This window comes from Geotrypetes seraphini, chromosome 14 (genome assembly GCF_902459505.1).
Source record: "Geotrypetes seraphini chromosome 14, aGeoSer1.1, whole genome shotgun sequence".
Taxonomy (NCBI): Eukaryota; Metazoa; Chordata; class Amphibia; order Gymnophiona; family Dermophiidae; genus Geotrypetes; species Geotrypetes seraphini.
Window position 1 is genome coordinate 74,390,147 of NC_047097.1, and position 143,546 is coordinate 74,533,692.

A 143,546-nucleotide genomic window follows, 5' to 3' on the forward strand; every position below is an offset into this window, starting at 1 on the left:
CTTCAGTAACCGCTTTCGAATGTACAGAGGTAACCGATTCCATTCCTGAGGGCCCCTGCAAGAAAACATGCTTACAGGTGAGGCATTCAGTCTCAATTCCCTTACGGATGGCACGAACAAGTCACCATGATGGACAGAACTTAACTTGGGTAATGGGACATGAGCCTGAATAATACCCACCAGACTTGCAGGAGCCAAACCAATAAACCATCACAAGCAGTCTAAAGTATATACGGTCTTCTAACTTCATCCAGTATAGCTTTACATAATATTCTGTCACATGCTCAGTCCTTCCCAAATGAAAAAGAGTTCTTACCACTGAATTTTGAGCAACCTGCAGTGCACTCAACAAAGTTCCTAGAAGGCCCACGAGAACGAGATTACAATAATCAAGACATGATAGCACCATTGACTGCAAAATGATCTTAAAGGTACTAGCAGGCAAATACGGGCTAAGCCTATTGAAAAGCCGTAATCTAAAAAAAATATTTTTTATAACTCTTAAACATGACTTTTGAATGTCAATTTCGAGTCCACCACTACGCCCAGATACCTAACCTTTTCAGAGGGTTTTATGGGGGCGCACCACAGCTGTAAAGACCCAGGGATTTCATACACCTGCAGTCTCCGAAATAACATTATTTTTGTGGGTTTTAACATTCAGCTTTAACCGGCTACCCTTCATCCATTCCCTCACACCCGTTATCACTACTTGCAGTCATTCCTCCATCTCCCCCAATTTTCCCTCAACAGGGAGAAGGAGTAAAATGTCATCGGCATAATACCGGTAGATGACTTCGGAACTCTGCAGCAGCTTACATATAGGGAGAAGGTATAGATTGAAAAGGGCAGCCGAAAGCGCTGAACCCTGGGGCACAGCAGTCATTAACACACTACGATGTGAGACTTCACCATTCACTCCCACCTCCTGTTGCCTATTCAACAGAAATGACCGAAACCATGCTAGGACCACTCCAGCAATACCACAAGCTTCCAATCGACTTAATAGTATCTGATGGTCCAGCGTGTCGAATGCAGCCGAGATATCGAGAAAAATGGCCAAATATTGACCACCACTATCTAATCCCATTCGCAACTCACTCAGCACTGAAACCAATAAGGTCTCTGTGCTGTGATGACGACGGAAGGCATGTTGATGAATGTCAAAAATACAGTGTTCTTGAATAAACCAGTCTAGTTGTCTATAGGCCAACTTTTCAAGAATTTTTGCCAATATCAGCAATAAGGATATTGGTTGAAAATTACTAATTTCCCAGACTCCCAACTTTTTGTCCTTAGTCACAATCATCTGGGACAATCCCCTCTTCTAAACAAAGATTCATCAGAGCCGTGATTCTCGAAACTATTTGCCTCCCCAGACACTTCAAAGTCACTAGGGCGCAAATATCCTCTGATGACGCTGTTGGTTCAAGAGTTCAAGGCAATAGTCACTTCAAATTCCTCAACCTTCACAAAAGACTCCCATTTAGCAGCCATTTCAACAATAAGATTGGTATCAACACTTCTTACCGGAATACTTTGGATGATCGAGGCAACCTTTGAAGTAAAAACGATGTTAAGTTCATCAGCAGAGAAAGGACATGGGGGATTCTCCACTGTTTCATTACTACTCCACTTCCTCACTAGCTGATATGATGGATAGTGAAATTGAATTATTGATTTTAATAATTTTTTAGATAGTTGACCATATCTTTTGCCAGAAAATATTAATACATGGGCATTCAAAGATCATACATACTTGTTTTCTAAATATTTGGGTATTTAATTTTAACTTAATTGCACATCCTATCTTTTGTAAACCGCATATAAGCTGATTGTTATGTTATGTTATATAAAGTGCTATCATTTTGATTACAATGCCAGCAATGTTTGCTCTCCTCTTTTTAACTGGAGTCCATATTGCCCTGTAGGCTAGGAAATATAGGGGTCCTTTTACTAAGGCATGCTGGTCAATTTAGTGCAAGCTAAATGCTAAGGCCTCCATTATATTCTATGGACCCGTTAGCATTTAGTAAAAGAGGGGGATAGAGATAGATTGTGTAGGTCTGTTGACTTTATACCAAAAGTATTCCCAGTCTACAGTTTGATCAATAATTTCTAGATCTTGTTCCCAAAATTTTGTAAGACCAAAATGTGCATGAAAAGAGAAATTTATTAAGAATTTTGCAGATGGGTGAGACAAACTTTCCTTCCACTAATCATTTTTTACTTAGATCATAGACAGAAGACGTTTCTTGCAAGTTATCAACATTTATGGAGCTCTTTTTATTGGGTTTTAGGTATGTTATACTTTTGTGAAAGTTCTTCAAAAGCATAAAAAATAGGGTTAGAGCAAAGTTATTGCAATGATCAAATACCATGAGAATGCCAAAGAGACCAGAATATAATCGAGTGATCAATTTTAAATTTGGGATTATACCAAAGTGACGTATTAAGGGAATTCCAACAACCAATTTTTATACATTTGTCTAATAATAATAAGGCTTTATGAGTTCTAATAAAAGGTTACAATCTATGATCTTGGGAGCAAATGTAAAGTCATTACAAACATTTCCCCTTCTTGTTGCACATCTGATATTAAGCAATAGATACCATAATGAAGCAGAGAAGCAGTATGATAAGCATATAAATCAGGAAAGTTAACACCACCTTTATCCTTAGTAGCTTTAAGAGTTTTTAAGGCTATCCTTGGAAGGTTTTTTTCCCCAAAGGAATTTAGACAATTTTTAATCAATTTGTTTGTAAAATTCTCTGAAGCAGGCCTGGGTAACATCAACAATATATAATTAATCTGTGGGGTTAGTACCATTAATGAACCTCAAGGTTTTTTAAAACATTTTTATAGGGCTGTCAGGTACCAAAATCTGCAATAGAGTAGACACCTCTGACACATCATCGCATCGCATCCATGCATGCTCGGAGGCTCTCTAGATGTGTCCCCAAGCTTGAGGCCTTCAAAAAAAAAAAAAAAAGACAACCTGCCAGGTTTTGGAAATCCATCTGGGCACCTGGACAGTCATCTAAAAAGAAGATATGTCTGGGTTGTCCTGGACATCTGATATCCCTAGGAGTGGGACTTGGGTGTGACAATCTAAAGGTGGCTAAATAGGTGGTGGCAAAAGCTAGAAGGATGCTAGGGTGCAAAGGGTGAGACCTCATTTAGAATATTGTGTACAATTCTGGAGACCGCACCTGTACTGTAAAATTTTTATATTTTTTAGATGTTTTATGTTCTGCCTTGATAAAGGTGGAATATAAACAAACAAACAAGCAAAAACCCTTCATAAAGATATAAAGAGGAAGGCTACTAAAATGGTTGATGGAGGAGACTTTGCAGGAAAGATAGAAAGGAGATATGACAGAAAAGCTTAAATACCTACATGTAGGGTTGCCAAATTTTACGATTGTAAAATCCGGACACTCTAGCTCCGCCCCCCACTTCTTGCTTTGGTCAGGCAGGAGGCATCTTCGCATGCAACGCAATGACATCACGCGTGGCATCCACACATGCACGAATTGCCTCCTGTCCAATGCGAGTGAGAGGAGGCTTTTCAAAACCCGGACAAAGTGCCGGGTTTTGAAAAGCCGTCCGGGGAAATCCGACCTCAGGGGTGTCAAAGTCCCTCCTCGAGGGCCGCAATCCAGTCGGGTTTTCAGGATTTCCCCAATGAATCTGCATGAGATCTATGTGCATGCACTGCTTTCAATGCCTATTCATTGGGGAAATCCTGAAAACCCAACTGGATTGCAGTCCTCCATACAATACTTTTTGGATCATCATCAATCAGTTCTTCTAATTTCTATTGACCTTTCAGCCGCTTTTGATACGATTGATCACCAGCTTTTGCTAGACAGATTTCAATCCAGGTTCTTTCTTGGTTTGTATCATATTTCACAGATCGCACCTCTACTGTGTCCTTTAATAATTCAACTTCTGAAAGTTCCTCAGGGGTCCATCCTTTCCCCACTTTTATTCAACATTTTTCTTGCACCATTGTTGACTCTGTGCCAATCCATCGGTTTCAATGTATTTGCCTATGCTGATGACATTCAGCTCCTACATCCATTAGATACTACCAATCCTCTGGATACATTAACAATGAAAAAGAAGCTTGAACAAATACACCAATGGCTGGACACTAATAGACTAACGCTTAATGTCAACAAATCAAATGTGATGCTCTTTCCTTGGAAAGACAGTTCAAAACTCATTTTCCCTATTTCTATTAAGGGTTCTCCCTTACAAACAGTAAGCAACATCAAGATTCTAGGAATTATCTTTGATTAGAAATTAACTTTCCATGATCACATTAGTAGTATTATTAAATCTACCTTTTTCAGATTCGTTCAGTTTCACAATTTCTTTGTTCAAAATGTCTTAACATTCTCATTCATTCTCTGGTGATTTCTAAAATTGACTATTGCAACGCCCTATTTAAGAGAATTGCTCAAAATTAAATCAAGCGTATACAGATTATTCAGAATGCTTCCATCAAGCTCATATCTAAAGCCAAGAAGTTTGACCATGTAACACCTCTTCTTAAGAAAGCACATTGGCTTCCGGTAGCTCACCGGATAACATATAAATTATGTTTGCTCACATTCAAATCTCTACTTTATAAAACTCCTGCTTTCATTTATAAATTATTACTTCTAATAGGACATTGAGATCTAATGAACCACACTTGCTGACAATCCCCTCTCTTAAAATTATCAATACAAGATGGCAATTTATGTTTTCTATTACAGCCCCCAAACATGGAATTTGCTTCCTATCTACTTGAGGGAAGAACACAACTTGGAAAGATTCAAAAGTAAATTAAAGAGGCCTTTGATAATTAGCTAGCTAGTTTCCTAGCCCTGTATAATCTTATTGAAGTATTTTAAATTCCCCTTACCTCATGTACTCTCCTTGAATGTCTTGTTTTATTTCAATAACTTGTAGTTCTTTTCCCTTCTTTCCTTGTGTTTTTAGTTTTGTCAAGTCTGTCAATAGTCCTGTAGGACTTAGCTTTTGTTATGCATCGTATTGTTCCCCAAATTTTGTAACTTTACTATTGTATGCATCGCTTAGAATTAAGAATTAGCGATTAATCAAACCTCATGAAACTTAAACTTGACCTCTGCCCTACCTACATGGCATAAATATGCATAAGTCAAGTCTTTCATTTGAAAGGTGATAGGTCACAGGGGTAGGGAACTCCGGTCCTCGAGAGCCCTATTCCAGTCGGGTTTTTAGGATTTCCCCAATGAATAGGCATTGAAAGCAGTGCATGCAAATAGATCTCATGCGTATTCATTGGGGGAAATCCTGAAAACCCGACTGGAATACGGCTCTCGAGGACCGGAGTTCCCTACCCCTGGCCTATAGGAAGATCTTTTCCATGGCTCTAGCTCAGGGGTAGGGAACTCCGGTCCTCGAGAGCCCTATTCCAGTCGGGTTTTCAGGATTTCCCCAATGCATACGCATGAGATCTATTTGCATGCACTGCTTTCAATGCCTATTCATTGGGGAAATCCTAAAAACCCGACTGGCATACGGCTCTCGAGGACCGGAGTTCCCTACCCCTGAGCTAGACTCTAGCTCAGGGGTAGGGAACTCCGGTCCTCGAGAGCCGTATTCCAGTCGGGTTTTCAGGATTTCCCCAATGCATATGCATGAGATCTATTTGCATGCACTGCTTTCAATGCCTATTCATTGGGGAAATCCTGAAAACCCGACTGGAATACGGCTCTTGAGGACCGGAGTGTAAAGGAGCAATGGAAGGAAACACTGTTTTACAGAAAGAGTTGTAGTCTTGCGGTGGAGACAGGGTTCCAGAAAAAGGCGAACGGATTGAGACCTCCGTGTTTTACTTCCATTGCTTTCAGGGGTCTCAATCCGTCCTTCTTTTTCCCCCAGACCCATCATTCAGTCATCCCTGGTCAGGGGGGGGGGAGAGGGGATAATTTTATCCCGGGCACCCAGGTGAAGCTGGATTTCTGATCTGTGGGATTTCCGTTAAAAACCAGGACTGGCCCAGTCTCCAGGCCGGAGCGGGTCAGTGGGCGTGCCTCCCTCTTGGCGCCTTTTTTCAAAGGCCTCGCCGTGACGTCACGAGTCGCGTCAGGAGCCACGTAGCCGGCGGGTTCATTGCGCGTGCGCGCAGAGCGGCAAGATGGCGGACAGTGCGGAACTAAAGGTAAAGCGCAGCTTGAATTCAGCCCCGGCGGCGGCGCGACCCGGCCCCGAGCTTCTCCCTCCCCCTCCCCGGCAGCGGCGCAGCCGGGGCCCCGGAGCTGGCCGGCGCGGCCCGCCCCCTCGGCCGGGGCCCCCGTCGCCCCGCCTGCAGCCCGGAGTAGCCCCGAGCTGGCTGCGGGGGTGGGAGCTGGCCGCGAGCTCTTTGTTTTGGTGGCGGGGGCCGGCGCTCCCTCCCGCGTCGCTGCTCAGGTGCGTGCGTGCGTGCACGTGGCGGGGCTCTGGCGCTCGGGGGCGGCGCGCGAGGCCTCCTTCAGGCCCGGAGCGCGTCGAGCGCGCGCCCCGCTCGGCTCAGGTGAAGGAGGCGGCGGGGGATGGGCGCTCTGGTGCATTTCTCGCTTCAGGTCTCATCTTTTGCCTCGTTTGTGATCGGCCAGAAAAGGGGCCTGAGAAGAAGTTGCCATGCTTTTGCAATGTTATGTGTTCACTTTTCTTTTTCTTTGTCGCCTGCATTGAACTGCAAAGTTTTGCAGGTTAGAAATAACATTTTCTCTTCTGTTTTGTTATGTTATGAAGGTAATTTTTTTTGTTTTATTTATAATTATTACCCTTAGATATGTAGTCTTGGAAACTGATTTCTATCAGTCTGGCTGCTGAGTGGCTGTGAGGTCTTTTCCTTTGTGATCAGATTTGAGGTAAATGACCTCTGTTTATCTACCTTGTTATGACATGCCTGTGTTTGAGTTTTGAAAATCTCATGTCTGTCTGTAAAATCTAGCTTAATTTTGATGAAGAAATGATCAAATAAGCTTAGGAATGATTGGCATCACTGACTTTATTCATTATGATTGCGATTTATTTACTGGTCCAAGATTGAAAATTATCCTCACTTGACTTCCAAATTGAATAAAACTTGGTGTGGATGTTCCCTATAGCCTCAAATGAAATCCCGTACATTGTTTCAGTTGGTTCTCCATTGGTTTGAGACCTAGAGGCTGTCAAATGTAGGTCACTCGGAGGACTGTGCTCTGTGTAATACAAAATGGCAACTAAAGCCCAACAAAGCCGTTTTATGGATTAATACAACTCCTGGCACTAACTTTATATGCAAAGTTTGGAATGTAATATTGGCTTACCTCCCTTTGTATGAGCTAGCAAAGTAGGCAGAAAATTTTATAAAATAAATTTAATGCCTACTTTGACTCCTCATTGCTCCTGACCTGTATTTCGATTCAAGTCATAACTGTACTAACAGTTATGGTACTTTGACGCTTTGTTGGAAGCAAATATATTACTCAAAGAAATTATATTAGTGCTTTAAATAAATTTTGGCCATTGGTTTGAGTGCAAATATCTCAACTGTACAACATCCAATTTTTTCATTTTTATATCACTTGTGTCTTTTTTTTGCTATAAAAGCCATTCTGTTTCATATTTGACCCAGTCTTGCTTTAGCCAGAAGTTAGGTTTCAAATGTATGCATTATTCACACGCGTATACATGCAGTGGTAGAAAAGGGCATCTTTGGCATCCTATAGTATAATATGCAAAAGAGGCTAGAGGTATGAAATTGCAAGGTGCAGCTAAGCTTGTTGGGTATGCCATGCTAACTAAGGTCATGACATCCACTTTCACATACTCTTGTAAATGGCTTCTCTAAAAGAACATTTAGTTGTTGGTGATTCATTGCAAGTTCAAGAAAGGTTCCTAGCTGACACATCTCCAATTTTAATAAAATTTAAAGACCTAGCTTTTGGGCCATGGGCTACTAACTGGCCAACTTATTAGATATAAATGATCTTTGGTTTACAGGTTAATATAGTTGAAATCGTGATGCAAAATTAACATTTCAAGTTCTTGTTGCAGCTTTTTCTACTCTTGCTGATGATGCAGATTGTTGTGTGCATTTTCTTATGAAATTTCTGCTCACTATAATCTTGGAAAAATTGAAGACCAGGCAAAACCCTTCACCTCACCCCTTCATCTCTCAACTGATTTGCTTTTCCATGGCCACTCATTCCAGCTGTTTAAAAAGGATCTTGCTTGAACCAAGTCAGGCATATTTGCAATATATTCATTTCCTAGCTTCTCGCAACTTTATTTTGTTATATATTTCTATGTACTTGAGCTATGTGTGTTATTGTATAATAATACAACTTTCCCTACACTTAAAGATTAGTACTTGGAAGACTAAGCTTCGCTTGGGAAAGTGGACTGATTATGATGGGGTTGTTGTTCAGGCTCTAAGTGTAAGCTATTCGACTGCATTGTTGAAGTCTTCGATGTTGTTGGAGTAACTGGCACTGATTTGTTTCCAAACCATGCACCCCTAAATCTTGACTTTTTTTTTTCTTCTTAGTCTCACTCCTCCTGCTGCTTTCATCCTTTTCCTCACCCCTCAGTACTTCTTCCCTAAGCCTGGGTTACATTCCATGGACATTCCAACAGCAGACCGGTTATAGGCTTTGACTGCAACTTCCTTCAAACCTGGTCAGAAACTGTGCCCTAGATGCAGGCAAGATAAGATTAAAAGGGAACATTTGACTTGACTGAAGAACCACCTGAGTCATGAGATGAAGAGGGACATACATTGGACTCTTCAGACAAGGCCAATTCCAGCCTCATACAGCTTGGAGTCTGGGTGTAGGGCAGGTGCTTTCATCCATTTGGTTGTGGTCCCTTTTTTGGGCCTCCTCCACCTCTGGATCACCATTTCTGTATGCAGTTTAGGATACCTTTGGCCAGGATCCGGTTGCATATAAAAAAAACCCAAGATACCAAGATTTCTTTGTTGGACTGTGATGCGCTCCTCCGTCTGCATCTAAACCATTACTTCATCTCTGGATTCAATGTACAGCTGCTTCTGCTAGGTTGCCCTTGGCTCCCAGTCTGTCCACTCCATCTCTGGAGATATAACACAGCTTTGGCTGCCGGTTTGGCTCTGCTTTATTTCTGGTTGTTAAGCCTGGCTCCACTTGCTTCCTGGGATAGCTTGCTGTTTGGAAGTAGGGTTCGGCTCCACTTGCCTACTTTCCCAGCTCCACCTTTGGGTGTACAGCTCAGCTCTCTGGCTCTGTGGTTGTCAAGTGTGGCTCCATTTGCCTGTTTGGCTTGGCTCCTTCATTGGACATTGAGCACTGATCCTTCCTGTTTGGTGCGGTTCCATTTGCCTGGTAGTCTCGGCTCTATCTTTGAATGTGGGCTAGAAATAATATAATCTAATCTAAGCTAATTACATGCTGTAGTGCTAATGGAACATAATGGATAAGAATGTGGCATAATGGTTAGAGCTACAGCTTCAACACTGAGGTTGTGGGTTCAAACCCTGCGCTGCTCCTTGTGACCCCAGACAAGTCACTTATCGTCCTCTGTCCCAGGTACATTAGATAGGGAAATGCTTGAGTACCTGATTTGTAACCTGTTCTGAGCTGCTATGGACTAAAAAAAATTGAATAAATAATGGTCAATATCTTCACAGATGTTAAAAAAAAATTAACATGGGAGAAGTACATAGTAACATGGTAGATTACGGCAGGTATGGTTCATCCAGTCTGCCCAGTAAGGTACATTTCATGGCTTTAGGTATGATGTGATAGTACATATGCATACTTGATCTTAAAAGCTGAAATAAGACTTGAATCTGAGGTCAGGATTTTCAAAACCCCGTGTTAAAAAGCGACGGTCTGCTATTGCAGCTGTTTTGATACCAAATCTAAAAACCTGAGACATATTGCGCATGCAAATAAGATCAGCGGACAGTAGTGAAGATTTCCTACATTTGCATGTGGCCATTACTGATGGACACATGCGCCATAAAAAAACAAAAACACTCTCCTGCTGCACTATTGGACGAGAGGAGGGGAGAAGCAACGTCGACTTTTTTCAGTCGTGTATAAAACATGCCTTTCTCTCAAAAAAAATACTATAATTCAGGTAAATCTTGTAATTTGTTTTTAATGTAAAATTTAATCAAGACCCACAGCCAGAAACACACAAGACAAGGGTATCATACACACGCTCAAGAAGAAACTGCTTTTAATAAGTGCACATGAAACATGCCTGTCTCTCCCAAAAACGCAAAAGAAGCGTGATTTTACTATCCTCCACTAAAATATATAGATACACATTTTTTTTCCATTCGCCACATTCAAAACATAAATTGCCGGCACTGTAACGGCACCCCTGGCCAGTTGCGTCACCAAAAGCCTAAATACCTTGGCGATTTATAAGAATCCAATGGAGGGCTCATTTCAGTGTTAAAGAGCACGTTTGTATGCCATTGTTGGAGATTGCTAGAAACCTCGATGAAAGACAGATAATCTGTTTTGATAATCCACCGCTAAAATGCGTTAGGGCTAAACCGCCAAAAAACATTTTAGTGACGGCGTTAAAGTTTTGAGAATCTTGCCCTTGGTTCCCAGTGCAGTGCACTAACAGGCTACTCAGACCTACCTACTATATCAGGGCTTGCAGTCTAGTACTGAATTCACTGTGAACAGGGACACAAAGTCTGGTTTGTTTTAAGTGAGTTGCTTTCATAGAGATGATCTTGGAGGGATTCTGGGGTTGAGGTAAGGTGTTTCATGGGGTTTCAACTTCTTTTTCTCTGGGAGATGTAAGAAATCTTCCTGTGCTTTTGAATTTAATTAAAGTTGGTGTCCTGTAGGATATTCAGGCCTGAGCTCAAATGTTAACACATCTCTCTGGAATGATTGTTATTTCCTCTCTCTCTCTTTCTAACATTGACTTGAGCAGGATTTTGAGTTACACCTAGGGTTTTAGTTTTTTGTGACATTGCTGTCAAGACTTCAGCTTCTAGGTATATCTTCTCAGGGCAGTTTAAGTGTATATTTTCTCCTTTGATATTTTTTTTTTTTTAAGAGCTGTCTTTATTCTAGGTCAATCTGTATCATGACACATTTAATTTGCTGCTTTTTTCCCAGGTAGTTGAAAATAGAGTTGTCATGCTACTGTTTCCCTGAAAATAAGCCCTAGCATGATTTTTAAAGGTGCTCCTAATATAAGCCCTAGTTAAGATTGACCCCTGAAGCCCTTCCGAATATCCCCGACACTCCCCAACTCCATTCCTGACAATAGTACTGCCTGATTCGCCAGCAGCAGCGCTTTCTCCCCCACCCCCATGTGCAGCATCTTTCCTCTCACCCATCTCCTTGTGCAGCATGTTTCTATCCTTCCCTCCCATCCCCCCTGTGCAGCAGAACCCCCTGACCCTCCCATCATGAGATTGATGTACAGTACCTCAAAGGCCTCCAAAAACAACAGTGATGGCAGCACTCTGAACGGGCTGCTTCGCAGTCTTCCCCGCCAGAGCCTTCCCTCTGCTGCATCAGTGATGATGTCATCAGTGAAGCAGCAGAGGGAAAGCCCTAGTGGGGAAGACTGTGAAGCATCCCATTCAGAGCGCTGCCTTCGCTGCTGCTTTAAGAGGCCTCGGAGTAGAGGTATATCGGCCTCACGGTGGGAAGGTCAGTGGAGTTCTGCTGCAGAAGGGGATGGGTGAGAGGGGAGGAAAGATGCTGCACATGGGGGGTAGAGAACGGAAAGAGGAAAAATTGGGGTGGAGAAGAGGGAGAGACAGGAGATTGTTGTACGTGAAAGACATCCCCGAAAATAAGTCCATTCCACCTCCTCCCCCCCCAGGCTACCGCCGCTGCTCCATTACCCCCCCCTTGAGGCCACCGATGCTGCTCCATACCCCTCCTCCTGCGATCCGGCATCCTCCCCTCTGCTCACATCGCGGCGGCGGCGGCCCCCCCCCCGCGATCCTACATCCCCCCTCCACCCCCCGAGCACTGAAACTAAATCCCTTACCCCGATTGGGCACCAGCACCAACACATAGGACATGTCGGTGCCTGAAGATCCTCCCTCTTCTGGGCTGGGCGGTGCGTAGGAGGGGATGGCGCTCGTAAATCGAGTCAAACTCGGTTTCCGAGGCGCCGATTTTGCGAATGTTTTGCTCGTCTTGCAAAACACTTGCAAACCAGTGCACTCGTAAACCGAGGTTTGACTGTATTATAATTCTGATAGTTTTAAATAAATAATTGTGATGTGCTCGGTACACCTCCTTCATGACCATATCTGAAGTAAAGGCCACGAATTAAAGGGAACCATCATAGTGTTCCCTTAATTATCCACCACTCTAATCTACCACTCTAAGTTCTTGTGAATGAATAACTAATAAGTTATGTTAAGCTATTTTACGTTATGGAGATTGCGAACCATTAAATCTTATTTCGAATTTCTGCCTTCAAATTATTGGTCTATTCACTTCTTTTGAGTCTCCTTGACTATTGTAACATTGTTTATTTATCACCTACTAAGAAAGAATTATATAGATTATCATTGATACAGAATACAGCAGTTAGACTGATTTACGGATTGAAGAAATATAATCACCTAATGTTATTCTGCTGACTGGCTGGTCCGGAACTTCCTCTCCGACATTAGAATTGACGTTGGGTAGAGAAGGTTGGTCAGCCCGGCGCTTCAGTGTTCTCTTTGCGGCGGCGGTGGCTTGGGGGAGGGCAGGGAGACAGACAGACAGGGAGACAGACAGAAATGGCATGGTGAGAGAAAGACAGGGAGACGGAAATAAAGGGGGCATGGAAAGAAAGACGGACATACAGAAATAAAGGGGGGCAAGGAGACAAAGAAAGGGGAGGAAGGCAAGGAATGAGGTCTGAAGCATACAGGAGGCTGAAAGAAGGGAAGAAATATTAGATGTACAGTCAGAAGAATAAAGTGCAACCAGAGACTCGTGAAATCACCAGACAACAAAAGTAGGAAAAATGATTTTATTTTCAATTTAGTGATCAAAATGTGTCAGTTTTGAGAATTTTTATCTGCTGTCTATATTTTGCACTATGGCCCCTTTTACTAAACTGCAATAGCGGTTTTTAGCGCAGGGAGCCTATGAGCATTGAGAGCAGCGCAGGGTATTTAGCGTAGCTCCCTGCATTAAAAACCACTATCACGGTTTAGTAAAAAGGGAGGGGGTATATTTGTCTATTTTCTTGTATATTTGTTACTGAGGTGACATTGCATAAAGTCAGCTGCCTTGACCTCTTTGAAAACTCGCAGAATATAAACGATGATAAACATTTTCTCTGCGTACAGTGTGCTTTGTGTTTTTTCTTAAATTTTATTGTTGGTAGATCATTTTGACTTGGTCATTTTAAAAGTAGCTCGCAAGACCAAAAATTGTGGGCACCCCTGCCGTAGAATGTTAACGAATTGCTCAATTCAGGTCCCTCTCGGATCTGACCGAACCCCTATGTTCACTGTTTGTGGTACAAATGTTCAAAAATTCCATGCTGAACTTTCCGCTCAATAAGTGTTTCTACTTCATGTTCACTCATCTCCTGCAAATCAGAATTATAATAATTTTAAAGTTAAGATATATCTGTTTAAAAGTAAATCAAAATAAATAACAGCATTGACTTTTTTGTTTAGGGAAATCTATCATCTAAAGGATTCTGGAAAGTATCCACCTTCAAGATCACCACCCTCCTGTTCTATAGTTTCAGAGTTATATGTCCAGGATAGTGTTTCAGTTACATCATATAAATTATATATCTATGGTATATCATGTAAAAAAAGAAAACAATCCAACCATCCAGGATTCACTATAGATTTTGATAAAACCAGCAGATTAGAAAAAGAGGTAATTGAACTCTTCTTTCTGTCTGATTGAAAACCCACACTTGGTTAATATAGTTCAGTCACTAATACAGTCCACCCAGCAGAGCATATGTTGCAGGGAAACTGCTGGATAGTTATATGACAGAAATGGAGCAATGGGCAACAGGTTTAGAGGGTAAAATTGTTAACCTAAGTCTTGAAGGGTGGAGTAGTGTCCACAATGATCCTGTTGTATGTTCTTTTATGACAGAAGAAAGGATTGTCTTTCTTGCAGAAATAATTAATACCTCAGGAAATGCACAAACAGCAGAATACTTCCAGGAAGTAGCAGCTTAACCTATAACATGAACAAAAAAAATAATCAAATGTCTGGTATGCAGTTTAGTCACAGACAATGCTCCAAAATATATTCAAGATGAGAAGAAATTTAGAAGAGCATGAAGAGAATACCAAGCGGCTAACATGGTTACAGTGCTCATTTGCTGTACCTCCTAGCCATAGAGATCAGAAATAAAGACCAATGTCTTTTAAAATTGCTAAAAAATAGGGGAGAGTGTTACGCAGTGGTTAAAAAAAAAAAAGCTACAGCCTCGGCACCCTGAGGTTGTGGGTTCAAACTCATGCTGCTCCTTGTGACCCTGGGCAAGTCATTTAATCCCCCCATTACTCTAGGTACATTAGATAGATTGTGAGCCTACCAGGACAGACAGGGAGAAATGCTTGAGTGCATGAATAAATTCATATAAACTGTTCTGATCTCCCTTGGGAGAACGGTATAGAAAATTGAATAAATAAATGTTAGATAGAACTCTGTACTGGATCTTTCAGCAGTATATCAAGAACTGGCCTACTCTGATGATGGCTTGTGAACAAAATCAAGAGAAACTAGATGGCACTGTTATAATAATAATAGCTTTATTTATATACCGTCATACCTTTCAGTTCAAGACGGTTTATAACAGGGATCTCAAAGTCCCTCCTTGAGGGCTGCAATCCAGTCGGGTTTTCAAGATTTCCCCAATGAATATGCATGAGATCTATGTGCATGCACTGCTTACAATGCATATTCATTGGGGAAATCCTGAAAACCCTACTGGATTGCGGCCCTCAAGGAGGGACTTTGAGATCTCTGGTTTATAATGAGATGCTGCAAGAATGCAGCAAAGTTATATCAAGAGCATGAAGTAGGAGTAAACAAACAGGTGTGTAACATTATTATATATATCAGAAGGCAGGAGCATGCAAGTAGATGTAGAGGAAATTGTTTAAGGAAGTTTAAACAAATTTGTCAAATAAATGGATTTTCAGTGATCTGCATAATTGGTATGATGATTGGCTTAAGAGATTTGTTGAAGATATGCTGAGAATCCAATAAATAGTGCTACCTCCTGGTATAAACATTCATTGCGAATTTGCTATTATATTATATAAGTTCATATGGATGGTTGAAGTGTTTGATGAACAAATCTTTTGAGTTTATAGGAACAAAGCTTTGGAATGATCTTCCAACAGCACTATGAAAAGTTTCTTCTTACAGCTTTAGAAAATTGTTAACATTTTTTATTTTTAATGATTGTTAAATGAATAATTTTGTATGGATACAATATTTTAAAAAATTGTTCAGCTAGAATCTATTGCAAGTATAGTGCCAAATATAAATAAAAATAGAATAAAATCCTAAAACCCTTGTGTTTAACCATAACACAGAAAAATAGCTGTTTTTATTGTTGATGCTGTTCAAATTTGGAAGGAACTGAGTGAGCACTTAAAAATAGAACTGCACAATGATAAAATTAAATTACAAGTATTAAAATAAAATGAATGGCTCAAGCACTATTTCCAACTCATTTTCTTGCAAATATTGTCAATATCTGGTATTGGGGTCAAACCTTAAGTGCAAAAGAAGAGGCATTAGCTATGACATGGGTATCCAGGAATCATCTGTCAGTAATGCCAACTACAGTATAATAAACTTCAGAACTAAAGGGGAACCATTTCAAGAAATATTTGTTTGCTGATGATGATTTAAAGAAAGGCACACTAGTGAACTGATAGATTCAAGCACTTGGATTTAGAGACTGTTAACATGATTTCACTTTCAACAGCTGTAGCTGCTTCTGCTGGCATAGAATGAATATTCTCTTCCTTTGGACTCATTCACTCCAAACTGAGAAATCGTTTGGGACCCGATAAAGCAGGAAAGCTTGTTTTTTTCTTTTCCTGATCATGAATAAACAAGATGAGTGATATGTAGTACATGGTATTTAAGTTTTTCATATATGGACCTGGCTGGTAGTCTAAGTTGGGGGGGGGGGGGTTAAGATATTTTGTTTAACCACATCAGTTAACATGGATTTTTAAGCAAATATAAGAATACATATGCTACAATGTGTATTCTATAATGTTATTTTGGTTAAATAAAACTTTTTAAATTGTTAAAACTAATATTGATTTTTCTTCTTTCAGTAAAGTACAGCAGAAATGTCCAAATATGAATGATTAACCTATTAAACTGGAGATAGGTCACCAATTTCATAATTATTTATCTATGTATTTCTAATATGAAAAATTAAACCTTCATCTCTGGTTGTAAATATTAAGATTACAAGAATGAGTCTTTCTTTGGGCAACCATGATTTCAGTCAAGTCTGACAGTGATTTAAGTGAAATGCATCCTGGGGAGGCTATCCCACACATGTAAGTGGTCGATAGAAGAATGATATCTGAATTCAAGGAAAATCTGTAGAACTTAATTGTTGATATGGATAGGCACACTGGATGACACGTGGATGTCTGCCAGCACGGTTTTTGTTTCTATGAAAAGGAGCTCATTGACACCGACTGTTTTGTGTGTTTTAATGCTTGAAGGCCTTTTTTGCTTTAGCTTATTAATTTTAAATATTAACACATGATTGGAACAGGATTTCATTACTTGCTAGTGGGTGGAGATTTTTACCAGCTTTTTGCCATTCAACCAGTGAAACTTGTTTTATTATGGGATAAAGCCTGAACTTAAGCGTAGAATTCACACACCTGCTGGTTTGATTCATATGTGTTCTTTAATTTTTGGAATAAAAAATTAGTTATTTTGCATGCCATCTGTGGATCTTTTTGAGTGTGGGATCCACTTTGAAAGGCAGGATATAAGAAGCCAAAGTGAATATGAGGATAGCCATACTGGGTCGCAGCAATGGTCCATCTAGGCCAGTATCCTTTTTCCGACAGTGATCAATGTAGGTCACAAGTACTTGGCAGAAACCCAAACTATAGTTTTAGCATAGATTGTTGCTATTAACATCTATAGTGGGATTTGAATGTGTGACCTTTGTATTTCTGCTCTGGTTCTCAGTTGGCGACTACTTGATGACACATTAGGCGACTACTTGATGATACATTTCCTCTTTTTAGTAGACTAATGAGCAGATTCTTTCACTGCTTGCATTGCAAATATTTTTTAAAATTATTTATTTGGTGATTTTTGTTTTGCTTTGTTTGGCCTTCACTGACTGGGGTGAAAGTGTCACAAGCCTTTGTTTGCAACTAATTGGGGTTTTCTTCCCTTTCCCATTAGACATGCATGTGGTTATCTGGTACAAACACTGCAGGCTCTGTTTCTGAGCACCTGGAGTCTGACCTTTTAGGTATCACATTTGTTCAATGGTTGGGATTCCTCTGGGGTTGTAAATTCTGCATCAAAGAAGCAGAAGCTGTGTTTGGGAATTGAACCAAGAAATGCCACATGCATGTGGTGCTATAGTTGAGTCGCTAGGTCAGGGCCAATTTGACCTTGGTGTTTCTTAACATACACAGAAGACCGAGGGGAAAACCCAGAAAGAGTAGGGAAGAATAACGAGACTGAAATGAAAAGGTTGCAGGTGGTGCCCATCTTCTTTTGAAAATTTTCCTGCCCTTGTTATGTGACGTACCAACTTTGGTTTTCTTTCTCTTCCAGCAAATGGTTATGAGCCTTAGAGTGTCTGAACTACAAGTACTGCTGGGCTACGCTGGAAGGAATAAGCATGGACGCAAGCATGAATTGCTGACAAAGGCGCTGCATCTGTTAAAGGCTGGCTGTAGCCCTGCTGTTCAAATGAAAATCAAAGAACTCTACAGGCGAAGGTTCCCACAGAAAATCATGACACAAGTGGATTTGTCTCTCCCCAGTGTACACTCAAGTTCCATGTCAAGCACTTTGTCTCCTTCAGCCATTCCACAGCTCACATACGATGGCCACCCTGCCTCCTCACCATTGCTTCCTGTTTCGCTTCTGGGACCTAAACATGAACTGGATCTTCCCCACCTCACATCCGCCCTGCACCCTGTCCATCCGGATATTAAGTTGCAAAAATTGCCTTTTTATGATTTGCTGGATGAGCTCATTAAACCCACCAGTTTAGGTGAGGTACACATTCTGCAAGTTAATTTGTGGGTAAGATTGGTTTTCTTTTTGAGGTGGAAGCCATTGGGGTAAGTTTGCTTTGTAAAGAAGACATCTTCAACTTATTTTCTTGGAGAAAAAAGTACAAATCTCCAAATTCTAACAAGAAATTGAATATATGTAAATAACAAAAGCGTATTGGTGCAAATTTGTGAACATTCAGTAGTTTAAAATGGGGAAAGCCAGAGAGATTTGTTCCCCTTGTGTTTCGATGCTGTTTTGTATGTTAAGTAATGGTAGGGTTCCCACAGTGGGATTGCTGCTTCAGTAGTTAATTCCGCATTCAGTTACAAGAAAGGGGTGATGATGCAGCCTAAATGATGTGGGATTTACATTTTACAACTTGCATGGTAGCTGGTTTGGGGATGGAAAAGACCACAGCAACTGTAAGGCCTTAACTGCTGTAGGAGTTTAGGGAACAGGAATTGATATACAATTTTTCTCTTTTTGCTCCAGTTTCAGTGTTAATGTTGCTTGAGCCAGACAATCCACACACAGGACAGTATAGTAATGGGATCATAATATAAAGATTGTCTTTCTAAGGTAAATAGTAACACAATAGATAATTTCAGATAAAGATCTGAATGGCCCATCTAGTCTGTCCAACACTCACACTCATCCGTTCATGATTAAACCAACAATGTGTGGTATAAAATATGCAGACTTGATCCTGATCTGTTTTCATTTTTGAGACATACACTGTGGATCAGAAATTTACTCTTTTGGGGGACAAGTAACAGATCTACACTTGGGAGGTATCTAGAGGTGGGAGTAATTCAGTCATTCTCTGCATCACTATAAAGTAGATATCTAGAGCCAAGAACTTCAAAAAGGAAGTTCATTCACAACTCGGCCTTTCAAGTTGTGCATTCAGAAGAGATGTGAGCTAAGTTACAGGATAGCACTGTGAACATCTCACAATTCAAGCTCATATTAAGACTGTCTTAGACTGACTTGATTCAGTGCTTTTGATTTCTATGAAAGTGAATGAGTAGCTGGCATTTGTGTTTAGACGCTGAGCTGAACTGTAATTTGAAAACTTGCTATCGGTGCAGGCGCTAAATGTGGGTGGTAGAAATCGGATTTAATTTAAATATACAATCCATGTAAAATTTTTCAAATTTTTTTTCTTCTGGTCTGAATTTCTAGCCACTACTGGGGTTAAAGTATCATGAATACAATTTCCTGAGGATTTCTGCTCTCCCCTCCACGCCATCTTTGGAAACTTGTCCAGCCTCTATGCGTTCTATTACATGTGTTCTTACAATAAGGTGTCCCTTCGCAGTGCCATTGACTCTTGCCCCTAAAATACTTTAGGGACAAATATTGCCTCCACAGCAACCCCAGGCATCTTGAAGAGCAGAAAATGGACTCAGAAATGAACTCTGCGTTGCCTTTGACCAATCCAACCAGCCCTTGCCAAACATTTTAACTAAGATGGGAGGACAGATTGGACCCATTGTGCTTTCACTGCTTCTTGCAATCTTTTTGTAGCCTGATTGGGTAGTGATTGTGAGCATATCGGAAATAGAGAGCTGGCAGTACTTGTATGTAAACTGTTTTGAGTGTAATTGTAAAACTACAAAAAGGCGATATACATGTCCTAATCCCTTTTCCCCTTTCTCTGCTAGACCTGAGCGTTGTGTATCTTCCCAGCCCTTAGATGGTCATAGTTAAAACTAAAGTGTTCCAATGAATTTACCAACATAAGGCTGGTACATTCTCTACCTCCAGTAGATGGTGAGGTTGGGCTGAAGGAGCTGGTTAGGCCTGACAGTTCATGGCCTACCTACGGTAGTAGAATCTTTGGAACTGGACTGTGGCCCCTAGCCCAGTAGAACTAGGAGGATTTTTTTTGTTTTTTGGAACCTCCAAGCGCTAGCCCATGGACTTCTTACCAGGCCCAGCTGGCATCGACTGCCATGGTGTCCCTGCTTGCTGGGGGAGTGGGAGATTAGCAGGTTTCCTACCCCTTTGAAAACCAAGTGCGGCTGTTTTGTGGGCTCATTTGGTTCACACTTGTTTGGAACATTAAAGGATATGGGAGGCTAGGACCTTCGAGGCTGATCCCAGTACTGAGCTCCAGGGACTAGGTGCCTCTTCCTTTGTGGCAGTGAATTGGGCTAGGCATCAGGGGTGGTGGGGTTGAGTGGGCTGTAAGGCCTGTAGAAATGCGGATCCTACTGGACCCAACAACTTAGCAGTACTGCCAGCTCCTCTTGCACCCATTCTCTGGCAACATTTCTTCCTCTTGTGGCAATGGCAACAGGAAACTGCCAGGGGAAAGGATTCAGAAGTTGATATGGTAGCTTTGCCTATCTTGACTTCCAAAGGAACTGCTGCCATCTTAAGCCATATTGGGAGCCTCTGCTGCTGGTAAATTGGAGTCAGGCGAGGGGGTCCAGGGAGGCTTCATCATGTGGCAGTCACCCTCCTGGCAGAACTTCCACAGAGAGGCTCCCCAATGGACCCTCATGCCAAGATTTTTTTTGGGGGGGAATTGAATTTCATGGGCAACCTGCTGCCAGGGACCTTGACTAGTACAAAGAAAGATTTGCCCTCTTGGAAGTGGGGACTTGAATATCAGGGCTGCAGGAGTCCCAATTGACCCCTTGGATATGCTTCCAAGTAGATCAGAAAGGCAAATGAGAGTTCTGTGGGCAGGGCTGTATGCCTATCTTGTTCCTCGCATGCTGACTGGGACTCGGGAAGTCAGCCACTCCAGGAGAAGAGCCAGAAGAAGCAGAAGGACCCTTATCTAGAGGAAGAAGAGTCCCTCATAGTCACGTTATTCAGGAAGGAGGAGGTCAGTCAATTAATACTGTGACCTCAGTCTTAGAATCTCATCTTTGGGTTAGCCAGAGGCAGCAGATGGTAATCTGATTTTTGGAAAGGCGGAGAAATCAGCTAAGATGATTGTGCTCCTTAGAGCTCTAGCTTGGATGATGCTTGCAAAACGGGAGGCACCAGAGGGAGACCAAGACATGCTACTATATGAAGAATTAGAGAACATAGGAATTGTCATACTGGGACAAACCAAAGGTCCATCAAGCCCAGTATACTGTTTCCAGCAGTGGCCAACCCAGGTCCCAAGTAGTCAAACAGATTTTATGCTACTTATCCTAAGAATAAGCAGTAGATTTCCCCAAGCCATCTCAGTAATGGCCTATGGACTTCTCTTTTAGGAAATTATCAAACCCTTTTTAAAATCCTGTTAAGCCAGGGGTCTCAAAGTCCCTCCTTGAGGGCCGCAATCCAGTCGGGTTTTCAGGATTTCCCCATGAGACCTATGTGCATGCACTGCTTTCAATGCATATTCATTGGGGAAATCCTGAAAACCCGACTGGATTGCGGCCCTCAAGGAGGGACTTTGAGATCCCTATGTTAAGCTAACTGTTTTCACCACATTCTCCGGCAACGAATTCCAGTGTTTAATTACATGCTGTGTGAAGAAATATTTTCTCCAGTTTGTTTTATATCTACTACTTAGTAGCTTCATCACATATCCCCTAGTCCTAGTAATTTTGCACCTCCCTAAGGTTGACACTTTATTCATGACCATGACCAGTATTCAGTCAAAGGGGGGGCTTGGCTTTGATGGGGTTACATGACAAGTGGAACAACTCCTGAAGCAGGCGTATGCCTCCACTTCAGTGGGAGTACAAGCACTGGGGTTTGGAGGCAGTTTTATCACAACTCTCCCACTATATGAACATAACATAAGAATTTGCTATACTGCGAAAGACTAAAAGTCCATCAAGCCCTGTATCCTGTTTTCCAACAGTGGCCAACCCAGGTCACAAGTACCGGTACGGAATTTATGCTGCTTATCTTTAGAAATAAACTAGATTTTCCAAGTGTGTCTTAATAATGGCTTGTAGACTTTTCTTTTAGGAAATTAGCCAAACCATGGTAAGTTAACTGCTTTCACCACATTCTCTAGCAATGAATTCTAGAACTTGTTTACATGGCGGGTGAAAAAATATTTTCTCCAGTTTTAAATTTAAAAGGAAAGGGAATGAGACTATATACTGCCTTTCTGTGGTTACGAAAGCGGTTTATATATTACTCATAAGTGCTTATTTTATACCTGGGACAATGGAGGGTTTAAGTGACTTCTCCCGAGTCGCAAGAAGCTGCAGTGGTTGCTACTTAGTAGCTTTGTTGCATGCTCCCTAGTGCCAGCATTTTTGGAAAGAGTGAACAAGCGATTCACATCTACCCTTTCCATTCCAGTCAGTATTTTATAGACCTCTTTATCATTCACAACATTCTATTTGCTTTCTGAGCAGAGGATTTCAACATATCAATGATGACACCTAGATCGTTTTCCTGGGCGGTGTGAAACATGTAACTATAGTTATTATCCCTCTTTCCCACATTAAATACTGCCTGCTATTTTGATCCCAGTTTCGCAATATCGTCTTGCAATTTTTCTCAATCCTCTTGTGTTTTAAGAACTTATCAGCAATTTAATTATTTCACTAGTTATTACCATCTGTAGACTATTTATCAATACTGTATCTTGAAAAGCAGTAGTCCCAGAACAGATCATTGGAGAACCCCATCAACCCTACTGTACTGAGAATACTAGCCATTTAATTCTGTTCTTAATCCACAGTAGGACAAAATGTCCTTTCCCCAAGAGCCTTTCATGAATTACTTTTACCAAATGCCTTTTGAAAATCCAGATACACTAAATTGACTGGCTGACCTTTATCTACATGTTTATTCATCTCTTCGAAGAAATGTAGTAGATTTGGTGAGGCAGGATTTCCCTTGACTAATCCATGTTACTTTGTCTCATTAATCCATGGCGGTGGCCAGCTGGCAGAAGCAGCGTGATCAACAAAGTGCTCACGGCCTGCCCCACCAGGGCTTCCCTATGCCACGTCATCAGTGATTTGATAGAGAGAAGGCCCTAGCGGGGCAGGCCTGGAGCAGCCTGTTCAGAGTGCTTCCTCTGCTGGCCTGTTGCTGCTGCTGCTTTAGGCAACCTGGAGGTATGTCAAGACTCATTGAATTGGTGAATCGATTTGAATCAGGGAATTAAGGCACCATTTCCAATTCAGAGCCTTGCCCTTTGGCTTTGCAGTTCAGCATCCTAGATGTTCTCCAAGGTTATGATGGTGACAGCAGCCTTTCTCTGCAAACAGGGTATTGGAGTATTGTCTAGATCAGGGGTCTCCAAAGCATGGCCCTGGGCCACATCCGGCCCGCTGAAGAATTGTGCGGAAGTGCACCAATTAAACTAATTTTCCAATGAGAATCCCCCCAAAATAACACGCATGCTGTTAGATGTCAAATCAAGTTTTATTAAAATTTGATGATCACCTATTAGATTCCTAGGCAATGTACAAACAGTTAAAATCGCTTTGATATAAAACATATTACCTTTATAACTTTACTTACAAAAGACAAACCAAAGTGACAAATTGAAACAAAATTGTGGTGAACTACAATTATGAGAGGATAGTAGAATATTAGGAAAAAATTGGAAGCTCTTCATAAGAATTGAGAGGAAACTTTTCCGCATACCTTTAAACCTGTCTATACTTTTCCTCTAAGATGTGCTGGCAGGGCATTCCAATGTTGAGGTGTTGTGACGGAAAATGCATTAATTAAAATTGTGTTCAAAATATATTGATATTCCACATTATGTTAATATTAAGATTCACAACTTTATTTAATACTGAATCGTACTTGTTCAGCCTCAATCGACAGTGTCAATTCGCGGCACTGTGACTAATCTTTAAATTGAATCTGGAAGTTCATTACTAGTCGTTATGGTTAATTGTCCTTCAGAATACTTGCAGTGGTGCAGTGATTAATACTCAATTTGCAAACAGACTTTTTCCCGAATGAAATATATCAAGTCAAAATACAGGGCAAATTTATCTGATGAACATTTGAAGTCACTATTTGTAATTAGCATTTCGAAATTTGAACCTCAGTTTAATAAGATTTTAAAACCACAAAAACAGTTCCATCATTCACATTAATGGTTTTATTATAATTTGTGATGAAAATATGAGAATTTGGTGGTCGTGGTCGTCGTCATTAATATATAATTTAATCTCACATTCTTTGTAATTAGTTTCTAAAATTTTCTGCTTTCAATAAAACTCATATCTAGAGTTATTTATCTTTTTTTTTTTTTTTTTTACTACGGCCCGCTGAAAAGTGCTGAAGTACCCAATGTTTCCCTCGTGGTGAAAGTTTGGAGACCCCTGGTCTAGATGATTGGATGATATGAGTGGACTTGATAACAGACTCCAAGCAGTCAATGTGCAAGGTAATTGCCCTCTTGGAGAAGTTCACTACCCAGCCAAGACTCTCCAAGAGAAGAATATTGGCTGAATGAGGATGTTACGGCTCTTTCATTTTCGGACAGAACTTGCCATAAAAGTAGCAGAAAGTGTCAACATTTAATGCATTCTATATTTTCAGTTTAATTATCAGTTCATGTGATAACTTTAATTTCTCCTAGAAGCTATACATAAAAATAGAGTTAAGTAATGTCGTAATATATTTAAACTGAATGGTGGTCATTTACTAATGATGTGTTGACACCCATGTCATAACATGTTTCTGTAAATTTATGGGAAACCATACATTATAGAATTAAGTGTTGTCATTTCTGTGATCAGCTTAAAAAAAATCCATTAAACACACAATCTCATGAAAACAAAAATGTCGAGTGAGAGCTTAGTTCAGAGGTTTATGGCTAACCATGCTGTAATATAGAGAGAGCAGAAAGATCATGTTACGTTTATTTCTGGTTGACAAATGTTTTCACCTTTTCTTCTAAAAAGTCAAGTTTCATGTCCTAATCTGCCATCAGCTTTGCTTCTATATGAATGGTGAAGTACAATTTCAGCCAAACCCTGGGATCGGTTTTGTGAGGTCATATCCAAACCCTGTGTGATCAATTTTGTGAGGTTATAGTCTGATTTAGGGCTGTAAATATTTTAGAGTCTTGTACAATCCCACTTTATTCTTGGATCAGTAGATTATTGCCCTCCTGCCAGTGATCTGTAGGAAGCTTCAAAACTTTCCCCCTCCCCCTCACACCTTACCACTGAGCATGCTCCTGTGTACTTCCATTTCAATTCCTTCAGGCTAGGCTGTAGGAGCTTATCTTTTCTACTCGTGTTTCTTTTCGTGATTTTACTGTAATTTTTGGTCGTGTTTGCCCTCGTGCTGTGGAGGTTGACTGCGGTGAGATTGCAGACTTTTGGAGAGTGTCTGCTTCTGTGGGGTTCCCTGCTCAGCAGTAAGCCCCCTGGACAGCCTGCCCATCAAATCAGGGCTCCAGGACCTTTCCCTCAGGAGCTAGCTCACCCCGGGTTCGTCCGCTAGTTGGGTGTAGTGCAGGTTGAGTGGGGATAGATTCCGTACAAACGTAAGGAAGTTCTTCTTCACCCAGAGAGTAGTAGAGAACTGGAATGCTCTTCTGGAGTCTGTTATAAGGGAAAATTCCCTCCAGGGATTCAAGACAAGGTTGGACAAGTTCCTTCTGAACCATAACAAATGCAGGTAGGGCTGGTCTCGGTTAGGACACAGGTCTTTGACCTGGGGACCGACACGTTAGTGGACTGCTGGGCACAATGGACCATAGGTCTGACCCAGCAGCAGCAATTCTTATGTTCCGTGGGAGGCATGACCGGAATCGGAGCCGGACTGCATTCCTCCACAGGCATTTGCATGATGTGTCCACAGATGGTGTAGATCTCCAGCTGTGGTGGTCAGGTCGGTGGGGCAGTCAGAATACTTGAAATCCAGATTTCAGGATCTCCCTGTAAGCTGTGTTCAGCTTTGCCTGCAGTTTCTTTCATCACAGTGAGTGTAAATGTTGCAATTTTCTGTCAGTTGAGCCAGATGCCCTTTGAGAGTCAGCTCCTGTTCTGCCAGGGGCTGGATGCCACTGTGGCCAGTGTTCAGGATCGTAAACCCAAGGCATTGCCTGGGAGCAGGTCTTGCCCTGCTAGGAGTTCTAATTTTCATCCCTTCCAGCATTTTCGTCCATACTCTGGCCTTCCACAGGTCAGCGGTCCTCTTCATCTGCCAGACCACTCTTCAGCGGGCCTCGGCGTCAGCAGGCTGGCGGCTTCTGCTCAAACACAGTTCTGACACTAGGCTGATGTCTCCTTCGTGCATCGGGGGGTGGTTGTCAGACTTTCTGGCAGACTGGGAAGCCATCTCCGACCCCTGAGTTCTAGAGGTTCTCAAAGATGGCTGCAAATTGGAGTTTCTCTGTCCTTTGAGTATTTTCTGGATTCCCCTGTGGGCTGCCTAAAGAAGGTGGTTCAGGTGCAGGCCACAGTCTTGCAGATTTTTGATCTTGTAACAGTCGCCCTATGCCAGAGTGAGTCTTAGGCTCTGGGAGATACTTGATATACTTCATCGTTCCAAAGACTGGATCTGACGATTGGAGCTCAGTTCTATACCTCAAGGCGGTCAATGCAGTTGGAGCTCAATTCTGTACCTCAAGGCAGTCAATGCAGCCCTCAAGGTTTCTCGATTCCTTATGGAGACGATGCATGCAGTGATCACATTGGTGGCGCCACAGGAGTTTCTAGCCTCCTTGGATCTGATGGAGGCATATCTTCTCGTTCACATTTTCCTGGACCAACAGGCAGTATACAGGGACGTATCTGCAGTTCCCTGTTCTGAGGCAACATTTCCAGTTTACGGCCCTGCCGTTTGGATTGGCGACAGAACCCTGAATCTTCATCAAAGGGATGATGGTGGTGGTGGCCCATCCTCATGTCCTGGGTGTCCTGGTTTGCCTGATCCTAGATGATTGGTTGACCAGAGCTCCCTTGCTGTTCGAGAGTCATCTGGCTGTCTGGCAGGTTATGCAATTGCTGCAATGTCTGGGCAGGGGGATCAGTTTAGGCAGTTACCTTGAGCCTGCCCAGGACTTGGGAGTACCTGGGAGTTCAATTTCACATGGGTCAGAACGCTGTGTTTCTACCTGTGTCCTGTCAGGAGAAGCTATAATGGGTTGTCGGAGGCCTTCTGGCCACTCCTTTCTTGACAGCATGGCAGTATCTCCTGGTTCTGGGGACCATGATGACAATGATCGATGTGGTCCCATGGGCCAGAGCCAGTCTGTGTCTGCTGCAGGAGGCTCTACTTTTGTTCTGGAATCCACAGTGGGACTCATTACAGGCACCCCTGCCCTGGTTGGCGGTGGGGTGCAACGGTCTAGCGTGGGAGTTGCGTCCTATCTCACTGTCTAGGGGTCTTCCACTCCAGATCTTGGATTGGGTGTTTCTGTCATCAGATGTGAGTCTAAAAATCTGGGGAGCAGTGTGTGTGACTGTCCCGGTTCAGGGCTGGTGGGCACCATCAGAGCGCACGTGGTCGATCAATTGCCTGAAGCTGCGGGCAGTTTGGCTTGCCCTTCTCCACTTCAAGGGTTTTCTCCTTCGAGCCATGTATTCTTGGACAATGCCCTGGCTGTGGCTTATGTCAATTGTCGGGGGCTCGAAGAGTCCCTCTCTGAGTGGAGAGGCACAGCTGCTGTTTGGGCATAGAGGCATCTTGTGGTGCTGTCTGCCGCACACGTAGCAGGCGTGGACTGCGTTCAAGTAGACTTTCTCTGTCAGGCTCTGGATTCCGGAGAGTGGTCACACGTTCGACCGTATAGTGATTGTTGAGGTGGATAACAGACCACAAAGGTCCTGTTATTCTGGTGGCACCTGACTGGCAGAGGTGGCTGTGGTATTCTGCCTTGGTTCGGCTCAAGTAGGATCGGGGGTTCCGGTTATCTTGTCATTCTTGATTCCTCACACAGGGTCTGATTGTGACGGAGAATCCAGACCGCTTCAGTCTTAAAGCATAGCTCTTGAGCATGCGGCCTTGACTGATCGGGGCTATTCTGCGGCGGTGTTTGCTGGGCAGCTTTTCTGCAAACAGAAGTCCACAGTGGCGGACTATGCGGAGACTTGGATGTGTTCCCAGGCTTGGTGTACCCTGAGACGGGTGGACCCTTCTTTTTCAGCGATTCATCAGGTCCTGGAGTTTCTGCAGGATGGCCTGCAGAAGGGTTTAGCAGTAGCTTCACTCCAGATTCAGTTTGCTGGTCTTTCGTGTATGGGCCCACCTTCCCTGAGGGTCTTCTTAGCAGTTCATCCGGATGTGGGGTGCGTTCCATCGGAGACCTCCCTTGCGCCTTCCCTGTTCGACCTGGTACCTTAATGTGGTTCTTTGCTCTCTGGCTCGTCTACCATATGAGCATCTAGAGCAGATGTCTCTGATGGATTTCTTGATCAAGACAGGTCTTCCTTGTGGCTAATACTTCAACTTGGAGAGTTTTGGGGCTTCAGGCTCTTTCCTGCAGTGATCCCTTTCTGTGTTTCATGAATTCTGCAGTGATGCTGTGTACTGTCCCTTCTTTTCTTCCAAAAGTGGTTTCCGATTTCCATGTGAATCAAGAAGTCCGGCTTCCTGCTTTTGGCTTCCTCTGGTTCGAGGGAGCAGGACTGGGTGTTGTGGTCCTTAGCCGTGCGCAGGCTTCTGTTTCGGTATCTGGAGGCTACCAACGAGTTTGGCCTCTCTGATCATCTGTTTGGTCTGGTGGGTTCTGCCCGCAAAGGTAGGCCAGCTTCTAAGGCTTTGCATGCCCATTTCCGTGACTTACATAGCGGCCGGGAAGAAGCCCCCTCCCCCAGGTGTGTGGGCTCATTTGACCAGAGGAGTTTCCCCTCTTGGGCAGAGTCATTGACTGTGTCTCTGGATGAGATTTGCATACTTTCAACAAGTTTTGCAGGATTCTGCTGTTGGTTCCTCTGGGTTGCAGCAGGTTCATCAGCCCCACCCTGACTTTTTGGGACTTCTCTGTTATGTCCCATTGGTCCTGGAATAAAATGGGATTGTACAAGAACTAAAGATTAGGTTCTTACCTTTGCTAATCTTCTTTCTTGTAAATCCTCACTTTATCCCGGGAACCCTATACTCGCTGGTACAGGTAAGTTGGGTTTTGACCAGCCTTTATAAGAGGGCCATCAAACTGGGTTTAGCTCTTCATGTGTGTGTGTGTGTGTGTTGGGTGGGGGGGTTCTCTAGTTCAGGTGCCCCCTCTTGTCAGTGCTGGCTGTGTCTCCCTTTATCACTATTTTGTCATTCAGGCTTTCAATGCTTCATAACCTTTTATTCGTTTGCATTATTGTTGCATTTGTTTATATGAGCAGAATTGATTTGCTTGTCGGAGTTCCCTGTTCTCTCTTTCTTATTCTTATCCTCTACAGATGTTCCTGGCTGCTTTAAGACTGACTGGAGTACACAGGAACGTGCTCAGTGGTAAGGGGGGAGGGGGTAAAAGCTTCAAAGGTTGTGAGGCTTCCTACAGATCCCTGGTGGGAGGAGGGAAATAACCCACTGGTCCCGGAATAAAGTGAGGATTTACAAGAAAGAAGATTAGCAAAGGTAAGAATCTAATCTTTCTTTAATCCAAATTTGTTGAAGAAACACATTTTCATGAAATTTGTTTTCTAGTTATAACTATCATTAAAATCAACTATGATACTTGAGGATATAAGAGTATCTCTAGAGAAACACCAGCCTGATCTATGCTGAGAAAAATGATAAAAGCTCTTACAAAAAAAAAAAATGCAAGCCATATGGCTTAATGGGAGAAAGCCAACTTGAATTTAGAAAGAGAAGTCTTGATTTTACCAAGCTGTTGGAATTTTTTTTGAAGGGGTTAATAAACATGGATCAGGATGAGCTGGTGGTTGCTGTTTAAGAACAGCTCCGCAGAAAACAGACAAGTACACCTTTTGACTGTCTGTGCCCGGGTACCATGGAAGACGTGACCCAAGTGAGAATATATTGCCTACTTGTCTTTGGATAATTGAGGTTACTTTGGGGAAAGCTCTGACCATGGTAAAGAGTGTGATAGGGAATAGTTCTTTGTGATTTGGAGTTCATAGTAGACAACAGAAGAACTGAGAGATCTTGAGATGAACGAGGTATCTCTGTGTAACAGTAATGCTTGTGGACTAAGATTGATGTTGTATTGGAGGCCTTGAGATAGATGAAGGAAGACTCATTATCTGCTGTAACAGAGACCAGAGGGGGATGCTATTTGGAGACTGAATAGTCAATGTTGCATAGGAAATGTCTGTGCATTAATAACAGAGCATAGACAACATCCATGATTCACTGTACACTGATTTTTGTGCTTTGTCAGCCTTTTTGTGATCACTGGTGTGCAGCAGCTGGCTTCTCTGAACAGATGGAGTAAGAGGAAGATCAGCATTGGAGCCATTTACAGGTGCAGTTAGGAGGCAGGTTCTAGAGGTCTGCCTGTACGGCTAGCACTTTGATATCTGTGCTTTGATATAGTGGCGCTAGAAAAGGTTCAAAGAAGAGCAACCAAGATGGTAAAGGGGATAGGAACTCCTTTCGTATGAGGAAAGACTGAAACGGTTAGGGCTCTTCAGCTTGGAAAAGAGACGGCTGCAGGGAGATATGATTGAAGTCTACAAAATCCTGAGTGGAGTAGAACAGGTTCAAGTGGATCAGTTTTTCGCTCCATCAAAAATTACAAAGACTAGGGGACACTCGATGAAGTTACAAGGAAATACTTTTAAAACCAATAGGAGGAAATTTTTTTTCACTCAGAGAATAGTTAAGCTCTGGAACGCATTGCCAGAGGTGGTAAGAGCATAGCTGGTTTTAAGAAAGGTTTGGACAAGTTCATGGAGGAAAAGTCCATAGTCTGTTATTAAGAAAGACATGAGGAAGCCACTACTTGCCCTGTATTGGTAGCGTGGAATATTGCTACACCTTGGGTTTTGGCCAGTTACTAGTGACTTGGATTGGCCACTGTGAGAACGGGCTATTGGGCTTGATGGACCATTGGTCTGACCCAGTAAGGCTATTCTTATGTTCTTTTGTTCAGAAAAAGAGGATGCAGCCCTGCTACAGGCGCTTTCTTTAACAATATTCTTTTTTCGATTTGTTTAATTTAGGTTCTAGGGACCTGGATTGGCCACCGTGCGAACAGGCTGCTGGGCTTGATGGACCATAGGTCTGACCAGTAAGGTCATCTACCTTTGTGCCAAACTTGGGGGCAAATGCACAGAAGTCCTTTCACTGCCTAGAGAACAATGGGTGACAGAGCAATTTCAGGTTGCTGTTTGTGTTGAGCATCAGAGATAAAAGGGGAAGGACTGTGCCTGCATGCAAGAGCTGAGCAGTCGTGCAAGACCTGAGCAGTAGGCGCAGCTGTTGTTTGCAGGCCCAGTGGAGCAGTGTTTCTCAACTCGGTCCTGGAGTCCCCCCTTGCCAGTCAGGTTTTCAGGATATCCACAATGAATATGCATGAACGACATGCGCATATAATGAAGGCATTGTATGCAAATCAAGTTTTTGCATATTCATTGTGGATATCTTGAAAACCTGGCCAGGAAGGGAGTTGGAAAAACACTGTTGTAGATCACTGGAGCTTCAAGCAGGCAGCAGCCAGGGGAGGAGGGTGGGGACCCAGCTTCCAGTTACAGCCAAAGCTTCTTTGCTATGGCACAAGTTTAGCAGTCTAATGGAGTTTCATGGCGATCACACATGCAGCTATTGTGCATGTGTGTCCCACATTGCGTGTCTCTCTCGTCTAACACCACTCCTGACTTTTTACATTCGAGCATTGGTTGTCAATTGTTGAGATAAGTGCTGTATATCTATATTGCACATTTTTTGCATGTAAATATCAGCATAAGTATAACAAAAATAATAATCAAGGGTTTTCTTGAGACCGATGAGTGAGAATGGAACTCTTAATGGCTTTGAAACTACAAGTTCTACGAAGTTCTAAGCATGAGTTAAGGTATCTTTCCCTTGAAGTACATTTACTGTGGACAAACACGTTATTTTGTCATAATTGAACTCTGTCATAACAGTAAGAATGTGCAAGCAATGATAGTTTTCTGTGCTCCAGAAAAGCATAGTTCATTTGGGCAGTTGTCCTGCTCTCTAAACTAGTTGAATCTTTGAGGCTGTTTTTCTACATTGTTATAAATATTTGTCACATCCTTAGCAGGAAAGGAAAAGAATAAAATACACCCTAGTTGCTTTATATAATTGTGTCATTCTGAAACGGAATAACTGGTATATCTACTTTCACGTCCAGTGCAACAGGGATTATCCCAGCCTTCTTCAGAGGATCTGGGCTTTAAGTGTACAGGGAGCACAGTGTCTCCTGATGCATGAGGGGGAGTTACAAGGTCCACATGTACTTGAATGTAGGTGCAACTTTGGATGAGAACATTTGCGAACCAGTGACCTGAGTTATAACATTCTCCATGATGTGTTATCACACTCTCTCTTTTTCTCTGTATTCTCTTTGATTTGTGTGTTATCCTGAGCTGCAGTTGCCTCTGCTGTCTGCAAGTGACCATGAAAACCTGTGTGTGAAAGTAACATTGAATCTTGCATAACTCTTCATTTTGTTTCCTTTTAGCAGCTGACAACAGTCAACGCTTTCAAGAAACATGTTTTGCATTTGCTTTGACGCCACAACAAGTGCAGCAGATTAGCAGCTCCATGTAAGTGTCCTTGCTTCTCAGATGTAGCACGATGCCCTCAACTCCCACCTTTTCCATAATATTAAGAGAAATTTTTGGGTGCCTTTTCCCAGAAAACCTTGCAGTGATGGAACTTCTGAATGTTTGTTCATATCTTATTCAAGAAGGCCAAAGGCTGAAAGAAGTCTTAGTTAGCATGCAGGACAGCAGGAAGTACTGTGTTCAAAGTGCTGCAGAAACGTATGGCTTAGGGATTCATTTTGCAGCAAGAATGATACTTCACAGGGAGGGCCATTGAAAGAAGAGGAGCTTGTGAGCTCCAAAAGCCAAAACGATTTGTATGGTTGTGCTTCTCCAGCCTTTCCCTAGCAGGTCGATTTTCAGCATATGTGCAGTGAATATGTATATGAGAGATCCGCAGGCATCTTCATTGGCTAGAAAAGTGAGAGAGAAGTGAATTTTTCTGCTGATGAAATGAAAGGCACCTGGATTTAGGTTGAGCTTGAAACAGGGGCTGATATCAGAAGCTATAGACTGGCTGCTTCTATCCCTCTTCTGGTCAAGGTTGAGGGCATTGTTGCATGACAGCTTGTGGATTATCGATTGACCTTTTCTGGGTTATATGACTCTCAACCACATTTTAGCACAGAGATGGTGCTGACCAGACTTGTAGCAGAACTAAGAGATGAGATCAGCATAGGAAGAAGTCATGTTTCAATTTGCTTTTGATATTGTAGATCATTATATATAATGCAACAAAGGTAAAACAGACTAAGTTTAGAGGATTTTTTTTGAAGAGCAGATCCTACTAGATTAAGATGGTAGGCTCCATTACTTCTCCTTGGACCACAGCATGAGGAGTCCCACAAGGTTCACCATTATCTCCAGTTCTATTTAACATGGCCCCTCTGGGTAGAAATCATTTATCTATGCTGATGATGTGACAATTTATATATCTTTTGGGATTGATTTCTGTGACATTAAGGCATGGATATTATGGAGCTATGATCTTAAAAATAGAATCAAAAACCTGTTTTTCTTGTTTTGGGGTGTTTGGGGAGGTTGTGTTTTTTTTTGTTTTTTTTTTTTACTATCAAGCCCTTTCAATTCAGCTTCTGAAGCAGCTTTACCACAGGTCACAATAATTATCCATTAAAAACAGACCTGAGAATTTGAGTCTTTTTTTTTTTTTTTTTTTATCAACATCTGACATTTGAACAGCAAGTACTTGTTCTAACAACTAAAATATTCAGGCTACTATGGAAATTAAAGAGAATTGGGACCTATTTTACCACTGAGACATTTTGGTAAATGATAATGGTTAGTGTTGGCGCTGACAGATTATTGTAATGCCATCTATGCAGGTTGTAAAGAACTGATGCTAAACAAACAAACAAAAAATTGCCATTGGCACAAATTACTGATGGCATGTCATTGGCTACCAATAAAACCTAATCTTTTGTATATCGGAGTTTACATAGAATTGCTCCAAGATATATGCAGAATTTGGTAGATTTGCCTTCTCAAAATGCTAGAAAGGACAACAGAGAATATTTAATTCTCCACTATCCTAAATGTGTAAGATAGTTTACAAATCATTCCACTCTGCAAGTTTTGCTTATTTGGGAACTAAATGTGAAATTCTTACGTCTGGTATTAAGAGTTAACTATTTGATTTTCTGTAGACAGCTAAAAACTTTTCTCTTTTGGAAATTTCTGTTAGGAAATGGATAATTTGTAAATTTGTGGCTCTTGTTTAGATGTATCTTACTGCATAGTAAATGTATTGGGTTATTTCCATATTAAGTGGACTAATTTTGAAACTCATTCACGGTTGACTTCCTCTGAATTGAATAAAATTTTGTGTGGACATTCACTAAGGTCTCAAACTAAATCATGCAAAAGTTTTCAGCTTGACATCTATCTATTGGTTTGAGGCTTACGTGCAACTGAAGCTGAATGGCGGTCACCTTCCGAGTGCAATGCTCTGCTTAGCACAACAAAACAGCCACTTTGTGCAGGTGCTACAGCCCAACAAAACCTGTTGGGGGACTGAAATTTTTTGGAATTTGTACAATCCTTGGTACTAAGTAAAGAATGGCACGGAGATAAAATTTGTCTCCACGAGCTCAGACCCCGTCTCCGTTCCATCCCCGTGAGCTCGGGCCCCATCTCCTCAAGCTCAGGCCCTGTCCCCACAAACTGTCTGATCCCATCCTCACAAGCCTCAAATAGTTATGATTTTATATTGAACTTATTTTATTAAAGTATAAAAAGAAACAATATTTTGTACAATTGTCATTTTATAAACATAAATAATACAGAGCAAGGATTAACAAAACACCTGTCTCTTCCCCTTCACAAATATCCCCTCCACTATCGAGAAAACTGTATAAGCCAAATTATTACAGAATGCTGTCTTCTTTCTCCATGCTCACTATTCATCTCTGTGTAGGTTTCTCCTCCCATGTTCAGCAAGCATCTCCCTTCTATCTCCTATACTTCTCTTTCTAGTATTTCCCCTGTGCTCATGTCCCTGCCTTCATCATATCACCATTCTATGATCCCTTCCTATGTACAATATCACTCTATATCCCTATGCCCTCCTGTCCAGCATTTTCCTTCTGCGTTCTTATTCTCCCCCATGTCTACCCATCTTCTTTCTGTCTATATACCCTCCCATGTCTAGCATTACCCCTCTGTGTCCATATAAACCCCCATGCAGATGCAGCATTCCCCTTTTTGATCTTCCCTCTTTTTGTATATCTCTGTGTCCAGCTTCTTTCCTCTCTTACTTTCTTACACCAATGTGTCTCTCACACTCTCTTTCATCCCTCCCTCTACTATGTTCAATATTTCACTCACTCTTCCTTCATCCCCTTGGTTCAGCTTTTCTCTTTCCCTTCTCTCTCTTCCTCCCTGCAGGTCCTGCACCTTGCCCCCCTTCCCATGGATCCATCTCTATCCCCTCCCTTCAGTGCCCAGATGTGAATCTGGCATCTCTCCCTTCCCTCCAGTTCCACTCCACATACCACATGGGCCCAGCACCTGTTTCCCTTCTCCCCACAGTCCTCAGACTAGATCAAGAAACTGTCTCCTTTCCCTTCAGCTGCTGCCGGTCCACCACCAGCAGCCCAAACAACTCCTTCCCCTCCTTGAGATTCCAGCAGCCCCCTCTCCCTCCCGATGGCAGATGGCAAGAGAAACCCCAAACCCTTCGCATCTCCCGGAGCGGGCATACTAGCCTGTTGGAAAGGAAGCTTCCTGATTGCAGGGCTGCTTGGACTGGAACCTTCTTGCCGCTGAGATGCTCCTTCCAACGTAACTTCGAGCCAGAAATTACATTTGAAGGAGGGACTCTGTGGCAAGAAGGTTCCGGTCTGATCAGCCCTGTGTCACATATGCAGTAAGCTTCCGTTCCAACAGGCTGCTATGCCCGCCCTGGGAGGCGTGAAAAGGCCTTTCCAAGAATTGTACTCGCAGGTTGGTTTTATTTTTTTACTGTCTGCCATTAGGAGGGAGGGTGCAAGGATTGGGGGGGGCTGTTGGACCAGAGGGAGGGGGGTTGCTGCTGGATGCGCGATTGCGCCGAGGAGGGCATGGAGGCAACTCACAGCAGATACTTCACTGCTGGGACAAGGCCTAAAATGTGCTTGCTTCCCTGTTTATGGGCTAGCAAACGATGTGAAAAATGTTACAATTAGAAATTTAAGACCTACTTTGACTCCTCATTTCACCTGACCTATACTTTGATTCAGACCATAATTGGACCAGTAGTCATGGCGCATGACATACATCTAGAATTTGCACTAGGAGGCTTTGCAGCAAAGATATCATGACATAAAGATGTGATGTTAAGCAAATAATTTTTGGGTGCAAATATCTGTTTAGGAGGCTTTTTTTAGTTTGGTTTTTTAAACTTTTTTTGTCATTTAAAAAAGCATCTTTTTTGCTACAAAAGCCACCCTGTTTCATCTTGGACATGGCGTTGCTTTGGTCAGAATTAAGGTCTCAAAGGCATGCATCATTTACATTACATTAGTGATTTCTATTCCGCCATTACCTTGCGGTTCAAGGCGGATTACATAAGAATTGTCATGATGTTATGACATATATAGGCAGATTACATAAGAATTGTTATGAAATTAGGTAAATGGGTAGTTTGAACATTTTAGATTTGATAAGGAGTAGATAGTATAGTAGGTGAGGTTTGGGATCTGGTCATGTTAAAAAAGTTTTATGTATTTTTTTGAAGAGTAGGGTTTTTGTTTCTTTTTTGAAGGTTTTGTAGTCTGTGGTCGAAGACAGCAGATTGATGAGTTGTCTGTCTAGTTTTGCTGCTCTGGTGGCCATTAGGTTGTCATATAGTTTTCTTTGTTTGACATTTTTGGTTGGCGGGTGTGTGAATAGTGAATGGGTTCTCCTGTGTCTGGTTGAGGTGGATTGAGTTAGTCGGTTGTTCCAGTATGTTGGGCTGTCTCCGTTCATAGCTTTAAATAGTAGGCAGTAGAATTTGAAGTAGAGAATGACACGGTGACAAAATTCATCTCTGTTCCCGTCCCCGCAGATAACCACAGGAAACCATCTTCATGTCATTCTTTAAGGAGAGAGGAAAGAATCAGAGTATAATTGGGCTTTGCTTTGAAGGATGCTGGTGTAGAAGGACTGAGGTTGAAATAGACACTAGAAAATGACATGGGATTATTTCCCGCGGGGATGGAAACGGTGATGAATTTTGTCACTGTGTCATTCTCTAATTTGAAATATACTTTTGCTTGTATTGGGAGCCAGTGTGAGTCATGGTATGCCTCTGATGTGGTTGTATTTTTTCAGCGAATAGATGAGTCTTAGGGCTGTATTTTGTATTGTTTGTAGTTGTTTTATCATGGTCACTGGGCAGGGGAGGTATAGTATGTTGCAGTAGTCTATTAGTCCAAGGATTAGAGATTGTATCAAAAGTTGGAATTGTTTCCTGTCGAAGAATTTTCGAATTTGTCTTAGGTTTCTCATGGTTACGAATGATGTTTTTATTATTTTGTTGATTTGTGGTTGAATGGTACAGCCTCTGTCAATCAGTACTCAAAGAAGTTTTAGCATGGGTTGAATGGGGTATGAGGTCGAATTTATTACTAGGTTTGTTAAGGTTGGGGTTTTGCTGTTTTCTAGGAGGATGAAGTTTGTTTTGTCAGAGTTAAGTTTTAGTTTGTGTTCTGTCATCCATGTTGCTACTGTTTCGAGTGTACTATGTATTGTGCCTATCATGGTAGACGCTGGATGGTCGAAAGGGAGGAGAATGGTGATGTCATCTGCATAGCTGTAAGAGGTTAGGCCATGTTTGTCTAGGCAGTTGCTGAGGGAGGCTTTGTATAGGTTGAAGAGTATGGGAGACAGAGGTGATCCTTGGGGTACTCCGCAGGGATTTTTCTTAGTTTGTTTTAACCCTGTAAGTTCTGGATTGTAGGAAGCCTTTAAACCATGATAATGATAATAATAATAATAATTTTATTTCTTATATACCGCTATACCATAAGTTCAAAGCGGTTTACAACAAGATTCACGCAATGAGAGTATGTGATGATTACAACAAGAAACATATGTTTACAACAAGATACATGCAATGAGAATACGAGATGTTTGCAACAAGCAAGAAATGATTACAGCAGGATATAGAAGTACAGAGCGGTTTACAACAGGATACATGAGTTCGGGGCAGTTTACAAGAAGATGCATGCAATGAGAATAAGGTTTACAACAAAATACATGCAATGGGGGTAATGGGAAGAGAAAGAACTTTCAGGGATACAGAATTGTCAATGGAAGAGAACTCAGATTGTGTTAAAGAGACGAGTCTTCAGTGATTTTCTGAAGTCAGCGTATGACGCGGCCTCGAGTATGGGTTTTACGAGTCATGTGTTCAGTACCTTTCCTGAGATTCCTTTGGAGTCTAGTGTTTGTAGGAGGATGTCATGGTCTACCAGGTCAAAGGCTGCATGATCAGTTGTATGATCAGTATTATCTTGTCTGTGCTGAGGTGTTGTCTAGCTGTGTCCTTGAGTGTTCCTAGTAGGGTCTCAGTGCTGTAGTTGGTTCTGAAACCAGACTGCGTGGGGTGGTGTAAGTTGTGGTTTTCTAGATATGAGGTTAAGGTTTTAGCTACGAGGCCTTCCATTAGCTTGACGTACAGTGGGATTGAGGCAATTAGTCTGTAGTTGGATGGTTGGTCCGTTGTTCCCTTGGGGTCTTTTAGTATCGGGGTTATGATGATTTCGCTAAGGTCTTGGAAAAGTCTATCTATGAGTAAAGTTTGTGTCCATTGTAGGGGCAGGGATAGGAATAGTGTACTGGAGGTTTTCAAAAGGTATGGGGGACAGTGGTTAAAGTCACAGACTGTGTGGCTGTATTTATTATATAGTTTGTGAAGTCTGACCATTGTAAGGGTGAGAAGTGGGACCAGGTTCTGTCTGCTGCAATTGATTCTCTCTCGGGGGGGGGGGGGGGGGGGGGGGGGAGGGAATTTGATATCTCTTCTAGGTGCGTAGGAATTCCATTGAACGTGGCTGTGATAGTTGCGATCTTGTTTTTTAAGTATGTGGCTAAGAGGGTGGCTGAGGGAAGGGGGGAGTTGCTGTTGGTTAGATAGGGTGTGGTGTCTGTTAGATCTTTTAGTATTTGGAATAGCTTTTTTGTGTCTTGGGGTCCTTCTATTTGTTTTGTGTAGTATGTCTTTCTTTTTTTCTTTCAGTTTTTGTTTGTATTTTTGGTTCAGTATTCTCCATGCTGTTTTTGTGGATTCTTGGCTGCTTTTTCTCCATTTTCTTTCTAGTCTTCATTGCCTTTTGAGAAGGAGTAGTTTGTTGTCAAACCATTTGTCTGATTTTCTGTGGATTCTGGTTTTGGGTTGTACTGGGGCTAGCTTATTCAGGGTTGCTGTACTTAGATGACTCCATTGTGAGATGAAGTCTTTGGGAGTGAGTCTTGGATTATGGTGTCTGCCTTTGTCCAGAATATGGTGGGGTTGATGTATTTGCGTGAGTTGTAAGTTATTTTTTGTGTGATTGGTGTGCTTTTCTTATTGGTCCAGTTAATTTCGAAGGAGTAAGTGTAGTGATCTGACCAGAGGGAACAGTTCCGTTTGACGTTTGGATTTCTGGTTGTGTGGGTTGTTGGGACATGTAGGCTGCGATGTCGAGTTGGTGACCTTTTTCATGTGTGGCTTGAGGGTCTAAAATTTTGTATGTCAAGGCCTCGAGGTATGAAAGTAAGGTTTCTACTTGTTTGCAGGATTGGGTTTCAAGGTGGAGGTTGAGGTCGCCTAGGATTAAGTTGTAGGTTGTTGTTAGTGAGTTTCGGTATATAAACTCTTCAAATATTGGTTTTGCTGTTTTCCAGTTACCTGGGGTTATGTAGCAGAGCATGCATGTTAGTGTTCCTTTGAGTGATGTGCTTGAAAGTTGACAGGCTAGTAAATCCATGTATGGGTTAGTTTTGGCTTTTATTTTTAGGTTTATGGTGTTTCTGGCTATGATGGCAATTCTCCTCCTCTTATTTTCTCTGCAGACCATTGTTAACTTGTGGCTCTTTGGGCAAACTTCTGTTATTCTGGGGTCTGAGTCAGAAGTAAGCCAGGTCTCTGTGAGGAAAAGGCAATCTGGGTTTTCTTCTTCTGTCCAGTTTTTTATGTGTTCTGTTTTGGGGCCTATGGCTCTGATGTTCACATAGGTACATGTGAAAGTGGTGTGTTGCGAGTTGTTTTCGGGTAGATGAGCGATCTTTGGTGGAGTTGTGTTTTGGTCTTGTAAGGGTTCGTCGGTTTTCTTCTTGTTGTTTGTGAGATGGGCTGGTATGTGTATGTCTGATAGTTTGAGTTTCTGTCTATTGTGAGTTGCCAAGTTGGTTGGGTAATTCTCTTGTAATTTGCTATAGTTGGTATTAGAAAGATGTTGTTTGCTGTTGCCTTCCAGTGGTTAGGAGGAGGGTAATCAGTAGGATAGCTTGAGGGTATTCTGGTGGTGTAGCTATCATGTAGTTATCATCATTTGCTTGAGCAGATACACTATATTATTAGTGCTATGTGTGGCGCTCTATTGTGTAACACATAAATGAGCTAAAGAAATGACATTTTGTAGTGCAGCTAAGCTTTTTCTGCTTACCATGTTTTAAGATTATGAGACATTTTTAATCAGACATATTTTCATAAATGAGTCATCAAAGTTGTTGCAAAACTGGCGTGGCTGAGCCACTGCCAATTCAGCAAAATTGGCAACCTTGTCGCCTAGGGACCACTCCTAATAGCCAGGCCATGGGTTGCCAAGCTTTATTTAAACACAAGATAAGAAAAGGCGCACAGCAAATGACTTGCAAATGCTTTTGAACATCTTATTAGTGGCTGACAAAGTGGTTTGTGAATAAATGTACTGCCTGCCTGCCTCATAAAGTTGTTGTGAGTGCCTCAAGGATAGCAATAATATGTTCTTCTGGAATGCAATGGGTGTCTACAGGGTGGCCAATAAAATGACCTGGCAGTACCTTGGGGGTGCAGAAGGTTGACCAAGACATCAAGTTCCTCAATTGAGATCTCACATATGTGGCCAGTCCACCAAGAATACTGACTAAGTTGGAGGCTGGATACTTGAAGGATAGGAAGATATTCATGTTCCAGAACACTTGCAATGACTGATGTTGTCTGTCATTTGAAATTTTTCAAATGCATATTTTAGTTGCATCAGTGGACTTGAATTGATGACTTTTTCCCCTTGTCTCAGCAACTGTATGACCTTTGCTAAACCTCTCATCCTGAACAGGTCTGACTGATTTAGTGTCCTTTGGGATAAAGAAAAATTTGATACCAGGGACACTTTTTGTTGCAGAAGTCACAGATCTTGAGAGGCTGTTGTAAGCTAACATGAGCAGCTAAATATTTTATGATTCCTCCAGTCCCAACACAGGGTGATATTCCATGGCTGGTGCCCAAAAAGTTCTATTCAGCTACGATATGAAAGTCATTGTCATGATTGCAAAGATCAAATTTTTGAAGCTTTTGTATTGAGCAGTAGAACCATTGCTAAAGAAGTGAATATGCTCTAAAACAGGTCAAATGTCCTTCAAATGCTTAATCAGTGTTCTCAAAAACATGTGCACAGCTCTCATGCTGTGGCGTAAGCAGTCGCTGATCACACGTGTACAAAGACACTGGATATCGGGGTAACAGAAAACAACAAAAGGGTGGAGTGTTGCCTAACTATTTTCCCAATGAATCCCCCTGCACGGCATCCTGAATAATAAAGGAATAATTCTCGGCAAAGTCCATCAAAATGACATGACTCTCCTTTAGATTTTCTTTGATTTCTTTCAGAGCCATCATTAAATCCCAATACAGGAAGGTCCTAATTCATTGTTAACCTACATAAAATAGAATAAATGGTCACATGAAGATGATAAAAGGATGGATTAAAATCAATGAATTAAAAAAAAAAAAAATTTAAATCAGATTTTTTGATTTGAAGTGGGATTTTTTTTTTTTTTTTTTAATGCTTTTGAGGAAAAATTTATCTAAAGATGGTTTTCTGTTTAAGATGAGCAAAAGAATTGACCCTGGAGAAAAAGTCAAAGAGAAACATTATAGTCCAAAAGTTATTCATCATAAAATAAGGCTTACTTTCTAATTATGTAGCATGAGGCTGTATATTCATTCAATGTTCACATTTTTTGGTAAATGAATTCCATTAATCCATTCATATTGTCACAGGGAGTTTTTCTATCTAGAAGATGCTTGGTTTTCCTTTTCCCCAAAATGTGAATGTGTCTGCAGAGATAACATGCTTCTTCACAGCAAAAATGTTATGAAATATACAAAGTTGAGAAAGACCTTAGTTCCGTTGTTCCTTTGCAAATCAATGTATACAGAATCAACTCTTTACCTCTTAAGTGCTAGATTTATCTATCTGCACAAGGATCCAAGTGTGAGGCGGGAGGGGCAAGTAGTAAAAATAAAAGTGAAACCTTTTGAGCAGAATACTCCACAAGTCTTGGGATCTTTGTGTGTGTGTGTATAGCTTGAGGTTTATCATTCTCTCCTTTAGAGGAGAAAACCTATAATGGCAGCAGACCTTAAGAGACCCAGTTTGGGAATATTTTAAAGATGTTCCCCTGACCTATCAGTGAGGCAGGCATGCGTGCAAAAATGCAAACACTGGAACAAAGAAATGGATAGCCTGGTGGCTTGAATGAAACATAGAAACATGATGGCAGATAAAGGCCAAATGGCCCATCTAGTCTGCCCATCTGCAGTAACCATAATAATATGAAGTGCTTTGATGAAGATGTTAAAAAGAACATGTTTGAACAGACAGGATCTATCTTCAGGTTGGTAAATATTTTGATTTCATCATATTTCTTTAAAGACCGCCTTGAGGAATTGGCATATTTGAGCAAAACTATATTTTTATTAGCATGTTACTGTCATTTTAATACAATTATGAAGAAATAGAGTTGAAACAAGCAGATATTCCTGTTTTGGCAGTACTGATTGATAGTGAATACAATGAATACTAAATAAGTAGAAATGGTATCTATAATAAAATAACAGCATTCCCTTTTTTGTTTAAGGGAATCTATTATCAATCTAAAGGATTCTGGAAACTATTCACCTTCAAGATCACTGTCTTCCTGTTCTATAGTTTGAGTTATCTGTCTAGGGTAGTGTTTCAGTCATACCATATACATCACATATCCACAGAATTCTAACCAACTGGCAACCACCATAGATTAGTGGGTGATTAAAACCCAGCAGATTAGAAAAGAAGTAATTGAAAATGCCCAGATTGTTTATGTATCCAACTCTTCTTTCCGTCTGATTGAAAAACCCACACTTCATTAATATGGTTCCCTTCTATGGTCTATCGAATGCTGTATTTCTTTCCCTACCTCTCCTCAACTCTGTGTGTTTGATCTCCCAAATAATTTTATATTTTAACCTTTTTAATTATGTACACCGCTTAGACAATTTATAAGCAGTATATCAAATCTTAATAAACTTGGATACAGTCCACCCAGCAGAGCAGATGTTGCAGGGAAACTCAAGTGTATGACAAAGAAATGGAGCAATGTAGAACGGGTCTAGAGGGTAAAATTGTTAAGCTAAGTCTTGATGGCGGAATAATGTCTACAATGATTCTATTGTATGTTATGTTATGTGCAATCTTATATCCCGCTGAATCCTCACAAATCGGAGTTCTAGGCAGTATCGCTACATAGAATTATCCATGTTACATAATATACCTGTAATGTAAGATAAGGCATCTAAAAGAGTAACCACCAACATTGTCATTCTATCGAGTAAATGTCCAAGTCTCCTTAGACCCCTAACAGGGACTTCTTGAAAAGCCATGTTTTCAGACTTTTATGGAACAGTGCATATCATATAGAGGCTGCACGAATTTTGATGGGAAGCAAATTGAATACTTTTGCAATTTGGTAGTTAAATGATTTGCTATGAAGTATCTTGTATTTAATGTCTTTCAGAGAGTTGGGAATGACAGCATCAAGCAGTTAGTTACGATGATACATCTACCAAATAATTCAGTAAATCTGGAGAAGTTATTAGAGCATTCACCATATAGTATTTTGAATGCTAAGCAGCAAAGTTTCAATTCTATTCACCCCCCCATTTTTGGGCCAAAAACCTCAGTTTATATTCGAGTATATACGGTACTTCTGTAACGATCATTTTGCTGCTGCAGCTCTGAAAAGAATGTGTGGAACCAAGCTAATACTAATACAGGGAAGTAAAAATAGCTAACCCGATAAAACGGGATATATTAGTGTTGGAAGAAGTGCAAAAGTGGCATTGTGAGACTCAAAAGATGAATGGGAGAAATATGTAGAAGCTGATAAAGAAAAGGCTAAATTGCTTAACAGATATTTCTGTTCTGTGTTCACGGCTGAAGCGCCAGGAACGGGACCGCAGAAGACAAACGTGAATAGGGATGAAGGAGTGGTAGATCCTGATTGATTTTCAGAGGGTTGTGTTTGTGAGGAGCTAGCTAAAATAAAGGTAGATAAAGCGATGGGGCCAGATGGTGTACATCCAAGGGTGCTGAAGGAACTTAAGGAAGTTCTGGTGGCTCCACTGACTGACCTCTTCAATGAATCTCTAGAGTCTGGAGTGGTACTGGAGGACTGGAGAAGGGCAGATCTACACAAAAGTGGAAGTAAGGAAAAAGTAAGAAATTACAAGCCAATAAGTCTGACTTCTGTGGTAAGCAAATTAATGGAAATGCTTTGAAAAAAGAGAATGTTGAAGTTTCTGGAATCCTGTGGATTACGGGACCAGAGGTAGGTCTTGTAAGACAAATCTGATCAATTTCTTTGACTGGGTGACCAGAGAATTGGATAGAGGGAGTATGCTAGATGTGATGTATTTAGATTTTAGCAAAGCCTTTGACAGTGTTCCACACAGACGTCTAATATATAAACGTAGTGCCCTCGGGATGGGTTCCAAAGTGACGGGCTGGGTCAGGAACTGGTTGAGTGAAAGGTGACAGAGGGTAGTGATCAATGGCGATTGCTCTGAGGAAAGGGATATTTCTAGTGATGTGCCTCAAGGTTCTGTTCTTGGGCCTGTTCTTTTTAACATGTTTATAAACTATATTGCTGAAGGGCAGTTGGGTAAGATTGCATCTTTGCAGATGATACCAAAATCTACAATAGAGTAGTACATGGCAAAACAAAATGTCATAAGCTAAAATCATTGTATACGCAGCAAGCTTAGCTGGATTGTAAAATGTCACATCTCTGGCTCATTTGCATGTGACATAATAGGGCACCAAAAATAGCTCTGTATAACAGTGCATCCCCGCATGCAAATGCTGTATATCTTAATTATGACCAAAGCAAGGCTTGGGTCCAAGATGAAACACAGGGTGGCTTTTGTAGAAAGACGCTTTTTCAAATGACAAAAACAAGTTAAAAAAACTATACAATAGAGATATGTGCACTCAAAACACATTTGCATAAAAAAGCAGCATCACGTCTTTGTCGTTATATCTTTGCTTACAGCTGGCTGCAAAGCTTCCTATTGCAAATACTTGACGAACGTCATGGGTCATGACTACTGGTCTAGTAGTGGCCTGAATCAAACTACAGTAAAACCTTGGATTGGTGTGCGAGTGTTTTGCAAGACAAGCAAAACGTTTTATTAAATTTTAACTTGATAAACTAGCAAGGTCTTGCATTACAAGTAAGTACAGTATACGCGCGTTGCGTCATCAGAACTGAGCCAATGGTTCTTCTCTCTCTTATGCTGCAGGATTGTACTCAATCCAAGATTAGTGCAACAATAGCCCCTATGAAGAAGAACCCTCATCCTCTCCTCTCTCTCGTCTCCCTCGCAGCAGCCATGATTCTTTTTAAAAGTAAAGTGCAGGTTAATTTATTTTACTGTATATATTTTTACTTTATATAATATAGTATTTTGTATTAAAGTTTTTGGGTTGTGGAAAGAATCGTCTTGAGTTTCCATTATTTCTTGTGGGGAAATTTGCTTTGATATACAAGTGTTTTGGATTACAAGCATGTTTCCAGAGCAAATTATGCTGGCAAACCAAGATTTTACTGTCTAGGTTAGGAGTAGAGAATGACATGAGGACAAATTTTTCCATGTCCTCGTGGGAACTCATTTTCCCGTCCTAATGAGTTCTTTTTTTCTGCCCCTGCCCCATCCCTGCAAGATCTGCCTCCTCTGCACAAGCGTCAAACACTTTAAAATCATAAGTGTTCAAGGCTTGTGCAGTTGAGGCAGAGCTTACAGGATTGGGACAGCAACAAAACTCACCGGGATGAGGAAATTGAGCTCCTGCGGGGACGGGAACAAATTTGTCCCCTTGTTATTCTCTAGTCAAGAGCAATGAGGAGTCAAAGTAGGCCTTAAATTTCTAATTGTAACATTTTTCACATAGTTTCCTGGCTAATAAGGAGGTAAGCTCATGTTAGGCTCCAAACTTTGCACAGGAACTTAGTACCAAGGATTGTGCTAATCCCCAGACAGGTTTTGTTAGGCTATGGTGACCTCCATTCAGCTGCCTGTAAGTCTCAAGCCAATAGAGATCGAGCCAAAAAACTTTGCATAGTTTTGTTTGAGAACCAAAGGTACATAAAATGTTGTTCAATTTGGAGGAGGTTACGCGTGGACCCTTGGTCCACTTGATATGGAATGACCCTTTTGCAAGTAGAGTTGCATGGGGACAGAAATTGAAGCCATTCCCACTAAGGTCCTTTCCATCCCTGCCCATCCCCACAACTAATCTCTTCCATACCTGGCCATCTTAACCTTCAAAAGTAATTTTGATGTCTCTGTATTTTATTCTTATGTATGTTGATATGGAAACCGTTTAGTGTTAAATGGTATATACATTTTAAAAACAAATAAAGCATTTAGTTGTGCTACTGAAGTACATTAGAGGCTCTGGCAGAGGCCCATTTACAAAGTATATTGCATTACATTAGTGATTTCTATTCCGTCTTTACCTTGCGGTACAAGGTGGATTACATAAGAATTGTTAAGATATTAAGAAGTACGGTACTTAGGGAATAGTTTGAACATTTTCTGGTTTGCTAATGAGTAGTTGGTATTGCAGGAAGAGTTCGAAGTATGTTTGGTTGTGTTATATTGGTTTTATATATTTTTTGAAGAGTAGGGTTTTTGTTTCTTTTTTGAAGGTTTTTCCCAATTAACATTTTCAAATTAGACACTTCATTAATTTGCAAGTATTAATAAGAACATAAGAATTGCCGCTGCTGGGTCAGACCAGTGGTCCATCGTGCCCAGCAGTCCGCTCACACGGCGCCCTCTGGGCAAAGACCAGTGCCCTGAGACTGGCCCTACCTGCATATGTTCCGTTTCAGCAGGAACTTGTCTAACTTCGTCTTAAATCCCTGGAGGGTGTTTTCCCCTATAATAGCCTCCGGAAGAGCGTTCCAGTTTTCTACCACTCTCTGGTTGAAGAAGACCTTCCTTACATTTGTACAGAATCTATCCCCTTTTAAATTTAGAGAGTACCCTGTCGTTCTCCCTACCTTGGAGAGGGTGAACAACCTGTCCTTATCTACTAAGTCTATTCCCTTCAGTACCTTGAATGTTTCGATTTATGTCCCCTCTCAATCTCCTCTGTTCGAGGGAGAAGAGGCCCAGTTTCTCCAATCTCTCACTGTACGGCAGCTCCTCCAGCCCTTTAACCATTTTGGTCACTCTTCTCTGAACCCTTTCGAGTAGTACCGTGTACTTCTTCATGTACGGCGACCAGTGCTGGACGCAGTACTCCAAGTAAAGGCGTACCATGGCATGATAACCTTCTCTGATCTGTTCGTGATCACCTTCTTTATCATTCCTAGCATTCTGTTTGCCCTTTTCGCCATGGCCGCACATTGCGCGGACGGCTTCATTGACTTGTCGATCAGAATTCCCAAATCTCTTTCCTAGGAGGTCTCTTCAAGTACTACCCCAGACATCCTATATTCATGCATGAGATTTTTGTTACCGACATGCATCACTTTACATTTATCTACGTTGAACCTCATCTGCCATGTCGATGCCCATTTCTCGAGCCTGATTATGTCACGTTGTAGATCTTCGCAATCCTCCTGCGTCTTCACTACTCTGAATAACTTCGTATCGTCTGCAAATTTAATCACCTCACTCGTTGTACCTATGTCCAGATCGTTTATAAAGATGTTGAAGAGCACGGGTCCAAGCACCGAGCCCTGTGGCACCCCACTGGTTACGCTCTTCCAATGTACGCTGTCCATTTACTTCCACTCTCTGTTTCCTATGCTCCAGCCAGTTTTTAATCCATGTGAGTATTTCACCCTCGATTCCATTGCTCGTGATTTTCCGAAGTAGTCGTTCATGTGGAACCTTGTCAAACGCCTTCTGAAAATCCAGATATACAATGTTGACCGGGTCGCCCTTCTCTATCTGCCTGTTTACTCCCTCGAAGAAGTGCAGCAAGTTCATCAAAAAGATCTGCCTTTGCTGAAACCGTGCTGGCTGGTCCTCATCAGACCATGTTCGTCAAGGTGATCAATGATGCGGTCCTTTATCAGCGCCTCTACCATCTTTCCCGGTACCGAGGTCAGACTCACCGGTCTGTAGTTACCCGGATCCCCCCTTGAACCTTTCTTGAAGATCGGCGTAACATTCGCCACCTTCCAGTCCTCCGGGATCTTTCCCGATTTGATCGTCAGATTGGCTGTTATTGAAGCAGTTCAGCTATGGTCACTTTCAGTTCCTTGATGATCCTCGGATGGATGCCATCCGGTTCCGGGGATTTATTGCTCTTTAGTCTATCAATCTGCCTGCATACCTCATCTAGACTGACCGTCAATCCTGTCAGTTTCTCTTCTTCGTTTCCAGCATATAGCCTGGTGGGTTCTGGTATGATGTGTACATCTTCTTTGGTAAATACAAACGCAAAAAATGTGTTCAGTTTGTCGGCGATTTCTTTATCTTCCTTTAGCACTCCTTTTATTCCACGATCATCCAACGGCCCCACCGCTTCCTTTGCGGATCGTTTCCCCTTAATGTATTGAAAGAACGGCTTGAAGTTTTTCGCCTCCTTGGCTATTTTTTCCTCGTAGTCTCTTTTGGCCCCTTTCACCGCCTTGTGGCACCTGCATTGATGTTTGTGCTTATTCCAGTTTTCGTCTGTTTTTGACCTTTTCCATTCCTTAAATGAAGTTTTCTTGTCTCTGATCGCTTCCTTCACCTCTACAGTGAGCCACGCCGGTTCTTTGTTATTTTTCCTCTTGGATCCTTTGTTGATACGTGGTATAAGTAGATTTTGTGCCTCGGTGACAGTGTCTTTAAAAAGGGACCAAGCTTGCTGTAGCGTTTTTACAGTGCTTATCCTCTTATTAATCTTCTTCCCCACCATGAGTCTCATCCCTTCGTAATTTCCCTTTCGGAAGTTCAGTGCCGTGGCCGTCGTTCTGGACCAATATTTCTTCCCTGCGTCCAGGTCAAAGCGGATCATATTGTGATCGCTGCTTCCCAGCGTCCCTACTACTTGTATACCTAGTGCCGATCCTCGCAGTCCTTTTAGAATTAAGTCCAGAATAGCATTTCCTCTTGTATTTTCCCTGACATGTTGTTCCAGGAAGCAGTCGCCTACAGCATCCAGAAACTTGGTCTCCCTAGCGCAGGTGGAGGTGCCTAGGTTCCAGTTCAGTTCCATGATAACTACGTTGCCTCCCTTGTAAATAGGTCTCTGTCAGAGCCTTTAATGTAAATATAAATACTCTAGCTGATGATGATCCTTGAACTGTATCAGCTGAAGACTTCTTTCAAAGGTTGCCAAAAACTCCATTTTATTCTCCTGGCAGAATTTTGTGCACAAATTTTGAAAATTCTATGCACAGTATTTCAAAATTCTGCAAAGTTTATTTGTAGTGCTTTGCATAGAATATTCTGAGGCCTGAAATTCCTTCCTGCCTTTTCCTCTCTCAGGGTCCAGCCTCCTCAGTTCCCTCTTTCACTCCAGTTTTGCCTCCCTCTAAATCCCACCCCTTTCATTTGCACCCTGAATCCTCTATCTGGCCCCCATAGTCTGACATCTTTGTCTCCCTCTCTCCACTGGCTAAGAATCCCTTCTCTTCCCACCCTGTTTCTGGTCTTGGCCACTCTCTTTGTAACTCTCCACCAAACCCCCCACCCTTTGCAGGTCCAACATCCATGTCCCCTCGCCCCACTCCACATGGTCTGGCATCTCTCTCCCTCTCTTTACGATCAAGCATCTCTTCCTTCTTCTCCCCCTTTCTAGCCTGGGTTTTCTTTTCATCCCCTTTCTCTTCTACTTACTGGTCTATCATCCATGTCCCCTCCCCTTTCCTCCTCTTCCTTCCAAGTTTAGCATCCATGTCCCCTCCTCCCCCCCATGCAGTCCAGCATCCATATTCCCTCCTTTACCTCCCCTCCCCACTTGCAGTCCAGCATCCATGTCCCCTCCTCTTCCTTTCCCCTCCCCCCACCATGGGCCTACCAGCCATATCCCCACACACACGTTGTGTGATCTAACATCCATTCCCCCTCCACCAAGCAGGTCTGGCCTCTCACTTGCCTGTATGCCTCCCAGAGCAGCAGTAGGTGATGGCAGAGGCAGCACTGTGAACAGGCTGCTTGTGGCCAGCCCTGCCGGGGCCTTCCCTCTGCCGTATCACCATATGGCAGAGGGAAGGCCCTGGCAGAGTCAACTGTGTACTGCCTCTTCTGGTTGTCTGCCACCACTATTGCTTCTTGGAGAGGCTGTTGGTATATTGGATCTCATGGCAAAGGAGAAGAGGCCAGACCTGTGCTTGGGATGGGAACGGGCAGAATGGAAGGTTTGTGCAGAATTCTGTATGGATGGGAAATTTGCAAGTTCTGTGCTGAGCAGTTGCACAGAATTCCACCAGGAGTACTTTTACCAAGTTTGCAGGCAGAAGCAACTTCCCTGAGCCACAGAAGCCTGCACCTCAATAGTTCAAGGATGCTGCCAGCAATTGCAATGGTTGGTAGTAGGGAAGTTCTGGTCACTTTTTGGAGGAGATCCTCAACTGGCAATGCTTGGGGATCCCTACCAGCTGTAGTCTTGAGTCAGTATTGGATATTATCCCAGGACAAGCAGGCAGCATATTCTCACACATGAGTAAAGGAGCCCCGGTATGGACACTTGAAAAGTGAATCACAACTTTAAGTTTTAGAAAGTTCGCGATCAGCCCACACCACACGTGCAAGTGCCTTCCTGCCCGACAAAGGTACACTGTCCCTCAGTTTCAAAGAAGATACGTTTCAACTGCCGTTGAAAACTTTTTTGCTTTTGCATCTGTGACTTTTTAGTCATTTTCGTGTTCTTTTCTTTTGTTTTTGTTAAGTTACTTCGGTTAAAAAAAAAAAAATCTCTTATCCCTCGTAGGTTTATAGCCCAGCGAGGCCTGATATACCACCTTGGCCTCCAATTTCGATTTCGCCGAGACTGTCTTCCCGTCAATGTCACGCCCACAGATGGGATTTAAGAAGTGCGGTCGCTGTACTCAGTCCATCGCTGTGACTTGACCCACATCGCTAGTGTCTCCAGTGTCTAGGGCCCGAGCACTGTCCAGAATCCTGTACTCGTTGTTCATCACTTCAAAAAAAAAAGGACTTTAAAATACTGCATTCTTCAACAACAATGTTTTTCAGTGTCGCCATGGAGGGGGAGCCAACACCATCTGCACCAACCAAGGCGCCGCCGCACTAATCGACACCAGCAGAAACATCTCTGGTGGTGCAACCTCCAGTGGGTATGCCGACTAAGAATCCTTCCCCTACCCCATCTGGGACTCAGGTCAAAGTGGCATTTAGTCGAGACATGCCATCATCGAAAAAGTCCCGTAAGTGATTTCGGTGAGTGCCTCAACATCGGCCTCCTCATCACTGGACCGGTGCGCAGCACCAATGGTACCGGTTAAAAAGCCTGCGGTACCAGTGCTCTCCCTCAAGCAAAATATTGACAATTTGTTTTGGGAGGAATTGGGTGAGCAATTTCAAATGTTAGTGCCGACTTAAATTCTGGCCACGTCAACACCAGCTATCCAGGCCATGTCGATACCAACTTTCCAGGTGTTCAGTCTGAGCAACGAATGACACAGATCACACCTCATTCTGATGCTCCACCAATGTGGAGACCATTGACACGGGAGACGATTGATCCATCTACACGGCACCAGTTGTCCTCGACTCGAACATCCAGGTTACTTCGGTATGGTACCGGAAGCACTCTCGTAAGACCAAGCGTCTCAAGGCTTCGACACCAAGTCTTCCACACCATCCTCATTCCATACAGAATTCAGATTTATTTGGAGACTCAGAACAGAAACCACTTTCTACTGCAGATGAGGACTCTTCTGGCTCAGATTCACCTCAATGATCCCCTCAAAGACCTGCTTTGTCTGAGTGATCTTCTCTTTTTAAATTTCTCCATCAGATGTCTGAAGATCTTTTCATCCCGCTAGAAGCGGATTCCAAGCATAGTAAGGAGTTCCTGGAGGCTCTGGATTATGATCAGCCTCCTAAAGATCTGCTGAAGAAGGAGAACAAGATGGCGGCGGCATGACACTGTGAGAGCTGGAGCTCCGTCTTTCCCTGCATCTTCATTATATTTTTCTAGTCAGACTTACTGGTATGCCTAAGGTGCCCATACATCCCGTTTTGAACAGGACAGTCCCGTTTTCAGATCCCCTGTCCCGTTGTCTCCACACACAGCTTCAGGACGCCAAAATGTCCCGTTTTCAGGGATAGCGTCCCAAAGCTGTGTGCGGGAACAACGGGACAGGTGATCGCTTCCTGTCCCTCCCTGCCGCACCAAAAAAAAGCCTCCCTCCAGGCCCGATTTAAACTTCCCCCGGTCCACCGCCGCTGCTCCTCTGCTTACCTCCCTGATGCTAATCGTGCCCAGAAGCCTTCTTCCCGACGTCGGAGAAGACGTTCCAGGCCAGCCAATCGCTGCCTGGCTGGCCCAGAACGTCCTCTCCGACGTCGGAAAGAAGGCTTCTGGGCACGATTAGTGTCGGGGAGGTAAGCAGAGGAGCAGCGGCGGTGGACCGGGGGGAAGTTTAAATCAGGCCTGGAGGAAGGTTTTTGTTTTCCGCGGTAGGGGGGAAGAAGGTAGGCAGGCAGGCTGGCTCTGGGGGAGGGAGGTAGGTAGGCAGGCTTTGGAGGCAGGCAGGCAGGCTCTGGGGGGGGAGGTAGGCAGGCAGGCTGGCTTTGGGGGAGGTAGGCCGGCAGGCTTTTTGGGAGGGGGTGGGACAAAGGCTGGAAGGCAGTGAGGGGATATAGGAAGGAGGGATGAAGGAAGGAGAGAAAAAGGCAGGGGGGGTTGTAAGTAGAAGAAAGACTAGAGAGATAAAGGCCTAGACCAAAGGGGAAAGACAGGAGGCAGAAGCAGGACTTTGAGAGGCACAGACAGAGGGGGGAGAGCCCCTGAGGAAGAGCAGAGAGAGGCAAGATCATAACAGAGGAGGGAGAGAGAGGGAGACCTGGAACAAAGGTACAAAGGAGAACTGACACTGGTTCTGGAGGCACTAAGGACATAGGAAGGAAGCACTGGGGGCACTAAGGACTTAGAAAGGGGCACTAAGAACATAGGAAGGAGGCGCTGGCGACACTAAGGACATAGGAAGGAGGCACTGGGGACACTAAGGACATAGGAAGGCACTGGGGGCATTAAAGACATAGGAAGGAAGGAGGGAGGGAATAGAAAGGGACAATTGTTGAGCCTGGGTGCAGAAAGAAATGAAAGATAGGATGCACAGTCAGAAGGAAACGCAACCAGAGACTCATGAAATCACCAGACAGCAAAGGTAGGAAAAAAAATTTTAGTTTCAATTTAGTGATCAAAATGTGTCGGTTTCAAGAACATATTTTGCACTATATTTGTCTATTTTTCTATAATTACTGAGGTGACATCGTTGAAAACCCCCCAAATATAAATGATAATTAATTTTCTCTGCGTATAGGGTGCTTTGTGATTTTTAAAATTTTATAGTTACCATTATGAAATAATGTATTTTGTGTACATGAAAAATGAATGGAAGAAATTGGGGGCAGGATTGGGGGCGGGACTGAATATTAATAGATGTCCCGTTTTGATGAAAATAAAAAATGGTCACGTTAGGTATGCCTCATAGCAAACACAAGGGCATTCTTCGGGTAGATCCCTCCAATTGCAGATGGACCAGTTTGTCACAAGCTCACCGGTCATTTTCAGAGGGGGAAGTATACCCGCTGTAGCACCGATGGAAGGAGACGCCGAAGCCTTGTGATTTGAGACATCACTGTCCCCCCCCAGCAGCCAGGCTACCATCGAATCCAGCGCAGGACTGTGAGGAACGTGCGATAGCCGAGACCTCGAGTAGCTCGATGCTATCACATGGTGGGGGTGACCACACAGCCCAGGACGCTGAGTCAACATCGTACTTAGGAGCAGAGGGAACCGACTCCTCAGGAGTAACTTTAAATAATATATGGAAAGTGCTTCAGAGGCTTGAAACTGCAGTCACAAAATCAGCTGATGATACTTCTAAAGTTGTGAGTAAACTTGATGACTTGTCAAACTTAGTACAAAATAATCAGTTAGAAACAACACGAAATTTGATCAAGTTAATAGAGAAATATCTTCATTCCAAGCTCTTTCAGCTAATATGGTTAAAGATAGAATTGTTATCCAGAACTAAATAGAGCAATTGGAAAACTTCAATAGAAGATTGAATCTGCAGGTACTAAATTTTCCTAAACTTGCTGTGTCTGTTTTTAAAAGGTATCTTATGGAAAATCTTAAAATTCCTCAGGAACTGATACCACCAATAAATAAGATCTATTATCTTCCTAGAAGACCAGAAAACAACAATGATAATCAAACAGACAAACCACAGGAACTGGACTTAAAAGATATTACCGGGATTTTAGAAACTTCACAAGAAGAGATTCAATATTGTGGCACTTTTTTAGTTTCATTGGTTTTTGAACAGGACTTAAATATGATTATGAAAACTTTTTTTCGTTTTTCCCAAACTTTGTTTTTGGGAGAAAAAATTTGGATTTTTCCTGATGTTACAAAATCTACTCAAGAAAGTAGGAAATTATTTTTAAATATGAGAGAGGAAACAATAAAAATGGGAGCCACTTTCTTATTAAGTTATCCCTGTAAGTGTTTGGTCCAATATGCTGGTACAAAATATGTTTACTTAGGACCCAGATTGTCTGGCAAAGTTACATGAGAAAATGGAGTAGATTCTGCGCCGTTCATGGAAGAGGGTGTTTATGAGCAACTTGAAAAACTGAAGGTGGACAAAGCGATGGGACCATACGGGATCCATCCCAGGATACTAAGGGAGCTCAGAGAAGTTCTGGCGAGTCCTATTAAAGACTTGTTCAACAAATCTCTGGAGACGGGAGTGATTCCTGGGGATTGGAGGAGAGCGGATGTGGTACCTATTCATAAAAGTCACAGGGATGAAGCAGGAAACTACAGGCCGTGAGCCTCACTTCAGTTGTTGGAAAAATAATGGAAGTGTTGCTGAAAGAAAGGATAGTGTACTTCCTTGAATCTAATGGGTTACAGGATCCGAGGCAACATGGTTTTACAAAAGGTAAATCGTGCCAAATGAACCCGATTGAATTTTTTGATTGGGTGACCAGAGAGCTGGATCGAGGACATATGCTAGATGTAATTTACTTGGATTTCAGCAAAGCCTTTGATACAGTTCCTCATAGGAGGCTGTTGAACAAACTTGAAGGGCTGAAGTTAGGACCCAAAGTGGTGAACTTGGTCAGAAACTGGCTGTCGGACAGACGCCAGAGGGTGGTGGTTAATGGAAGTCGCTCGAAGGAAGGAAAGGTGAGTAGTGGAGTTCCTCAGGGTTCGGTGCTGGGGCCAATCCTGTTCAATATGTTTGTGAGTGACATTGCTGAAGGGTTAGAAGGAAAAGTGTTCCTTTTTGCAGATGATACCAAGATTTGTAACAGAGTAGACACCGAAGAGAGAGTGGAAAATATGAAAAAGGATCTGCAAAAGTTAGAGGAATGGTTTAATGCCTGGCAACTAAAATTCAATACAAAGAAATGCAGAGTAATGCATTTGGGGGATTAATAATAGGAAGGAACCGTATATGCTGGGAGGAGAGAAGCTAATATGCACGGACGGGGAGAGGGATCTTGGGGAGATAGTGTCCGAAGATCTAAAGGCGAAAAAACAGTGTGACAAGGCAGTGGCTGCTGCCAGAAGGATGCTGGACTGTATAAAGAGAGGCGTAGTCAGTAGAAGGAAGAAGGTGTTGATACCCCTGTACAGGTCATTGGTAAGGCCCCACTTGGAATATTGTGTTCAGTTTTGGAGACCGTATCTGGCGAAGGACGTAAGAAGACTTGAGGCGGTCCAGAGGAGGGAGATAAAAATGATAGGAGGCTTGCCCCAGAAGACGTGTGAGGAGAAACTGGAAGCCCTGAATATGTATACCCTAGAGGAAAGGAGAGACAGGGGAGATGTGATTCAGACGTTTAAATACTTGAAGGTTATTAACGTAGAACAAAATCTTTTCCAGAGAAAGGAAAATGGTAAAACCAGAGGACATAATTTGAGGTTGAGGGGTGGTAGATTCAGGGGCAATGTTAGGAAATTCTACTTTACGGAAAGGGTAGTGGATGCCTGGAATGCGCTCCCGAGAGAGGTGTTGGAGAGTAAAACTGTGACTGAGTTCAAAGAAGCGTGCTTCTCAGTGGTCTCAAGCGACAGATCGTCTCTCTCAACATATTTCTGTCACATCATCTGTTCAGCAGTCGCTTCAGTGGTGGATGATCTCTCCAATCTATCCAAAAATCTTCTTTTTCACTTATCCCCCTCCCCAAAAGGTGATGATAACGGATGCATCTCCTTATGTCTGGGGAGGCACACCTGGAGGGTCTTCTAACACAAGGTCATTGGTCTGCCAGGGAGTGGAAATTTCACATCAATTTCCTCAAGCTCAGAGCGATATATTATGCTCTCAAAGTTTTTCAGCACCTCTTGAGTCCTCAAGTCCTCCTCCTTCGCATAGACAATCAAGTGGCAATGTACTACATAAACAAGCAAGGAGGCACAGGCTCTCTTCTGTTATGTCAGGAGGCTCAGAAAATCTGGCTTTGGGTGACATCTCGCAGCATTTTCTTAAAGGCTGTCTACATTCAAGGGAAGAAGAATTCCCTGGCAAACAACCTCAGCAGAATTCTTCAGCCTCTTGAATGGATTCTCAGCTCTGCGACTCTCCATCTCATCTTTACTCAATGGAGCACTCCTCAGGAGAAACTTTAACTAGGACTTCAGCAGAACGAGATTTAGGAGTAATCATCAGTGCAGACATGAAAACTGCCAATCAAGTGGAGAAGGCTTCATCTAAGGCAAGGCAGATATTGGGTTGTATCAATAGAAGTTTCATCAGCCGAAAGCCTGAAGTCATAATGCCGTTGTACAGGGCCAAAATGAGACCTCATCTGGAGTACTGTGTGCAATTCTGGAGGCCACATTACAGTAAAGATGTGCGCAGAATTGAATCGGTTCAACGGACAGCCACCAGGATGATCTCGGGGCTCAAGGGTCTCTCGTACGAAGAGAGACTGAACAAATTGCAGCTCTACACTATTGAGGAACGTAGGAAGAGGGGAGACATGATCGAAACATTTAAGTACCTCACGGGACGTGTCGAAGTGGAAGATGATATTTTCTTTCTCAAGGGACCCTCGGCCACAAGAGGGCACCCGCTCAAACTCAGGGGTGGAAAATTTCATGGCGACACCAGAAAGTATTTCTTCACAGAGAGAGTGGTTGATCATTGGAACAAGCTTCCAGTGCAGGTGATCGAGGCAGACAGCGTGCCAGACTTTAAGAATAAATGGGATACCCATGTGGGATCCCTACGAGGGTCAAGATAAGGAAATTGGGTCATTAGGGCATAGACAGGGGGTGGGTAAGCAGAGTGGGCAGACTTGATGGGCTGTAGCCCTTTTCTGCCGTCATCTTCTATGTTTCTATGTTTATTTGTGACTCCCCACAATCAGAAGTTACCCCAGTTTTGCTCCAGACTTTACTCTCCTCACCATCTGGAATCAGATTCGTTTCTCCTGGATTGGACAGGCCTGTTGAAGACTGTTCAAACGAGAGTCAGCCACCATGATTCTCGTTGCTCCTCGGTGGCCCCGGCAGCATTGGTTCTCCCTTTTACTTCTGCTCAGCACCAGGGAGCCAATTCCTCTACCAATCTTTCCTACTCTGCTTACTTAGAATCAAGGATCTCTTCTACATCCCAACCTGCAGTCGTTACACCTGACAACTAGGTTTTGGACTGAATTCATATGAATTACATCTTTCTCAGCCTGTTCGCGATATTATTGATGCCTCCAGGAAGCCAGCCACTCAACAATGTTATCAACAAAAGTAGACTCGATTTTCTTCCTGGTGTCTCCTTCATCATTATGATCCAACTTCATTGTCAGTGGAATTGGTGTAGGATTATCTACTTCATCTGTCTGACTCTGGACTCAAATCTACATCTATCAGAGTCCATCTCAGTGCAATTACAGCTTGGCACATGCCAGTTGGGGGAAAACCTCTTACTGCTCATCCTTTGGTCTCCAGATTCATGAAAGGACTTTTCAATGTAAAACCACCTCTCAAACCTCCTCCAGTGGTCTGGGACCTTAATATGGTTCTTTCCAGATTAATGAAGCCTCCATTTGAACCGAAGTCCACGAGAACGATTTCCAACTGGGTAGCAGTCTGTATATTGTTCTGCTATGCTCAGACTGAACTGTGCCTGGAAAGTCGTGTCACAGCTCACAAAGTCCGAGCTATGGCAGCTTCTGTAGCTTTCCTTAGATCTACTCCTATTGAGGAAATCTGTAAAGCTGCCACTTGGTCCTCAGTGAATACATTCACCTCGCATTATTGTTTGGAGTCTTTCTCCAGACCAGATGGGCACTTTGGCCAGTCAGTATTACAAAATTTATTTTCTTAAAGGCCAATTCTCCTACCATCCCATTCTAGTTAGCTTGGAGGTCACCCATGTGTGAGAATATGCTGCCTGCTTGTCCTGGGATAAAGAACAGTTACTTACCGTAACAGGTATTATCCAGGGACAGCAAGTAGATATTCTCACAACCCTCCCACCTCCCCTGGTTGGCTTCTTAGCTGGCTTATCTTAACTGAGGGACCGCGCACCTATGTTGGGCGGGAAGGCACTCGTGCATATGTGATGCAGGCTGATCGCAAACTTTCTAAAACTTAAAGTTGCGTACTGGGGCTCCATCGGTGACGTCACCCATGTGTGAGAATAACACCTGTTACGGTAAGTAATTGTGTTTGCTGGTGCCCAGGGAAGAAAATAAAGGAGGGCCTCCCTGACACCCTTTCTGCTTTTCCTCCAAGTTGCCATTATTATCACACTGGTAAAGATTCTCACCAAATACAGAACAAGGGATGACAAATTAGAAAGAATATAAACTGGGAATCCCAAGAAGTTAAAGTTGGCAGGCAGGTACACTCCCGCAGGAACTATTTTCATCCCCAATAGTCTGTGTCTTCTGTTAAAACTGATATTTGCTCTTGTCATTTTATTCTAGGGATATCACAGGGACCAAATGTGACTTCACAGTACAAGTCCAGCTAAGGTAAATTATAGTTATATGACTGGAGCTAGAAAGTGCTGAGTATGTAGGGCTGTATTTTGAAGAATTTGAGTCATCTACTACAAATGCAGACTGTAAAAATTGTGGAGAGTGATGTTGGGATGTAGTGACTTTCATAGTTTAAAATATATGGCTCTCGTAGGCAGAGTACAAATATTCATACTTAACAGAAGACTCTATACTTTAGGAAACGGGTGAAAGCTTGACTCTTCACTCAGGACAGACACACATAGAACATTTATCCGCTCCTCCTATCTGAAGCTGCCTCATATACCCTGTTTCTAGTTTTGGATTTCATTTATAAGCAACCCGATACTGTTCTTCCCCCTTCCACTGACAGGAGAGCAGGGCTTCTTTGCTGTGCCTGTTGGCTTCACTCTAGAGTAGAGAGTTGTGTGGGGACAGGAATCAAACCCGTCCTCGCTAAAAATCAAACCCGTCCCCGCCTGTCCCTATATATAAACTTCAGAAGAAGTTATTTCATTTAGTGTAAATCTTTTTTATCGATGAAATGAATACAACAGCAGCAAGTAAACAAAGAATGAGCAATGCTGTGAACAAGGAAAATCATCAACATCGAAGAATACAGTAAACCCCTTCCCAACGACCCCAGACACAGTACGAGCAGAAAGGAAGCAACCAATAGCCCAAGGCCCGGAAAGAAAAAAGGAAACAGAGGCGCAACCACTTAGGATCCTCCTACTGTCAACCTAGCAAGCAAACTGAAGAAGAGAAGAAATAAAAAGAGGTTATTATAGCTCAGGGGAAGCAACCCAGCCGTCTAGAAAACCCTCCCAGTGTGTCAAGAATAAAAAACCTCAAACAAGGGGAAGTTAGATCTTCAAAGTGTTAAGGATCGAACTATGAGCCCAGTGAGACACAGAATTAATATAGGGGCCCAAGAAGGATTGACGATAGGAGCCACGCACCTTACCTTTCTCAGTAGTTATTTCATTTAATTATGCTACTGAATTAAAGGCTCTGGTAGAGACTCATTTACAAATAAGCAAAGGCACTTTATTAATTTGGAAATATTAATTGGGAAGAATACGGCTCTATGCCAGAGCCTCTAATTTAAATATAAATACTTCAAACTATGTCAGTTGAGAACTTCTCTGAAGATGGCCAGGAGTCTCTTTTGCCAAGCTTAGCAGGCAGCAGTTGCGTCCCTGAGTCACAGACCCTGGCACCTCAGTGGCTCAGGGATGCCTCCAGCGACTGCTGTGCTTGGTGAAGAGGAGTTCTGGTCGTCTTTCCCATCTTCTGTTGCTGTCCATTGGTTCCTCCTACCATGGTCCAGCATTTCTCCCTCTCTTCCCTTCCTCCCATTGTACAGCATCCTCAGTCTCTTCTGTCCTGGATCAGTCTCCCTCTTTTCCCCTTCTCCACTCCTGAACAGCATTTTTTTCTTCTCTCCACCCCATTGTACAACAAGTCTCCCTCTCTCTCACTGTCCACCATCTCTTTATCTCATTCCCATCATTGCTGCAAAGGGAGTGGGGACAGAGAGAGAGAGAAATCAATGTGCATCTCTCCCACCCCTCTACTGCCACATCCCCCGGATCATGTGCAGCATCTTTCACCCCTGCCCTTCAGCCCCATGCCCAACATTTCTCCTATCACCCCTCCCCAGCACCATGCCACATCTCTCCCTCAATTCCCTCCACCACTATGTCCAACATCCTTTTCAATCTGTGACATTGTTCTCTCTCCATCACCATATCTAACATTTCTCTCTCTCATCTTTCTCTTCCCCATTCATTTGTGCGTCACTCCTCTCTCTCCCTATGCCCAAAAATTCTCCTCTTTCTTCCATTCCCTGTGTGCACCATCTTTCACTCACTCACAAAGTCATGCCCAACAATTCTCCCTTTCTATTTCCACCTCCACCTCAGCATCCTTCCATCCTATGTCCCAAGTTTGTGCCCCCCTTTCTCTCTCCCTTTTCTGTCTGAAGTTCATACCCCCTGCCCCAATTTGTGCCTCCTCCCTCCTTCCAGCCTTTGTCCCAAGTTTGTGCCCCTCCCATGTCCCAACGTGTACCCTCCTCTATTCCATTTTCATGCCCCCTCTCCCTTCCTTGGTCCAACGCGCATGTTTTGTGGCCCAACTACTTTGGTGCCCCCTCCCACAAGACTATACTAGAGCCATCCAGGTCAGCTGTTGCCTTCCAGCCACAGGCCCTACATGCTGCATGTGACTGACCCTCTCTGACATTGGAGGGAAGGCTTCTGAGTCAACTACTGACAGCATGGAGCACTGCACGCTGCTTGGTAGAGGGGCGAATGCGGCTGGAAGGCATGAAAAGGAGGTGCACGAGTATTGTAGCTCCTTGAGGTGCTTCCAACCCTGTGGGATCACCGTGACCCGAAGGGAGAACCCTGCGATTTCCATCATTCCTGTTCCATGGAGCTCTCTTCTCTAGAGTCTGAACAGTGCACAGCCTGAAGCCTCAAGGGACCCTGGACCTGCATGTTCAGATTGAAACGGACAGACCCAGGTAAAGAAGTGCTGCTGTTTTTCTCCTGTTTGCCCCAGACCTTGCACTCCATCAGGGCTAGCCTGAAAGTGTGAACTTACAAAGAATTGATACACATTTCAAGAGAGAGAGAGGCAGCTTGGTGCTTCCTGAGAATCAGGGCATGTAATTTGCTCTACAGAAGCATTTCTAGCCTGAGTTTCATTTTCACATCTGGTTACATTTCCTTGAGTTTCAAGCTGCCTATATATATTTTTTGAGGTCATTGAGCAGTGAAATTTATTTAAACCTCTGTTGTTAGGTTCTGTTTATCAGAAACTAGCTGCCCACAAGAAGACCACTTCCCACCTAATCTCTGTGTGAAAGTGAATGCAAAACCCTGTAATCTTCCCGTGAGTATTTAGTTTCCTGCATTTTTATGGCTCATGATGGAGATGATAGTGGGGTGGGAGCGTAGATGCAGGCAAAAGGAAGTGGCGTCAGAAATGTAGTACCTGTCTTCAGTTAAGCACAGTAGCTTGTTTGCTGTTAACGTGGGTCAATGTATATGCATCCAGCAAGTCAGTCTCCTAGTCTCAGGGAGAGGTGCACTTAGATTATTTGTACTATATCCTAAGTGTAGGGACATTACCTCCCAACATTTAGCACTGTTCAGGATCAATGTGAATGTGCTGTTTTCTGCCCTTAGTGTTCTGTGTCCACAAATGTATCCTGGTGTTTGTGCCCCATAGGGAGAAAAGCCTTCTTTCCATCACTTAGACTGATTAGCCAAGGAGATCTGTTAAAAATGTTGCAGTAGTGTGGAATATTAACCCCCACATATTTGATGAAATGAATGCACTCTTTCAGGGCTATCTCCCACCCACCAAAAATGGGGTTGAACCAAAGCGACCTAGCAGACCAATCAACATTACCTCACTTGTCCGACTGTCTACGACTGTACCAAACACCATTGTCGTCTCATGGACTGCAGAGATCGGAAGAGTAAGTGGGTCTCTCAAAACCTCTGGTATACAAAGGGAAATAAGATATACATGGAGATTTGGGAGTTGGGGATATATGAGCAGGGCGTATCCTCCTTTTAAAGGTAAATTTCTGGAATGTGGCAGAATTTTACCATCTTTCTCCAGGGCTAGAATTGATGTTTAGTTGTTTCTATATGTTCTGTTTGAAATTGTTGGCAATGGCATTTTTTTCTTGTATGTATATTATATTAGCTGATGTTGCAATAGATGACTGAAAAATCAATAAAAATAAAGATGAAAAAGAATAACAAATGAGGGTAATAAGCACATAAAGGACACAATAGTAAGGCAGACGCAGAGGTCCCTGAAGATATTTGTAAGTTCCTTTCCCTGTTTTTCCTGGGAGTAAGAGGGCTGTGATAGGCCAGACACAGTACAGGGGTTCAAGGAAGGTTTGGATAGGTTCCTAAAGGATAAGGGGATTGAGGGGTACAGATAGAAGCAGAGGTAGGTTATTGAAATGGTCAGGAACCACTTCACAGGTCATAGACCTGATGGGCCACCGTGGGAGCGATGGACCTCTGGTCTGACCCAGTGGAGGCAACTTCTTATGTTCTTATCTCAGGTTGACCAGACTTCATGTTTCTGAACTGCTCTCCAGAAACTTGGCAACCATTTTAAACCCAGCTCTGTACTGGCAGCAAATGCCACAACTTAATGGAGAAGAGGATTAAAAGGCAATGAGTAGCAGTGTTCTGTACTTGCTTTCCTCTAATCATCTCATCACTGTTTGCTGCAGAAGGGATATTAACATCAGAGGCTTCGGTGGCCCGGTCAAGGCATCTAAAGGAAGTTTGAAGCTAATACAATAATTTTCAAGAATCTTAAGCATGCTACTGTGGAAAGAATCCATTTGAGATTGGTTCCTTTGTAGTACAAAGGTAAATAAAAAAGTAAAGGCAAAATACATTTAACAGCTTTAATAGAAGTAACTGAGCAATTGAACATATCACTTTTCCACACAGTCCTCATGCAAGATGATGCATGTGTTATTTCATTCAACTAGCTTCTGTGTTCAAGTCTAGTCTCCTTTATCTCAAGAAAAATATAGTGGCACTAGAAAAGGTTCAAAGAAGAGCAACCAAGATGATAAAGGGGAAGGAACTCCTGTCGTATGAGGAAAGACTAAAAAGGTTAGGGCTTGGAAAAGAGAAGGCTGAGGGGAGGTATGATTGAAGTCTACAAAAGCCTGAGTAGATAAATCACTTTGTCAGAAATTACAGAGACTAGAGGACACTTGATGAAGTTACAGGGAAATACTTTTAAAACCAATAAGAGGAAATATTTTTTCACTCAGAGAATAGTTAAGCTCTGGAACGCATTGCCAGAGGTTGTGGTAAGAGCGGATAGCGTAGCTAGTTTTAAGAAAGGTTTGGACAAGTTCCTGGAGGAAAAGCCAATCGTCTGTTATTGAGAGAGACATGGGGGAAGCCACTGCATGGAATATTGCTACTCCTTGGGTTTTGGCCAGGTACTAGTGACCTGGATTGGCCACCGTGAGAACGGACTACTGGGCTTGATGGACCATTGGTCTGACCCAGTAAGGCTATTACAGGAATTTGGGGTCTCTTATAGACTCTGCTGATGATATACAATTCTTTTTTCCTATTAAGGGAGAGTTTGGGAGGGCAGTCAAGCGGTTACAAATGTTAATGGCAAGGGTAAAAGAATGGATGGACTTCAGTAGGTTAAAATTGAGTGTCCAGAAAACAGCGATCTAATCTAATACTTGGCTTTATATTCCGAGTCTTCATTCTAAGAAAGCTTGACCTGGTTTACAATAGTTAACTTAAAAAAATATAAACCATAAAAGAAAAATTTTGAAACAAATTAATTTCCAAAATGTTTAGTGAATAAAGTAGTTTTCAAAAGCTTATGAAAAAATAGAAGAGAACCAGAGCTTCTTATAAGGAGTGGAAGATGGTTCCAAAGTTGAGAAAACTTAAAAATCCCTTTTCTGGAAGGGAGAGATAATTTCTATTGTTGGTTGCCCCTTGCAAAAGAGAATTTGTAAAGATTCCAGGATAAAGGAGTGAAGATACCATAAAGAATTTTAAAAATAACACATTTAAACTGAACTCTAAAATAAACAGGAAGCCAATGAAGACTCTGAAGCCACGGTGTCATGTGATCAAACTTACATTTCCCAAAAATCAGTTTCACTGCAGTATTCTGGACCAGTTGTAATTTAGAAAGGCAGATTTTTGTAATACTGAGATAGATGACATTATAATAATCAAGCTGTGATAATATAATTGACTGAACTATAATAGAAAAGTGACGGTGATGAGAGAGATGTCTGACCTTCCTCAACATATGCAGATTAAAAAAGCATTTCTTAATCACAGAATTAATTTGTTCCTTGAAAGAAAGCGAGGAGTCAAAGTCCCAGAATCTTAGCAGAAAACTCAATTTGTAAAGGGGATCCAGAAGCTAATGTTACAGAACTAGGAAGACAATCCAATTCTGGGCCAAGCCATAATAATTTGGTTTTAGATGAGCGTTAAGTTTCATCTGGACAGACTACTGTGCTTTATAAGGCATCTGGGAATGATATTCCTGACTCAGTTGATCTCTTAGGAACATATATAAAGATTTCAAGTGAGGTTAAATACCTGAGTGTCCTTGTGGACTCCCACCTAACTTTTTAGAGGGCATGTTCAAGGGATGATCAGAAAGATATTAAGTAATCTCAGACCGTATTTGTCAGGGAGTAATTTTAAGACTCTTTTGCAGACAGTAGTTTTATTGAGTTTTCACAATTGTAACCTCTTCTTTTTTATTTTTTTAGGGGGGGGGGCATACCTGCAATGGCTTTGTTTGCTTTGCAGATTGTGCAAAACTCGACTGTTAGGACACTATTTTGAATTAGGAAGCGTGAACATGTATCAGAATACTACATAAAATTGTACTGGCTTAAACTGGTTTATCTTTGTGCGCATCGACTAACACCAAAATATCTAGTGGATAGTATTCATCCATATGTTGCGCTCTGTGGATCATGTTGCTCTATATATTCCAATGATTAAGCAATTAAAGCTAAAAGTAACCAGGGCGGCCTCACAAATGGAATGAGATCCTGTTGTACATACACCAGCAGGAAAATTTGAGTAATTTTAAAAGAAGTGTGAGAACTGAGTGTCCTATTGTTTGTTTCAGCGCTGGTCGTGAACATGTTCTGTAACTGTTCTTTTATTATATATGTATTTTGTATAAAGCGGGATAAAATAAACTATAAACTGTTTTTGTTACTGTTACTTTCCAAATCCACATTTCCATTCCAGGGAAGCAGATGTTCACACCTTGGACTGCAAATTGGGTCGGACTAAACCTCATAGAGGATTGTCCCAGCTCTTGTGTAGCTTTTGACCTCAACAGATTTGGAGTTCCTGTTACCAAGAGAACCATTTCTGCTTGGCTAGCAGACTGTATCTCCTTTGCGTATACTCAGGCTGGACTGACGCTACAGGGCCTTGTAACAGCCCACAATGACTGAGCTGTGACTACCTCGGTAGCTCGTTTCCACTCTGCATCTATTGAGGACATTTGCAAGGTGGCTACTTGGTCCTCGGTCCATCCCTTCACCTCTTACTGCTGTTAGCACAAAACTCCAAAAGAGACGGTTGTTTTGGACAATTCTGCAGAATCTTTTTACTTCCTGAGCACCAACTTTCCCTTCAGCCTGGCTTCTATGTATTCAATGTTTAACCTCTTCCAGAGACATGACCCTGGCAACTTGGAAGTCTTGCATGTGAGAATATTATGCCTGTTCTCTTGAGGACAGCAGACGCATATTCTCACAATCCCCCCACCTCCCCTGGTTGGCTTGTTACTGAACTGATGGTCCTGCAAACCAACATCGGGCAGGAAGGCATCAGCACACAGTGGGCACTGCCTTAAAACATTTTAAAGTGACAGTTCACTTGGTACTGTTCATACTGGGCTCTGTGGACAACATCACCCAAGTGTGAGAATATATACCTGCTGTTCTCAGAGAACACCTGCTACAGTTAAGTATCTTTGCCTTTCTCCAGTTAAATCTTCTGCTCAGTAGCTTCATTGCTTGCCCCGTAGTCCTTGTATTTGTGGAAAGAGTAAACAATTCACATCTACCTGTTCACTCCACTCAGGATTTGAGGTATAGTCACACCATGGAACGTTTCTTAGGCTGTCTGTGTACATGACTCCAAAGCATTCTCCTTAACATGTTAAAAAGTTACATTTAGGGAAGGGTAGGAATTTAGAGGTGAGAGTGGGAGATATACAGTAATCTGTAAAAAATTTTATATGATGTGATTGATGCAGGTGGAAATTCATTTGTACTTTTAAATATTGTGTTGAATCAGACTCTTAATAAAGATGATTTTCAAATAAAAGCATGGAGAGAGCAGAAAGAATTTCCATAATAAAAATCAAGGGAGATGTGCTAATCACCAAACGTATTAGCTTTATTGTAAGCAAAGACCATGTCCCAGGATCCTCAAGCTCACAAAGGGTGTTAATGTCCAGTGTGAGTTTGACTGAGAGCACAGTAAAAAAGCATCATTTGACCTCCTCTTAAGACCTTGGTCTTCAAAGATTTTCATGTTGTCTTACATCAGTGGTTCTCAAACCTCTCCTGAGGGAGCTCCAGCCAGTTTGGGATTCAGGATATCCCTAGTGAATATGCCTAAGACAGATTTGTGTGCATGTTACCTTCTTTATATGAAAACACTCTCGAGCATGTCATTGGGGATTTCCTGTTGACACAACTGGCTGATGGTCCCCCAGGATGTTTGAAAATCACTGCTTTAGGTGGTCTGGGATAGTGGAAAAGAATGAGATAGCAAGTAAATGGATTTTAAAAGGAATGATCTAGCGAATTGGAGCCGAGCGTCATGATTGAATTTTCCAGCTTCACGACAGTACAGCTCTCCCTCTGTATTTGCAAGGGTTAGGTGCATAGCCGGCCAACGAATAAGTTTTGGACTGGCTCTGACCCACCCCTGCCTCACTCCTGCGTCTCCAGACCTTATCTGGTGGTCTAGCGGTGACGTGGGGCAGGAGCGATCTTATGCTCCTGCCCCGCGCAGAGCCGTCATTAAAATGGCTGCAACTACAATGGGAACTCACGGCAGCCATTTTGATGACGGCTCTGCACGGGGCAGGAGCATAGGAAGATCGCTCCTGCCCCATGTCACCGCTAGACCATTGGGTAAGGTCCGGGGAGGTTCGGGCAACCTGCAAATAGAAGAAAAAAAAATCACAAATAGTGAAACCACGAATACGGAGGGAAAGCTGTACTCTGAACTATCCTATATAATAAAACCCTAGCCGCGCATGTGCACTCTTACCTGCGTGCTTCCGTGATCTGTTATCAGTAGGTCCGTGGCCAGTAGGAGTGCTTATGCGGCGGCCAGACAAATCGGAAAGCGGAGAAACACAGCACAGCCGGCGACTCCCCCCTCCTGCCCCCACTCACCACCAAAACCAGCTACTTTTAAGCCTCCTCCTTGCCGGCTCACCCACATTTAAATTCAGAGAAAAGCGCTGCACCGCGCTACCACTGGCCTCGCCGTCTTCTGTCCACTTCAGCCCACCCTCTCTGACTACTTCCTGTTTCCACTAGGGTTGGCCGCAGTGGATAGAAGACGCCGAAGCCAGCGGTAACGCGGTGCAGCGCTTTTCTCTGAATTTAAAGGGGGTGGCGGGAAATGCTGCTGCTGCACAGGGAAGGCCGGGAAATGTTGCTGCTGCACAGGGAAGTGTGTGTGTGGGGGGGAATGCTGCTGCTGCTGCACAGGGAAGGGCGGGAAATGCTGCTGCACAGGAGAAGGTGGGAGGGAAATGCTGCTGCTGCTGCACAGGGAAGTGAAGGGGACGGAGAGGGAAAGGGGGCCTGGGAGCAATCTTGATTTGCTTTGGGGGAGGGGAGACAGAAGGGGGCCATGGAGAGACAGAAAGACAGGCAGGCAGCGCATTAGAACGAAATATAGCAGGCAGGGAGAGAGACAGAAAGAAGGACAGACAGCAGGAGAGAGAAAGACAGAAAGAAAGGAAGAGAGAGACAGGGGCAGGGAGAGATACAGAAAGTAAGAAAAAAAGACAGACAGACATATATTCTAGCACCCGTTAATGTAACGGGCTTAAACACTAGTCTGTAATATCTTCAGTGATGTCTGCTTAATGTCGCTGAGGAGAATAATAATAACTTTCTTTCATACCACCATAACCAAAAGTTCTAAGCGGTTTACACTAAAAAGAGCAAAATACAATAATACAGTAAAAAATACAAATATTTGTAAAATAGAATTTCAATAATAAAACTCACTAAGTAATAAACTTATTGAACAAAGTGATGTTCATTAATTTCTGAAAACTGCAAAAGGATAACATAGCTTGCTGAATACATTTACCTAACCAAGATTGTTGCCTACCAGCTTGAAATGCTAGGTCTTATATCTACACCCATTAATTTGGGGGGAAGCAAATAAGTAGAAGTTTCTAGTTTCACTTGATGGTCTATGCAACACAAAATGAGTAAAAAGGTAAGCTGGAGACAATCCCGATATCAGCTTAAAGCAGATACAGGAAAATTTGAATGATACTTTTGCCTACAAAGGCAGCCAATGAAGTAAACAATAATATAGATTAATATGGTTCTTTTTTAAACCAAAAATCAATTGAACAGCTGTATTCTGACTTATCCTTAGAATTTTTTTGGGTGCTCCTAAATAGATGATGTTACAGTAGTCTAAAATAGATAAAACTAATGCCTACACCTATAGTCTGAACAATAAAGGATCAAAATATTTTTTTATGGTTCTTAAATTCCACAATGTAAACATTCTCCTGATGCATCTGGTCATCTCAGTGTGCAGTGGCACAGCCAGCCTCAAGGAACTTGTTCTTACTGGTTATCCTTAATGCACGTACTCATGTTTTGCGATTTTATTGACCTTAATCTTCTGCCAGAGCCTTCTAGGGTGTCTGTCTCCCATACATTTTCTTCCCTCAATTCTTCTGAAATGGTTCCCATTTCTATGCGGGTTTAATAGAAATTGCTTGTTTTACTTAATCTGCAAACTTATCTGTTTGTGTTTTCCTTTAGAACTATTCAATGGCCGTGTATTTGGTCAAACAGTTATCTTCTGCAGTTTTACTCCAGAGATTACGAGCAAAAGGCATTCGAAATCCAGACCATTCAAGGGCATTAAGTATGTATTCTGTTTACTTTGCACATTTTCAGTATAAAACGGTGTGTTGACTCCAGAAAGGAGAGATTAATAACATTCATGATAATAATGATAGTTGTGATTAGAGATCTTGAAGGGTGGGGGAGGGGGATGAGCAATCTGTATTGTGTTATAAAACTGTATCATTAGCTGCTTGTAGTATGTTTGGTTTAAAATTTTAAAAAGGGGGTGTTTCAAGTGTCACAGATCTGATATACTGCCTTTCTGTGGTACAATCAAAGCTAATTTTTTGAAAATTTAAAATCCTCTCAGATTTTCCATCAATTAAATCTATGTGCAATAACAACAAGGTGACAAAATTCATCACCATTCCCATCCCTGTGGATAACCACGGGAAACCATCTCCATGTCATTCTTTAAGGAAAGAGGGAAGAATCAGAGTATGAATGAGCCTGGCCACTGACTGTCAAGCTTTGCATTGAAGCATGCTGGTGTAGAAGGACTGAGGTTGAGGACGCTAAAGAATGACACGGGATGATTTCCAACCACTGACCCTCAAGCTTAGCATTGAAGAATGCTGGTGTAGAAGGACTGAGGTTGAGATGGACGCTAAAGAATGACACGGGATGGTTTCCAACCACTGACCCTCAAGCTTAGCATTGAAGAATGCTGGTGTAGAAGGACTGAGGTTGAGATGGACGCTAAAGAATGACACGGGATTGTGATTAATTTTGTCACCTTGTCATTCTCTAGATTGTGGTTTTCGTCCAGTCCTGTTGCTGTTGCAGCTCTTGCTGTGCTGCTTTTCAGACTTACTATGCAAAACTTCAGCCTGCAATAAATCTAGAATATGGAAGGAAGCAATCGCTTAAGACAAGACAGATGCATATGTTTATCGTAGTGATTCCCAAACCTGACTGCATGAGAGAAATGCACATGCAGTAGAGTGTAGGCAAATTTCTCGTGTATATTCATTCAGGATAGGTTTGAAAACTGCTTTATTTGTCCCGATCATTGTAAGGGGTTGGGATTTAAGATTTTTAGGGTATTGGAAGCTTGGATGAAGACAAACAGATTTAAAACTCAATACAGTTGAAATTTACCTTTTCTCAAAGTACCTGGCCAAATAGTTTGTGTTTCTTATATTATTTTGATTATTAATCTTTTGTTAACCACGTTGAACTTATGGTTACGCGGTTTATAAGTATTATGTTATGTCATTTTATTGATGGAGGGAGAAAGAGCCAACAGCACCTAGCTTAGAAATTGATACGGTTGACTTATCTACTGGTGCCATCATTAAAATTATTAGAGGTTATGATAAACAATGATGTACTTTTTTTTTATTACAGATTAAATAAAGTGCAGAAATGTTTTATAATGCATAACTTGAGATATATTTGGAAATTCTTTTAAGTGGAACTATTTAGTCTTTAATTATGGGAATGGTGGATTACTGTAACATTTTATATCTATCATGTTACTGGGGATAAAACAGTTAGACCATACAAAATACGATTTTAATATCTTCTACTTATTTAGAAACACATTGGCTTTCTGTACAGGCATGAATTTTATTTACATTCTATCATTTGCTATTTAAAGTTTTGTATGGATTTGCTCCAATTTATCTGAATGATCATTTTGTTTTACTCCAGGGCTATAGTAATATTGTGACCTGGAGTTGGTTCCTTGGCCTTCTATGGTGTTTGTCTCCCATACTTTTTCTTCCCTCGATTCTTCTGAATTTAGATGGTAGTAAATGGTTCCCATTTCTATGCGGGTTTAATAGAAATTGCTTGTTTTACTTAATCTGCAAACTTATCTGTTTGTTTTTTCCTTTAGAACTATTCAGTGGCTCTGTATTTGGTCAAACAGCTATCTTCTGCAGTTTTACTCCAGAGATTACGAGAGTAGGAAGATCAAGGAGATCTCAGAACTCATTTAATGAATGGGATGAAGAGATAAAAAATGTTAGAAGGCTTATTGTCTCTCATCAGGCAGCAAAATTAGACCCACGTTAGTTATTTAGGGAATATGTCAACTATGTTAATTTGATTGTGAATTCTCTGGAAATGTCCAGTAATTATGCCTAGAACTGCAAGGTTGAGCTGGAATAGAAGTTATTAATATCTACCGCAATTTATTTTGTATCCCGGGGTGATGACATATTAAGTGACTTGCCCAGAGTGGGAATTGAACTCTCAACTTCAGGGTGCTAAGGCAACTGCTCTAACCACTGGGTCACTCTCCACATCCGAGTGTCCAGTCTTACCTCTACTTGCTTCCATTTGTGGTCAGATGAGGGGAGATAGAAGCAAATGCCATACCTGGAGGTTTCCCTTCATCTTCCTCCCTCACATGGACCATAAACCAGGCCTCTAGACGTGAACTCTAGGGTTAATGTTTCTGCTCTCAGGGCTGCTTGGTTTGATATGTGCAGAGAAAGAAGTGAAGCTTGTGAACACACAATTCCACAGCAGTGTATGAGCAGAGGGTCTGCAGAGTTTATCCCCCCTCTCAAGTCTCCACTCCACTCAGAAATGCTGTTTTGTTCTTGGACTTAACCTGTGACAGGTGTCTTCAACTTATTTTTCTTTCTTGTTTTTAACAACAGTTAAAGAAAAGCTAACTGCAGATCCAGACAGTGAAATTGCCACTACCAGTCTGCGAGTATCTCTTCTATGCCCTGTAAGTCTGATTCTCTGTCTGGAATTGGGCAAACTCAAAGAAATGAAGGTTATTTTACAGCTATGTTGTGTAATATCAGCTCATAAGGGGAGATTTGAAAATTTTGAGGCACCATCGGGAGATGGCAAATAGAAAATATCTTCTTGTAACTTTGTAGTGAATTGTATATTAGGTGGGGAAAAACCTAAAATGTGGCCCTCCAAGCCTAGAAGGAGCCGAGGCAGCTTGCTTGGAGCTAGAATTGTGCCTTATCCACTCACCCATTGGCATCCCTGCCCACTTCACCATCACCCATGAAAGGATATGATGGGCCAGGAGCAATATTTTATGGCCTGTTTGACTTGCCCATTGGCACCCCCTTCCCCTTCTGCTTTACCACCACCAGTGAGAGCACAACGGCAGGCCAGGAGCAGTATTTGCACCCTGTGTGTCTGCATCATTGACACTGCCGTTGGTGCAATGCTGGAGTTGGGCTCAAAAAGAGGTATCGTGACTGAGCTGCTCCTACCTGGAGATTCTAGAGAGAAGAGGAAGGGACCTGAAAGTTGCAAGCAGGAGTGGAAGAGAAGAGATAAGAACAAATACACACAACTGCAATTTAAAATGAGAAAAGTTGAAAAAATAAATCTGAGCAAACAAAGGAAAACAAATGCTTGCCATGGCTTCTGAAACTGGCTAGTGTCCAAAGACTTGGTCAAAAAGTTAATGCAGTAACACGATGCAAAATGGAAACTTAACAAAACAATACGGTGATAAAACACCAACCACATCAATAAAAGGAACACCATACTGACCTCAGCAGCAGTAGCTTGCAGCGCTTTTTTTCATCCGTGCTGCTAAAACTTTTTCCAGCCACGATTAGTCGCAGTAACATCTGTGACCTCAGTGAGTCACATCATAATGACTCGCCCAAGTCACGGCCCCAAATAGTATGCCCAATCCACAGTGAGAGGCTCTACCTAGGACTTGCAGGGCCTCGCACTAATTCTACGGCAGGAAGAACTGATTTTATGCAGTGACCGGGACATAACCTTTCTAAAGGTCATACTGTGACTCTCTTTAGCAAATAGTATTTTTGGATCTATTTTTCTGGGAGAAGGGTTGGATGAATCAATGAGACATGGATATATACTAAATTTTTCTCTCCAAATCCCCTGCAGTTCGGAAATCAGTCCAAACCTGGACATACTGTAAGTGCAGAATGGTTTGAGACGGGGGACAGGATGTGTATTTCTGCAGGTTTGTGGCTAAAGTTGAGTCACAAAGAGATTAGTGGTGTGGTGTGTTTTCTGCCTATAATGCAGGAGACGGCACCTGTTAATACAAAGCAGAAGATGAGACCTGAGGATGGGAGGGGGGGGGGTGATCCATAAATATTTGGACGTACCAGTTAAAGCTTATTTGGGAATTCACTGTCTGAATTTCAGCCTTGGGTATACCTGTATAATTGAAGCTATGTGATGCCAGACGCCTGTTTATTTAATAGTTGATAGACATTCCCTTGTGGTTTGGAGAAAGTTTTTAAAAATGAACACTAAAAACACCCAAGCAGCTAGTCCTTACTAGGTCCAGTCCAGTCCTGTCCTTTCACTGTATCAGTTGATTGGTCTGTTCATGCTTCTGCAGATCCTCAGACACAGAGAATAAGTCCTGGCTGCTACCACATGGAATCCAAACAGACGATGAGCTCCGGGTGGTTGGATGGTTGCTACAATATTCTTACTTGTTTTGAAGGTTGGCTAGATTTATAACAAGCGTGGTAGAAAGATGTATGAGGAGTATTGGATGAATCAAGAAAGAAGCAACAAGGCCTAATGCAGCTTTCTAACAGAGTGGTGGAGGCCAGCACTGGGCAAAGCACAAGTATGAAAATAGGTTGAGAGGTTGGGGCCTGAATGTTGGATTCACCAAAGGGATTTGAGATAAAGAGGAAGACTAGTAGACAGCTGATTATCTGTCCTCATCTGCTACATTACCATTTTGTATCACAGTTTTGTTCTTTTTTTTTTTTTTATCTAGCTGGGTAAGATGCGTCTGACCATCCCTTGTCGAGCTCTCACCTGCTCCCACCTGCAGTGTTTTGATGCTACGCTATACATTCAGATGAATGAGAAGAAACCTACGTGGGTGTGTCCTGTCTGTGACAAGAAGGCTCCTTACGAGCATCTCATCATCGACGGGTGAGAGGAAAACCCACTCGCTTTCAGCATTTGGGTCGCAACTTGTTAAGATGTTCTGAATGTCGTGAGGTTCTGGCTTCTGGGAAAAGACAGGGGAGGAATAAATGTGTTGAATTAGTCTTTTACAAGAAACATGCTGTCTTTCTATGAGTTCATTAGGACGGGCTTTTCTCTTGCAGGTTGTTCATGGAGATCTTGAAGTGTTGTACAGACTCTGATGAGATCCAGTTCAAAGAGGATGGTTCCTGGGCTCCTATGAGATCAAGAAAAGATGTTCAGGAAGTTAACTCAGCCTACAACGGTGCTGAGGGTATGTCAGGATGAAGATTATAGTGAAATGAGTGGGAAAACCTTAACCAAAGCATTTCAACAGTTTGTGTTTTTTTTTTTCCCCCCCCCAAATCTTTATTATTTTCAAAACTTTCAGTAAGTGTAACCATAAATACCACATTTTATACATCAATAACACACATTTAATATTCATTACAGAATTAGTCCCCCCTCCCTCCTGAACAATCACAATGCAATCACATAAAATTTCTACAATGAACCCAAATATATCTAAATTTATTAATCTAACAGACCCCCATCCTCCCCCCTCCCGGATTTGTATGACATAGGGAAAAACATTAATTAAACATTACAGTATTTTGCTAATGGCTCCCAAATCTCCTGAAATTTCTTAAAATTCCCTTTCTGAATGGCTAATATTCTTTCCATTTTATACACATGACACAATGAATTCCACCAAAAACAATAATTGAGCCTCGTCCAATTCTTCCAATTGCTCGTAATTTGTTGTATGGCAACTCCTGTCATTATTAATAAAAGCCAATTGTTCTTAGATGATATTTGACTTTTAGCTCTCATTGACATGCCAAAAAGCACAGTATCATAGGATAATGCCACTGGATTTTCTAATAAGCAATTTATTTGGCCCCATATTGATTTCCAAAAAGCCAAAATAAATGGACAGTAGAACAATAAATGATCTAGAGTCCCTGCTTCGAGATGACAATGCCAACATCTATTAGACTTGGAGCTATCTAACTTTTGTAACTGAACTGGGGTCCATAATGCTCTATGTAACAGAAAAAAACAAGTTTGTCTCATAGATGCTGACATTGTACATCTCATCCTCCAAGTCCAGATTCCTGGCCATTGAGATGCAGGAATTTGGTGCTTAATCTCAATACTCCAAATATCCCTAAGACCAAGTTTGTGTTTCTAAATGTAGCCTCTTAGGATCTTGGTTGTTGAATTCTCCTATATTGCTCTCAGAATGAAATGAGTAGTATGTGTTGAAATTATGCTCTTTAGGTGACTGTTTAAGTCCATCCTTGGATCATCAAATATCTTCTCACCAGCCAGCCTCGAACAGAAACAAGAAAGTAGAAGTCATAGACTTGACCATAGATAGTTCCTCGGATGATGAGGAGGAGGAGCCCTCAGCCAAGAGGAGTTGTCCATCTTTGTCTCCTGCATCACCACTAAATAGCAAAAGGTGAGTTCATTTGTATCATGCCTGAGCCTGGCTCATTGCTATACTTTTAAACCTGTCCTTTTGAGAAGGGGTTTCCTTGCTCTCAGACTGAAGATCCTCATTGCACAGAGAAAAATGACCCGTCCTTCATCTTTCTGTCTCTGCAGTATGTTAAGTCTGCCACATCAAACTTCTCCTATTTCCCGAACCCCCAGTTTACCTCCTGTGGATACAAGTTACCTCAATACCCCTCTTGTGCAAGACTACAGACACCCGTTCCATATGGCTCCCATGCCCTATGACCTGCAAGGTAAGAGCATGTGAAATGGCCCCATTCTTACTGGGTGTGTTTGAATTCATTTTGTGGGTTGCATGAGTGTTTGGATTTGACTTGTGAGCTATGAGAGTGCACTGCCTACCCACCCACCCATCACAATGGTTTATGTTGGCACTAGCTTGTTTCATTACCTGCTCTTCTGGTAGGATGTCCATCCAGGAGCTCTTAAACAACTTAGTCTTCCTCACTGGCCAAGGACTGGAGAAAATGATCCTTTCACTTGTCTGATTCCTTCTGTACTACTTGTCTGCACAAGTTCTTGCAAGGTGGTGTAGAAGCTGAAATTTTCATTTTAGGAACATCTTTTCAGAATTAGGTGTAGTGTTTGGAACATTCCATATGCCAGTAAAAAGCACCTGAAACGATGTTACACAGAGGTGTGCAGTTTTTAAGGGGAGAGTGTGGCGCAGTGGTTAAAGCTACAGCCTCAGCACCCTGAGGTTGTGGGTTCAAATCTACACTGCTCCTTGTGGCTCTGGGCATGTCACTTAAGCCCCCAGGTACATTAGATAGATTGTGAGCCCGCCAGGACCGAGAGGGAAAACTGCTTGAGTACCTGAATAAATGCATGTAAAACCGTTCTGAGCTCCCCTGGAGGATAACAATCATGGTGGTTGATAAATTGGTGTGTTTTCTAAGCTTGCTCACTGCCAGTAATCAAGTGGCTTTGCTGTCCAGTCACAACCAATTTTTCATGAGGCCTTGTGGGTTGGAAAAATGATTTGATTTCTGGTTTTCCAAAGGAAGAATGTAAACAAGCACTCCTAAAGTAGTAACAGTGGCAATGACTATTCTTCAGTAACTAACATGGCTTCTGTAGGAATTCCCGCTCTCTTTTTACTTTAGAGTGGAGGAGGAGTCCTAATGGTTAGTGCATTGGCCTGGGGAATGGGGTTCAGTTTCCAGGTCCAAAATAAGTACTTATATGTAAACCGCTTTGATTGTAACCACAGAAAGGCAGTAAATCAAATCCACTTCAGACCTGAATTGGAATATACAGTACAGGTTTTGCTAGCTTTGGAACTTAACGTTGTTTTTGCTTTTCACAGGACTGGACTTCTTTCCATTCTTGTCTGGAGATAGTCAGGTACGGTTTGTTTAGGATCGAATTATGTATTCTCATTGTTAAGGGAAAGGCTTCTAAGTAGCTCGTTGGTAGGACAGGGCATTCTACAGGGGTTCAAAGAAGGTTTGGATAAATACCTACAGGATAAGGGGATTGAGGGGTACAGATAGACATAGAGATAGGTATGGGAAAGGCAGGGACACTTAGCAGGTCATGGACCTGATGGGCCGCCGCGGGCTGCTGGGTGCGATGGACCTCTGGTCTGACCCGGCGGAAGCAACTCTTATGTTCTTATGTCTTGTGCTAGGAGGTAGGCATGGGAATCGGAGTCGGCTGGAACCAACTCTGAAGTCTGCTGCTTATGGGAAATGGAGTTGGCAGCTTGTGTTGTGTCCTCTTTACACGCAAAATTGTGCCATTTACAAGTCTTGTTGGAGATCAGGAGGGGAGATGGGGATGCTTCAGGTTCAGAATAGAAATCCATTGTAACTGCAGAAGTGGCTTTGGTTGCAGTAGTGTCTGCACATGACACAGCACAGATGTTGTCCACTCAGTGCTCAGGATATGCCCAGCCAGTCAGCTTTTCAGGGCATCCATAGTGAGTGTGCATGAGAGAGATTTGCATGCAATGAAGGCAGGGCATGCAAATTTCTCATGAAGATTCATTGTGGATATCCAGAAAAACTGACTGGCTGGGCACATGACGCATTTCAATCACTATATAGAAAATGAAATCATTTTCCCTACCTTTGTTGTCTGGTGACTTTATTTTTCTGTGCTTTTAACTATGTTTCCAAGGTCTTCTTGTCCATTGACTGTTTTTCTCTCCTTCTTCACTTTCTGCCCTGCATTCATCTTTAGATCCAAAATATATATGAACTGACCTCGCATTCAAACAGGTAACCTAAACATGGATTGTGGTCAGCAAGTTATAAGTCACTCAGAGACGTGAAAAACTACAAGGAGGGAACGCTCCCTCCTAGAGATGAACCAGAGTTTACTTTTCCAGTCATTGCAACTGTTTCAATGCTGGTCACGCTCCATGTTAGATTCCAAAATAAATAAAGATTACAATCTTGCAATCTTCTGTGTGAGTGCTTTCTTTCTTTTTTCCTTATTACACAAACATCACTCTATGAGTTATAGAGGTTTTAAAACTTAGCTTGTGTAATAAGGAAAAAAGAAAGAAAGCACTCACACAGAAGATTGCAAGATTGTAATCTTTATTTATTTATTTATTTTGGAATCTAACATGGAGCATGACCAGCATTGAAACAGTTGCAATGACTGGACAAGTAAACTCTGGTTCATCTCTAGGGGGGAGCGTTCCCTCCTTGTAGAGTTTCACATCTCTGAGTGACTTATAACTTGCTGACCACAATCCATGTTTAGGTTACCTGTTTGAATGCGAGGTCAGTTCATATATATTTTGGATCTAAGTATTTTTCTGACTTCCACTAGTTTCTAACTAGTAATACCCCTGCGATTTCTGAAAGAAACTGCATTCATCTTTGGCATTAACTTAATACTCAATTTCTCTGCTTTCTTCTCAAAATCTACTTTTCCATGTCTTACCTTCACCTTCCGATCTCTCTCTCCTTCTCTCCTCCATTTCTGACATCTCTTTCCTTCCCCCCTCTAGTAGTCTGACATCTCTCTCCTTCCCTCCCTCCTCCCAGTGGCCTGATATCTCTCTCCTTCCCTCCCTCCTCCCAGTGGCCTGATATCTCTCTCCTTCCCTCCCTCCTCTCAGTGGCCTGACATCTCTCTCCTTCCCTCCCTCCTCCCAGTGGCCTGACATCTCTCTTCTTCCTTCCTTCCCCCCCTTCCCAGTCTGGCATCTCTCTCTACTACTACCACTACTATTATTTCTATAGTGCTACCAGCTTCCATTCCCTGGTCTGGTATCTCTCCATTCCTTTAGTCATCTCTCCTCCCCTCCTCCTTTCCACCCCCTGCAGTCCATCTCCCTTCCCTTCCTCCTTTCTGGCCCCCTCCCAGTCCAACATTTCTCCCTCCTTTCCACCAGTCTCTCTTCTTCCTGCATGGTTCTCTGGCCCTCCTTCCCTCCCCTAACCAATATCTCTCTCTCTCTCTCTCTCTCCATGAGTCCAACTTTTCACTCTCTGCCCTCTCCCCCTTCCTCCGAGTATGACATTTCTTCTTCCCTCCTTTCTGTCCTTTTCTTCCATCTCACCCTCTCCATGAGTCCAATACTTTCTGCCTCTTGCACGCTTTCTATCTCTGTCCTTGCCCTTTCCCTTGCGTGGCATCCCTCCTTCCCATTCACCATCTCACCCTCCCCTCCAGTATGTAGCACCTTTCCTTTCCCTCCCCCCTGTTTAGCAGTAACTCTCCTCCCTTCCCTCCCCCTGTCCAGCAATACCTCTCCTCTCTCTAGCCTAGCGGCAGATAACTGTATGCTTTTAACTTCGCCAACAGCTGCCTCTAGCATTAGTTTAGATACAGTTTCATCAGGCAACCTCGGGGCCTTTGCTAGGCCAACCCGCCTTGCTATCAACGAAGTGGGCCCACCTTGCAAAGGTCCCGAGGGTGCCTGATGGAACCGTGTCTAAACTAATGCTAGCGGCAGCTATGTGGCGAAGTTAAAAGCAAACTGAGCTGCCACTGCTGGTCTCGGGTGGGGTGACAAGACAAGGAAGGCAGGAGTCCCGGCAGATACGTGACGGCAGCAGAAGGCAGGAGTCCCGGCATATGCGATGGTAGCAGGAAATTTGCGACACTGTTGTAAGTCTTCAGGCAGCCATTGCGCAGCGCAGGCCTGCCTCGGAAGTAGAATGAAGTAGGAGTTCACCCTGGCACAGGCTGCAGTGGGAGCCATATCGGGCCGTATGTTGTGCAGGGCTATAGAACACGGTCTTGAGAAATAGGCAATATATAGCTGTCTCTAATTTGGATTTCTTTTTCTCTTTCCCTCTCAGCATTATAACGCATCTCTCCTTGCAGCTGCAGCTGCTGCAGCCTCTGCATCAGAAGAGCAAGACCTCCTGCATTCTTCCCGCTTCTTTCCCTACACCTCTTCCCAAATGTTTCTGGATCAGTTAAACACGGGGGCAGGCACCACACTTCCTACCACGAACGGCAGCAACAGTGGCAGCAACAGCAGTCTGGTCTCCTCCAATAGCCTGCGGGACAGCCATGGACACGCCGTGAGCAACCGTAACAGTGCTGATCCCAGCTCCCTATATGGCATTATCCCTGATGTGATCTCCTTGGACTGAGGCTGGGTTTCTTCTCCTGCCTCTTTCCGCCATCCCTCTCGAGACTCACTAAGCTGGTTAGCAGAAGTTAAAAACCTTGCACTTCTGTTTGACCTTGTTCTTTCCACACACCTTTCGTCTTTATTTTATTTTATTTTTTTTAGTAAAAAGACATGTACAGAGAACAAAACTATATTTTCAGTTTTACTTTTGTATATAAACCTAAGACTTGACTGTCTGGTAACAAAACAAGCTCCATTTTGGTTTCTGCGAAAGAGTTTCCACATCAGTCAGTCTTGTCCAGTGCTCATTCCTTCATCTCTCCTGTTTGGACATCGAATGGCATGACTTTCTTACCAAGGAATTATGTTGAAGTTTGAATGGTCTGAGTTGCTGCTTTTCCTTCAGATGCTGATTTTCAGTGGATGGCTTTTTAGCAGATTGTCTTCAATTTTGTGCAACTTTTCTTTCTACCTAAGTTATAAGACTTTGGGGACACTCTGCACCCCTCTCTTTGCAGGATGTAGCTTACAGGAGTGTGTGACTTCTGTTTTTAATTTTGGTTTGTATTTTATTTGTTTTGTATTTTTTAAACGCCATTTCTGGTTTCTGTGAGATTTTGCTGTTACCACTCCTGAAAGCATATGTCTAGAGCAGTGTTTCAAGTACAGTATATGCTTCCACCTATTGTAGCCTGTATAGTGCTATACACTGTGGACGCTCTTTTCTAGGGACAGCAGGAAATCTTGCATGCTCAGCTCTGGTAGCCACAGTTAAGGTCAGAACAGTGCCTGAAACTGGTTCACAGTTTTATGCTGCATTCTTCTTTGGAAGGTGGAGAGCACATTGTCTTAGCAGTGGGAAGGATCCTTTGTTTGAAATTGCTCTTCCCGAATCAAACAGCTGCTGACAGATTCTTCTTCTGGGTGCTGGGTGTGGCCTGTGTTAGTAACATCTTTGATTTGATTAACCATCTTTTGGAACTCAGCAAGGTGATGTACAGTTAGAAAACAAATTTACATAAAGCATGCTGTCCTGCATGAACTAAACACCCCCATGCACCAAGCTTCTGAAGGACTTGTAGGTTGATGCATGGAGGGAACAGCTGGATCAGTGGTGTCTTTAGTCTGTGAAAAGAAAGGTAGGAGAACACCTGCCCCTGGAGACTCCAGTACACACTCTGCTTTCCAATTAATGCACCAAAGCCTCCTCTACCCTGTCTGTCTCCTTTTTCCTGTGATCGCGCCCTTTGCAATACATGCACATTTACCAAAGGAAGGAATGGGTTTCCGTGTCAGTATCACTGTCACGAGCCCCACGGTGCAATTAAGCCATTAATTTCTTTGTCAAAATTCTTGAAAAATGGCACTGCCAGGATTTTTCTAGCAATATTGGCTATCATTTCTTTAAGTGGGCCATATGATTTGGTCCTTTCTTCTGACAGGTAAAAATGTTTTGTGTAATATGTGGCAGAAGTAGGCTTATGAGGTAAGCCAAGGGAGAAAAAGATGGAGCAAGTGCTTGTACAGAATGAGGCCTAACATTACAATCGTTGCGTTTTATTTTTACAGATGTTGAGTAGTATAGAAGGAAATATGACTTATCTAGGCTTCAGTTGTTTGTAGAAAAGAATCTCTTACCAGTTAAGCTCTGCTTGATATTGGCATGGGGACATCTTCATGTTCAAAGTTGGATGGTTTCACATACGGCCCCCTGCTCTGTGACATGCTTTAGATATTATTACTGTTGAATCTGTTTTGGTATTGTAAATGTTTGGCAAATGCTTTCTGTGTATGTCCTTGCGGCTGCCCACACTCTCCCCATTCTTTGTGCACGGGCTTTTGAGCCAACAGAGCCTACAGCTGAAGTTACTGTTAAGAGGGCAATTGTCAGCTATTGGTGTGGGTAAACTAGTGCCCTGGATGTGGAAATACTTTCGAATGGTGACCACCCCCTTGTGTGTAACAATACATGCATAGTTAAACAACTTTACTTTCATGTGTGACTTGGGGAAATATTCTGGAAGAGATATCAAGATCCTGCACAAAAGAAGGTGTAGATGTGCCTAGTTGCTGTCTCTTAGCTAGCTTGCAAGAGATAAGAGCGTGCCTGGACTTGACAGAGAAGCCAGAAGAAGCAAATGGCAGATGTTCCAAGCAGCAGACTCTGTCTCCATCTCAGTGGTGTGGCCATGGATGGGTCTGTGATATAAGTGGTGGGGATCCCCAAGCCCTACCAGCTAAAAATGCCCAATCTCTCCTGCTGCATACCTTTTAAAGTGCTGATATTTGCTGGCAGCGTGATTGATGCACATTGCTCGTGTCGACCCCGCTTTTGGTGCAACTTCCTGTTTCCGCATAAGCAGAGTAAGATGCAAGCAGTGTGATTTGGTTATGCTGCTCGCTGCCAGTGAAGATTGGTTCCCTAAAAGAATGCGGTTGTGGTGGGCTTGAAATACCAGAGTCGTGGGGTGACAACAGATTGCCCAGGTGGGAGAGGGAGAGATCTGCTCCGTGTCCTGGGCAGTTCCAAATGGTGAAAATGAGACTTCTTTCAGCTTCACTGTGAGAGCAGTTTAATGTTTCTTCTGAAATGTGAGTTCTGTTAAGAAATGGCCTGTGTCAGGTTCTCATCTAACATGGTATGACTAAGTTGTGAATATAAAAGTATTAGAGGGTGCTAAGGGTGTGCTTGAATACATACAATGCTTTTTATAAAGAGAAAAATAGGTGTAAAATCTAGAGTATATCCCTGGACCAGTGGGAGCCTGCTACCTCTTTGGACTGCAGTATGAGGAGGCTGAAACCTGGGAGTCCTTTGAACATGGTGTGATGGTGACAGGTTCATAGGCAGATACATGTAGCTTTCATGTGAACATATAAAATACGATTGATATTTATATTCATGGGAGAAAAGACCTTGCGAGGAGGATCAAATTCAAAGGCTTTCACTGCTCAAATTCAGGTCAAATCTGTCATTGGTCAAGAAACTCCCATTTTAACTTTTAAACTTTCCCAATAAGCCAAACTTGAAATAAATCTTTCATGAATGTTTTACTTGTGATGATTCCTTCACTAAAAATGTGTTTCTGTATCAATAATTGTGCAAAAGATCAAGGCTAAAAGCTAGCACTTATTTGCTGCCTGACAGGGCCACCATTTCACTCCCATATTTGAGCTTCCAGAGGTTTTGTACAGGGGGGGTTTTGTTGCCTGCTTTTCCACATTATCATTTTTCTTTTATCCTTGGTGCTATTATTGAAACAGAAACACATTTTTAGTGAAGGATTTATCACAAGTAACACATTCAGTGAAAGATTTATTTTTAGTAAAAGATATTGGGGAAAGTTTAATAGTTTAAAAAAATTGGTTAAATGCTCAAAATGGGAGTTTCTTGACCAGCGCTAAGAGATATCATCTGCATTTGGAGTGAAAGCCTTTGAATGTGATCCTCCTTGCAAGGTCTTTTCTCCCATGCATATAACTTCTGTGAATATAAATACAGTCAAACCTCAGTTTGCGAGTGTTTTACAAGATGAGCAAAACACTCCCACAAATCTTACCTCGCAAAAGGAGCTCCGTCCCGATAAACAAGCTCTCAGCTCTCAAATTAAGCCGTCCGCCATCCTGATAAACAATCGCCTAGGCGCGCATCATATGTAAGCACGCACAACTGTGTCGCGCTCATTGACATGCGTGCTTACACATGCGCACCTAGGCGATCCTTTATCGGAACGGCAGCCGGCTTAATTTGGGACCTGAGCCTGAGCTGGCGGACAGCAGAGGCATCTCCCTGAAGTGGGAGGGCAGCTGTACGGGGATCCCAAGGGTTGCCAGCGCCTGGCCACCTGAAGGAAGTTACCCTGCAGAAAGGGCTGCGTCACCCAGGCAGGTACCCACCCCTGGGCCACCATAGCAAATCTTTTGGGTTGTGGAACGAATCGTCTGAGTTTCCTTTATTGCCTATGGGGAAATTTGCTTTGCTATACGAGTGCTTTGGATTACGAGCATGCTTCTGGAACGAATTATGCTCTTAAACCAAGGTACCACTCTATCAGTAAACATAAAAGAGAGATCAATAGTATTTTATACATTAACATGAAACACTGAGCAAAGCTACAAGCATTGTTTGGAACATTGCATCAGTGATTGCACATTTAGCTCTGTTGTTTGCAGATCTGTGCCACCCAGTGATGGACGCTGTTCCTTGGGATGGAGATCAGGATGGCTATGGGAAATGGGAAAAGAAAAGAGCTCTGGTCCATCTTCAGATCTCCCCATACTTGAATGCTGATGAAATTATTTGTTTGACTTGGGATTTGCAAGAGTATGGGGAGATGCTATCTAATGCCCAGTTCTACAGCATACTGAGACTGTTTGAAAGTAAGCATGCCAAGGTTAACCTGACCTTCACTAGTTTATCATCATGGCTGCATTGCACATTGGAAGGTGAATGAACCCAGAACATGACTAACAGCAGCAAAGGCTGTCTAGAGGAGCTCTTGCAACAGTGAAAGGATTTAGTTACCAGTGCTCAATGACTTTTCAATGGATTTGGCAGTTAAGAACTCAACAGTATCTCGCTGAGATGAAATCATTTAGCAGATATTTCAGGGCTTTAAAGAGCATTTAAAAGATCAGTTTTAAAACTTTCTTTGTTTATCCCTCAACAGTCTCTTGCTGTCCTCTCCACCCTTCCAAGATGGTCTGTCTGGGCAGTATAGGTGGCTATTCTGGCCTCTTCCTGAGTCTGAATGCAGTGCTTGAGTGTTGGCTCCACTGGTTGGAGGATCCAAACCCAGAGCCCTAGGGCTGCCCCCAGCTTTTATTTTGCTAATTTAAAATGTTTGTGTTTGACTTAATACGTTTTTCAGTTTGTAATGTTGGGGGGGATTTGCTGGTGGCCCCAGAAAAGTGCTGCTGTTGCTTTCAGGTGGCAAATGTACATATTCTGAAAGTTACAGATCACCCCAGATTCTATAAACGTTAAATCTGTCAGTCATTGCCTTAAACTATTCTTACCGAATTCCTATATGGCATGCCAAACCAGTCAAATGGCTTTTAAAATGTATAGTAGACCAATGTCAGTTTGTACAAAGTACCAAGGGAAAATATTTATTACATGCATTGAAAGAAATTGTTTATTGAATGTTACCTGTTTCTGTAGAAAGCTTTAGATGTAATAAAAAAAGCATTCAGTTACGTTGTCTTGTGTAATCTGGGACACATGAGATTTTATTGAAACGAGAAAGGATGGCATTTCTATTACGCAGATCTCCATTTTATTTACAAGCATTTCTGTCCTATTCTTCGATCATGGGGAGGGGGGGCAATCTGGTTAACCAGCAGACATCTCTAAATCTTGTCCTGTTTTTTGTCACCTTATTTCTCTGATTAGTCTCTCAAGAGAAGATTCTCAAAATTCTTTTACATGGTTGCCAAACCAGTTCCAGCCGGCAGCGGAAGGGATGCCCACTCCCTCCCTTCCCCGTTGTCATACCCCTGACAACCCCCGCCCCTCCCCTACCTTGTTTACAAAGGCTGGCTGGAGGAATGCCTCCTACCTCTGGCCAGCAGGCCGGCCTCTTCAAAATGGCAGTCCTTTCCCCTCCCTGGTGCAGCTGGAGATGGGCCTAAATCTCTGATTTGCACAGGTTGCTTAAAGTCTCTCCTTTGGGAGGGGCCTTAGGCATCTGAACCAATCAGAGACTTAGGCCCCTCCCTGGCGTATCCCAGGATGCACTGGGGAGGGAACAGCCCACCATTTTGAAGAGGTAAGCCTGCTGGCCGGAGAGGTAGGCATCCCTTTGGCCAGCCTTCATAATCAAGGTAAGGGGGGCAGGGGTCATCGGGGGTACGATGGTGGCGGGAGGGTGTGCGAATCCCTCTCTCTGCCAGTGGAGGGGGGGTTGCTTGGCAATGTGAGGAAGTGGTCATCTCTCCTGCTGCCCTGGGAGGAGGGGTTGATTGACGGAAGGGTCATTGCGGTGGGCAGACTGGATGGGCCGTGGCCCTTATCTGCCGTCTATTTCTATGTTTCTATGTTTCTATGTTTCTATGTTTCTATGTTTCTATGTTTCTATGACGGTGGTGGGAGGGAGTAGGCAACCCTCCTGCCAATCTTCGATTTGGGGTCTTTTTTTATTTTTTTATTTCTGCGTAAGTACCAATTATCATCAGTGATGGGTCCGGACTATGGGCAGTTGTCCCTGCATATCCAGAGGAGTTCGGTTTTGAATAAGTTCGGTTTAAGCTTGTTTACAGTCATCCAGTTTTTCATTTTGCCCAGTTTTGCAGAATATTTAGCTGAGAATCTCGATTTGGGCCTGGTGGAAGGTATAGTTGTATGTCTGCAAATGAGTGGGTCCTGATGTTATATTTGGAGACAATATTGATCACTGGTCTGATGTATAGATTACAGAGCAGAGGGGACAAAGGGGCACCCTGAGGTACACCACACTTAAGGTGTGTGGGCTTGGACAGTTTCGAGCCTAGTAGCACTCTGTGTTTTATGGTCCAGGAAGGAGGACAACCATTTCAAGGCTATATCACAGATTCCAAGTTTGGATTGTAGGAAGGGGGTGATCAAGGGTGTCCAATGCAGCGCAGAAGTCTAGCAGTACATCCTTTCCTTTATCAATACATTTCCAGCATTCGTTTATTAGGTCTAGTATATTGTTTCAATACTATGAAACTTTCTGACCCCTGATTGGTAAATGGACAGAATTTTCTGTCTTTCAACAAAGTCTTGCATCTGAATTAAAACTGTTTTTCTAAGATCTTTGATACAAAAGGTAGATTCAAGACAGGTCTGAAGTTAGTGGATATGTCTGGGTCTAATGGGGTTCCTTTAAGATTGGACAGATCACTGCAGATTTCCAGCATAAGGGCACTACACCTGATACTAGAGACTTATCTATCAGCAGTAGAACTGATTTTAAGAATGTATCTTTCACAAATTTTAAGACAGTTGAGGGACATGGGTCTAAGATGGAGTATGAAGGACATAAGGAATCTACAGTCGCTTCCAGGTCTTTGTGGGAGATCGTCTCAAAGCGACTTAGGGTTGCAGTCCTATTTTTATTTTGGATAGTTGGGTTGAGAGGAGCAACTGGTAGTAGTTTGACCTCGGAGTCCAAGTTAGAACAAAATTTGTTTGTTTTCTCTTGGAAAAAGGAGGATATTGATTCACTGTCCAGACTAGTTATTTCCTTGGAGAGCAGAGAAATAGGTGTTTAGTCAGGGAAAAGATACCTCTGGATCTATTTGGGACTTTCTATATTAGTTTAGTGCCTTGCTTTGTGGGTGGCCAGTTTTAAAGTTAACTAATAGTTGATTCCAGAGTGTTTAGTCTTTGGGATTTCTAGATTTACACCAGATTCTTTTCTGCCCTTCTTATGTTTTGTGGATTTTTTTTATTCTTAGGTCTTTAATGAACCAAAAGGAATAAGGTCTGGTTCTGAGAACCAGATCTTATTAACTTGGCGGGTGCTAAGCTTTTGTAGAGTTTTTGGATTCCTGTGTGCCAGTTATTAGTGTTTTCTTCAAGAGAGTCATTTACTGCTGAAGAGGTTATTTTGTTGATATCAGCAGAGTGTGTTTTGAGATTTACCTCTTCAGGATGAAACACTTTTTTTTTTTAATATCGTGGTCCTGGTTGATAGTAGATCTTTGTTTGGTGGTAAGGTTAAGAGCGATTAAGTGATGGTCAGACTGTGGTACTGGTGTGTGAGTAAGATTGATTGGCGAGTGGTTGGTTGAGAATTATTTTAAGGTGAATATCGGGTCTAGGGTGTTTCCAGAGGTGTGTGAGAGAGATCACCAGTTGGATGAAGCCTAAGTCTGATGGGTGTGTTACAAAGTAAGAGGTGGCTCCAATGACTATGTTGCTGATAGTAAATAGCTTGTTCAAAACACTCATGGTGGAGTGTAGGGTTCTATAGATAAGATGAATACAGATTTTTTTATCATGACCTATTGAGATTGAGGTATTTGGGTGCTTGCAGAGTTTTGGTGCTGAGTTGACAATTTAGGTCTGACGTAATAATTACAGACACCCCTCCACCCATGAACATGCAAAGGCTTTGAAATCCCTCTGGGCAGAATGAGCCCACGGCAACCCCGTTGTTTTTTTTTTTCAACCACGTTTCTGTGATTTAGAAGAATATCCCATTTATTGTCTTTCAATATTTTAGGATGACCTTATTGTTTACTGATCTGGTATTGATCACAGCAAGCACTAACCTTTCCAGTGGGGGCTTGGCTAGAGAGGAAATAATATACTTTAGATTTTTTTGTGTTGTCTATTTTAAGATTTCTCGGGAAGTAGCTAGCTAACTCTCCATATCTGACTTGGCCTGTGATGACGGCAATGGTAGAGCTCATCTTGGCTATGCCAGTGATGATGATCAGGAATTTGATAATACATTTCGTAGCCTCTTGGAGAATCTTAACAATGCAGAGTATGTAGCATTTGTGTGGTAGGGAGAATGTGAGTGGTTTGGTAGTTTATTGTTGGGGATGAAGTACTTCAAGCATGTAGCAAGGTGTGGGTTTAGTGAGTATCGTATGGGGTAAAGGTGATTGAGGGAGATACTGGTTTGCTTGTGAATTTATAGGTTGCTCATATTGGCAGTTGTATGGTTTGTCCTTTAAATCTGCATACGGTCCTTGGTCCTCAGTCTCCACAAGGGGCTCTTTGCTAGGAGAGGCCCACCTGCAAGCCCTTTAAGGGCTGAAGGTTGGTCCAAAAGGGGTGAAGCAGGACTTCTTCCCCACACGGTCGCCTGTCAAGCATCTGTGGTGATAGGGTCTGGTGGGCTAAGGAGGGACACCTGGGCGGCAGCCTTTCTCTTTATCCTGCTGGTACAGAAGAGAAAATCCTGCCTGCAAGCCCTTTAAGGGGTGAAGATCGGCCTGGAAGAGGTTGGGCGGGACTTCCTGCGTGGTTGTCCGTCGGCAGCCACGGTGTCTGAGTCTGATGGGGTAAGGAGGGACATGTGGGTGGCAGTCTTTACTCTGCTGATCCAAAAGAGAAGATTCTGCCTCCGGGTGCCCTTTTAAGGGCTGAAGAGTGGCCTGGAAGTGGTTGGGCAGGACTTCCCATGCAGTTGTGCGTCAGGGTAAGAAGGGACACATGGGTGGCAATCTTCCTCCTTTTCCTGCAATGGATTAGGAATTTGGTTATCGGACAGAAAACAGAGCAGGTAGCGTTAAATGGCCATTTTTCTCAATGGAGATGGGTAAATAGTGGAGTGCCGCAGGGATTTGTTCTGGGACTGGTGCTATTTAACTTATTTATAAATGATCTGGAACAAGGAGTGAGGTGGTTACATTTGCAGGTGACACTATTCAAAGTTGTTAAAAACACATTCTGATTGTGAAAAATTGCAGGCATCCCATAGGAAATTGGAAGACTGGGTGATGTAAATGGCAGATGAAATTTCATGTGGACAAATGCAAAGCGCTGTACATTGGGAAGAATAACCCAAATCATAGTTACTAGATGGTAGGATTTACCGTGGGTGTCAGCGCCGAAGAAAAAGATCAGGGTCTCATTGTAGACAATATGCTGAAACCTGTGCACCGTACTGCGGCAGCCAAAAAAGCAAACAAGATGCTAGGAATTATTAGAAAAGGGATGGTAAAGAAGAGTTGGGGGAAGAGTCTCAAATGATCTTGGTAAAAGCTGAGGGGCAGCTGTCGTGGACGCTAGTGTAACAGTTTCATTCTTAAAAAACTGCATGCAAATGACGTTTGCGGAGGGTTTCTAAATTTGTATGCGCAAAATAAACGTGCCAAGAAAAAAAAAAGAAAGACCCTAAATCGTAGATAAGCAGGAGGGATGCATGCCCACTCCCTCCCACCGCCGATGTCAAGTAACCCCTAGCAGTGGGAGAGATGCCCACTCCCTCCCGCTGCCATGCAACAACCCCCCTCCCCCAGCAGCGGGAGAGATGCCCACTCCCTCCTGCCATCATGCAACAACCCTTGGCAGCAGGAGATGCCTGTGGGAGACCTTTGAAGTCGAATCTCAAAGAAAATCCTCAGAGAGGGCAGATAGTGGATGGAGGGGCCAGAGAAAGACGGCAATTGCTTGATGGAAGGGAGAAGAGAGGGCAAACACTGAATGGAAGAGAGAGAGAGTGAAGAGAAGATGAGGAAAGCAGACACCAGAGACGACAAAGGTAGAATTTTTTTTTTGCTTTAGTATAAAGAAATATTGTAACTATGTCGTGGTCATGAAGGAAGGCAATGGGACAGTAAAGGTGAGGATGGTCCCAATGGCAGCCATAGTTTGGTGATGACACCACTAATCAAATTTTGGTTGAATTTGGTCGAATAGAGCTGTGATACCAGTGTGACACAATATAAACATCACATAATTTATGTAATATCTCCCTAGGAGAGTGAGTGAGAAAATAGAAATAAAATGTTCTTTCTGTTGGACTAATTTTAATATATTTTGACTAACCTTTGGAGACCAAACCCCCCCTTCCTCAGGTCAGGATAGGATACCAGAACTACAGTATACTGCACTGACCTAAGGAAGGGGGTTTCGACTTTGGAAAGATAACTGAAAAATGAGTTAGTCCAATAAAATATTATCTTCCATCTTTTGTTTTATTTCTTTTTCTAAGTTGTGAAGTGGTGATTATTTCTTCTAGCTGCCTCTTATGCCTGGAATAAATTACCCGAGTTTGTCCGTGAAGCCTCTTCCCTTATTTAAAAGCAGACTGAAAACTCACTTTTTTGATATAGTTTTCAATCCTTTACCCTACTCCTCTGTCCTCCAACCCAACTGATTAACCCTTCCCCTTGACTGTATCCATGACATCCTCTTTGTCTGTCTAGTCTGTTTAGATTGTAAGCTCTTTCAAGCAGGGACTTTCTTACTCTTTGTAACTGTGCAGCACTGTGTGCATCTGGTAGCGCTATAGAAATAATTAATAGTAGTAGAATTTGTCTTTTTTTTTTTTTTTTAATTTACATCTGCTATCTTACCCCTTTTTTATGAAGCTGTGTTGGGCTTCTTTATCATCGGCCACAGCGGTATTAGCTCAGACGCTCCTAGGAATTATATGAGCGTTGGAGCTAATACTGCTGAAGCTGGCGATTTAAAAAAAAAAAGCAGCCTTAACGTGGCTTCTTGAAAGGGGGTGGGGGTGGGTAATATTTATATTTTGCACAGTATTAGGGGACATGTTTCTGAGGTGTTGCACTGTATACAGAATGTGGCTTCTTGGCAGTTCAATTTAACTTTTATCCACATATTTCTAATTTTAGTTTGTGATTACTTATTCCATACTGAACGAGGCTATATCTGAGTTCTATGTGAATGAAAGACATGGTCTTCTGTTAGCAGTGACAGTGCAGGATTGATCTGTACTAATCTGTCTTGTTTTACAATGGGTGGATGGATGTTCTAGCGCTCACTGCAATGTTTAAGATGCTGCCTTTTCCTAGGTCTACCCTTGCTGTGTGATTTGTGGATTATTACTAAAATTAATTTTTTCATAGTCCAAGTACACAACTTGTTACCTGATCTACTGACATGTGTATATGGCTGCAATTAAGGAATAAAATTGTCAGGTAAGACCAAATTTCTTTTTCATCTTACTAGACCAGTCCAGATTAATGTGATGTACAAAAGCTCTATTCTTCATGCGGTGAACAGAGCTGCTTTCACTACTTCTCTGCCAAAGGCCCTTAACTAGCTTGTTCAAATTGACCTCAAACAGCAAATAGTCGCAGAAAGACAACTTAGTTAACTACAACTTGCATGCTGCGTCTGCCAAGCAGTGGCAAAGCTGTCGACAAGTGACGAAGATTGATGTCATGGTGCACAAACAGATACGGAGGTCAGAGAAGGCATCTGCCAAAAGGGCTACTCTTGACTATAACTGAGGGACTTCTGGCAAAGCCATTCTTACTTCCCAGCTGCTAGAACCTCTAAATCGGCTTTATCAGGTGTTCTACTTGTCAACGATCCAAATCCTTGGTGTAGAACTTCCCAAGGATCATTGTCTTTTTTTTTTTTTTTTGTAAGTTTTTTTTTTTGTAACTGCAGCTACCAGAAAATCTACTTCAATGACTTGATATGTGGTCAAGCTTATTCTCAAAGAGGGGTATAGTCATATTCTCCGCAGCAAAACCAGGTAAAAAATCTCCAAGGAATCGTAAAAAGACGCTGAGAGAAGGGGAGCCTCTTACAGCACGTCTATCCCTGCCACCATCCGGCTTCCTCTTCGGTTACTCACCAGACAGCAATAACAACTTTTGCTGTACCTTTTGGATTGGGCAAATCTCTCTGAGGGGGGCAGACCTCGGAGTTAGACAGTGATTTTTCACTGAGCCCACTTGGTCCTGTGATCCCCCCCATCCCGGGATAATGTCAGGCAGTCCACCGAGTCAATGGGAGACATCGGGGAAAGAGTCTCTGTCGGAGTCGATGGTTCTGCCTTTGACCCCGGAGGTGGTTTGAGCTATGCCGGGTTACCAGCAAATGGCAGGGGGAGGAGGAGGCGTTCAGGGAGTGATGAGTGTAGAAAATTGAGTTTTTTCTCCAATTCAGCCTCTGAAACCCCTGATTAAGCCAGCTGTGGTGGATATGGAGGTGTTGTGGGGAGCCATGGAGACTGAGAGCCTTCATCAGGTATGCTCCCAATTTATTTCCTCAACTCAACAAACTGCAGTTCAAATTAAAAATTGTGAAGGAAAAATTCAACAACAATCAAATAGATTGGATCATATAGAGAAAACTGTCTCTGAATTAAAAGTTGCATCGAACTCGCAAATGAAAGATAAAAACTTACTAATCAGGAAAATTGAAAATTTAGAAAATGTTAATAGAAATCTGAACTTGAGACTTCTTAATTTTCCTGTATCCAGAATACTATCTCCTAGAGAACTTTTTCATTCCTTTCTGACTTCAGTTCTAAAATTTACAGAGACTAATATGCCTCCTTTGCAAAAGTTATACTATCTTAACATAGTGGAAGAGGAAAAGGATAAGTCAACTATACACCCTGGAGAATTGGATCTTACCAGGATGCTGGAATCCTCGCAGATTGAAATTTCTGCGAGAGCTACTTTGTTAGTGACTTTTGTTTTCTTGCAAGATAAAGAAGCTCTTCTTCGTCTTTTCTATAGAACTGAAAGTGTTGAATTTTACAATCACAAAATTGCAATTTTTCCTGATGTTTCAAAGTGGACGCAGCTTAGACGTAAGAAATTTTTGACATTTTGTCAGTCAGTTTTGGCTTTGGGAGCGACCTATCAACTTAGATTTCCTTGTAAATGCTGTATTACTTACCAGGCGAACAAATATATTTTTTATGAACCAGAACAATTGCAATTTTTTTGGGAAGGAAAGGCTGCCATTAAGGCTCCAGACCCCTCTGTAATTCCAACCACTCAGCCCTAAATATAATTAACCAAAAGAATCCTGTATTTTTGAAGGACATATGTTAATATGACCATGTATGATTTCTTTTATTCAACTCCCCTTGATTGTGTATGCTTTACTCTCTCCTAATGTGGACTATGATCATTGTATTAGGATCAGGAGTATCTTTTTACTCCTTAATTTGTGTTTCTGATGATAATTTCTTTGAGTATATTTAATTTCCTTTATCAAAGTATGTTTGATCTTTGATGTGAAAATGAATAAATAATAAAATAAGAGGGGTATAGTCTGCCCATCAACCTCGAGCTATGGAAGACCTGGTCTAGCGACTGAGTCTCTGGCAAAACAATCTGGAAGAGCACCCAGTATCTGTGACGGATTGGCCTCTGTGAAGACAGGATACTGGGCTGGATGGACCACTGGTCTGACTCAGTAAAGCTATTTTTATGTTCTTATACTAAAGATAGAAAAATATTGACAAGTTCCAGGTAATACCATACTTATCTGTGTTTACATTGGCTAGTAGGTGAGCACAACCTGCTGATCTAGCAAGATGAAAAGAAATATTCATTTGCTCTTCCTCTTCTTCTCCCCCCCCCCCCCCAGCTATAGCCCTCCCTAACTGGCTTGTGCATGGAGGCAACCGTTGCAAAATGTATGCTTGCTTAGATTCAAGGTACTGAGAGTTTAAAATTATTTGCTTTAATAGATATCCTGCTTGAATTGCCTCTTGACCTTTCTATTAATGCGGTCTTCAAAGATTTTGAAGTCAGTACTGTTGGGTGAGCACATCAAACACAGTATTGAACGTCAGTAGTCTGCAGCTGGGAGAGTAATCATTCGGATGAACTCTTCGTATTTCACTAGACCATCAGCTCCTACATTGGCTTCTTTCAAAAGGTCATCCACTGAAAGAAAGCAAAGAATTAATATAACTCTTCTAGATACAACAAAAGAATTTGGGCTCCAAATGTTAAACTAACGAGTGATAATGTGCAAGTTAAGGGTGCAGACATTTCATCCCCCTATTGTAAGCCTTCGTCTATGGTCTTGGAAAATGTTTTACAAATTCTCCAGATTTGGTCAAGAAAAAGGAAGACCGTGCCCTCACCCTGTTCTGCCCCAACTCCAGGCTGTAGCTGGAGGGCCTCTGAGCCATGTGCAGATACTTGGAGGCCCTCCAGATGTGGACCTGAGCGTTGGACAGTCCTCTAAAAAGAAGACATGTCTGGGTTTCCCAGAGGTCAACCATATGGATGTGTTCAAGCACTCAACCAATTCTGTCTTTCTGCCATTCCTACCAAGAAGAGGCATTTGGATATGAGCCTAAAAAGGGATAACAGGCTAACCTGGGAACCATTACAAGCAGCTGTTTATCAAGACAGAAGATTATAGGCAAAAACATTAACAAGTCAGATGCTTAGCTTTGAGGGAGTGAAGGGTATAGCCTGAGATAAGCGCAGAGGATCCTTAGCTGTGAGGGGGTATAGTCTGGGATAAGCACAGAGGGTCCTGAGCTGTGAGGGGTACAGCCTGGGATAAGCGCAGAGGATCCTTAGCTGTGGGGGAGTGAGCAGTAAAGCAGACATGTCAAATCACATCACATCTACTACGAACTTTCAAGGCTCAAAGTGAACAAAACCATGAGACGTGACAAACTACATCCCAGGGTGCTTAGAGAGTTGAGTGATGTCCTAGCAGAACCGTTATCTGCGCTCTTCAATCTTTCCCTGAGTACAGGAAGAGTCCCATTGGACTGGAAAACAGCTAATGTCCTTCCACTCCACAAAAAGGGATGCAGGACAGAGGCTGAAAACTACAGACCGGTGAGTCACATCAATAGTGTGTAAAATTATGGAAACACTAATCAAACACAAATTAGATATCCTGAGTAACGAGAATCTACGAGATGAGTGAAGGTAAAGTCTAGGATTAATATTAATTGCAAAAGTACTACCTGTTGCTGAGCTAGAAAAGATGTAATCAATGTTTAGTAATACTGGACAACCTTGTATGGGAAAAAGGCTGGGGGGTGGGAGTTAGAACAAGGGAAAACGCTCAAGCTTGGCTCCTGCATCTGAAAATATCTGTTGTGAACATGCCACCCCATTCTCTCCTTCAGGCTTTCAAAGGGCCCTGAGATTGCAAGCACTTTTGTAACCATTTGTAAATGTCATAGTTTCAGACATTCTAAAACTAATAATTAATGATTCTTTAGAAATCCCTGTCAGAAAGCTTGTGCTCCAAATGCAGTTTGTGAAGCCAGAGATTTATAAAGAGGCTTTTAACATCCTTTAAACTAAGAATGGAAAAAGGATCCAAAAGAAGCAAAGCACTGGCAAGTTCGATGCAAAGCATTGATAAAGACAGCTAAGAAAGAATATGAAGAGAAACTTGCAAAAGAGTCAAAAACTCATAGCAATTTTTTAAGGTACATCAGAAGCAGAAAACCTGTGAGAGAATCTGTGGGATCATTGGATGACCAAGGAGCGAAAGGGGTGCTCAGGGAGAATAAGACCATAGCGGAAAGACTGAATGAATTCTTTGCTTTGGTCATTATGGAAGAAGATGTAAGATGGATTTCAAGGGCGATGATGTGGAGGAACTGAAAGAAATCTCAGTGAATCTGGAAGATGTACTAAGCCAAATCGACAAGTTAAAAAGTGATAAATCAGGATCGGATGGTATACATCCCAGGGTACTAAAAGAACTCAAACGTGAAATTGCTGACCTGTTGTTAGTGATCTGTAACCTGTCGCTACAATCGTCTGTAGTACCTGAAGATTGGAGGGTGACCAATGTTACGTTGATTTTTTTTTTAAAGAGCTCAAGGAGAGATCCGTGAAATTACAGACCAGTAAGCCTCACTTCAGTGCAAAATGATAGAAATGATTATAAAAAATAAAATTGTGGAATACGTAGACAAACATGATTTAATGAGACGGAGTCAGCATGGGTTCAGCCGAGGGAGATATTGCCTCATCAATTTGCTTGACTTCTTTGAAGGTGTGAATAAACGTGGATAAAGGTGATATAGTGTATCTAGATTTTCAGAAAGTTTTTGATAAAGTTCATCATGAAAGGCTCCTGAGAAAATTAAAGAGTCATGGGATAGGTGGCAAAGTTCAGTTGTGGATTAGGAATTTGTTATCGGATAGAAAAAAGAAGGTAGGGCTAAATGGTAATTTTCTCAATGGAGGAAAGTAAACAGTGGAGTGCCACAGGGGTCTGTACTGGGACTGGTGCTATTTAACTTATTTATAAATAATCTGGAAATTGGAACGACAAGTGAGGGGATTAAATTTGCAGATGACACTAAACTGTTCAAAGTTGTTAAAACGCATGTGGATTGTGAAAAATTGCAGGAGGACTTTAGGAAATTGGAAGACTGGGTGTCCAAATGGCAGATGAAATTTAATGTAGACAAATGCAAAGTGAGGCACATTGGGAAGAATAACCCAAATCACAGTTACTGGATGCTTGGGTCCACCTTGGAGATAAGCGCCCAAGAAAAGAATCAGGGTATCATTGTAGACAATACGATGAAACCTTCTGCCCAATGTGTGATGGCAGCCAAAAAAGCAAACAGGATACTGGGAATTATTAAAAAAGGGATGGTTAAGACTAAGTGTCATAATGCGCCTGTATCGCTCCATGGTGCAATCTCATTTGGAGTATTGCGTTCAATTCTGGTCTTATCTCAAGAAAGCTATAGTGGTGCTAGAAAAGGTTCAAAGAAGAGCAACCAAGATGGTAAAGGGGATGGAACTCCTCTCGTATGAGGAAAGACTAAAACAGGGCACTTCAGCTTGGAAAAGAGACGGCTGAGGGGAGATAGGATTGAAGTCTACAAAATCCTGAGTGGAGTAGAGCAGGTACAAGTGGATCGATTTTTCGCTCCGTCAAAAATTACAGACTAGGGGACACTCAATGAAGTTACATGAAAATATTTTAAAACCAATAGGAGAAAATTTTTTTCACTCAGAATAGTTAAGCTCTGGAACGCATTGCCAGAGGGTGTAGTAATAGTGGATAGCGTAACTGCTTTTAAGAAAGGTTTGGACAAGTTCCTGGAGGAAAAGTCCATAATCTGTTATTGAGAAAGACAAGGGGGAAGCCACTACTTGCCCTGTATTGGTAGCGTGGAATATTGCTACACCTTGGGTTTTGGCCAGGTACTAGTGACTTGGATTGGCCACTGTGAGAACGGGCTATTGGGCTTGATGGACCATTGGTCTGACCCAGTAAGGCTATTCTTATGTTCTTTTGTTCAGAAAAAGAGCATGCAGCCCTGCTACAGGCGCTTTCTTTAACAATATTCTTTTTTCGATTTGTTTAATTTGGGCACCAGCGTTTTTATTGAAGCCCACTCTTTTACAGTTTGGAAATTCAAACTATGTAAGGCAGCAGAATGGGGTAGACCCTGGGGCAATGACCCACCAATATTTTAGCCAACACCGCATTAGTAGCTAGAGAGGCTGAGACTGTACTGGGCCAGACCTAAGGTCCATCAAGATGACAGTTTATTTTTTGTACTTTTCATGAAGAGATTCATTCAAAGCACTTTACAATACACTGAATAGTAATCTGGTATTCTTAGGTATTTTCCCTATCTGTCTCGGCAGGCTTACAATCTGAGCATTGGAGGGTTAAGTGACTTGCCCAGAGTCAGAAGAAACAGGCTGGGGTCAAACTAACCTCCTCAGGCAGCAGCTCTAACCACTAGACCACACTTGGTTTGCTCTTCCCATACTTGCAGTGTTGCTGGAGAGGAGCCTGCTTTTACCTTCCTCCTGTGAAAGCTTCTCTCCCATCTGTGTGAGCTTGACCCTCAGCTCAGGAGCTGGGATGTAGCCTCTCTTCTGCTTGTCTACCATCAGCATGGCTAGGAGAATCTCCTTCTTGGGATCTTCCTGCTGCTTCTGTCTGTGCATTATCGTTAGAAATGTAGAGAAGTCCAGGTCTCCGTCTCTGTCTGGGAAAACATTAAAGCCCCTTCTTTTAATTCTTTAGGGAATAAGGGATTTCAGCTAGTGATAAACATTGTTCTGTAGGGGTCAAAGCTGGCTCAAAGTGGGTAAAGATCTGACTTCTCAACCTTTCCACTGCTTTTCATCTATGTGAAAGACTACAACCAACCTGCTTAGTTCTCAGTGCATGACCCTTAGAAGGCAAAACAAAGGTATCTGGCACTTGGAGTGTCTCAAAATAGGGTTGACTCAACTTTTGGTTCTGTGCTTCCATTTTTGGACCAGTCTTATCGCATATTCATTGTATGAGTATGCCTTTCAGGACCATAGGAATGATAAATGGTCAAAGTAGTATCAGCTAAATATTCAGTCAGAACTTCAGCACCAGCTTAAGTTAACACCACTTTCCATTAAAAGTACAGAGCGTGGCTACCATGCTGGCACTCTCTTTAGTTTAGATCTCTTGACCATTTCCTCTTATTTTCATATAAGTCCTCTTTTCAAGATCTCATTTCCCTTTTGTTTCTTCCCCTACATCTGACATGGATCCTTCTGCTTTATCTCGTTCTCACATCTGCTTTATCTACTTATAGCTAAATTTAATTCCCTCTTTTCAGTTTTGCTTTCCATCTTTCTTCCATTGTCCTCATATTCCTTCTCCAGCTTCTTATTCACCCCACATTCTTTTGAGAAGGTGAACAAAGCCCCCAGATAATTAAAATCCCTCAGGCACTAAAGAGCTTTACACAAATTTTAAAAAAAGCAATAGCTGGAGAGTTCTGTACACCAATGCCCAAAGTATAGGGAACAAGGTTCTGGACCTAGAGGCTGTGATAGAGGAGGCTGACTTGAATTTAGTAGTCACAGAGACGGTTCATAACGGATATTATTATATCAAGCTATACTCTCTTTGAAAGACAGGGTAAGGAAATAGGGCAGAGGAATGCCATTGTAAAATTTAATAATATTAAAGTGCCAGAATTGCTGGACTTAAAGGGTAAAGAAGAAGCAATGTGGATTATGGAAAATCCACTTATGGTGTGATATACAGGGCAGGCCTCCTTCAAAGACAGAAGAAGTGGACTGAGATTTAATTGAAGATATTCACAAGATTGCTATGAAAGAGGATATTAATGGATGATTTCAACATGCCAGATGTTGAGTGGGGTGTCCCTGTTGTAAGCTTATCTAGAAGTAAGGAGAACTTGGATTCTCTACAGGAAGAGTTCTTCGAGCAGTTGGTAATGGAACCAATATGAGATGGGGGTCATACTGGACCTGATGCTTACAGCTGGGGAGAGTGTTTCTGATGTTACAGTGGCTGATCATCAGATGGTGGTGTTCAAAAATAAGACACTTGAGAAGGTTTTAGAATTTAAAAGAACTAATTGGATGAAAACAGCTGGGGGAAGTAGAAAAACAGCGGGCAAAACTGGAAGGAGTTATTTTAGGGGCAGCAAACCTTTTTGTTTGGAAAATAAAAGGAAAAAAGATGACTTTTTTTAGATATGTAAGTGATAGGAAGAAGTACAAAAATGGCATTGTGAGGCTTAAAGGTGAAGGGGAGGAATACATATGACGGGGTGCTGAAAAGTTCTCAGGCCAACCAAGAAGAGAATGACATGGATATGGTTCAAGACTAAGAATGTTATAATGCCCCTGTATTGCTCCATGGTACGACCTCATCTGGAGTACTGCATTCAATTCTGGTCTCCTTATCTCAAGAAAGATATAATGGCGCTAGGAAAGGTTCAAAGAAAAGTGACTAAGATGGTAAAGGGGTGGAACTCCTCTCGTATGAGGAAAGACTGAAACAGTTAGGGCTCTTCAGCTTGGTAAAGAGACGGTTGAGGGGAGATAGGATTGAAGTCTACATAATCCTGAGTGGAGTGGAACGGGTACAGGTGGATCGACTTTTCACTGTCAAAAATTACAAGGACTAGGAGACACTCAAAGTTACATGGAAATACTTTTAAAACCAATAGGAGGAAATTGTTTTCACTCAGGGAATAGTTAAGCTGTGGAATGCATTGCCAGATGTAGTAAAAGCGGATAGCATAGCTGGTTTTAAGACAGGTTTGGACAATATCCTGGAGGAAAAGTCCATAGTCTGTTATTAAGAGAGACATGGGGGAAGCCACTGCTTGCCCTAGATTGTGGAATATTGCTACTTCTTGGGTTTTGGCCAGGTACTAGTGACCTAGATTGGGAACCGTGAGAATGGGCTTTTAGGCAGTTCAGTGATTAGAGCTACAGCCCCAGCATCCTGGGGTTGTGGGTTCAAATCCCACACTGCTCCTTGTGACCCTGGGCAAGTCACTGAATCCCCCAGGTACATTAGATAGAGTATGAGCCCACCAGGACAGAAAGGTAAAATGCTTGAATACCTGAATAATTTGTAATCCACATAGAATTATAGGATATGCGGAATATAAATAATAATCTTAATCAATGTCTTATGTTCTAAAACAATGTCAAAACACAGAATTTCATTTCTGCAAATAGGCAATAAAACACTTTTTTCAACTACAGTGGCAAAATAACGCTCAGAATTTGGTTGAGCTAAGAACTTTTCAGCATCCCCTCATAGAATCCAATAAGGAGAAAGCGGAATTACTCAACAAATATTTCTGTTGTATTCACAAATGAAGGGCTGTGAACAGGACTGTAGAAAACAAATGCTAATAAGAATGGATGTGTGGTAGGTAGACTTTGACCAAATTTTAGAAGACTGTTGGTGAGGAGCTAGTGAAACTAAAGATACACAAAATGATAGGGCCAGATGCGATACATCTGAGGGTAGTGAAGAAACTTAAATAAGTTCTGGTGATTCTACTTCTTTAGGGTCTGGAGTGGTCCTGAAGGACTGGAAAAGGGCAAATGTAGTCCCTCTCCACAGAAGCAGAAGGAAGGAGGAAGTTAGGAACCAGAGGCTGTGGTGAGTAAATTAATGGAAACACTTCTAAATAGAGCATAGCAAGGTTTCTGGAATTGATTGGATTACAGGCTCCGAGGCAGCATGGTTTACGTCTTGTCGAGACTAATCTGATTAACTTCTCTGGATGTGGTATACTTATTTAGATTTTAGTAAAGCTTTTGACATACTTCCACATAGGTGACTGATAAATAAACCAAAGAAATTGGTGGTAAATTGATTTCAGTCTGAGAAAAAGGATGCTAAGCAGGGATTGGTCCTTGGCTCTATGAGTGATATTACAGAAGGGCTGTCGGGTAAGATTTGCCTTTTTGCAGATTAATACACACCCCTGAGGATGTGGATAGCATGAGAAGGGATCTAGCAAAGCTAGAAGATTGGTCCAGAAATTGGCAACTTAAGATTTAATGCTAAAAAAATGCAGGGTCTTCCATTTGGGCTACAGAACCCAAGAGAGTAGTACCATTTAGAGAAGGAAGATTGGGATTTGGGGGTGATCATTTCTGATGATTTTAAGATGGCCAAACAGGTAGAAAGGGCAACAGCCAAAGCTAGAAGGATGCTTGGGTGCACAGAAAGAAGAATGGCCAGCAGGAAAAAGGAGATGATAGTTCCTATTATGTCTGTGGTAAGGCCCTATTTGGAGTACTGCGTACAATTCTGGAGACCACATCTTTAAAAAGACACAAGCAGGATGGAGTCAGTCCAGAGGGCAGCTACTAAAATGGTCTGTGATCTCCATCATAAAGCAGATGGAGACAGACTTATAGACCTCAATATTATTGAATAAGGGCATTTAGTAAAGTTGGTTATAATGAGAAAGCATCTTTGAACAGGTGGCTTTTCAGTTTCCTCTTTGAAGCAGTCAAGAATTTTTTCTTCCCGAGCAACAAAGCTAGTGAAAGGTATGGAGAACCTGGACTACGAGGAACAACTTAGGAGACTAGGGTTGTTCTCCCTTGAGAAGAGGAGACTGCGAGGGGATCTGATTGAGACTTTCAAAATACTGAAAAGATTTGACAAAATGGAGCAGGGAAAGAAGTTATTTACAATGTCCAATGTGACACGGACAAGAGGACATAGACTGAAGCTGAGGAGGGACAGGTCCAGGACGAATTTCAGGAAGTTCTGTTTCATGCAGCGAGTGGTGGACACCTGGAATGCTCTCCCAGAGGAAGTAATTGCAGAATCCACCGTTCTAGGATTTAAGGGTAAACTAGATGCACATCTCCTTAAGAGTGGCATTGAGTGATACGGGTAAAGGTAAATTAGATGCACATCTCCCTTGAGAAGCATACGCTGATATGGGGACTAAAACTAGGCCAGGGTACACCTGACGGGGCTTCTGCATGTGCGGATAACCGGACTTGATCGACCCAGTGTCTGATCCGGAGATGGCAATTCTTATGTTAATTCAGGAGGTAGAGCATTCCACAGCTGAGGAGCTGTGATAGAAAAGATTTCTATGCATCTTGTACCAATTATCTTTAAAGAAGGTAGATCTAAATGCGTGCAATGGTGTATATGGTATTAATAGATTGTGTATAATTCAGACGTTTTTGATCTAATCATTTTATGTATCAGCAGAATTATCTTACATGTAATCCTATGTGTGACCGGGAGCCAATGAGCTTTCTTTAAGAGTGGTGAGACATGATCGAATTTCCTGGCATTTGAAATGATTTTTATTGCCTGGTTTTGGATTGGCACAGTCCTGCTAATACCACCCACCTAATCATCTAGTCCCCATTGTTGTCCAATCCCTGCTCAATTTCATAGTCCCTGGTGTTCTCACCCAGCTAATTCCTGAGTCAATTTACCCAATCCCACCAAGCTTTCAATCCCCAGTCCTAGAATTTCTGCCTGCATCCTTACATCCCCACTAGCTGACCTCTTGTCCCTTTCTCCCCTATTCCCAGCAGCCAGAGTTCCTGCCTCTCCCTTTCTCAGCATCGGTATTCATTTATCCTGTCTTTCTTCCTTCTTTCCCTACCATCCGTTGCTCTAAACCTTCCTCTGCATATGTCTCTGCTTCTTCCATCTTCCACAATGGCTGTCTTCTCTCATCTCCATTCTAGCCTGTTTCCCTTCCCTCAGCACTAGCACCAGCCTTAAGCCTCCGCTGCCCCCTTCCCCAACCAAACCTCACCTGTTGGAGTTCCATGCAGTTTCCAGCACTGCTTTTTGCTCCTGCCATTCTGTCCATCTTCATCTGGCTCTGCTGTGCTTGGAGGGTTAAAATTCAATAAAAGGGAAGAGCTTGTTCTCTTATTTTAAACCCTCCTGTAAATGCTGTTCCTACATTGTCTTGCCAGCTATGCCAATACAATGCAGCCATTCCCCATATAGAATGCCTAATGGTAGGTTCTATCAGTGACGGGACAATCGCATGCCAGACACCAGCACGCCGACAATCGAGCGCTGACAATTTGTCACAAGACACCAGCATGCCACGGGAAAACTTAGTTTTAAAGAGCTCTGACGGGGGGGGGGGGGTGCAACCCACCACATTATAGAGAAAACAGAACTTTCCCCCAAAAAAATCTGCAAAAAGTTCCCTTTTCTCTATAATGGAAGGTTCCAAACCCCACCCCCAACAGCAGCGCGAACACTATGCAGTAAAGTGTGTGTGTGGGGGGGAGGGTTTCCCCACTCACACCCTGCTTCGGAGCTCTTGCGCTGAATTGTCTGCCCTCCATTGTCGGCTATGAACCGTTCTATCCCATTTGTCACTAAGAGGTGACTTTTTCCACAGGGTGTTCAGAGCTTAGCTGGATTGAGTGCTTCAGATTGATTTAGTTTATGTCAGACTGTAGCCTCTGCATGAACCTGGCTTTGGTCCCTTAACCATTCAGTGAGACAATGCTGGATATGTCTTGTATACTCCAGGAACTAAGGCTTTGCACTTATGGGCTCTCTTCTGCTGGCCAGAAAATGGTCATAAAATTACTACACAGTCTGTGTTATCAGGGACAATCTTGAAATAGCTCAGGTTTTACTCTCATTGCATGATACAGGGGACATGACGTTCAAAACTTGACATGGAACTAGATTAACTGAAGGAAAAATGTACCAATTTTTTGCAGCTGAAGGTGTCTTTGCACTTCTGCAGGTGTGGGGCTCACACCCAGGCATCGCATCACTGTCAGCAGGTCACTCGCCTTTATCTTCCCTTTCTGAGTCTTGTCATATAGGGAAAAACATTCTTTAAACTCTGAAGAAAACATTTAAAGGCCTGTAAACACATTGGGTCTTAAAAGTACAACAGTTCCTGTTTACATAGTAACATAGTAGATGACGGCAGATAAAGACCCAAATGGTCCATCCAGTCTGCCCAACCTGATTCAATTTAAATTTTTTTTCTTAGCTATTTCTGGGCAAGAATCCAAAGCTCTACTCCCCTTCCAGCCCCCAAACCATAGAGGAAAACCTGCTGGATCAATGCCATCAATTCTACTCAATCAGAAGGGAAGACCATTTCAGCTGCTTCCAACTCTTCTGAGGTGGGCCTCCCCCACTCTGGGTTAGGTTACTATATGGCTCCAGATAAAGGAGGACGGATTGAGACATCAGTTGTACTTCCATTGCTTTAAACTGCACTATTTGGTTCTTGGATCTCTTATTTTTTAACATTTTTGTAAGGGCTGACTGGTATAATTTGCCTCTTTCTGGATTACACCAAAATCTGATCTGCAATAGGTTAGACCCCCCTGATGGTGTGGAAAACATGAGGAAGGACCTAGTGAAGCTTGAGGAATGGTCTGAAATTTGGCAGCTAAGATTTATGCTAAAAAAATGCAAGGTCATGCATTTGGGCTGCAAAAACCCAAGGGAATGGTACAGTTTAGGAGGTGAAGAACTTTTGTGCATGAAATAGGAGCGGGATTTGGATGTGATAGTATGTGATGATCTTAATGTGGCCAAACAGGTTGAAAAGGTGAAGGTGAAAACTAGAAGGATGCTTGAGTGCATAGAGAGAGGAATGGCCAGTAGGAAAAAGGAGAACATAAGAATTGCTGCTGCTGTTGGGTTAGACCAGTGGTCCATCGTGCCCAGCAGTCCGCTCACGCGGCGGCCCTTAGATCAAAGACCAGTGCCCTGAGACTAGCCTTATCTGCATACATTCTGGTTCAGCAGGAACTTTTCTAACTTTGTCTTGAATCCCTGGAGGGTGTTTTTCCTTATAACAGCCTCCGGAAGAGCGTTCCAGTTTTCTACCACTCTCTGGGTGAAGCATTAAGGAAAAAGAAATATAAAAGCAAACCCAGACAGCAGAGGGGAGGGCTTGTCTTGATGCTGCAGCAGTGGCCTTCAGGGACAGCATGTACAGCTTCAAACACATCCTCCACTATTAGAATTCTCTTAAGTGAAATTAGATACATACCATTAATTTGGTCCTGGGACAGAAATTTTGCCTGTAGGATAAAAAGACAAGCGTATTTCATTCCACGTTCCGAGCAGTTAAGATTTTATTAAATCCGACTTAGGCTGTATTTTCTTACCATAGTTGTTGCTCCCACACTACTTTCTTTCTGTGTCTAAAGTCCAGCAGGAACTTAAATAAATAGTCCGTTGCCATGGATGTAAGGCCTCAGTCAGAGAGGGTTAGGTTCCAGCAGCAGATCATGGATTGGGCACAGCACAGAAATGCAAAACCTGCTTCCCTGAGGGACTTCTACCTGTGCAAAACCTCTCCCGGCAATGAGCCATCTCGGCCTGTTGAGTCTCTCTCCACAAAGCTGCTACGTGCTTGCAAATCAGTACGCCCTGTCTCGTGGCTGAAATTAATGGTATATACATTGTGACATACTCTTAAACTCAATATTTATTTAAAGAATAACTAAATCAATCAGAACTCCAATGAAAATGATCTAGAAAAGGCTATGAAGGGTGAAAAAAATAAAGGATTTCTTTAGTCACTGAGAGACAGCATTGTTCTTGTATCAGAAGTTCTGCCATTAATCTCTAAGAATGGCAAGTTAATACCACTCCCTGATGAAGCCCTATGTTGGGGTAAAACTGCCGGCCAGGTCAGAATATTTTGGTAAACTACGGGAGCTAGAGTATGGATTGTCAAATTATCCCATGCAGTATTGATAAATACATTTGAAATACTGACCGACTATCTTGGGCTAGATGGACCATTGGTCTGACCCAGCATGGCTCTTCTTATGTTCCTATAGATTGCAGGGCAAATAGTGACTTCCCCCATATAAAGTTGCTACTCCGAGATTCTACTTGGAATCTGCTAATCTTTGAGATTCTGGAATGTTGCTACCATTTGGGTTTCTGCCTGATACTTGTGACCTGGATTGGCCACTTTGGAAACAGGATACTGGTCTAGATGGACCATTGGTCTGACCCAGGATGGTTCTTATGTATTTGGATTGGAAAAGCCCTATGACTAAGCACAGTTGGGTGATTGCACCATTGCGTGAGGCTTGAAGTTTTCGGGTCTCCCCTCTCATCTGCTGCCCATTGGGGGGAATTTAGCTTTTGTGTCAGGCCAGGAGAAAGTGGGACTTGTTCTTTTGGAATCTCATGCCTGACCCCTCTGGGAACTTGATTACCTATATGGAGTTTTTGTGCAAGGTGACCCACCATCCAAAAATGTCAAACGAAAAAAAACTATATGACAACCTAATAGCCACCAAAGCAGCTAAACTGGACAGACAAATCACCATTCTGTTGTCATCGACCACAGACTACAAAACCTTCAAGAAAGATACTAAAAACCTACTCTTCAAAAAATACATAAAACCTATCTAACACGACTAGTTCCTACCCAAACCCCACCTACCCACTCTATACCCTTAATATACTTTAATATGCTTCTAACTACCCAACTAATGCTAAAATTCCTCTATTTACCCAACACTTACCACCTTAAGATCTCGACAACTCTCTGGTAATTCTTATTACCCAACATTTATCATCTTAAGATCTCGACAACTCTTATGACATCTCCTATGCTATTCCTGTAAACTTTTATGTAATCTCTGAAAACTTTTAATGTAATCCGCCTTGAACAGCAAGGTATTGGCGGAATAGAAATCACTAATGTAATGATAGTAATGCTTGAGTTGAGAGAAAGCAAAACAATCTGTCCCTTGCTGGGGAATAAACTGCGGGAATTCTTTGTTTCTATCTCCCTAGAAAAGATATTAATTTTGGGAACCCATAGGGCTTTGACTATTTCTGGGCTGCCCAAAGATTTTTATATACTGCAACAGCGATGGGAGTAGGATCGGGAGGGGGGGGGGTGTCCAGGGTCAGGGGTCAGTGACCACTTGGGATTTTTGGACTAGTATTAAGAGAATTCCTATGGAAATCCTTAGTTCATTGTTAAGAGAAAGCGCTTTTTGTTTGTTCCATAGGGCATATATTACACCTTCCCAGATGCATAAGAGAGGTTACTCACAGTCACGCCATTGTCTGAAATGTGATTTTGAAAAAGTCAGCTTCTTTCATGCCTTTTGGTTTTGTGTGGCTGTCCAAGCTTTTTGGAAGCTGGTTGGGGCCTATATTCAGCAGACTCTGGGACCTCTCATTTTCTATGTATATCCAACAAGCTGCTAAGACCTGTCTCTTCTCACTCTTCAATATCACCAAAATTTGCCCCTTCCTCTCTGAGCACACTACTCGGACCCTTGTCCAAACTCTTGTAACCTCACGCTTAGATTGCTGCAATCCACTCCTAACTGGAATTCCTCAGTGTCGCCTCTCCCTCTTGCAATCTTTGCAAAACTCTGCTGCGGGACTCATCTTCTACCAACCTTGCTACGCTCATGTCACCCCTCTCCTTAAGTCACTTCACTGGCTCCCTGTCTGCCATCGCATACAGTTCAAGATCTTATTGCTGACCTACAAGTGTGTTCATTCTGCTGCCCCTCAATATATCTCCTTGCTTCTCTCTCCTTTTACACCTCCCGGAGAACTCCGTTCCTCAGATAAATAACTCCTTCTCCTCAACTGTCAGTTCCAGACTTTGTTCCTTTCATCTAGCTGCCCACTGTGCCTGGAATAAATTACCTGAGTTTGTCCATCAAGCCCCTTCCCTTGTTTAAAAGCAAACTGAAAACTCACCTTTTTGATATAGCTTTCAATCCTTCACCCTACTCCTCTGCCCTCCAACCCAGCCTGCTGATTAACTGTATCCATGACATCTTGTTTGTCTTGCCTGTTTAGATTGAAAGCTCTTCGAGCAGGGACTGTTGTCTTACTCTTTGTGACTCTGTAGAGCGCTGCGTGCGTCTGGTAGAAATAATAGTAGTAGTAGCCTGGATGTTTTCCTGGAGGCCCTTTTGTTGGGTTTCATGGGCTCCTGCAGGATTCAGGGCACAGGAGCTAGACTCTGGGTCAAAAGGCCATTTTGAAGGAGTGGACCTCAGATAGCTCTCCCTCTTGTTGGGGGTGGAGAATGAGTATTTATGAACTGATGGGTTGGGAGGCCAGAGATACATATAAAAGGAAGAAGAATTTGGGATCCTTAGTTACATACCCTCTCACAAAGAACACACAGCCAGACTTTGAACCTGCTGTAATCTCAATCACTGCAGTCTTGTTTACCTGATTTTTTTTCCCTCTCCACATCCCCCCCAGGAAACTTATATTTGGGTGTGGGGTGGGGGTAGGAATTATGCTGGCTTGGGGAGGGTTTGCAGCTGTTCTGCTTGTTAACCATGATGCGTTTTTGGGGTCTGGGATGGAGGTATATAGGCCCTGTGATGCTGCATCCTTAGGTTCTCTTGCTTGTTCTTTTACTGTTAATAATTCAGACTGTTATATTGATTTGGTTTCTTTTTGTTTTGCTCTTTTCAGAGCAAGGCTTTGGCAAGAAGTGGTACTCATATTTTTTTTCTGTGGTATCAGGGTGCAGTTAGAAGGGATGGGGAGACAGATATATTACATCAATGATGAGATGGTGGCCTTCTTATGGCATCTTTATTGTTTTCCTTGCATAGTCAATCAATAGAATTGTTGCAACATAAAACATGTTAAATGAGCTGAAAATGTATCTAACAATTGGGGAGGGGGAGAAACAGAACACTTTTTCCCTGTGCCATTTGACTAAAGCAGGGGTAGGGAACTCCAGTCCTCGAGAGCCGTACTCCAGTCGGGTTTTCAGGATTTCCCCAATGAATATGTATTGAAAGCAGTGCATGCAAATAGATCTCTTGCATATTCATTGGGGAAATCCTGAAAACCCAACTGGAATACGGCTCTCGAGGACCGGAGTTCCCTACCCCTGGACTAAAGTATTGTTCACTTCCTCAACTGACTCACCTCCCCCTTTAAATCAAACTGCACTAGAGGCTTTGAGAACAGACCAGCAAAGTAAGTGCTGGAACGTTCACAGGAATTCTATGCATGCCAGCCCGAGCTAAAAACCTCCAGTGCAGCTTGATCAAAGAGGCCCTGTTTGTGGCTTGCACTTTTCAGTTTCTCCACTGATTAACAGAAGAGTATATCCAAATTATGAAACAAGTTTATTTGTTGAAAGATTGTCGTTGATCCCTTCTTAGTATCAAGATCAGAGCCAACATAAATTTTCCAAGAGCCAGCTGTCTATTCTACCAGCATCACTGAACCAACCGCCTGATCTTCGGTTGGAGATCAGGTCTCTGATAAATATTTCCTTCCCACTATTCTGCTCCCTAGTGCCAGAATGGAAGCCTAAATCTGCAGCAGGCATAAACATGGCTCTCCAACCGGGCATGATCCAAACTTGCAGTGGCTCTCAAGGAAGCTGCTTAGTAGAAGGAAAGAAGCTTCTGAATGACTGCTCCAATGTACAGGTAGAAACCAAAGCTTAATACCACGAATACCCCTTCTTACCATCCCCTGATCCTTCTTATCCCTCTCTTGGAAACGATCTCTGATCTAACTTTGTAACCCTTCTTCCATAACTCTTTTTGTAATCCACTTTGAACCGAAAAGTAATGGCGGAATAGAAATCTGTAATGTAATGTAATAGTTTAACCTAACCATAAATCCCTGTGACAAAAGTGATCCCCAGGATGGCAGAAGATTTTCGCTTGCGATAACTGTGAGTGAGAAAATGAAGCTGAAGTAAAAGGAGCATCTAGTTCCAGATGTACAATGAAACATCTTACCAGGCAGAACCTCAACTTGTACATCTTCTTCCTTTACACAAGCGATGTCTAAACACAACTTTGCATCAAAAAGGTGACGAGTTGAAAATCATTGAAAGAAAAAAAAAAAAGAAACACATATACTCCCATCACCTCACCTGTTCTCCCTTCCCAGACCATTGGAGATCCCTACACCCAACAGGAAAAATGCATTGGCCAAGAGAGAAGGGAAAGCAAGAGCAGAAAGCTGTGGAAGAGACTGCACTGTGAGTATTTGGATGATTATAAACCTAGGGTTGAATTCAGATGCAAGTAGTCGATAGGAGTGTTCCGAAGCCATGTGAGGCAGTTCCACGGATGCTGCTCAGTTTCAAAAAGGTCACTGTTCTGAAATTATTGGATTTACAGCACCAGGAGTTTTAATGATCACCAGTCCAGCAACCACTCTGTTCCTATTTTCTAAAAGGAAAACACTTTTCTTCTTCTCAGCACTTGGGTCTTTTGTGCTTCTTTGATTGCTCTGCTTACCCTTTAACGCCCATGACTAAACTAGACTTTTGCTGCCAGCGCAATAGAAGCAGGCTTTGGTTGCACCTACCTAGAATTGTGGCTATTTTTCTATTTCTTCCCAACTTATTTGAATAATGACAGCAAAACTCTTTGGCATGAGGCCAAGCACCAGGGCTTCTTTGGACCTTTATACCATGGGCTCTAACTCTGGTCATGGTTATGCAGTAACTTCCCTGAAACCTTGTCCTAAAGAACAGAGCTAGGAATGGAACCCTCATCTCAGCCTGAACTAGAGCGCAGACTCATCAAGATGTTAGTTACCAGTCCTTCCATAGCCTCCCAAATTCTACAGGTATTATTGATAACACTTTCTGGCCCATCAGTTAGCTGAGAGTCTGCTGGATTCCTTTCACTTGCTAGCTGCTTGATATAAAGAGAATTTAGATAAAGGAGATTCTATGGGATCCTCATAAAGAGGCAAACAATTCCTCCAGCACATTATGCCTTCTCATCTATTAAAATTTATTTTCAGTGATCAGAATAGATATAAAAGTCTCATCCATCAGCCACAGCTAATGTAAGGTGTTGATATACAAGGTATAGAAGGCCCAAGGCTCAGGAATGTAGATGACTCCAGGATACTTCTTCCTAAGGATGGTATCGTTCCACAACCAGGAGATCCAGAGAGCAATTAGTAGCAGGGCTATGCAGAAGGAGCAGACAAGGAAGAGACCATTACTATCCAGGATAAACCCCTTCCGTCGCTGGTGCAGGATGATGGCCAGCATGGCAAAGAATGTGAAAATGAACAGGATGAAAATCTGTCCCTCTGTCACAAGGTACCTAGAGCAAGAAAGAAGGGAGATCACTGAGCAAGGCAGCTAAATCCAGGCAGCACTACTTCCAAACATCAATGCAATCAGTTCTGGGGTGGAGAGGCAGCTTAATAATGCTAGTGATGGAAAGGGAGCCAGGTTTATATTCTGTTGTGTATTCTCTCTCCAATCTAGGGCCATTGTTAGGCCTGAGTGACCACCCTGGATGCCAAGGCTGGGGAGGAGGGCACCCTAACATCCTTTTGTTAGCAACTGCCCTGCTTGTACTCCCCTCCTCCAATGTTCTGGGCTTATCCGACACGAATAGGGGATGTTTTCTTTGATTAATCTTGGTATCCCTGGTTTTCTTGTTACTTTGTGCAGTGAAATATCATGAGATAGATGGCAGGAGCCAATGGGAGACTTTTACAGGTTGTGAGACCTATTCCTGCATTTTGCTGGAGTTGCTAAAGTCACGGGGCTTGTACAAACTGGTTTCAGATGCTGAGATGCTAATGTGTAATCAATCACTATTATAGGACTTGTGCATATCACCACTCTCCTTTATCTTTTGAAGGACGCCTCAGCCCCACCACTCCACCGCTGTGTTAATTCTTATTAGTGTTAATTCTTTTGCTCTCACAAGCTAATGTAGAGTCGGATGACATGCACGCTCTCGGGAGACCCTTGATACAGCACTTTGGGTGCGAAACATGCCATGTCGGGTCAGACTCCCAGGCGTTGGCTGATGGAAAAGCTAAGTACACAGATATATGTTTAAAGAATTTTATTTATTAAGTGAAACATAAAGATATAAAAACACAATACTAAAAATGAAAAAACTTTAAAGGCACAGCCAATGATGAAGTGCCACGTAATTCTTCCCGCTAATAAGAATTAACACAGCGGTGGAGTGGTGGGGCTGAGGCGTCCTTCAAAAGATAAAGGAGAGTGGTGATATGCACAAGTCCTATAATAGTGATTGATTATATGTTTGAGGGGACTTGTAAATACATATTCAAGATTGTGCCATAGGATTGTAGGGAGATGCTAATGTGTGGCATGTGAGTGTGTGGATTTTTTACTGTGAAGTTTCTCAAGGACACCAACCAGTGCTGGAAAGACAATGAGCTATTTGACAGTGCTGAAAGAAAATGCAAGTCAGCTGAACATTCCATCTGGGAACCTAAGAACTGATAAAGTGATGCCATTCTAATGCGCTGAGGCACTAATACTGATGTACCCGTGTGAAGAATGGAAACTTCAAGAAGAAGAAAGTTCCAGAAGCTATGCCTATCCAGGGCCCCCAGAGAAGAATGGAGACGTGGACTAAGAGAAGGTTAGATAGGCCACAGTTCTTCAACCGCTGGTCCGTGGACCGGTGCCGGTCCGCAAAAAAAATCTTGCCGGTCCGTGAAGGATTCGGGTCCCCGCTGCAACAAAAGGTGCCGGCATCAGCTGACATGCAACTTCCTGTGCAGTCGCTATGCCGGGACTCCTGCCTTCCACCACCGGGACTCTTGCCAATGTCTCCTGCTCCTGCCTTTGTCTCCGCACCCCCAGACCAGCAGCGGCAGCTCTGTGTGCTTTTAACTTCGGCACACAGCTGCCCCTAAGCAGTATTTTAGCCGTGGTTTCATGAGACAGCCTCGGGGCCTTTGCTAGGCCGGCCTGCTTCGATGATGCGATGTGGGCCGGCCTACCAAAGGCCCCGAGGCTGCCTCATGAAACTGCGGCTAAAATACTGCTTAGGAGCAGCTGTGTGCCGAACTTAAAAGCACACAGAGCTGCCGCTAGCATACATAGAGGAAACATTTGCTGGAGAAGGGGTACTCTTGGACAAGGGAAGGGAAGAAGGGACGAGAGTTACTGTTGGATAAGGGGAGGAGGAAAGGGAGAAGGTACTGCTGGACAGGGGAGGAGGAAAATTGGAAGGAAACAGATGGCAGGGAGATTAGAGGAGGGGAAGGAGTTAGGATAGAATGGAGAGATCAGATGAGGGAAAGGGGAGAGACAGAGGAATGACAAAGTAGAGAGAGATTGATGCTGGGAAAGGGGGGTCAGATGAGAAATAAGGAAAGAGGGACAAAGATGCTAGATCTGGTGTAGGAGAGAGGGGCATAGAAAGAACGCAGATACCATATGGGAGGGGGAGAGGACACAGTAGATGGAAGGGGCAGATGCTGGATGGAAGAGAGTGAAAAGACGATGAAAGCAGAAACCAGAGACGACAAAAGGTAGAAAAAAATAATTTTATTTCTATCTTGTCATTAGAATATATCAGATTTGAAATATGTATCCTGCTAGAGACATAACTGGGGACTGCAAAGCCCAGGCAGTGCTTCTTTAGCTTCCAGCTGCCTTAGGGCTCTCTCAGACCAGAGGGCACTCCCCTAACACTATTCCTGTCATGTGTGACTGCAGTATTCTGTTAGCATGATATTTGTGTTGCATTCTGTAATAATTTGGCTTATTCAGTTTTTTTGATAGTAGAGGGGATATATGTGAAGGGGGGATTTGTTGATCCTTGCCCTGTATTATTTATATTTATCATATGACAATTGTACAGAATATTGTTTCTTTTTATACTTTAATAAAATATGTTCAATATAAAATCATAACTATTTGAGGCTTGTGCGGATGTGATCAGATGGTTAACGAGACTGAGCTCACGGGGACGGGGCAGCGATGGGGTTTTTAAAAATTTCAGTCTTATTAGTTTGCTGGTCCACGAAATAATTATTTTATTTCCGCCGGTCCATCGGTGTAAAAAGGTTGAAGAACACTGAGATGGGCAGTTGGTCTCTCCAATAGGGTGATACATATTCACAGCCAGGGGAATTGTCTAAGACTATGACACCTTCTGAATAAAACCTCATGCTCTGGCAGAGTTTCTTTAGAGAAGCTGCGCCATACTTACAGAAATATGCTGGCACTGTTGAGAAATGTAAAGTATTACATGTGGGAAGCAGAAAACCGAGGCACAACTACACGATGGGAGGAATCTTATTGAATGAGAGTACCCAAGAAAGGGACTTGGGGGTAATGGTGGACATGACAATGAAGCCGACGGCACAGTGCGCAGCGGCCGCTAAGAGATCGAATAAAATGCTAGGTATAATCAAGAAGGGTATTACAACCAGAAAGAAAGAAGTTATCCTGCCGTTGTATTGGGCGATGGTGCGCCCGCATCTGGAGTACTGCGTCCAGTACTGGTCGCCGTTCCTTAAGAAGGATATGGCGTTACTCGAGAGGGATCAGAGGAGAGCTACACGTCTGATAAAAGGGATGGAAAACCTTTCATACGCTGAGAGATTGGAGAAACTGGGTCTCTTTTCACTGGAGAAGAGGAGACTTAGAGGGGATATGTTAGAGACTTACAAGATCATGAAGGGCATAGCGAGAGTAGAGAGGGACAGACTCTTCAAACTTTCGAAAAATAAAAGAACAAGAGGGCATTCAGAAAAGTTGGAAGGGGACAGATTCAAAACAAATGCTAGGAAGTTTTTCTTTACCCAACGTGTGGTGGACACCTGGAATGCACTTCCAGAGGACGAAATAGGACAGAGTACGATACTGGGGTTTAAGAAAGGATTGGACAATTTCCTGCTGGAAAAGGGGATAGAGGGGTATAGGTAGAAGATTAATGCACAGGTCCTGAACCTGTTGGGCCGCATGGACCTCAGGTCTGACCCAGCAGAGGCATTTCTTATGTTCTTATGTATGAGGTTTTTTTCTCTCCATTGTAGATGTCCAAACTGATTTATTTCTGATTTGACAAATGCTGCTATAATACTAATTACTAGAATAAAAAGTTATTAGCTTTGGAATATACAATGTAATCTTGTGGGTTTTATTTTTGGAGTTTTTTTCTTCACGATGGATCCCCAGTGAGGTAAATTACGCAGCCTTTTACTTCAACCATCCTCCTCGAAAACAAAAAACTAATCTAAAACCAAAACTAATTCACACACAAGTTAAAGCAACAGCTATGATCCACTCCTTTCTTACCATCGTCTCTCACAGGAAACATCTTTGCAAGCCTTCCAAGCCACTAAGCTAAACCCATGGTTATCCCAAATGGCCCTCAAGGCCCCCAACTACCTCGGCTTTAGAAAACTACTTAAAACCCGCCTCTTCCAAGACCAGGATCCCAACGCCCCTTCTATCTAACAACCCCTCTCCCCTCTACATCCTTCCCTCACCCCCCCTGGCAACTTTGATCAATTTGTTATTGAACCGCTTGTAACCCCGGTCAACTGATGTAAACCACTTGTAACCTTGTTTAATTGATGTGAACCGCCTAGAACTCTTCCGGGTATGGCGGTATACAAAAATAAAGTTATTATTATTATTATTTTGGGCTCCCTTTAAGTCCTGGAATGGAGCTCGTTAGATTGGAAGATACTAAAGCTGATGAGACTGAGGTGTCGCCTGCCTCTGTGTTATCGGCTGAAGAGAATCCTATTTACTAAGTTGTATTAACTTAAGTGCAAGACAAAGATAAACGCTGCGTGTCCTTTGTATACCTTGAGTCACCTGGCACTTAATAATATGTCTGATGACAGATGTGAAGCTTTAGAAAAAGGGCCCCTATCTGTTCCGTTGTGTGCAGCATATAACAATAAAAACATGCATAAAACCTTTTTAAACACAACCGGTTTTCTGCAGGAACAATCAAACCCCCAGCCTCCCTCCCCTTATTTTATGAACATGGAATTGGTATTTCCAGGTTATCTTACTGTAATCGGCCTGTAAGGGCAGAGTCAGGATCCCATGTTATAATTCCTGGGACACCTCCTTACGACATTGTTAGTTCACTTGACATGACATTGAAGGTTGCATGGGGAACAGATGCATAAGGACTCTGCTCCTCCACTCTCCCATGGAGATACCTGCCAGCCCTTCAGAAGAATCATTCCCTGTATGTATTTTTAACATCGATGTAACTCGCTTACCAGTAATAGAGGCTACTGGGCCCAACCAGGAGCCAGGCAGACAAAGGCATCCTGCTTTCCTCCACAGCACGTGTGAAGCAGCCCGTGAAATACAGGAACAGAATGAGGAAAAAAGGAACGTACCTGTAGGGAGAACAAGGAGATCTGTTCATAACTTCCAGCCCTTAGCAAGCTCGCATTGTGTTGTACGGGGGAAGCAGTTTCTCAGTTCTTGGTTGTGGGAGAGCGAGGTGAAATGTTCCTCAGCAAGACGGGTGCATTGCCCAGCACTTCCCAAATGCAGACTTTGCAATGGCTTATGCTGAGAGAGGTCGTTTGCCATCATTCTTTTGCACTCACTGTAAACGTTACATGCTTTAAGAAGAGAGGAGGACCCTAGGCAGACTCATCTCTTTCTCTGCCTGCCTTCTGTGCACACACTTACTCTGGTCCAGAGAGGAACTCACCACATGCAGTGACCCAAATACTCATCATAGTAATACAGCAGTTCAAAGGAGTCAATCTGCATTGGAAAGGAAAATCACAGCATGAAGACATCGCACCCCTCTCATATGTGGTGCTGACACAAGTTCAGAATGCCACAATCGGCATATCACAGCCAGGTTTTATTTCACTTTGCTGAAACACTCTCTCCGCTCATGCACATAAATGGGTGGGAGGGGCAGAAAGTGGCTATTGACCCATTCTTAGGGTTACCATATTTGTGAAGTTAAAAAAGAGAACATATAACCCCGTCCCATCCTTCCCTGGGTCCACCTTCTATTAGTTTTACTCTGCCCACCCCACTCCAACACTCCCACCTTTCACCCATTTCCTAAGTCCCCCTTCCCATCTTCTGTACTTTTAGTGCTTCTTGCTTTCCCTCCCTCCACCCCCTTCCTCAGGTGCTTCCCCCTCAGGTGCTTTTTTTCTCTCCCCCCACAATCCCTCTCCCCCATGGTTTCTTCTCTTTCTCTCTCCCTCCCTCCCTGCAACCCCTTTCCCAAGCGAGATTTCTTTCTTTCTCTCTCCCTCCAACCCCCGCCTACCTCCTCGCCGAAATGAAATCTTCGGGCTGGCCAGCAGCAACAGCAAAGTGAGCCTGCTGCTGTTGGCTTGCCCAAGAAGCCGCCTCCCTGGAGTGTCCTGCCTTTGTGGGAACAGGAAGTTGCTCCACAGAGGTTTTCGGGGCAGGCTCATCTCGCTGCTGTTACTGGCCAGCCAGCCCGAAGATTACGTTTCAGCGGCAGCAGAGTTAAATGGGGAACAGGGAAGAATACCCCAGATGGGGCTGAAAGTCTTCTGGACACCCAGACAATCCTCTAAAAAGAGGACAAGTCTGGGTAAATTCTCCCCATTCTACTGAGAAAAGGAGGGGCATGAAGACTGAGGGGGAAGTCCAAGGCTTGGTTTAGGATACTGTGAAAAGAATGGACTAAACAGGAGTGCAGAGAGATAGATGAGAAATGAGTTAGAATGAAGAGAGAAAGGACAGAGAACTGAACAGAGGCAGTGTCAAAAAGCAGTCACTAGCAGACAGGCACACAACGAGTCCCAGGATTTTCTCACCAGTGTCCTGGGCTTGAGGTCTTTTATGATTGGATTCTCACGGACAGACAGGTGATGCTGGTACCCGCTGAAGATAAGGCGATGGTTCACAGAGTCTCCCACCAGGTGGATACTTGCACCCATAACAAAGGTGATGATACTGATGTAAATCACAGAGCGTGGAAGGGTCTGGGGACACCTCTCAATCAGCTGTAATCCAGAACCAGAATTGGTGATTATTAGCTACAGTACTATGCAAGAGACGAGACACAGGGCTGGAGCAGCTGTCTTAGCATTCTGATGTTGTGAGTTTGATTCCCACTGCAGCTCCTTGCGACACATCATTGCCCCATGTAAACCACACAAAAAAGCGGTAGATCAAGTCCCATGGCCCCTTACCCTTTACCCCAAAAGCCTGCATCCAGGGAACAATTTGCAAAGTTTCATTTCTAGCAGTTGGTTTGATGGAAGTAAGTCGGTAACAAAGCATAGCTATGTCACTTTATCATTTATGGTAAACTTCAAATTTTGATATATTTACAAATAAACTAAGAGAAAGAAAAGAACTGCAAGAACCCCCCCCACCCCCAAGTAAAAAGCAACTGGCAGAGTCCTGGCTGGGCTGTGCTTTGCAATCTTCAATCACTTGCTAATAAAGTTACCTTGAGGAGGAGGAAGGGCGTGATGATGTTATAGGCCATATGCAGATAGTCCCCCGCACTCGGCTTATTCAGTGGAAACAACTCCAGGGGCAGGACAATCTGGGGACAAGATAGCATTATTCCCTAAAAATCTCTTGCCTCCAAAGCAGCAATAGGATGCTTTAGTCTGTCTTCTATTCCCTGGCTGACCTCTCAACTTGTATGCATGTTTCACTGCACTGAGAGAGAGAACCCTAACAGCTGATACCTGACCATAACAAACCTTTGGTATCAGAAGCACTTGAAACAAATAACAAAAATTCAGCTGCTGAAGCATTTGAACCCAGCTAAAGCATCATGCCCAGCAACAGCGAGAGAAGCTCTAGCCTAGAACCCATGGTGCAGGAGAATAAAGCAGCCAGATAGACATGGAACCCCATTACCTGAGAAGCAGGACTTCAGCATCACGGCTTGACAGAGTAGGCCCAGGCAGGCCGCTGCATCCAGCTGAGAACCACACTCAGGCCTGGATTCTACGACTACTGCCTTAAAAAATGGCCACCAATCACAACGCGCTGTTTATAGAATTGTGCCACTGGGAAAGGTAGGTGCCGGAAATGGATGCCTACTACATTTCCAGCGCATACCTTTCATGTGAATCATGCCTATAGAGAGAGGTGCCACTTCTGGCGTTAGCCATGCCTACAATGGCCTTAGGCATTGTAAAATAATAATAATAATAACAGCTTATATACCGCAATACTGTGAAGCTCTATGCGGTTTACAAAAGATTAAGCAAAGGTACAAATTGACTGACTTCAAGAGGGGAAGAAGAAAGAGAAGTAAAACACCTCTGCAGGTGCAATTCCAGTGCAGTGTTTTAGGTGCTTTTAAATGGCATTTTCAACTTAAGTTAGGCACTGGTTGGGCGCAGTTTATTGAATCTGGGCCACGCCCTGCCTCTGCTCATACTCAGGAAACACCACTGCCCACCTGTTCTAGCCCCTACCATTCACAGTGTGCCCCTTGTAAGTACCTACTTTCTCCTACTCTGCTCCAGCTGCCGACTTCCTTAAATGAGGAAGAGGAGGCTGATGACGTGGATCTATCAAGCAATCTAATTCTGGAACTCTCCTTTTTCATAAGTTTGCTCTTTTTAAGATTATCTAATATTCTGTATGCTGCTTAAGACTTCCTTTTAAAAAAAGTGGGATGATTTTTTTTTAACAGAGGATAAAGAGTTTTATATTGTAATTAGTTTTTAGCCTGTTACATTAACAAGTGCTAACAGCCCTTCTCCCTTCCTTTTACCTCCCCCCGTCAAGCAGCACCCCTTCCCTGCTCCCCCTATCCAGCATCTGCTAGACCAGGCAGCCTCGGAACTTTTGCTAGGCCAATCCGCCTCGCATTATCAAAGTGGGCTGGCCTAGCAAATGCCCCGCGACTGTTTGATGAAACTGCGGCTGCTGCTGGTCCAGCCTCAGGCTGGGGAAACCCTGCTAGTCCCTGTCTATGCGCCTGGCAGCAGTGCCTTGACCCCTAGAGGCCTGGACATTTTGCATTCGTCAAGGTGCAGGCTGGCTAGGGTGTGGGAGGGGGGAAGCCATTGCCGTGTATGTGCATGAGAACGGAGGCCGATAAAGAAACCGCCGCATGCGGGAGCACGGAACACAGAGTTTGAAGTGTGCATGCGCGCTAAGGGTTTTATTATAGCGGATTCCTGGATGTAGGGTTCTGGTCTTCTGTTATTGTGATCTGCAATGAACTGAGTATGTTTTGTGGACTATAAACTGAAAATGTAAAGTATGTAATAATAATAACTTTATTCTTTTATACCGCCATAACCAAAAGTTCTAGGCGGTTTACACTAAAAAGAGCTGGACAATCAGCAAAATGCAAATATTTGTCAAATTGTTTTTTTTTCAGTTGATGGGAGTCTAAAAGTCTACCCCATCCCTTGGAGAATACTTTCCCAGAGAATCAGAATCCCATAAACAGAACCGGCTCCCCCCTGCACTCTCTCAGCCTGGGCCCCCTCTTTTCCATCTCCCCCACTGCATCCCTGCTCACTCTCCATGGTTCCTGCTGCATAGAGCTTAGAGGAAAAACGAGATGCTCAAAGGAAAGATGCCCCTTGACGGGGTCTTTGTGCGCATGCTCTGGCAGGAGGCGGGGCATGCAGATGCTCTCATGCATATTCATGAGCCTGCCCTGCGCCTCACCATGGCAATGGGGCGGCCGAAGTCGAGGAGCCAGTTCTGAAGGGTGAAGCAGAGCCACAGGTCCCGGTGGAAGAGGCGGCGGCGGCGGAGGCTCCCTGGCGACGGCGGGCCGGGCCTGCGAAAGAGAGAGACAAGGAAAGCGGTGAGTGAGGGCGGCGGAGGTCGCGAGGCAGCCGCGTGGCGGAGGCAGCGCGCGGGGCCCCTACCGCGACTGCGCCGGAGCCGCCACGGCCCTGCGCCGAACTGCGCCCGTCGGCATCTCGGCCCTCCTGGCGCGCGCCTGAGCGGTTGCCTCGGAGACGGCAGGGGCGCTTCCGGCGAAGGGCTCGCTGGGGATTGTAGTCGTTTCCGTCCGGCTTTGGGCTCCGAAGAGTTTACACACGTGACATAGAGATGGGAGGGCTCTAAGGTCCCCCCAAATGGCCCCACCGCATCGCTGTTTTCCTGGCCTCTAGCCAATCTTAAGCTTCTTGCTGGTAGATAGAAATAAAAGCAAGAGAAATAATCTTAACCTTTATTCGCTACTCAATTTTGAGATAAACCAATTAAAAGACAATAAATAATGATCAACAATCTCAGTTTGAAGGACTCCCTGGCCCCAAAGACCTTCTTTTCTGTTGCTTTCCCCTGTGTAAATCGTTTGATTCTGTTTCACTCTGCTCCAATTTCCTGGTGTTCCTGTCCTATAATACTGGATTTTTATTGATCCATTTGGTGGGAAATGCGGTTTATCCAGAATAAATAAACCCCACGTGTCAAAGGCAATGGGAAATCCAAATTGTGCAACATCCCAGAAGTGCCCTGAGAGAACTCAAAGCTTCACTACATCCGCCGGTCGTGTGAAAGGTGGGCTAGGGTTTGAAAGGCGCCTAGGCAGGAGCCTTGGGCATCATCAGGTGCAAGCAAGACGCATCCGGGTTTTACCCGCGCTTAAAGCCGGATGCCTTGGCTCTGCGTTCTGGCACGAACGTCGTAGCGTCGAGCTCACGCGTGTCCCGGACGTGCGCGCGAAGCCCCGCCCTCCGCCTTCCGGCCGCCGCCGGAAGCCGGAAGAGGACGGGGGCGAAGCTGGCCTCGGCGTCTGCATGGGGCCCCGGGATGGCGCTGGAGAGCCTGGCCGGCTACGTGTATAAGGCGGCGAGCGAGGGCCGGGTGCTGACGCTGGCCGCGCTGCTGCTCAACCGCACCGACGCCGAGATCCGCTGGCTGCTGGCCTACGCCAGCGCCCAGGGCGGCCAGCGCTCCACCCCGCTCATCATCGCCGCCCGCAACGGCCATGGCAAGGTGGTGCGCCTGCTGCTCGAGCATTACCGCGCCGACACGCGCCAGACCGGCACCGTCCGCTTCGACGGGTACGCCCAGGACCTCGGCCTTCTTTTTCAAACCCTGCCACGCTAACCCCCTCTTGGAGGGGGAAGCAAAACAAAGGCTTTCTCGCTGCCCCTTAGGGGTTGAGGACGGAGCTGGCGTCCCCTGCTCATTCTCTACTGCCCAGGATCTCCAATCCATTCACTTTGACCCTTTCTACACCTCTCTCATAGAAACGGGAACGGGGCCTTCTTTTTTTCAAACCCTGCAATGCTAACCCCCTCTTTGGGGGGAACCAAAACAAAGTCTTTCTCACTGCCACTTAAGTGTTGAGGACGGAGCTGGCGCCCCATACTTATTCTCTAGTGCCTATGAATTCACTTTGACCCTTTCTACACCTCTCTCATAGGAACAGGAATGGGGTTCTTCTTTTTCAAACCCTGCGATGCTAACCTCCTCTTAGGGGGAACAAAAACAGGCTTTCTCGCTGCCACATTGGGGATTGAGGACAGAGCGGCACCCCCTGCTCATTCTCTAGTGTCCAGGATCTCCAATTCATTCACTTTGATCCTTTCTACACCTCTCTCATAGAAACAGGAATGGGGCCTTCTTTTTCATACCCTACAACACTAACCCTCTCTTGGGGGGAACCAAAACAAAGGCTTTCTTGCTGCCACTTAGGAGTTGAGGACGGAGCTGGCTCTCCCTGCTCATTCTCTAGTGCCCAGGATCTCAAATAAATTCACTTTGACCCTTTCTATACCTCTCTCATAGAAACAGGAACGGGGCCTTCTTTTTCAAACCCTACAACACTAACCCTCTCTTGGGGGGAACCAAAACAAAGGCTTTCTCGCTGCCACTTAGGGGTTGAGGACGGAGCTTGTGCTCCCTGCTCATTCTCTAGTGCCCAGGATCTCAAATCCAATCACTTTGACCCTTTCTACACCTCTCTCATAGAAACAGGAACAGGGCTTTCTTTTTCAAACCCTGTGACGTTAACCCCTTCTTTGCAGGGAACCAAAACAAAAGCTTTCTCGCTGCCACTTAGGGGTTGGAGATGGAGCTGGCGTTCCCTGCTCATTCTCTAGTGCCCAGGATCTCCAATCCATTCACTTTGACCCTTTCTACACTTCTCATAGAAATATGATGGCAGATAAAGGCCACCCGTTAGCTTTCTCTCTCCCCAACCTCTTCAGTCTTGCCATCCCCTTGATCGTTTTGCTTGCTCTTTGAACCTTTTCTAATTCTGCTCTAGCTTTTTTGACATACAGTGACCAAAATTGAACACAAGGTGAGGTCGATACAGAGACATTATAATAGTCGTCTTATTTACCTTCCATTTCCTAAGAATTCTTAGAATCTTGTTTGCTATTTTTGATGTCTTCAATTAATTAATCATGCAATTAAAGATATGCTTATTTTTTTTCTCTCTTAACCCTCCATTGCCCAGAGTCACAAAGGAGCTGCAGTAGGAAAAAATAAATAACATACCTTTAATTCCAATTAAAATTGTAATCAGAATGCAGCCCTAATTCATAACGCACTTGAACAGCAGGGCTAAAAGCCAGCCTTTAACAGTTGCAGTGCCTTTATCAGCATTTTATGCTTGTGTCCATGCTTATTCCTATCATAGCCCAGTAGTATTTGTTGTAGCTCAGACACTTAAACCCCCCCCCCCCCCCCAACACTTTTACAAAGCCACGCAGCAAACACTCTGATGCCCATTAATTCCCTATGGACATCAGAATGATTACCATAGCAGCAGCCGCTAGCATGACTTTGTTAAAAGGGGGTTAGTCTTAAAACCACTTGCTGAAAAGACCCGCCTCCTCCCAAAATCGGATTGTCAAAAAAGCAATGGTAGGAAAAGTTTTAGAAGAAAGTGGGTACCATATAAAATCTTTTATGTATTTTCTGTTTTGATAACATTCTGTTTCTGTTTAAGGATTCTCTTTTTCCCCAACACATTTTTGAATTCCATCATTTGTCTCCACCACCTTCTTTCCTATTTATTTCTCTCACCTCCTGCTATCCCCAGCACTGCTCCTTTTCCCAAGCGCAGAAAGTTCCATTAACTGAATATTTTTATAGGCTGAGACAGGAAATGTACTTGCAGGAGATGGGAGGTCTTGGGGGTCCATATGTACTTTTATATTCACAGAGGGCAATATAAGCATACTGTATATATATTTTTTCATTTAATTTTTTTTAGACAACTCTGCATCTATGCATCTGTCTACATGTATTCCAGCCATCTGAGTTCCAATATGTACTTATCTTTTTCCCTCCTCCCAAACACTTAAATGCTAATGTTCGTCCCCTAAGGATGCCCTGTTTAATCATCATCCAAGCTGTGGTCGTATCTCATTGCCATTGGGCTCTCAACTGAGCTGCCTTTTAAGATTAGGGACCCTCAACCACTTCCTGATCCCTCCTATGAAATTGCACCCCTCTTGAGACTCTTGGTGGGTGAGGGGAGGCAAAGCTTTGTATAGTTCAAAAGGTAGCCTAAGGAATCGGGCTTGGCAGTCTTTGAAATAAAGACGCAAGGACAATGCTACTATATTAATTCAAGCCAATGTACTTATCCATCCCACCTATCTTAACTTCTTGCTCAGCTCAGTGCCTCATAGTTCTAATGAAACGGCCTTGATTTGTCAATCAATTATTTGAGCTCCACTTTTATAATAATAATAATTTTATCTTTATATACCACCTAACCTAAAATGGTTCTAGGTGGTTTACAACAAATAAGCCCAAGTCATACAGTGGAGAGTACAATTTAAAAGGAAAAAAAACAATTCAAAACAGAATACAATACATAAGAATTGGTCCTACAGTAGAAAATATGATTTAAAAGAAAAATGCACTTTAAAAGAATGGTTCTACGTGGATTGCAACAAATAAGAGCCGACCATACAGTAAAATACAATTTAAAAGAAGATACATTGCATGACGGACGCATAGAATTATTAAATGAAACAACCAGTTAGGATACAAATTTTTCAAACAGTTGGGTCTTCAATAGTTTTCTAAAATCAAGCATAATCCTAGCATAATTCTGCCAAACCAATCATTCAATTTGGCAGCTTGAAAAGAGAGAGTTCTCTCCAGAAATCTTTTGTAACAACATAATTTAGCGGAAGGAAATGTAAACAGAAACTTTGTTTGTGACCTTATTTGGGAGGTTCCAGATGACAAACCAAAAATTGATTTGTAACAAATGCTACGTAAGCTCTCCTAACAGGTTAACTTTTAAACTATGAGTTGCTAATATTCATTTTGGATTGCAATAGTCTAGTCCTTCACTTCTCAGATTGATATGGTCGGGGAGATATGTGGTTGTCTCACTGTTAAGAGTCATCAGCTAGAATTGCTCTATTATCTGCTCCGTTAATTTCCAAGCCCTTTGTCTACATTTGCCTTGTTCATAAAAGATGGGGGGGGGGGGGGTCTTGTCCCTCTGTCCAATGGAAACCTATGCTTTAGGGTGCCTCTAGAAGGCCTGGACCCAAGCCCTAAAATTGAACCCTAGTCCAGTCCTCTCCAGAGTTGTAAACATAGACTTCCAATCTACCTTAACGAAGCTCAAAAGCATTGATGGAGAGGAGAAGACATGGTATTCCCTTCCACTGAGCTACAGATTAGATTAGATGTAATCCACTACCCACTACCTTGTCTGATCTTTGTGGACCAAGTGCGCAATCACCCTGTAATTGTCAAGTCTGAGGAATAGCCTAGTGTAGGGATAGGCAATTTGGTCCTCAAGAGCCACAGACAGGTCAGGTTTTCAGGATATCCAGAATAAATATGCATGAGATAGATTTGCATCTCAAGGAGGCAGTGCATGCAAATTCATCTCATATATATTCATGGTGGATATCCTGAAAACCTGACCTGTCTGTGGCTTTCAAGGACTGGAATTGCCTACCCCCGTTAGTCGGTGGTCTGTAAAACTTAAATTGTCAGTTGAAAGTGCTTATTCATTTGTATGTTGATATACAGAGATGCTCTCCCTAATTTTATCCCTTTTTCGGACAAAGAATTGCCTGTGATTTTAATGACTATTTTATCCTGACATCCTTTACCACATACATCATTTCTCTTTTTTATGCCTTTTTGTGGCTAATTCCCTCTAGACTGGAGGCTATTTTTTAATACTACTAGCTGACAACCCTTGCATTACCCATAGGCAGGGGACCAAAATTCACATTTACTACCTCGTGGAAAAGCTCTTGTCACCCTTCACGCATTCTCTCCTGCATTTAGGCTCTCTGCTGTAGGGTACTCAGTGGGGAGGCTTTTATTGAAATCCTAAAGCAGAACATATTTATTTAGATTTTTATCCCGTCCTCCCAGTAGCTCAGAACGGTTTACAAGTAAACATTCACAATGGAGTGAATTGGACATACAAGATTATACAGTAGTTTTAAATACTTGGACATACGAGACTGTGCAGCAGTTTAGATATAGGGACTATACAGCAAATTAAGAACAGTAAGTTAAATATAAGTAGTTTAGTTTAGATACAAGTTATTTGAGTATAGGCTGAGAGTGGACTATGCAGAAGATTAGAATGGAGAAAGAAGGGTAAAGGTGGGGTTTCAGGGGTTTGGGTGTAGACTGAGGGTGACCTTTAGTTGAAGAGGAGGGTCTTTACCATTTTCCGGAATGTTATTAGTGAGTTCTGTAGCCCGAGTTGAGGGGGGAGTTGATTCTAGAGTTGGGGAATGAAGTGGCTGTAGGAGCAATTGCGCGCGGTTTCTGAGAGGAGGGACCTTCCGGGGGTAATGCATAGGCGTATCTTCATTTCTGAGCGGAGGGTGCGGGTGGGGATGTAGATGGGTAGCTTGGATTTTATGTAGGAGGGGGTGGTGGCATAAATTCTTTTGTGTGCTATTGCCAGGGCCTTGAATGCACAGCGTCGGCTAATTGGGAGCCAGTGTTCAGCGTGGAGTGCTGGGGAGATGGGATCATGGTAGTTGAGGCTGTGTAGGAGGCGGATAGCTGCATTTTGGACCTGTTGGAGGTGCTTGAGATCTTTTTTGGTTATTCCATTAAATAGGGAGTTGCAGTAATCCATTCTGGAGAGGACATATGCGTAGAGGAGTTGGGCTAGGTCAGGTATGGAGATGTAGGGTTTGATCCTTCTCAGTTGGCGGAGGTAGAGACTACTTGGGATATGTGTCCGTCTAAGGTTACTCCTAGGCTGCGTACTTGATCTGTTGCCGTTAGTAGAGTGGAGTCCCATGATAGTGTTGGGCGTGTGTATTTGGTGTTTTTTTTCCTGATCCATAAGAGTTCGGTCTTAGAGGCGTTCAGTTGTAGTTTGTTGTTTGTCATATGAAAATATTTTTATTGCATTACTTTGTACTGCAATGTACAAAAACCCAATCGCATGTACATGCTACTTTGTTTTGAAAAGTTTGCCCGAGACAACATACCGTGAACAGTAACAAACTCTCTCCATTTCCTTGACCACATCCTTGTACAAGGTTTCACAGACTTGAGATAATCTTTCCCTGATTGCTACCAGTTTAGCCACTCTTTTTTTTTTCCTGAATGTTAGCCCTTGTACATTTTATCTTGGCTGCCTCAGATATGCAAGCAGCTTCCTTACATTATCCCCTTGCTCAAAATATAAGTTTCTTTAGTGTATTCTGCTCGCTAGTGCTAAGTAGCTCTTGGCCTTTGAAGGTGGTGGCTTATCCCTTCTTTCCTAATGCTTCTTGATTCTTGGAGTGTCTTTATCTTAATCTTTTCTTATTTTGTGAAGCTGTCTTAATAGATCTTCATCTTGGGTCCATCCCTTACTATACCTTCCACAATCTTCTTCTTCAACTGGCAAACGTTCTGCCTGTTGGAACATCTGTCTTTTTCAGCCCTTTAGTGTTGAATCATTTTAAAATCAAACCATAGAAGACAAGAGAGATGTCCTTTCAACCAATGTGGTTGAATAAAGACTTTTGTCATTGGTTGAAAGGATGTCGTCTCCCTTGCCTTCTGTTATTTGATCTGTATCTCAAAGCGAGGTGTTCGTCTTTTGCCTGTTATTTTAATATCAATCATTGCCAGTCTCCGCTCTGTCTGTTGATTATTGCAGTCTCCCTTTCTCCCTTTCTCTTTGCCTTAGGGTAAGAGCAATGCATTTGATTTAGTGCCTTAATGCAGTACAACCCGTCCCTAGTGGGTTCACAGTTTGAAGTTTTGTATCTGGAGCAGTGGAGGTTTAAGTGATTTGCCCACGGTTATAAGGAGTTGCAGTGGGAATTGCGGTAACCTCTGCTTCTCCCTTCCTACTTGTACCCTCCCACCTCCTGCCATGCAACCACACTGCAAAGCGCTCTTTTCCTCATCACCCTTTCCTTCCTACAACAGCCTATATCTTACCCCTTCTCGTAGGCCCATACTTCAGGGAAAGTGACATCCTATCCCCCACCTGCCCAATCCAAAAGAACAACAAAAATCCACCCTCTACAGCTTCTTTTCAAACCTTGTTTGTTCTCCCTGCTTTGTCTTCTTTTAGTTTTGCTGTCAAGAATGCAGCGCTCAACATTCAAACCAACTGCTGAGTTTTCTTCTGTGGCTCCTTAGGAACACCTACTGATGCGCTTGTTCCCATGCATATCTTTTCTTATACAGCCACTTATTGGTGTCAAAAGAAAGAAGGTCAGGAGTAGGAGGAGACAAGGAGTACCCTCTATGATCCCTTGTCTTTAACCCAGTTGCCAGTCATCAAGTTGGAATCCTTGGTGGTGAATTTCTGAATGTTTGAAGCATGCCACGCCTTACTGATAGCATTTCTCAGATGCACTAACTGCTGCTTTTTAAGTAGAGACTGATATGGGGACCGAATTTGCCCACATCCCCACGGTTAAATGCAGAAAACCATCCCCATGTCATTCTTTAAGGAGAGAGCGAAGAATCAGAGTATGAATGGGCCCAGCCACTGACCCTCAAGCCTTGCATTGAAGAATGCTGGTGTAGAAGGACTGAGGTTGAGATGGACACTAAAGAATGGCATGAGACGGTTTCCAGCCACTGACCCTCAAGCCTCGCTTTGAAGAATGCTAGTGTGGAAGGACTGAGGTTGAGATGGATGCTAAAGAATGACAAGGGAATGGTTTCCAGCCACTGACCCTCAAGCCTAGCATTGAAGAATGCTGGTGTAGAAGGACTGAGGTTGAGATGGACACTAAAGAATGACACGGGATGGTTCCTCATGGTAATCCGTGGGGATGGGGACAAATTCTGTTCTCGTGTCATTCTCTAAGCCAACTTGCTTTGCTCTTCTTTGGTTCCCTTGTTCTGGTCTCCAAGGTGCCTGTTGTCTCCATCTGCTCCTCCAGGAACCTGCTGATCTCTGTCATCTCCTCTCAGCTCTGTTAGCATTTTGCTTCTCTCTTACTGCAGCTCTGTTCATTCACACTAAGCCTGAGCTGTAGATTTACCACAGTTCTCATTTTCCAACCTTGGCTGCATATGGTCACTGCCCGCCACGTTTCCCTCTGTACCATCCAGATCTCATTGAGCCAGTCCTGCTGTGTGTATAAAGTCTCGTAAATTCCCTGATTTCTTTGTGGCGCCATGGTCTGTTACGTTTCTGCTGGGAGAGGGGAGGCCAAAGCTGCAGATGTTTTCTGGACTTGGCAGAGCTCCACATCTAGATAGCCTTTTCAAATGTCACTTCCTCTCATATAAACATGTTTCTATTTGTGTATAACACTGAAAATTTGAAAATGTTTATTGTACTATGCTCAGTTAAGATTTTTAAAGGATAGTTTTGATAGGATACCAGTAATTGAACAGATTATAACACCTTTGGGGATAAGGCAATATTTACTACATTTGAATGTGAGCTAAATCCAAATACCCTTGAAAAATGTGTTTTTTGAGACATTTTTGATCAGAGGAAGGTGATTGTCCAAAGCAGTAAAATGTTCTGAAATGTTGTTGTGGAGTGTGACCGACAGCCACCAATGCATAGTCATAGATAATGTTTATGAATCGCTTAAATTAAATTAATGATTACTTCCAGAAACCCTGTTTGATTTTTGCCATCCTTTTGGTTTGGGTTGAGAAAGAACATAAGAATTGCTGCAGCTGGGTCAGACCAGTGTCCCCCAGGTCAAAGACCAGTGCTTTAAATGAGTCCAGTCTCACCTGCGCACGTCCAAGTTTAACAGGAACTTGTCCAGCTTAGTCTTGAAACCCTGGAGGGTGTTTTCCCCTACAACAGACTCCAGAATCAGAGGGGGCTAATATGGCTAGCGCGCCTTAGTAAAAGGCCCCTTAGATGTATGATATGCAGATTTGGGTGATTCCATGTCAGCTTCAAGGAGCATCCCCACTTGACATCTTCCGCAGATACAAAAACAGGGATCCCTAACTCTGGACTTAGTTGAGACCATGCCCCCAAACTTTAGATATCTTCGTTAGAGGTCCCAATGAATTTCTGAGATGGTTGAGTGTGGAGCTCTTGACCACTTCACATTTTCAGCAAGCATTGGCTGTTGATATGATCGCTAAAGTGGCAGCTGGGTTAGAAACTACTTGATTGGGAAGTGACAGGGTAGTGTTAAATGGGCTCAGTGATTGCTGCAAGGATTGGTCCTTGGCCTGGTTTTTAATCTTTTTGGGAAGTGATATTGCAGAAGGGTTGGGAAAGTTTGCCTCTTTTGTAGATGATACCAAAACTCTAATAGTGTTGACATCCTGGAGGTTGGGGGTAAAAGGACAGAGCTAATGAAAAATGCCATTTAAAAGACGTTTTAAAATGATTTTCAAGACACCTAAAAAATTAGCACTGGAATCATGCCTACATAGGTGCTTTAGAGCACCTAAAGCCGCTTTAGGAGTGGCTAATGCTGGAAGTGGCATTGGTTGCCGTAAAGCGCCTACGTAGGCATGATTCACGTCAAAGGTAGAGGCTTGAAAACTCTGGCCTACCTATAGCAGAAACGCATGATTGACATGTGATCGGCATCTGCTCTTAAGGTGGCAGCCGACAATGGCGCCATTTAGAGAATCCGAGCCTTAATACTAAAAGAAAATACTGACTCATGCACTTTTAGCCGCAGGAATCCAAATGCACTCACTCAGCTGCCTCTCACTCTCTCTTCTCCCATGAGCTCTGCTCAGCTGGTAAGTCCCTCCTATCTGTGTTCTTCTCTTCAACTGCCAACTCCAGACTCTTCTGAGCAGGGACCGTCTATAAATGTCAAAATGTACAGCGCTATATAAGTGATAAGTAGTAGTACACCTGGGATGTTGGTATCTGATGGTCTTCAAGTGGCCAAACAGATGGACAATGAGAAAAGCTATAAAATGCTTGGGCACACATGGGAGCGGAAGGGGATGGACTTGGGAATATTTCTTTGCCGAAAGGTGGTGGATGCATGGAACTGCCTCCCAGTGGAGGTGAAAGAGACAAGAATTGCATCAGCCGAAGTACCAAGGAATTTTACAGAAAGGGTAAAATCTGCTTCTAAGGATAGCTGCCTCTGTGCCAGATATCGTTGAGCATGTCTTGTTCGAAGGGAAGGTATCGGAACTTGGCCGTGAATGCTCTTGTGGGACAGACCTCTCTGTGATGCTTGCTTCCTTTTGTAGCTGCATTTTTACATCTTTATTTGCTTGTATTTTCCCACATTGCATGTCAGAGCGTGCTCATTTATATTATGGCTGTAATCCTTATATTAAAGAAGTCTTTGCACAATTCATCGTTGCTTCTGTTCTGTATTCCTATTTCACGTTTTAGTGTGTCATAGAAACATAGAAGATGACGGCAGATAAGGGCCATAGCCCATCAGGTCTGCCCACTCTACTGACCCACCCCCAAGTCTACTATCCTAGGGATCCCACTCCTGGTGACAGGTTCCCTGCATGGGGGTCCTGATGATCTCTTCAGCTGTTTGTGCTGTTGTCATGCTTTAAATGGGCAAATGTGATGAAAATTAGCCTAACAGCAGAGCTCTTTCCTTCCTCTCTCCCCTCCTCCATCCAAAAGATTTCCATAGATGTATAGTGGAGGGTTAATAAATGGAAAAAAAAACATTCTTAAGCTGGTCAATTGAGCCTAGTTTTATGTCTTCCAACACTAGCCAGTCTGGATCACTTGAACTCGGATTTCAAAAAAGTGAACAACGAAATCTAAAATGCAAATCCAAGTACCTGGGAAAGTGAGAGGTAGCAGTCACTTGAGGCTTAGCACTGGTCTTTGAAAGGAAAGAAAATAGGAGTATTAATGATTTTTGCAAGAATATTATCGTTTACATTCTTCTATTATTGCTTCTGTGATAGACTTATTTCTACAACGTCCCTCCTGTTTTATGGCGCATCTGTTCCACGGAAATTCATGCTCCTCGCATACCTCTACATTGAGCGTTCTGTTGTGTCATAAGGGAGGGAATGGATTTTGGATTTAGCTCACTCCTTTTTTTATCTTCAGTGGGTGGGTTACACTAGAGGTACAGTAGGTGATTTCCTGTCCTTGGAGAGATTACAAGATTAAGTGACTTGCCCAAGAGCAGAAAGAGCGGCAGTAGGATTTAACCCGTTGCTCCTCCACTCCATGGAACTAACAGCATGCTTGTCTTTTCCATCCGCAGTTATGTTATTGATGGTGCCACAGCGCTTTGGTGTGCAGCTGGAGCTGGCCACTTTGAGGTTGTCAAGCTGCTGGTTAGTCATGGAGCCAATGTCAACCATACCACAGTCACAAACTCAACTCCACTGAGAGCGGCATGCTTTGATGGCAGGCTGGACATTGTAAAATACCTGGTGGAAAACCATGCTAACATCAGCATTGCTAATAAGTATGACAACACCTGCCTCATGATTGCAGCATATAAAGGTCATACAGATGTGGTGAAATACCTTTTAGAACAGCACGCCGATCCCAATGCCAAAGCCCACTGTGGTGCCACTGCACTTCACTTTGCTGCAGAAGCAGGACACCTAGATATTGTGAAGGAACTGATGAAGTGGAAGGCGGCCATGGTGATGAACGGTCATGGGATGACACCTTTGAAAGTGGCAGCCGAAAGCTGCAAAGCCAGTGTGGTAGAATTGCTGCTGTCCCACCCAGACTGCGACACCCTCAGTAGGATTGAAGCTTTGGAACTCCTGGGGGCTTCATTTGCCAATGATAGAGAAAACTATAACATCATGAAGACGTACCAGTATTTGTACTTGGCTATGCTAGAAAGGTACAGGGATTCTGAGAATATCTTGCAGAAATCTGTCCTCGCACCTGTTGAAGCGTATGGGAATAGACGTGAATGCCAAACTCCTCATGAACTGGACTCCATTGTTCATGACACAGATGCCCTACATATGGAAGGACTTATTGTTCGGGAACGTATTTTGGGTTCTGACAATATTGATGTGTCTCATCCAATAATTTACCGTGGCGCAGTTTACGCAGATAACATGGAGTTTGAGCAGTGCATCAAGCTGTGGCTTCACGCTTTGCATTTAAGACAGAAAGGGAACCGGAATACCCACAAGGATCTCTTGAGGTTTGCTCAGGTCTTCTCTCAGATGATCCACTTGAATGAACCAGTCAAAACAAAGGACATTGAAAGCGTGCTGAGATGCAGTGTTGTGGAGATAGAGAGGGGGACATCAAGGATTGAGAACACCCCTGACGCTGAAGTACACACAGCTCTGGACAATTATGAGTGCAACATCTATACCTTTCTTTACTTGCTGTGTATCTCCACCAAAACCCAGAGCAGACCTGAGGAGCAGGCCAGCATTAATAAGCAGATCTACAAACTTATCCAGCTGGATCCCAGGACTCGTCATGGTTCCAGCCTGTTGCACCTGGCTGTCAATTCCAACACGCCAGTGGACGACTTCCACACCAATGATGTCTGCAGCTTTCCTAATGCACTGGTCACCAAGCTCCTACTAGACTGTGGTGCAGATGTGAATGCTGTGGACCAGGAGGGCAACAGTGCTCTCCACATCATCGTGCAATATAACCGTCCTATCAGTGACTTCCTGACTCTGCATGCCATCATTATAAGCCTGGTGGAAGCTGGTGCCCACACGGACATGACCAACAAACACAAGAAAACGCCTCTAGACAAGAGCACCACAGGAGTGTCGGAGATCCTGCTCAAAACTCAAATGAAGCTGAGTCTGAAGTGCCTGGCTGCACGGGCAGTTAGAGTACATGACCTCCAATACCAAAACCAGATCCCAAAAGCCCTTGAGAAGTTTGTGGAATTTCATTAGCTGAGTCCATCATGTATAAAACCAGCTCTCCTGGGTTTCTTTGTTTGTTCTGTTTTCTTTTGAAGTGCAAATGGTAAACCTGTGTAGACTTTTTCCTACCACAAAGCCACAGCTGTTCCCAGTGCTGGGCCAGCAAGCCTCAGGTATGATGTGCACTTGGAAGGTATTTCTGTAAGGTGCTGCCTAGTTTTAGGTGACAGGAACAAACAAAAATGCTGGTATTAACAGCCTCTTATAAAATCCCCTCTAGTGCAGGGGTCTGTAACCTTTTTAAAACAAGGAGCCATTTTATCCTAAACGTTTGATCTAAAATTTATAAAGAGCTGCAATGGTAGAGAAGAGGGTTTGAGACACAATTTTTGATGTGATATGGGTATATATGCATTTAACACAAAAACAAAACTTCAAGTACTTACAGAAAATGAAAAAAGAATTGAATGAGACTTTTGACACTATTTCCGCAGAGTTGTTTCACGCCCAACATTTCTCCCTCTCTCATCCCCCGGACCCTGTGCAGCATCTTTCACCCCTGCCTACCATGTCATCCCTCCAGCACCATGCTGCATCTACCACCATGTCCAACATTCCTCCCTTTTGCATCCATTTCCATCTGTCCCACTGTTCCCTCTCCACCGCCACACCTAACATTTCTCCCTTTCATCTACCTCACTTCTCTCCAACCACCATGTCCAACAATATGTACACCATCATTCAGACACCCATTTCCTCCCCCATCTCAAAATCTCTTTCCCTCCCTTCCTCTGTCCTTCCATCCAAAGTCCCAAGTTCATGCCACCTTCCTCCCTCCCTTCTGTACCTCTCTCTTGTGGTGTGTATGAGAAAGATTATCGAGGTAAGCACCTGATCTTCCCTTCCATCTTTGTTACCAGATGTTAGCATGAGTGCGGCCTGTGTGTGCTTGAAGCCTAAGCAATTTGAACCATTAAGAGGGTAGAATGCTCAAAATGGGAGAAAAATAGCAGCTGGGGGCCTAAGCGTTCTAGTGCGTAACTGCAAAGGGGGTTTTTCATGGGCGGGTCTTGGGTGCCGAAAATGTCAGGGCGTGCCTTATTGAATACTGTTGGGCTTCTAATGACAGCATTTAAGCTTTGCCGTAGAGCGGCTGTTCGTGGTGGTGCTAATTTGCTGACTTAGCTACCCTGTTTCCTTGAAAATAAGCCCTAGCATGATTTTTAAAGATGCTCCTAAAAGCCCTAGTTGATCAACCCCCGAAGCCCCCCCCCCCTTGACTCCATCCCTGCCCGATTTGCTGAAAAAATCAGACTCGATTCAGCAACCCCCACCCCGGTAAGACCTGACATACCTCCACTCCAAGGCCACCTAAAGCAGCAGCGGTGGCAATGCTCTGAACGGGCTGCTTCACGGCCTTCCCTCTGCCGCATCACTGAGCGCTGCCGCTGTTTTTGGAGGCCTCGGAGCAGAGGTCTGCCAGTCTCGCAGTGAGAGGGTCAGTGGGGTTCTGCTGCACAAGGGGATGGCAGGGAGGGAAAGAAAGAAGAATTGGGGTGGGGGAGAGGAAGGGAGAGATGATTGTTGTACATGAAAAAAATAAGCCCTAATGTCTTATTTTCGGGGAAACCCAGTAGTATGCTATAAGGCATTAGGCACACAGATTTTCTGCTGTTAGTACTTCAGTTTTGGGCATCTAACTTTTATTGCCCTTTATAAGACGATGATTGCATTTTTGTGACCCGCTGAGATCATGCAGATATGCGGGATATAAATTTGATCCATTACTAAATAGCCTTCTCTAGGGGTAGTTCTTTGCCATAAGTGCTACCAGGTATGCATGGAAATATTAGAGTGGCATTTGCATGGGTGAGTGCAACGTCAGTGGGTATTTGGGAGGATAAGTCACGGAATAATGGAAGTTCTTGAGGGTTCAGGTTGGTATTGGAGCTCGTGTCCACATGTTAACTGCGTCTATACCTGGCTCTGACTAGGTTCCTCTTAAGTGTAGTGCAATGACAAAAACCACCCTGACATCCCCAGTTTCATATTCTGTCAGTTCAGATGCTCTCTGCTTATGAAAACCACTTCCCTTGTGGCTTTAGCCTGCCTGATGTTTACAGATTGAGCTCTTGAAGGTATCCGGAAAACATTTCTCACCCTCTGAGGAGATCCGGTTGGTTCAGCCTGGCAGTGATTGAATGTGTGTGTGAGTGAGCGAGCATGCTGAATTAGGTTTCAGTGAATGTGAACTTTGTGATTATGGATTTTACACTGCAAAAATACTATTTTAGTACAGAGAACCATTTCTGGTAGTGTTAGCCATGCTGTGTTCTCATCCTCTCACAGTGCAGAGGTCCCATTGCCTTGTGATTTATGCAGTAGAAAGAAGGAAGGCAAGATACGTCTCAAACTTTCTTAACTGCAAGGTGAGGACCCTGGAAATTGATGGCAGAGCTCCTGGATTGGAGTCATGGAATCTCTGGTTGGCAGGTCAGGATGCACTTCTTTGGGTTGGGTAAAGCCACAGTAATGGGACTATACATTCAGGATTTTTAACACTTGGCCAACATGGGACTAACTATTGATGTCTCGGTTCAGTACAAACCTCTAGAAAGAGGAGCATGGTGTTTCTCACACGTACTAAGCTGCCGTTTGAATAGCCTTATAATGTCACTAGCTCATGGGGTCAGCACTTGGAAAACAGACTGTCTCCCTCTATAAACTGATTGTATGGGAAGGCAGGAACATTCATTTTCTAGAATTTGCGAGTCCTGCCTGCTCCCCCAGGCCCAGAGATGGGGCAGAGCCTGGCTTATCACAGCTTTATGGATTTCCAGAATGCCCACACAGACTGACGCACTCCTACCCAACAACTGGAAGAATTCTGCAAGGATACCATTTAATTGTTCTATCTGCAGAAGTTTCTAGTTTTGCTGACTTTGGACAAGTCACTTTTTTCTACTGGCATTTCAGGTGTAACCTTGCGTGACATTGTTCGAGCTGCCTGGGTTTCTAGTCCTTCCCTCTTCTAGGTGCTAACAAAGCCCAGTCAGCAGATACCACACTAGAGAGAGGCCCAGTAAAGGTGATATAATTGCAATATATTTTTATAAGAGGTCTGTTGTAGGTTTAAAAAATATATCAGCTCTCTGATGAGCCCAAATTGTGAATGAGAAGGTTTGTTGTACAGACTGCATGTAGGCTAAATCAGTCTTTATGGGGGGCTTCTTGCATTTCAACATCCCTGTTTAATGTGCCACTTCTGCAGTTCTTTTCAGGAAAGAAGAAATGATTTATAACTTGTCATTAAACTAAACTACACAACTCTCTTAAACTTCTGCAATGTGCAGTCATTTCAGTGTGACTAAATCCTGTATTGGCTGGTGGGAAAGCAGCAGTTCTGTGGCCTAAGACTGTTCTGGACATTATAAGCACCTGTGACATTTCTTCTCCGTTCGCTGCTCTCCTTCCTCTGGTGCAAAATGAGCTGCAAGACTAATTGGAAGTGCTTCCTGGCTCGGAAGGATTGAAAACCAATGCACCATGTGTTTTTAGTAGAGTCAAAGTTGATTTCTGACCCTGTATAGTTTTATTTGTCTGCTGTATCCTGTTTTGTTGGAAATATTTTTACATTTGAACTGTCTTAAACCAGGATTCTGTGAAATGTAGCAGGATCCTACATCTTCAACCCAGCCTTTTTGTCTCTGTTGACGTAACCTTTTGATACTGTATATCTTATTGGCTCCTAATGAAAGGAGCAAGCTGAGGGTGGATCCCAGGACTGTGGATTGGATTAGAGCCCCTGATAAGCATGGGTAAGCACAGGGAACCAGGGACTAGATGCACTAAAGTCTCTGATCATCTAACAATTGTCGCTAAACCGGTATGATTGGGTTTGCCAACCCAATGTCCAAAACGGTTCACCATGTGGTTTTCCATGCAGTCCTACATTCTCTGATTCTGGCATGCAAATGAGGTCATTAATATTAAAAAACCAGGTATCTGATCGATGCCCTAAACTTGCGTGCCAGAATCAGGTTGGGAGAGGAGGGATCAGTTGGGGGAAGGGCATAGCAAGGGGGGGGTCAGGGAAGGGAAGGGGTGTTTCACAGTGGCAGGAGGGAGTGGGCATCTCCTGATTTTTGAGGAAAAGGAGGGGTCAGTTCATGGGTCCTTGAGGGGGAGTGGGCATCCCTCCTGATTTTTTGATAATGTGAGTCATTCAGTTTGGGGGCGACCATCATCGGGGAGGGGGATGACTTTTTTCTTTCTTTTTTTAATGGGGCAGATATTGTGGATGAGTAACACACACCCCACATCTGTGCCATTAAAAAGAAAAAAGCTTTGCTGCTCAGCTGTTCGGGCTTCCCCAAACTGGCTCTGCGCATGTGTTGAGCGACTGGTGGGATGGCATTGCGGTGAACCTCCGTGCAAATCATTTGCATGGAAACTTGTTGGAACATTGATCGCTGTTCCACAATCGGCCAACAGCGACTCGCATAGTCTTAGCGACCATGTTTAGTGCATCTAGCTCTGGGTTTGAGCTAAAAATCCGTTTGTTGCATTCCCCAAGACAGCCATGTGTGCTGATCAGTGGTGTAAATCCAGCCCCTGCAGCTATTTTGTTAATCTTCTGAGATGAATCTCTCTCCCTCTTCTTCTTAGGGCTCTTACTTTGAACTTACACCACTGCTGGTGATATTGGAGAGCCAGTAGTGCTAGAGGTTGGATTATGTATGTCTAACTTAGCTAAGTCACTTTACTCTCCAGCAACAGGAGCTTAGGTACAAACTTAGATTGTAAGCCCTCCAGGGGCAGGAAAATACCCACTGTACCTGAATATAATATGCCTGCCAGCATTATTATGGGGTTCTGGAAGGAACTCTAGTATATGGCTTCCTAGCCAAAGACTGGTCTAAAGTAAGTTTGTTGGAGATATAAGGGAAAAGCCTAACTGGCTGCAAATGAGAATGACAAATTAATGCAAAGCTATCTATTGTGTGTTCAAGTTATAGACATTCAGGGGCCTAGTTCATAATAGAGGAACATCCCAAAATTAATCAACCAACAGAGTCCTTGGTATGAAGGTGTCCAATTTCAAGGTACTAAAACATTGTGGTAAGATGGGGGGGTCTAGAGCCCCTGTTCCCCTGACTTTAGCCTTACAGGAGAAGAGGGGAAGAGATTTTGGATTTAGCTCATGCCTTTCCAATATAGTCTGCCATGGAAGAGACCAGATCCCGTGATTTAACTCTTAGAAAGCTGGGTGCAACATGCAAACCAAAGTTTCATTGGTGGTAGTGGCAATAGTTTTGAGGCAACTTTCTCTAAACCCCACTCCCACTATGATCCCCTGAAGACTGACACTGCATTGCCTCAGGCCACCTTGTCCTCTCCTGGCCAGGGCTTGAATGTTGTGGTTTTACTGTGATATGGCCCCAAGCAATAGAGGAGTATGGTCAAAGCTACTGCTGATCTCCTTGGCCATGAGCTGGCAGTGAAGGCAAGGGGATCGTAGAACAGGGAAGAAGGTTCGGCATTGGAGGAGAGGGAGAATGAGTCGCTAGAGATTGTAGGGAGAGAGGGGAGAAATGTAATGGGGAACTTGAGGAAAAAATGACAGGGTATATGGAGAGTGGAGGAAGGTAATGGGGGAGTGTGAAAATGAGTTGTGAGGGGATGGGAACAGGTGCCATATGTGAGGGAGGGGGTCTTTGGTGGGTGGCAATAAATGGATCAGTACAACAAAGAAAAATGGGGAGACCCAATCACCGATGAAAACAAAAACTGTGGATACAGATGTTCTGGAGATAATTTATTAAACACTGACATATAAAACCATGAAAATTCAATTTAAAAAGTACAATGATAAAAAATATTGTGATAAAAATCCAACCGGACCCTACACGGTCTGTGTTTCGGTGAACACACCTTCCTCAGGGGTCCTGAAAGGAAGAGGTGACGATGAATAATGATAAAGAGAAAGATAAAAAGATAGAAAGACTGTGATGTCAATCTGGAGCATGCATATTAGTGCAAGATAAAACAAGTGAGCCAAGTGTGATCATGCTATATACATCGACAGGAGACATGAGAGGAAAAGTGCCATAGGTGTGTATTAGAGTATAAACTTAAGCACAGGAACCTATAAGGTGCCTAAGAGAAGCCATAAGAATGAAAAGTTAATAGAATGAAGAAACCATGGTGCGAGTCTGATTTTGAAAACATGAAGAGATATGTAATGACGAGAAGACATTATACATACCAATAGTTTGCAACCTCACATATAAAGAATTGGACTGAAAACAGTCTATTATCTTTAAACTATATAAAAGATGAAGAAACCATAATAATTCATATCTTTATTTCATGGGTGTATTATATTTCATCATGACCATGCTTTACATATCTTATATCATTTAACTTTAAAATTACAATATGAAATGATTTGTCTAGTAATTTGATAGCTAAGATTGTCCTGCGGTCTTAGAACCAAGTCATTTTATTCGGTTATTTTAACTGCATTATTCTATGTGTTCATGTCCTATTATGGTTTCTTCATTTTTTATATAGTTTAAAGACAATAGACTGTTTTCAGTCCAATTCTTTATACGTGATGTTGCAAACTATTGATATGTATAATGTCTTCTCGTCATCACATATCTCTTCATGTTTTCAAAATCAGACTCGTACCATGGTTTCTTCATTCTATTAACTTTTCATTCTTATGGCTTCTCTTAGGCACCTGAGGCCACTTCTTATGCCGACTTCAGAAAATCTCTGAAGACCTGTCTCTTTAACAAATTCTAATTCCCAATTCTTGCCCAATGCCCCTCAGCTATCCTCATCCCAATCCCCAATTCTCTTGATTTTAGATTAACTCATCCTTCTTCCCATTTGTAAAGGTATTCCACCCAAATTGTTTTCCCCTGCACCCCAATCTCTGACTAGATACTTCCTTTTGATTCAAACCATTTCGGTTCTCTTCCATTTGCAATTTGTATCCCAGAAAGTACTTTTTCTGTTCCCCTTACACTCATTGTACATATCTCGTTGTAAACATCTCTTACTTCTTGTTGTAAACATCTCATACTCTCATTGTATGTAACTTGTTGTAAACCGCTTTGAACTTATGGTATAGCGGTATATAAGAAATAAAATTATTATTATTATTATTATTATAGGTTCCTTTGCTTAAGTTTATACTCTAATACACACCTATGGC

General features: G+C 43.0%; 4 protein-coding genes across 10 annotated transcripts; 2 read left to right on the forward strand and 2 right to left on the reverse strand.

The window, feature by feature from the left end:
* Positions 1-6,050: 6,050 nt before the first annotated feature.
* PIAS1 (protein inhibitor of activated STAT 1) lies at positions 6,051-86,915 on the forward strand. 6 transcript variants are annotated; one of them, XM_033919539.1, is made up of 15 exons: positions 6,141-6,203; positions 6,814-6,894; positions 17,815-18,259; positions 32,771-32,855; positions 59,992-60,039; positions 62,838-62,928; positions 63,386-63,520; positions 70,652-70,757; positions 73,354-73,427; positions 75,447-75,607; positions 75,787-75,917; positions 76,928-77,111; positions 77,258-77,400; positions 78,477-78,514; positions 81,436-86,915. In XM_033919539.1, exons 3-15 carry the CDS (start codon positions 17,818-17,820, stop codon positions 81,733-81,735), a joined length of 1,938 nt encoding a protein of 645 aa, XP_033775430.1. In that variant the 5' UTR covers positions 6,141-6,203; positions 6,814-6,894; positions 17,815-17,817; the 3' UTR covers positions 81,736-86,915. The 6 variants fall into 6 exon arrangements, with proteins under 6 accessions (XP_033775428.1, XP_033775430.1, XP_033775431.1 ...); XM_033919540.1 differs by lacking the exon at positions 6,141-6,203 and adding an exon at positions 6,222-6,451; XM_033919537.1 differs by lacking the exon at positions 6,814-6,894 and having other exon boundaries at positions 6,051-6,203.
* Positions 86,916-95,801: 8,886 nt separating this feature from the next.
* On the reverse strand, positions 95,802-108,679 carry CALML4 (calmodulin like 4). Of its 2 annotated transcripts, none has more exons than XM_033920613.1 (5): positions 107,529-108,679; positions 107,411-107,441; positions 106,100-106,208; positions 99,908-100,096; positions 95,802-96,029 (listed from the first exon to the last, which is right to left on the reverse strand). In XM_033920613.1, exons 1-5 carry the CDS (start codon positions 107,603-107,605, stop codon positions 95,932-95,934), a joined length of 504 nt encoding a protein of 167 aa, XP_033776504.1. In that variant the 5' UTR covers positions 107,606-108,679; the 3' UTR covers positions 95,802-95,931. The 2 variants fall into 2 exon arrangements, with proteins under 2 accessions (XP_033776504.1, XP_033776505.1); XM_033920614.1 differs by having other exon boundaries at positions 106,100-106,240; positions 107,529-108,663.
* Positions 108,680-113,132: 4,453 nt separating this feature from the next.
* CLN6 (CLN6 transmembrane ER protein) lies at positions 113,133-123,160 on the reverse strand. Its single transcript, XM_033920106.1, has 7 exons — positions 123,001-123,160; positions 122,795-122,909; positions 120,594-120,692; positions 119,953-120,141; positions 118,851-118,906; positions 118,405-118,527; positions 113,133-113,474 (listed from the first exon to the last, which is right to left on the reverse strand). Exons 1-7 carry the CDS (start codon positions 123,051-123,053, stop codon positions 113,204-113,206), a joined length of 906 nt encoding a protein of 301 aa, XP_033775997.1. The 5' UTR covers positions 123,054-123,160; the 3' UTR covers positions 113,133-113,203.
* A 586-nt stretch (positions 123,161-123,746) lies between these two features.
* FEM1B (fem-1 homolog B) lies at positions 123,747-137,641 on the forward strand. Its single transcript, XM_033920105.1, has 2 exons — positions 123,747-124,146; positions 134,713-137,641. The coding sequence occupies exons 1-2, from the start codon at positions 123,893-123,895 to the stop codon at positions 136,346-136,348; spliced, it is 1,890 nt and encodes a 629-aa protein (XP_033775996.1). The 5' UTR covers positions 123,747-123,892; the 3' UTR covers positions 136,349-137,641.
* Positions 137,642-143,546: the final 5,905 nt, after the last annotated feature.

What these genes read in the sequence shown, in the direction of transcription:
- CALML4 (XM_033920613.1), bottom strand. Translation starts at nt 107,605, where the DNA reads ATGGCAACGGACTATTTATTTAAGTTCCTGCTGGACTTTAGACACAGA. An exon ending in GTGTGGGAGCAACAACTATG is followed by an intron (nt 107,442 to 107,528) that starts GTAAGAAAATAC and finishes TTTATCCTACAG; the next exon opens with GCAAAATTTCTGTCCCAGGA. An exon ending in GTCCCAGGACCAAATTAATG is followed by an intron (nt 106,209 to 107,410) that starts GTATGTATCTAA and finishes CTATATGACAAG; the next exon opens with ACTCAGAAAGGGAAGATAAA.
- CLN6 (XM_033920106.1), bottom strand. Translation starts at nt 123,053, where the DNA reads ATGCCGACGGGCGCAGTTCGGCGCAGGGCCGTGGCGGCTCCGGCGCAG. An exon ending in TATTTGGGTCACTGCATGTG is followed by an intron (nt 118,528 to 118,850) that starts GTGAGTTCCTCT and finishes TTCTCCCTACAG; the next exon opens with GTACGTTCCTTTTTTCCTCA. An exon ending in CCCAGTAGCCTCTATTACTG is followed by an intron (nt 113,475 to 118,404) that starts GTAAGCGAGTTA and finishes TTCTTGCTCTAG; the next exon opens with GTACCTTGTGACAGAGGGAC.
- PIAS1 (XM_033919535.1), top strand. Translation starts at nt 6,574, where the DNA reads ATGGGCGCTCTGGTGCATTTCTCGCTTCAGGTCTCATCTTTTGCCTCG. An exon ending in CATGCCCTATGACCTGCAAG is followed by an intron (nt 77,401 to 78,476) that starts GTAAGAGCATGT and finishes TGCTTTTCACAG; the next exon opens with GACTGGACTTCTTTCCATTC. An exon ending in TCTTGTCTGGAGATAGTCAG is followed by an intron (nt 78,515 to 81,435) that starts GTACGGTTTGTT and finishes TTTCCCTCTCAG; the next exon opens with CATTATAACGCATCTCTCCT.
- FEM1B (XM_033920105.1), top strand. Translation starts at nt 123,893, where the DNA reads ATGGCGCTGGAGAGCCTGGCCGGCTACGTGTATAAGGCGGCGAGCGAG. An exon ending in GGCACCGTCCGCTTCGACGG is followed by an intron (nt 124,147 to 134,712) that starts GTACGCCCAGGA and finishes TTCCATCCGCAG; the next exon opens with TTATGTTATTGATGGTGCCA.